The following is a 144179-nucleotide window of genomic DNA, read 5'->3' on the forward strand; positions in this document are numbered from 1 at the left end:
GCTATTCAAATTTGAAGGATTGTTTTACCCAAAAGGGGAAGGGCAACGTACTCGGATGGGTTGCTCTCATCTATACGTTAAAATGTCAACAACATCTATTAACTTTACGTTCTGTTAATTCAAGTGCACAATTTATAATCCAGAATGACTTAAGTAATTGTGTGCTTCTATTAAGCTAGTTATTTATAAATCCACTGTAAATATAATCCGCTCAATAAACATACAGTGACAATCTTTGGTCTCTCAGTACCCCAGGCATGTTTGCTCACGGGCTGTAACTGTGAGCTGGGTCGGTGTGTGCTGCAGGGTTGAGAGCTGCGGTGCACTGTAGCCAAGTAGAAATCCAGATGAGGTGCTATCACACCCTGATGAATGAGACGGGGGAGCAGAGTCTTCGTTTGTTACCAAACCCAGAAAAGAAAATTCACAGAAAACACACCTCCTTTCTCCATTGTTATCATGCCCACTGCAGCGCGGCTCAGTTGTAATGAATTTCTGGCCACGACAGCTGGAAGTGCTCCAAGCCTTGGGTGAAAGAGTGGTTCACTTCACTCGAGCTGGAATGACTGGACACAAATGCGAGGAAACGTGACCGTCTTCGACAACAGCGATCCGAGCAGTCGCGGCCACAAGCTGGGGACTTGACCGTTTCAAGTGACCTTGAAAAATGTTTAACGCACAGATGAAGATTTGGATATGAAACTCTTGTCATCTCTTGTTTGAACACCGCTGAGTAAAAGCAAACAGAGCAACATTTTCACCGTCGAATTCTTGAGCACACGTGACACATTTGGGATTTATCCAGTGTACTGTGAGATTGTCGCTGTCAGGGAAAATTCTCAAATGCTTGAAATAGCCAGCCGCAGACATTTTCCTGAAGTTTCCCAGGCCGGCAGGCTCCCAAAATGGAGGCTGTTCGAGGCAATTTATGGCTTCTCCCTCTAACTTTGTTGTTCCATTGAATCCACTGACGAAAAGCCCATGCTAGATAGGTTTTATCTTCATTATCACTTTAAATCTGCACACAATTTCAGCTTTGAATATTTTCATTTACAGATTCCTTTGCATGAATTTGGTGTTATGCTGTCAGCAGGGGACTGTACTCATCAGCAGAATAACTAGATGGCTCCATACACGTCTAACTTCATCATCACATACAGGGTGACAGTACGTCCTCTTCTCTTGACTGTACCATTAGGATTCAGCAGAGCCTGAAATTGCATATTATACAGTAGCCGTCTATAGGAAGGCTGAAAAATATTCGTATGAAGTGGAGAACTCAGCCTTGTTAGTGCGATAACAGCCTTAATTTGTTGTACGGTGTGAGCCGCCATCCATCTTGGAGACAAAATGTGTCATTCAATTCTGTCCCGTTCCACACATCAGGTGCTGGTATGTGATTCGAGCCGACCCTTTGGAAAGGGGCTATGGTACAGCCAAGCCCGGGAATCACAAAGACACTTAATGGAGTAAGACTTCCTTTGTTTTCCCTGCACACTCATTATTAAAAATCTCTCAACCCTGAAATATCGTCAAGAACAGTGTTGGTGAGCAAAATGCTGCTGAATCATCGGCAGAATCTTTGAAAACAAAGTTTTTGCTGGCGTAGTTGGAAAAAAAGTTAATTTTTCTTTTCCCTTTAGAGTCCATCATTTCATCAAATTGTTTAAAAATCACAGCATGAAAAGAAAATCACTTTTCATCATCAAGTAAGTGCTGCAAATTGTCCATTCCTACCTAAATTCTTTCCTCCTTGTTTCTCCTTTACAAACAACATTTTGCAGCTTGTTTCTCTTGTTGCTATTCGCTGGGGAAATAAAGAGAAACACCAAAGAATCTTTTATGTCTGTATTCTTGTGCTAAAAGGTTTTTCTTAAAAAAAACACCAATCAATTTTGGCTTTTACAAAATGCAGGGTTTTTTTTTTTTTTTTTTTTACAGCTTTGAGATGATTCCAGTCCGAGCTGAGGGGGAGAAAAGAGACAAACACAAGCCAAAATGAATGACAGGACGGTAACAAAAATAGCTGTCAGAGTATTTCACAGTGCAAAAAATCTATAATATACACAGTGTCAGCTGGTATTTACATGAACGTACAAGATATACAGAATCTGTCTTCCTCAAACCAGAAAGATTAATAATATGTCTTACAGTGTGCGTCACATCCAAGACAAATCACCGTTAGAAATGTGGAGAGGAACGTGAAGTACATACTAAAATAAATATTCGAAATTGAGAACATGTGTAGCATAAAACCTGCTAGAATAATGATGTAATCCTCTCTATTGATTGTCACATTCTGTTCCTTCATTATACCTGCCAGCAGCCGTAAAGTCATTGAAAAGTAGCTTTGCAGTAGGTCCAAACGTCTGTTTTATTCAAGGGGGAATTTGGGTCATTTTTCTCACTTACGCAACTAATCCTGGCTAAACTGCAAACAGCAAAGGGCTGCGTCCTTGACTTTGATCATTTCCTTGACAAGACTTGATGTTGTAATTACACCAATTTAATGTTATTAGCTCGCAGTAGTGAGTGTTCAGATTTCTTCCCAGATAAAACGCCATTAAAAACATTATTTGAACCTCCAAGTCTTCTGGTTATATTGCTTTTGCAGAAAGCAGTTCTTCACAATGCATCTGCAATCATATTAATCATTTAAGATTTACTATATTTTAATAGTAATTTATAAGCCAGTTACTACAATGTGGACTTTTTTCATCACACTTTAAAGGTCAAGGTCTAAGCTTTAGACTTAATGTGCACATCTTATTCTATCTTCACTCTATAGGTCCATGTGAGCATACATTTCATTATAACCCTCTCACACAAATCCTGGCAAAAGTTATTCCAGTTTACAATGACAAGAAAACCTAAAAATAATCACACTGACATAAAAATCCAACCAATAATAACACACATGTAGACAGAAAATATAATATAATTATAGCACCCAAACTGTAATCTCAGAGAACCATATTAGGATTAAAGTCTGGGGATATTCTATATAATATAAAACATAAACCAACAATGAATTGATCCTCCTAACAAGTATTGTGTCTGTTTATCCAAAGCATGATGTGCTTTATTCCTTCGTGCCCCACGGCTCTGTCGTTCTCTAAAAAAACTATTAAAAACACTATTTAAAAAACTCTTTTTACATCGAAATCAGCGCATATATGTGGGTTTTTTTTAAACGCAGATAGGCCCGCCAAAAATACACGACTGACTACTTTTCTCATTGCCAGGAGACGTCTTTGCCTTTCTGAATTTTTTATTTGTTATTCTCATTATGAACGCACCGGGAAAAACAGGAAACAGTAGAAAGCAGCAGATCATATACCTCATCAGACTACATCCAGAAAACTTGTTTTAAAAGGTCTTCATAATATCAGACACATATTTTTTCCCGGAGCTGACAACAGAAGTTGGTCAGCAGTGAGATATCTCACTTCTTTCTCTTCTCTGTTGAGATTCGCAAATACGCAGTACCAGTGACTAACTATGACTCACACACATAGGTAGCTATTGAAATACCTTATACTTCATTCTCTCTTTTAACTGATGTTATTGCGTTGCTTTAACATATGTCATAGCATTATTCCTCCTGGAATATTCCTCATTCCTGCTGGAGCTGATAAACATTTGGCGTGCACTGAATGCCGACTGTAGCCATTCACATTAGACAAAAGCCAGATGTTGGTGGGTTTTTTTGACCAGTGTGAAAGAAGTATGAGGCACACTGTTACACTTGACATATGATGAGGTTTATCTTGACTCAATCCTACATACGCCATCCTGCTGCTGGAAACACTCACTAAAGCATTTACATGTATTAATGCGCAGATGAAAATAAATAAAACTAGAGTGCCGAGCTTTTTGTTTTAGAAAATTACCTAACATTGTTTCAAAGGCAAAGCTACAATCGTTTTTAAAGACGAGCGCCTTCATTACAAATGAATGGGCTTGATGCTGGGAGCCACAGTCATGCAAGGACCTGATAAAGTATTGAGTGATGGGCTAATGCATCATTGGATTTGTTTTTAATGGGATTTAGGAATACAGAATACCTCCAGACTTATCCGTAAAGGTGCTCCTCTGTGTCTTCTTAGTTCTCTGAACTTGTTCCTAGGGAGTGGCTCTTTTCTGTGAAGGGGTCAACAAACAAATCACAGCAGTCTGAGCCAGCTGGAGGCTTTATTGGCTGTTGGCTCTTGGATAATAATCTTTTTTTTCTCTGGCTGAATGAAATGTCTGTTATCAGAGATGCAGTTTAGAAGCGTATTGGGCTTCAGGGTAACTTCCATACATAAATGCAGGACACAGAATTGATGCAAGTTTAAACAAAACCACACAAAGCAAATTCAGTGTGGTCTTTTGTTTGTCTTCATACCTAAATGTCATCAATTAATTAATTAATTAATTAATTAATTAATCCTTTATGGCAGAGCTATGATAAAGCATCAATAAAATGACAAAAGTAGAATGAGTACGTTCAGGACAAAGAGTAGATTATTCACGTTTGTTGTTTGTGAGTAAGATGTGAACATGCCTTTAAGATATAAACTTGTGTGGATGTGATCCTCTCATCATTTCATCTTTATCGAGACTGTACTTTGCTCCAGATGCTCATTCAAACAAAATGCTACAAAGCTCATGAACAAATATGCATGGAGGACAGAATATTATAGATTAAAGGCATCATGACGAGGGATGATTGAGAATAAAACCAGACGGTGCAACTTCCACGCAGAGGAACTGCTCGCTTGTCAGAATCATTGGCACAACCGATAGCATTCGACACACACACACTGAACCAACTCTTACGGCTGTTCAAACCTCAAAATAAAGTTTTTTATTCATATATTCTTTTGTGCATTTAGCTTCTTCTTTTTGCTTCTCGGTCCTGTGATGTTCAGCATCGGCACAAATACAGCAGCTGCAAAAATACAAAGCCGTCGGGGGTGCAGCATCACAGGACACACACTTGACACGTACTTAGGAATCGGCAAGAATAAAATATTAATAGAAAACCAAAATAAAATCCTTTGAAAAACACTTTGTTGGAAATGAAAAATGGTGAACATATATTATGTACACAATTCCAGAGCTTCAAGCACGGAGGGCCTTGTGAAATCTGACCCATCATGGCACATACGATCAGCTTTGTGAAGTTTGTTGGTGTATGTGTGGTTGTGTGTGTGTGTGTGTGTGTGTGTGGACACCCCTTCATAGCTGTGGCCAACATACAGTACCCTTTGGTATAGGTGAGGTTAGGAAGGATTGGTTCTTCTACTTCACCTTAAAAATCATCATCATGACACGTTTAAAACACCTCTACCCCGTGTCAGTCAGATCCAGCATCATCCTCACTGTCACATTCAGCAGCATCATCTCCTAACAGGAAACATCAGCACTCTAGCTGTCATCACAGTCACAGTTTTTTCTCTCACAAGCCTCGCAGTCGTAGTTTAGCAGCTTTAGGAAGTGACACCCGTCGAAAAAGCAGCTCTCGTCTCGTGCCACAAGTTCTTGACATCAAAGTTTTTTGAAAAGCAGTCGCAACAGCAATGTAAAGTAAAATGTCAGCATCTTGTAGCTAGCCCAAGCTCTCTATTTCCAGACCCGTATTGTCGTTCTGGGCTGAACAAACCAGCCTCTGAGATTTGATCACTGAGTAATTTCTCGCTGTACATCTCCGCTGCACTGTTGCTCTTCTTCATCTGTTTCCACCGCTCCACTCTTCATCCTCAGTGGCTCATGCGTACGTCTCTCCTGACTTTAGTGCCACCAGTTCAGAGTCCTCCGTGTGGCGCCCGTTCAAGTGTTCGCTGTTACAGTCGTGGTGGTACATGAAGGCGGGCACCTCGGTGATGGAGGTGGCTGTGTAGGACGTGGAGCGCATCGAGCAGTGGTCCTTCCGTCTCTGACCCAACTGGGTTTTATACTGCATCCACTGTCTCTTTAGAGCTGCCTGCACCTGCAGGACACATAAACACAAGGGTTAAAGGGATGGTCCATTGTCATGTCAAAATGTTGGCACTGCAAATTTCGGAAAAACAAAAACAATGAGGAAAGATGTTAGCAGGTAGAGTGTGGCAGATGACAACACAGGTGAGCATAATAAGTAGGGAAAACAAGAGAGCAAGGAAGGAGACGATAGGCTGGGAAGAACACTGGGAACAGGGTGAAAGACACCACAGACACATAAAACACAGAAACGACAGGGCCATGAAACTCTGTTCCGCTTTGGCCAAAAAATGATTCCACCAGACGTTCAAATTTACATGCGAAACAACCTGAGTGAGGCAGAGCCCATGCAAACACCGGCTTCCAATCCAATAATCCGAGCGACGGTGATCTTCACTGAAGCGAACTTAATTGCTGCAGCATATGTGGAACGCTCTGATCCCGATCCCATTAACAGACGCCAGTTAGGAAATGTAAACACTCAAGTCACATAACTTGAAGTGCTGCCAAGTTGCGCATGTGGCTGATGAAAAGATGAAATCTATACTGAGCCGCGTGTTAAAGATTTAATCTCGTAATTACCTGCTAGTACAGCCTATAGTTTGATAATTTTGGGTATATTTTCAATTTTTGCACAGATGCCATGTTGATGAATGTTATTTTTCTCCATTGCATGTTGACTAAAAAGTCACTCTGTATCAATCAGCAACAAAACCAGAGTGGGCTGCATCGTCTTCTTAAATGTTCTGCACAAATGAGCTGATAAGAGTATTATCCAACTTCAAAAAATCACACAACGGACAGCAACAGATTTTCATGCAATCATTTACAGAAAAAGAGCTCAAGATATCCACAATCTCGCTGACATTACTTAACATTATCTTGCAGAAGCCATTTGACACAGTTACCACAATAATAAGCATGTAAACCAAATCCATATTGAACCGTCACAAAAGCCATTCTTATGCTGATGACACACTGTGAGTAATCCTTTATAATCCTTCTATTTAACCTCTTGGCAGTTCTGATGTGATATTCAGCTATTAAATGAAACGCCTTAGTTTAAACTTCTAAATCAGAAATGTCTTTAAAATGGGACAAACTGCAACACCAACTTCAAAATGACAACAACCAGATCACACTGCAACACCAAAGTAGACACAGCGGTTGGTTTCTTGCCAAGACGTGATGTGAGTAGCGAGCATATTGCTGTTGGATGGATGGAGGCTTTAGTATTAATCTGTTACTTGTTTGGTCTGTAAATTGTTAAAACAATGCAAAAACTCAAAATCCTACTGAATGTTTGTCTAATTTATAATCAAAAACATACTCAAGTAGCATTTCAGTGAGATAAAGACAGTTTTCACTTATTCCATGGGCAGATGTTTTTTAACCTATTACAAGCAAATAAAATCTTGTATTGAGTGATTTTTTTGTTGTTGTTGTTGTTTTCAATTTTATTTTTGGAGTGGTATTTTTTTTCCAAATGTTCAAATAGTGTCAGCCCAAACCCCAAATATACTGAATTCAAATAATGTGATAATGTGATAAATGGAGAAAATCTTCACAGTTGAAAGGTGTAAAGTGAATCTTCAACATTTTTCTATTGATAAATAATAAACTGATTATCTGAAATGTTAATCAATTAAACATTATGTAGGTATCAACTGACTGATTTAAGAAGAACTGAAGTACGAATCGAGTTCCTAAAACAAGAAACCAGAGCTACAATCCTCCTGCAGTGCAATGTTCATAATTTTTTATTCTGTAAAACCCCAAACACTACTGTGATTACTGCTGGTGTATTAACACACAATAGTCTAATTATCTAAATTATGACAGTAATTGTTCTAATGAGACAAAAGAGCAGCCGGGCCTTACAGCCTGGATGTGGAACATCTTGCTTGATGTCACAAATACAGCATGAAAGCTGTTTGTCTCACTGACCTAACTTCACAATGGCGCCATTGAAGAAACAAGGCAGGTCTGTGCAGTTTGGCCTTGAATTAAAAAAAAAAAAGAATTGAAACCACCCCCGGAAACTTGTGTCCTGATTAACGGAGCTGAATTGGTCATTATGCGGATGAGGCCAAACCCTCTTATTCCCTTGTGATAGTTGGTTAGCTCGTCCTCCAGACATACGCTCTGCACATTGTTTATGGTGTTTACATCGTTTAAAATACGCTGCTGTGTTCTGGCTGCTCACGTATGATCTAATGGCTGACCTATTTTCCAGGCTGCATGTGTAAACCACAACCGACGCCTCATGCTGAGTGTTTAAATCTGCTGCTCGCTCAGTTTATGCTTCTCTGGCCTGTTTTATTCTCACGCTGAAACCTCATCCTCTATGAGTAACAGAGGGAGTTTTACCAGAATTTAACTAAAACATCAGCAGCATTTAATTTTACAGGCCCACAAATTTCACGGTAAGTAGGTGGTAATTAATAAGTAAGATATTTCACATCTCTGTTAAGTTACCCCTCAGTTACCATAATAATTACCTCAAAATCTATTGAAAAGTACCCCAACATGACTCAATAATGATAGTCTTTTTTTTTCTTTTTCAAAAAGCAGTTCAAAAATATGTGGTTATTTCTTCAAAACATTTCCAGGAAACTTCCAGCTGGTTTCCGCTTAACTTCTGCTGATCATGCCATTTTAATTTCCAGCTTGTTTACGACTAAACTCTGCAGGTCAGAAATCTGAGGTAAGGGGAAGTTTGACATTAACTAGTGGGGAATTACAGCAACATTATTAAACTCCATTTTTTTCCACAAAATGCCAATTTCTACATAATATTGCTTTAGAGTGGCATGATCAGCTGAATTTAAGCAGAAACCAGGAGGAAGTTTCCTGGAAATGTATTAAAGAATTTAGTCATTTAAATAACGTAATACATTTTGAAGTAATTATTTTGGTAGTTTGAAAGAAATCTGAAATATGTTGCTCGGTAATCACCTCCTACTTACCAGTAATACTTCACAATAATCATCATTAATAAATAGTTAATGAAACTTCAGTTAATAGCTTGTTAATACTGATACTAAACAATGGAATAATTTTTTTTATCTGTTTATTGTAAAGTTGCACCTGATGTTTATAATACTTTAAAAATGGTTGATAAATGTGTAGCATAAACATTATTTGGATTGAAGGTTAATAAACCTTTACAACTGCTTAATAAATGTTTATAGAGCATTTCATTGTTTGTTGACAGTGAAATAACTAATAACTACAGTTTAATCAGCTATAAATGTACCATTTATTAATAATGGTTATTATAAAGTGTCACCAAATATTTCAAAAGCACATTGTGTCACACAAAATTAGTCGTCTGTTCGTGCCCGATCTGTCTGTGGTGTTCACACCACCATGAAGCCTAACGACTTGCTTAAAATGCATAATTCAACCTAACAGCATGTAGTGTCAGTACTTTGTTTTGCAGAGACCTTGAGCCTGATAGAATCTGTCACACAATGGCTCCGCGGAGCCGAAAAGGTCTTTACAACACCATTAACCCCAGATTTGCTCTTTAATGGAAATTAAGCTCACTGGTTTAGAGAAGAAGTGTTTGAACCAAGTTAAGGATGCTCGCAGTCACACAGCTGCAGACAGACTTAGAAAGGCTGAAAGGAGGACTTGAAAGGAGAGTCAATTTCCAGCTGGGCTTGGAAACCACACAGTCATTTATAAACTGTGTCTTACTCTTCACCTGACATGACCCTTCAGCTTTCACTGCAGCAACACAAGACGGGTCTCAGAAGAGACAAGCAGCACATTGTTTTATAACCTGTTACAATTGGACTCATGACAGATGTATCATCTCTGTCAAGTTACAACTGTTTTACTCAAGAATTCAACACCAAAATCCAACTTTGAGTCTGTTTTTGGGTCACTTCTTGATATGCTATCAGGTACAGATGTAAGACGCCAGGTATCTGACCTGGAAAAACAAAATTTGAAAATGTTTTGCCTGATGGAGTCTGATGCCTCAAACTTAATGTCATAAGCAATGACCGGCTTTATTGCTCCATGACTGAACAGCTCCCAGAGTAGCATGTGCCGGTTGACCTTTATCAAAGGGCAATTGCTCCATAAAAACTATAGCACTGTTTTGTCACAGAAGGCACCGATAGTGGAACCTCTCCAAAATACAATATCCTTAAAGGAATAGTTCCACAATTTGGGAACTATACGCTCTATTGCTAAGAGTTACATGCTAAATATGAAGCTGGAGCCAGGAGACGTTAGCTTAGCTTAGCATGAAGACTGGAAACAGGGGGAAATAGCTCTCCTGGCTCCATCCAAAGTTAACAAAGTCTTCCTGCCAATGCTCCTAAAGCTCCCTCATTACACAAATTTGTTAATTAGTGAGCTTTGGAGGTGCTGGAAGAAATGTCTATTTTAGGACTGAGCCAGTTTCATATTTGGCTTACAAACATGACAGAGGTATCAAGGCTGTCAGCTTGTGTTGAAAAGTGGTGGGGACATAAGGGCTTAAATAATGTCACCGACAACCTGAAGTAGGCACAGAAAACATGTCACAAGTTACATTATAACATAAGCAGGGTTGAAATTGTGAAATTCTGGACCAATGTTGATGTTTAAAATCATATTTTGGCTGATAGACTTTGTCCTTTTTTTTCTCCTGTTGTTTGTTTTGTTTTTGTTGTTATTCATTCCCCCTTTTGTGCCAGGCAAACACAGAGATCTTGATTATAAAAATGTAAGTCATTCAGCCTCAGCTTGCCCATCTTTATCTTTAAAAGAGCACAAATTATATTGTAGGAAATGTATAAAACAAACCTTCTCAATCTTCAGAATTTTACAGTGCTGACATACTGTTGCCTTCAAAAGTGATGGCGTAGACGGTACCTTTTAAACATCGGCAATAATGTCAGTGACTGTCATCTCATTTTACAGTAGGCCAACAGCAGGCAAATCAGTGCAGTCTTGCACACACTTTCTATAATTTTCCACAATTGTGTTGCAGCAGCCAACCATGGGAAAGTGCTAATGTGCAGAAATACATGAACAATTCTTACCTCTCCGTTGAAGAAGCAGAATATTGTTGCCACCAGTAATCCCTTAAAAAGCAAAACACGTAAACATGATTAGCACTTCTTGTTTTGTTTTTTGTTTTTTTTGCAAAAGTAATTAAATAGAGACAGAATGTGATAGAGCAATGTAATCCCTCAATGAACTCTCTGTCTACCTGGAAATTTCAAAGCCTGCCTGCCTGTTGTTTAATGAAGTGTCTAACATGTAGTTAAATAAAGTTAATGGGGTGCCTAACTGTTTTTTTAAAGGGTAAATTAGTGGTGAATCACATCAATCAATCAGGAGGCAGAAAACAAAGTGTTAATTGTCGGAAACATCTAAATCTCGAGCCGGATGAGACCCAAGAGGAGTGACAGATTGATCGTTTTTTGCATGGAGAGTTCAGGGCTAACATCTAAATATTAGTATTAACTCTCAGTACTAAGTGTACATTGATTACAACGCTTGCAGATATTTGTTTTCCTCTGTCAATGACCACATGTGCACAATACCTCAACCGACGTGGGCAGTGAAGCAGCACTATTTTTTGCTCTTTAACTCTCCGCTGAATTACCTTTGCATTGAGCTCCCATCTGGTACTGTAATGGAAATTCTGATGAATGCAGTGCCTTGCAGTCAGCTCAGTACCTACCTGGTAGTGCATGAGTATGTGCATGATGTACTCGTAGACCTCCCCAGCCAGCCGGTTCTCTGGCCTCCAGGGGAAAATGACAAACTGTATTCCAAGCAGGGGCACCAAGATGAGGGTGGCTCTCACTGCCTTCATGTACATGTTGGACTCTGCACGGTGTGTGTCTCTCAGCTTGGTCACCAACACTCTTATAATATTCAGTAAGAAGAAGAGGTTCACCTGCAGAAAGGGAGCAAAAAACAAACATAATAGCCAATTGTTCTTATCCATGTTTTTCTTTTTCCTTTTGCTGAAACCGTGCCTTAGCAGACTTACGAGGAGCGCTGCCACTATAGGACCATGGATCGCATAGAGCAGATGGGTTTCCACACTCATCCAACAGCTACAGAAGGAAAAACATATCAGTCAATGCTGCCTGCCGCCCAAAATACACATGCACACACACAGATACAAAAACATGCAAGTGTACACACTCTCTGCCACACACAGACGAGCACATACGCAAACATCTCCTGTTTATTTGCACAAGTTTCTGGAACATTACTCACTTGTCATCAAAATACTTTTTCCTTGCCATGGCGTGGATGGATGCAGGCACTAGAGGAAAGCCTTGGACAGGAAAAAGATGGCGGCCATATGAGGTCTTGAGTGAATTTAGCGAAATTCATTTGTCATTTACGCAACAGTAAAAAAGTGTGGTCGGCTCGGTCAGTTGTTTTGTTGGTGTTAGACCTCCTCATCAAATAAATTATAACTTTGCGAATACTGCATAAATACTTGGAGGGGCTGGAACACACTGGATTAACTTCGACATCCTCATGTGTGCAGACTTTCCTATTTCATTGCTCCAACCCTAAAAACAACACCACATGGTTAATTTGATGTAGCAATCCTGTCTAATTTGACATCTTGTCTATAAAAAACCCACAAGGGGCTGGGCTCAGTTTTTACTTTTCATTTGGATATAAACACATGTATCCATGTGCGCTCCATTTTCATTGAGGCCCTGCAGCATATCGGCCACAGATGGACCTGACTAAATGGCTGCCTTTCATACACACACACGGCGAACAAAAAAGGCCTCAAGGTTATCCCATTTTTAACGATGACCATCCATTTGGTTCCATCGCCTACTTGTTTGACAGACTGCACCCATTATTCCTGTTTTGAACAAGGTGAAAAACAAGGTTCGCACTCAGCACTAAGCGACAGGAGGGCCAATAAAGCTGTCAAGCGTGTCCAGGGTGACGAACTGTACGAGGATTAGGTGGATGCGACGCTTAATTTGTGGCTTGTTGAATAGCTTTTCAGTGAGTTTTCTGTCCGGCGAGGGAATAAAGATCAGTCTTTGAAGATACACTACAGAATATAAAAATAACACAACAAATAGTGTTTGGATTTCGTCCAGACCGACTCACCCCAGCCGAGGAGGTAGTACCAGTGCAGGTGCTGCTCCTCCGCAAACACGGCCACCACAATGAGCGTGTGCAGGTAGATGCCTTCGCAGAGCATCCAGAAATAATTGCAGCCCAGCATGTACATGTGGAAGAAGTGCAACACCTTACAGCCAACCTGCAGAGAGAGAGAGAGAGAGAGAGAGAGAGAGAGAGAGAGAGAACAGGAGTTTTTGTTATTTGTTTAGTCTGTTTTTGGCCCCTCCACATAAAAAAATATCCATTTAGTAGATTCAATTTAAACACTCCTGACACCATCTCAGCAGGACGCTAAAAAGATCTAAGAGGATGTTTCTGCACTCGCGGCACATAATCATTAGCCAGTATTACGCTTTGCAGTCAGGGAGGATGTTTATTCATTTACCCCCTTGGGGAGGTGAGCTGAGATGGAATCAATGATTTTTCTTTGTGTTTGGAGTGCTCTTTGATAGCGATATTCCCACTTTACCCAAGGTAGCGAGGATAAGCCATGTTCTCAAGTGTATAACAGCACCATGTACAGTACAGCTTCATATTGATGCATTTAGCCCAGTGTGACAACATCTCATTATGTATTCTGTCCCTTTGGTTGAACTATCATTATAATTTGTTGAAAGAGGTGACTTTGATGACATTATTATTATTATGTACAGCACATCTTATCAAACCAGTCTGCTTATTACCAAGACGCTTATGGATCTGCCCTAACCTGTAATTCTGCCAATGAAGCTCCAGTGAACATCTACTGACATCTATTCAGAAAGTCCCAACTTCTCTTCCACAAAAGTTAATAGTGAATTCATTTAACATTTTCGTATGTGTGCCTATTAAGATTTTGAAATGAATTCAAATCCAATTTCTTAGGGGATTTGTGAGGGAGACACGTTTTTGTAAATGCCAGCTGAACTGACAGTCACATCAGCTGCGTTGGCTGATGCTTGCCCGTCCCATCTGTGTTATATCTGTGCTTAAATTTGGATTATGTTGCCTAAAAAAAACCAAAACAAGATGGCTGATATTGGTGAAACCAAAACCATCTATAAACTGCTAAAACACATCTACGCTTCTCTTCGGTCCATGTTAATGCCTTGAAAAAACACACAATATTATAGTGTCAAGCACAAAATCAAAGGGTATAGTTAAAACAACATGTTCCCATAGAGTTGTAATGTTAAAACTGTTATTTCTCCAATGATGACTTCTGTTATTTTAAATGTTTTTACCCACAATTCTTACATACTGCCCCTTTAAAACAGGTGTGCTGAATGCTTTCATGCAATATGATCCTCACTACTTGAATTCACTTTTTGAAGTTAGAGAGACCTTCTTTAAAGTTGTGTTTGCTGATATTTAAAAAACAAACATATTTTGGGGAATTATTTTGATGGTTTGTATGTGAAGCCTATGTTGTGATTGTTTTGTGGGACAAAACTGTCTTGTTGTAATCTCCTATATTTGTTCTCAGGTCTCTCTTGCAGAAAGATTGTAATTTCAGTGACAAAAATAAAGCTAAATTTATCCACTTCCTCACATCTTATTCTGATAAAACAAGTACTGAATTCATTGTTTTTCTCTATATATGGAGAACATAAATGAAAGAAGCCATTACAGGAAATATTCACATTCCTGTGTATAAAAAAGGATGCACAAGGCCACAGTATAACTCAAAGATGCTGGCATTGCTATTAACTGCTGCTCTCAGGGGTCTCCTTAGCTCCAAACACACATCAGTCATTCATTTCTAAACTTTTATCCATATGTCTGTCTCTCACTTTCCTACCTCCTCTTGAGGAATCTCCACTCTAACAGACGTGGACTCGTATCAGTATGCCGAGTTGGGTCACTCGCTTTTCTCGAATTCACAATTGTTTTGCATTGAAGCTCAGCGAGGTTTGTGTAAAGTTGCCGACAATGTTCTGGTTAACAAATCAAGCTGCTATAGATCATATTGATGTTTCTCATGTTTTCGGCCTCCTCCCTGGTTTGACATAAGCTTTGGGGATTCACTCCCCCACACTGCTGGCAGACCAAACCAGACTCTGTATCCCTGCACCAGAGAGAATACAAAGAGCTTGTTTTCTCTGGGAGAGCAAATCTCCACCACAATCCACCATTCCTAAATCACCAGTGCAGAAAACAGGCTCATAAGTCTCACTTTGGCAGCGGTAAATTTCAAATGCTTCCCAGCAGACACGCGTGAATCCCGACCACTGGTGCTTGTGATTTCTTTCTCGGCTTTCTCCTGAAAAGCTGGGCCACGGTGACCAATTGTGTTTTGACTTGTTGCGGCGAGTTAGCGCAACTTGACAGTCCAATGTCAGAAAGTAACAGACTAAACACAAAAGTTTTTGAGAAATTGTGTGGAGGAGAGGCTTGAACACGCGCCATTGCACAGAATTATACTGTATTTATTTCCTCACATTAATGATGATGCCTGTCATTGCTGGCTGCTTCTTGGATATGTTCGGAGACGGGATGTGAATAAAGACGGCATGCAGGGTGAACCAGACAGACTTGGTGAATGCATGAAAATGTGCAAAAGCAGGACAGAGAATCAAAACCCAAACCCAGTGAAGCCTCTGCTGCTTCATGGTTGTTTCTAGTACTTTGTCTGGCCAGAGATGCTCCAGCTGAAGGCAGGCTGAGGCTAATCGGATTGTATGCATGTGTTAGACAATTTCTATAATACTATGTGTTGATTTCGAATGGCACTTTGGCAATCTAAGTTATTTTTCTATTTATTTTTTGCACACTATTTGTGGGATAAAGATTTTTCGCAAGCAGGCGATTTTCTGACAGTTTTATTAACTTCTGGAACTTGCGTGTTGATTTTATTCAGTTCTACATAAAAGGAAATTTACTGTATGATTCATTTGATCTTTTTTTGGAGTTGGACAAACGCTGCATTAAGCACTTTTAAGAAGCAGCGAGCAGTGAGTGAACGGTCATTATTTTTATTTCCAGAGAGGAGTGGTTCTTGAAAAGTAACACATGAATTTATGTTTAGACGTGATAGTGAGGCATTCTTACGAGACAGATTTATCATCTCTATCAAAACAGACCTCAGTGTTTCATAGAATTCACGTAATGCATTCAGCGAAGCTCCAAAATTCTGACAGGAGAATGTGGAAGAGAGAAAAAAATTATTGAAAATGTGACACTGCCAAGATATGGCACAGTGACATGAAATTTTAATTGGGTTTTACTTAAAAAGTCTGTTGTACAAACTTTTTTTAAATATCTAAAAAATGGAGCAACTACATTTGAATTAGTCTTCCTCCCACTGCCTGGCCTCACAGAGCAAAGTAAGTTCATTGAACTTTTTTTTTGGCTTAGCATAAATTATGAATACATTTGTATCTCATTTCAAGACAGTGAAACTAATCCTCCAACTCACACTATAACTGTATTATCCTAAAATGGCACTTTTCAGCTATGCTAGCATTCACCTTTGGGGATGGTACTGCCAGTTGGTTTGTCGGTCCACTTTGGTCCAGACTGAAATTTCTCAGCAAAAATTGGACAATAAAATTTGGAAGAGACAGTTATTACCCTTAAGATGATGTGCAATAATTTGTTCCGACTAGAATGGCACTCAGTATGCCACCACCAAGTCCCAACAGTCCTCTTTAATTCAATCAAGCCTATATTTAAAATTACAACATCCAGATTTATATTAGGATCTGCATCAAATTGTACTCACTCATAGATACCAGCCACCATGATTTTTTTTCATCAAGATCCATGCAATATTGACTGAGAAATCAAAATGAGAAAAGGCCCTATCTCACAATGTTAAAGAAAGTGAGAAAAAATTCCTGGATCCATCCCTCAATCCTGATCTGTACCAAAAGTTAATGGGGTCTATTCTGGGCGCAGACCATTACCCCATTCAAGTTTCGTGGAAGACTGCTCAGTAGTTTTTGTGTAATCTTGCCTACAAACCAACTAACCAACAAACAAACAAGAAAAGGGATACAGGTAAAAACATAACCTCCTTGGCGGGCTTGATTAAAACTACATCACAATTACGAAGAGTAATTACAAGTTAAAAGCAGAACTAATTACATTCCAGTAGGGTCAGTTGGACTAAGACGGCACACACAGTAAACATAAATATATTTGCTTTACATCAACATGTTGGCATGCTAGCATTAGCATTTAGCTAGTCTCAGAGAGATGCTTGCATGGTTGCAAATCTTCGAGACGTGTTGTCCCCATTATGATTTATGCCAGTGTGAACAGTAACCTTTCTGGTCATTTTTAGTCTTAAATATTCAACAGAGGCCACTCACCGGGTTTCTGCCCACCACTTCAGGATTATTGACCACTGCGACGAGGTAGATGATGGTGAGTGCTGAATTGAGCACATAGGAGCAGAAGAGGTTCTTGTGCAGGGTGATCCTTTGGCAGCTCAGACTCCTGTGTGAATAGAGATGCCGTGATTAATTAACATGCTGACAAACCAGCACATAATGTGATAATTAACAACAGAACACCCACAAGTTTGGAATGACACATTAAAAGGAAGAAAGACAAAAACCAGCTGCAACTGCAGGACAAAAAGTAACTCATGACTGACAGGTTAATAGTTTAATGAGGTTCTCAGATGTTGCAACAGTCTGTAAAATACCAAATAATTGGAATCTTTCATCTCAGATCTTTTTGTGTCCCTGGTAAAAAATCCCTGGGATCAATGAGCTGGCTTCCCTCTGAAAGCCCGGTACTGTACAGGCTACAAACCCTGTTAAATAATGCATAATGGATCCCAGGGGTGCTTCCTCATTACCTTGGCTGGCCACTCAGAATTAATCGCACAATGAAATGCTTGACAGGCAAAGTGAAAATATCTATTAGAATCAAAATGGTTACAAGTCATTCATATCCAGGAGCTTTATTGTTGGTAATGGTTTAATAATGTTTTAATTTCAGGGCAGCAATCAAATATACTGCAGCTCACAGAGTGTTTAAAGCTGAATGAAACCATGCCCCAAATATACTCTACAGAATACAGCCTCCTATAAATATGTCCTCTACAGTTTATGTCCTTTTACTGCTCATGGCCAATTTTATCTTTGATGAGTCATAAAAACCCCAGAGACCCATGAAAAACGGGAACGGCGCTAAATTTCCTCGAGCCAGGACTAACCTGCATACACAACTGCAGATTTTCACAGTCTTATTCAGAGGTTATAGTTATCTCCAGCAGAAAAAAACAGCCTCGCTGCAGCTCCAGACATAAAAGGAAATGCAGGAGCTGCTGAATGCTTATATACAAGGGGTTTTATCTTAGAAGGCGATGTCAAAACAGAGGCTGAATCCTTATGGCAACATTCAAACTGTCACACGTCCTAACATCTTCAGGTCGTCCGTTCAACCACCTCTGTTTTTCCACAGCAGGCTGGAGTATTTTTATCTGGGAATCCTGACAGTGTTAATGTGGAGTTGTAAATAACAGAGTGGTGCAGCTGTACACCATCACATTCCACTGAGAGCCTCACATCTGGATCTTATAATACAGCATTAAGCTTCCAATAGTTTTAGTGTTTTGGCTATAAATAATAAATATAAAGTCATGGTTAAAAAGAATAAAGAAGTAAAAGATTTTATATGCCAGTAATTTTAATTTATTGAGATCTTAATTTGTAAGGACTTTGAGCTTGATGAATTATGAACGCCCCGCTGAGTTTCTGTGTATCTGAGTTAAGGAGTTGACTCTCGGGGGGTCATGGGGGTTTGCGATAACGCACCTGCCCCAAACACTGCCGCTAGATTTATGAGTGTGTATAAAGCTTTGCAGCAAACTAAGGGTCTCTTACAAGATCTGCTCTGGATAACAGCTGCATTTAGGAGGTCAACACCCGTCAACACATTAAATTTTTACAACCGAAGCTCTCAAGAAGCTCAGGGCCAACAAAGCAGCTTTTCCAAATAGTGTTTCTTCACAGGTATAAATCTTATTGTCCCCTTAAAAATAATACTTATGTTGTTCCTCCTTTTTTTGAGATAAACATTGTATAAGTATTGCGCCCATCTGTGTGCCTATGGGTGTGTTGGTTAACTGTAAGTGTGATCACGCACATTGTTGGCGCATTGTATCATAATGGCAGTAGAAAGCAAATGCGCCACAGACCAACACAAACCTGGTCTGAAGTCAAAGGCGCTGTGTTTTTTCCTGCTATCAAAAGGACACATTATTTAGAGCGTAAGATGCTGCTCCACAGGTGCAGACATTAAGCTTTAATGATTAGGTAGGCTGCTCTCAGTAGTTTTAAATGTTTCCATGAGCACAGTAATGTCACTGCAGTAAATATCGTGGCACATTAAAGCAGCAAATCAAAAGCTGTCATTATAAACTTGACAGGACAGAGGAAACTCTCCAGAGGGAACAAAATTAATAAATCAACAACAGATAAATATTTTGAGACAGCTCTGATGGAGCTCGGGATTTAGACTATCAGAAGAACGGCTGCTGAGCACAGAACATTAATAAACATTAGAAATACACATGAGACACTCCAGAGTCCCTCTTAATGGAGAGATGCACTCATCGTTTCTGCTGCTGGCGGCTCGCTGCAGGTAATGTGATTAATATTTTCTACATCAAAGATGTATAATTTCACCCACTTACACCCCATCCACTATTTTCTCTGAATAATTACTGTTATGACCTGCCTAACCCGATCCGCGGAACTATAGGTCCAGGCACATCTGGCTTTTGGCCAGAATGGGAGATGACTTACGCCCAAAGCACATCCAGGATTACCCAAAAATATACTAAATACCACCTCTTGCATCTTACTTTGCACCAAGATTAGGTGCCATTTGACTGGCTGAGGGAGTTGGACACACCAATGCACCATGTGTTACATATTGTTTAAATCAGGTCCAAAGTTTCATCAATGTGCAGCACAGTCTGCTAACTTTTTCAGAAGCTTAATCATTTCCACGTTTCACATACATTAACTGAATATTATACCTCCTCTCCCCTTATCCACTTTGTTATTTTAAACTCTTATCTAATTGAATTTCAACAGCAGTATCTCAATTAATTGTGCACTTTCCCCCTCTGGGATTAAGCAGTATGTTGGGATGAACAACCTTAATGAGCAATGCACTCAGGTGCACACGACTCTAATGAAAGCGAAGGACTCAATGGCCGTCACAGCTCTCCAGTTTTGAATCCTAAATATCCATGAAAGAAGTGTGCAGCACAAGGACACTAAGTTGGCCTGAAATTAGTGGCAGTTAAGTTGCTTATAAATTAAACTCGCTGAAGCAGCGGGACTATTTTCAGTATGATGACAGCATTGCCACAGTAAAAGTAGTTATCTATCTATTTATCTGACAGGGACAAGGCATTGTTACATCTAGTTAAAATGCAACCGATGCAATGCACAGTATATATTTGCAGTTCTTTTCAACAACAATGAAACTGAAACTAACGACGAAGAACAGACAAAAAGAAAAAAAGAAAAAAGGGGGGAAAAAATGAAGCACTTTTTCTGATTACAGTCTTTAGTGTTAATTTAGCAAAAGGCTAATATTTATTACTAACACTTTTGGTTACGTTCTAAAACACTAACATTAAAATACTGAACATTTTATTCTGTGGCTCTCAGGCAAAGGTCATAAAAATGTACAACTGTTAAATTTACTCTGCTGGAGTGGACAGAGGCACAGTGAAGAATTTGCTGACTGCAAAGAGGCCGAGGTACTGATGAGTAATGAAATGGCTGGAGGAGACTGGAGTGAACACCATCTGTGTGCCTGTCAGATACACTGATGATAGTAATGAGATGATTGAGCCTTCAAGGCCAGAGCTACAACTGATTAATCATCCCATGACAAACTCGCGCCATGTTCATCATTCACTAATGTTATATAATGTACATTATCAAACCATATCATTTAAATCGTATTTGAAAGGCAGAAACATCACATTGAATCCATTACCTGAAGTAGAAGAAGATGGCCAGGGAGATGAGCAGGGAGGCTATGGATAAAGCATGACCCACAATCGCCATGTAAAAGAGGATGTACGCTGACTGCAACAAAAAAAAACAACCAAGTCTGAGTAATATTAAACAACATGGGCAGACTTAGAACTCAAGTGAAGATATACGGAAGAAATACGATGTAAATGAGGTGTCACGTTCAATGTCTAAAGTTGCTCGCCTGGCTGAACTAGTGCAGTAAATAGATAATGAAATTGCAACATTATATATTTGGACCGTATGAGGAGTGAATTCTCTCTGGTTATTTAGGACAGACATTCCAACTTGCAGCTGTCTGTAAAAGGTTCGGTTACAAGTTGCCCTCCAGATGGGCTCGAGTAGCTTTTTTAATTTGTTTTTTATATTTCCTTGGATATTTGCCCGTTGAAAAAAAAAAATTGGCAAACGTGTTCTCAATAAAGTAGAGAGTGACTAATGGCTGCATTGAAAATGGAAATGTTTGTAAGAGGAAAATCATTAAATTTAAGCAAGCGAAAATTACAAAGTGCAAAAAATGTCCTAAAAGGCACTCTTGGTTTGGAGTGCAAATGTTGGTGCTGTGCAAGATCTGGCGTGGAACGAAACTTGGCGCCATGTAGTTTCACATAATCAACCAATTACTTTTGAAGAGAAAAACACAATAAACACTTCCAGTTGTCCAATACTCTGTTTTCTAAGGACATTTTCCAACAATGACATTAATGATCTCTTGCATCACAGCTGAAAGGTGGAAAGTGATTGGTTGAAATGTTACAAAATAAAAAAGTGTCTCAAAAAAAGTATTGAGAGATGCAAAATTAAAGATTGCTAGTGTGGCATTGTAAGAACATGACGGCCAGGCGACCAAACCAGCCTCTAGCGAACATTACAACAAGTACGGTGTGAGCCATGTGACCATTTTCTGTAATCACGTACCATGGGTTGGGACCATGGGTCTTTGAACAAGTTGACAGAACTGATTGGAAGTCATGTCATGTATTAGCAGCTGCTATTTGTTGGGAGACTCCTCTGCCCAGGAGGGTCACCTGATTCAGGTGTGATCCCTCCCTTTGTATTTACATGTTACTTTCCATCTATAAATTTACCCATGGAGCTCAGTAAAGGAAAGTAATGTGTCTTGGAAATCATTTTAATAATAGTGTGTGGTGCAGTATTTATGAGCAAATACATCAGAGCTACATGTTTCCAATTTTAACAAAAACCACAGGACTCCACGTAAAAGAGAGAAAAGATTATGCTGACCCATCACGCTGTGGCCACCAAGCAATAGATCTATGATAGGAGGCTACTTCATCTAAAATTTAATTACCTTCAACTTTGCCTTAGTGTTTGCATTGCAGAGTGTGTAGTTGGACCAAGTCCTGTTGGTGTCTGGGTGGCGAAACCACTGCCCGTCCTCCCCACAGTACTTAGTTGCCTTTTCTGAAAGCAACAATTATGTAATAAATACAGATTCTCCGATGCTTTCTTCAGATCCATTCAGTCGTGTCCATGTATTCATGTTCTGTTAGCTTTGGTGAATAATTCATCTTAGAAAGCAATTCATATTTCATATTCCTTGAAAGACAGAGCAGACCTTTAAAAAGGAGCAACACTCAACAGTCTTACTGCCCACCTGTGGGGTCGAAGTCAGGAAAATAGTTTGGGCAGTTTTGAGAGGTGTAAGTCCCCGCCGGAGTGTCGTCCCAGCACAGCCAGCCATCCCAGTTCCGAGTGCAGTGCGGCCCTGCGACACCGACAAAGCAACAGAGAGAATTTAACATCCACAGAGGAGGAAGTACTATAACAGAAAGCCACAATGAGCCGCGGTAGATATTGTCACTACCTGATTTGTTGTAAGGTAGATCTCGATTCATTTTCTCAAAGCATTTGTACTGGCTGTCAAGGATCTTCTTCCTCTTGATTTCCTGCTCCTCGGGGTTGATCCCTGGACTGACTGTGGCCTCGCCAGTGGGCTCCACCTCAATGTCCCCTGAGAACTGGGCAGCTGCCTTCAAAGACAAACAGACACATACAGTACACGCACAGAGTTGTGATCAACCTTACTAGATCTCAAATCTTTTATATCTCTATGAGAGGCTTTCCCTTGTTCAATGTAATCTACTGTATGACACTATATATGGCGTTATGTTTTGTGAAGACCACATATATCGCTTTGCAATTGCGAAAGAGGCCACATGACTTGAACTCCCTGTGCTGATTGAACCAAGAACGTGATGATTGTTCTGATGAATAGCTTCTGCACATAACTTTACCTTCCATTTCTCCTTGTTGACAACACAGAGTGTGTAATTGGTCCAAGTCTTGCTGCTGTCCGGAGGGCGAAACCACTGCCCATCGTCTCCACAGTACTTAGTCGCCTTTTCTGAAAACAACAATAATGTGTGTTACACATTCTCCAAACAATTTCCACTCCTCTACAGATGAACTCTGATTAAAGGTGAGCGATCTGAAAGTTTTGGATCTTGATCAATCTTAAGGTGTCCACAATCAAGATTGGTGTATTTAATGACCTCTTACTTCTGTTTCTGAGTATTTATAAGCCAACCACAACACAGAGGAGACGATCAGAAGAGGTTAACAATTTCAAAAGACCTTCAAAGCAAAACTCTTGGGTCTCACTGTTCACCTGTTGGGTCGAAGTTGGAAAAATAATCAGGGCAGTTTTGGGAGGTGTAGGTTCCTGCTTGAGTGTCGTCCCAACACAACCAGCCATCCCAGTTACGACTGCAGAACAGGCCTGTAACACCAGCACAGCCATGATTAAAATGTTTGCAGGTCTGTTGTTCATATGCATGTGAAACATAAAACCTCAAGTAACAGAGCCACCACGCTGATATCCAGTGAAAGTATTACATAGCAGGGTAACCAGAGTTACACAGTGAGTTTCAGTAGACAGAGTCAGTACCTGATTTGTTAAAAGGTGGATCTCGATTTATTTTCAGGAGGCACTTGTATTCATTCTCAAGCATTTTCAGTTTCTGCGAAGAAAACAGATATATTAAGAGACACAATATACAGACAAACAGTTGTTGGTCAAACCTAAATATATTAACTGCAGTTAACTGCAAAAGTTACTTAATTTGAAGGGAAATGAAACATTAGAGATCAAAAAACTTCCTTCTACTCAAAGCACAGGTGCCATTACAGTGGTTAAGTGTGTTCAAAACCCCCCATCAATACAAAAACAACAGCTCAGTATGTTTAAAGGTCCAATATCTATATTTTGTTCTGTCACAATCTGTATAAAGTTGTTCCCACGACAACAAATGCGATACATAACATATAAACTTATTTTATTATAGCATAAAATAACAAAACAAGTTTTTGCCACAAGATTAAAAAGTGACCATCTCCTTGGAGAGCTGTTATATAATGTCGCTCAGCAAGTTTGGTACCAGTCAATAGTCAATAGTCAGTAAGTAATTAATGGGAGAAGGCATTTGAACGACGAACAAATTAATTTGTTATTTAACTTGGAGGGCTTGTTGCAAAGACGGATGGAGACAGACCAAACAGAAAGACGTGCTCGTACTACAATGAGGTCTTCCCACCTGCCAACATCGCTAAGTCTGGGGTTAAGCTGGGAGCACCCGACACCACCAGGTGCCTCAAATCTGTGTGCTACCATAACTTATTTAAGTAACTGTACCTTCAGTTCTGTCTAAACCGGTGCACATTTGTATCCTACATCTACTTTGTTCCTTTACAGTGGATCACAAGGTATCTGCTCTTATCTGCTTTGCAGTGTGGAACATCTGTGTGAGAGCGAACTTTTAGATACAAAAAAGTACCAGTACTTTTACTGTGATATTATGTAATCAGATTTATGTCCTGAACTTGCAGGTTCACCAAGTGATAGTTCATAACGTCAACAAATCATTACCCTCAGCCTCTTCTCATGGCCGCTTGCACAGAGTGTGTAGTTGGTCCAAATCCTGTCGGCCTCAGGATGGTGAAACCACTGACCATCTTCTCCACAGTGCTTAGTTGCCTTTTCTGAAAGAACAAGTATGTGAAGTCCAGTTTTTTTAGATACAACCAACAGAGGATTAAAGGTGAATTCGTCATGAGACGGTCACCAGACATCAGCAGAGTGTCACTGCTCACCTGAGGGGTCAAATTCACTAAAATAATCAGGGCAGTTTTGGGAGGCGTAGGTTCCTGCTGGAGTGTCTTCCCAACACAGCCAGCCATCCCAGTTACGACTGCAGAACAGGCCTGTGACACCAACAAAAACAAAGAAATCTTCATAACTTTGCTCAGCATGGAAACTCCAGAGTTGCACCGCGTGTTTCATGAGACAGTCTCAGTACCTGATTTATTATAAGGAGGATCTTGCTTCATTTTCTCTGAGCACTTCTTTTCATTCTCGAGGATGATTTCCATAACACCTCCTTTTTCTGCGGGCTCTGCGGTGAGCTCTCCTGCAGCATCCCTTAAGAAAAGAAGGACTTCCTTCTGAGAAAAAAAAAAAGGAAAAGTTTAACGTCTAAATTAATGTACACAGCAACCGAGGCTGGCTTCCTTTCAGTCTCTCCTAACTTGTGAAACAGCCAATAACCAAATACCTCTGATTTGTTCTTCGAAGCCGGTTGACACGTGGAGCCAGTCTGGACCCAGTGACCCAATTCGTCACAATATTTGGTCACTTCTTCTGTAAACGAACAAAAAACCCATCAATGATAATTCTGAAACTTATAGGCACATTATTGCTTGTGTTTAATGCTCATGTCCTATAAATAATCTCCATACAGTTTGTCTCCGTCTTCGTTTTTGCAGCACACATAAAGCGGACTCCGAATCTTGGCATTACTGAACAACTGTGATTAATTCAACTTGGCATGCATCATCAAACATTATGTCAAATAGAAAAATCCCTCTTTTGAGTCATTTTCTGGCAAATTCTCAAACGTGGGGCTTAAAACCACATGTACACGTAGAGCCATGACTGGGTTAAGGATAAGATCACATTGTTCCTGACAACAACAACCAGCATAGCCCGACTGCCGAGTCTTCTCCGACAGCTCATCAACTGCTCAACAAGCACTTCCAACTGTACGTCTCCCCCCAAAGCCTCACATCAGCAGCATCAGCTTTCAAATAAGGAGCCTTGAGGGGACTCTTAACGTCACAGGCATTTTGGGAAGATCGTTTATGAGCCTTCCCTTAGAAAAACACCCTCTCTCTCTTCTCATTCATATTCTCTCTCCCCATCCATCTCCATGGCTCCGACTTCTCTGTCGTTTTTCGTAATCCCTCTTCTCTTTGCTTTTTTTCCTCTCTATATATACCCTTCATTTCTCTCTCTGCCCCCTCCTTCACCTCCCCTCTCTCCATCGTATTGCATCTCCTAAATCAGACACGACTTGACTCTGGATCTCTTCAACGAGACGTTACTGAGCCTTGCATTCCTCATAATGTGAAAACCGCTCATAATGCAGTGACTGCTTACACTTCAATCAAAACATTATGTGTACTTACATAATCAATTTCCACAGACAATTCCCTTATTAATAAATGTCTGTTTTCATTCAGGCTCACTGATACAGGAGAAAAGGCTGAGGATTTACTTTTAATCCACTTTATAAATCTCTTATACAAGCTGTCCTTTAGACTCACTGTTGTGTAAGTCTCGCTCTGTTGTAGCGTACAGAAGCAAAAGCAATTCGCTTGTTAAATGTGGGGTCTCTCGTAGACGTATTTTTATGATGTTGAGAAGTAGCGTGGGATCATGGGAATTGTTGTCTTCATTGTTAAACAACCATAATTGTTCAATCTGGAGTGACTAAGGGAAAAATGTTGAACGTTTGCCGACCTCCCTCCTCACTCTCTGACGTGTCATGTGGTGTTTAAGTTATAGCAACAAGTGACCAAATGAAACGCACTGATGTTAGCGTGCAAACATTTGAGATAATGTAAGTACACAACTCAACGATAAAGTGAACAAACGTTAATGAATGTTAAAAAAAATGTTAATTTAGCAGTTGTGTTACCTTTGGATTGATTCCAGTGTTTCCGGTATTCATTCTAAGCTGAGCTAATCAACTGCTGCCATTAGCTTAATAGGCTACAGTATTTACCGCACACACATGACAATTGCATGGATCTTCTTATCTAACCCTCAGGAACAAAGTAAATCACTTTATTTAAGAGTTGGCACAAAAAGGTCTAATGTGCTGTATATGTAATGTTTTCAAGTAGGCCTACAATATCCTTTTTTCCTAACTTTAGCTACTGAGGAGGGGATCAGGGTTTAAGTTTTTAAGCACTAAACACACAGTTGAGGCTGATGGAGATGTCATCATTTTTGGACATATTAGGTCATAAACTTAAGTCAAAATTTGACAATGTTGTCAAAGTAATTAGAATTTATCCTGATAGAGGAATTTCGCCAAAAAATGTGAACCCTGGTTGCACAGTCAAAGGCTACATTCTCTGGAAACCATAAATGTCCATCCTGTAGATATTGAGATATTTCACTGGATATCTCAGTAATTTGTATCTGATGGGGGCCCGTGAAGCTATTAGGATTCATCACCATTATTAATATAGCTGTACCAAAGTTGATAAAAATCCTCCAATACAGTAGTTGTTGAGATATTTCAGTCAGGACTGAAGTGGTGGACTGACCAACTTACCAACTGGCCGACAGACTATTACAGCCATTAGAGGACTGAAGGCCAACGACAGAACAGAACGTAAAATCCAAAGAAAATATGTCAGAGGCGCAGCCGTTCCAGGGAGCAGAAAGACTCCTAAGAATTCCCTCCTTTATAAACACGTGGACATTAAATCTTAGTTAGATCAACAACTCCAAAAATATGAGCAGGACTTGGAGTTGTGAAGCAACAGAAATAATGAATGTGCTGTATACCTGCATGGATTTAACTGGACAATACTAGTCAGCTGATGAATGAGCCAGTGATGTATGAAATAGCTTCTTATTCAAAGTGAGGAGTTTCATTACATTTTAAAGTCATTTTAAAATATGATTCTCATGACATTACTGCAATATCTGCAGTTCCTGCATAAGCAGTTGATAAAAGCTCAAAACTCAGCTCAGTTGAGTTCAGCTCAATAATTAACCAATTTTCGCCTGAAATGTCTGGTTCAATCAGATAGAAACGCATAAAACATGAAATGCTCTAAGCTTCCTGAAGCTCATTTCATACAATCAGCCCCATGACCTTTGACCCCATCACCCACAGAGAGGACTGGATTGTTGTATGTGCTGCCTGCTGACCTGGAATTAAAAACTTTTGCAGGAAACATTCTCAATTTTCCACCGCTTTCAATTCAGTGAGCACACATCTTTCTTACCCGATGGGTCCAGGTCAGGCTGATCCGGACAGTTTTGTGTTACCGATGTCCCAGCTGGTGTCTCATCCCAGCACAACCAGCCATCCCAAATACGTCCACAGAACGTACCTGGGGGAAGGAGAGAGGAATAAAGTCTAACGACTATTACTGGGTCATTACCAACACACATTTTCTGCGTCTCTAGCTGGACACTGTATTGTGTAACATAACATCACATAATTCCTCCACAGCCTTCAAAGCTATAATAACCCTTCCAGCAAAGCACTTTCTGGTCAGCTGCACTCATACAGCTGCTGTCAACACTGCAATTACCTTGAGCAAGAACAACAACAATGTTCTGATCCCAATTCACTGCCTTACAGCATCATTCTCTCACAGATAATCCATTTGGCCTTAAGAAGCCTTAAAATGTTGTCTCACCAGTTCTGTTTTCTTGGTGGCCTTTGTTGGACCAGTCAAGACATTTGTACTGAACCCTGCTCACCGCCTTTCCCTCTGTCATGTTCTGTCCGGGCCTGAGCGACGGGTCTGAAATTGACTCAGCGTCTCCTGCCGCCCTGGGCTGTGGAGACAACACCAAAGGTGGAAGGGGTAATATTTCAAACTGACTTGGAGCACAAGATGGAGTGTAGATAGGGAGTTGATAGTGTCTTATCTACATTCCCTTCCCTTAGAAATGAGATAGAGCTTGAATATAATCTTAGACAATGATGTAAGCTAAATTTGTAATATTTCACAGTGTTATCACGCTGAAAAAAGACACCCATCCTTACATCAGATAAAAATTTAAAGAAAAGAAAAAGCATGGGAAGTTTTTTAAAGCATCTTCAGGGCTGATCTGATAAGGATTTCACTCTAGCCACTCGCTATTCATGTAACTCATTGAAGTGTGTTTAGGAGCTCACAAAAGAAGTTAAGCAGCTGATTTTCTCCAAATGAATCATATCCCCGCTCTCCTGTTTGTATTTGGAGGTGGCTTTAAAAATGAAGAAGCCCGTCTGTGTGAAATGCTGATTTTGATAATGCTGCTCACTGAGGGATGAAAAGCCCATTTTGCTTTGACTTATCGCACATATTTTTGAGCCAAAAATTAAGCTTCTCACAGTGCCAGGCTCATGCACTTGCGTTTTCTCAATTATTTGAGGATTTTTAACACTTTGCCAGGGAGATTGTGCACACATGACTTATCACAAATGAGATGCAAACCTCCTACCTCTGTCTCTTTATCGAGGGAAAAATACATTTTCATTAGGCAAAATAATACCAATCTGATAAAAGCCTGTAAAAGGCAAAACATTTAAGAACAAACAGTGAGAATGTGTGAAAATGCTGATGTCCCATGTAGCAGTTTAGCAGCCGTACATATGATGTCACTCCAAACATTGAAGTAAATGACGTCATACATACGACCACCAGGCCACCACCAATATCAACAGATGAGCTGAACAAGGGGGAGAAAAAAAGTCTTCTCTTGTGTCAAGGCCTCTCTTCAACTGTTAAAATCCATTCAACTTCTTGACAAAGAAAACATAAAGCAGAGCAGCACAGATACATCAGGCATTAAACATCTGGCAGAGATATTCTCCAGGACCACAACGTCCAGCTTGATGCTGAACAGAAAAGGAAACTGTAACAGTAAACTTCCATTTCGCACTGACACTGAAGAATTGTGAACCAAAATGTGTTTTTGGTATCATGAAAGACATCTCAAAGTGAACATGTCCCAGTCGGTAACAAGACGAATATTGTCCCCGTGCTTTCTAAAATTTACAGCCAACTTGCAGAAAATCCCATTTATCATAGAGGCCTCATTAAACCAATGGGTGGAGTAGTTTTTAAGGAGAGCTGCAAGGCCATGAAAAGGACATGTTTGTGCACAAATGTGTCACCCCGACATGATTTGTCTTGTGTTAACATCTTTGACTGATGGTTGCAGCATCGACATTAAGCTACTTGTTGTGTAATTACTCAAACACTGGAGCAAAAAATGACTCCACCCTTCCTGACTATAAACTCAGGAAATGCTTCAATATATGTGGGACTGTGGCATATTATGGTGAGAATTAATGTTGTTGGGCTAAATTATGAACTGGACATAAGAAATGAGATTTATTGTGGATTAGGTGGAAACTATCATTTTGAAGGGCACAGATGAACACTTGTGGTTTTAAATTTCCAATATTTGCTACACAGGTTTTGAATATATGTTTATGGAAGTGTATGTCAGAATCGAATTTCTGCACTTGTTTTTTTAGAAAGGGGATTTTGCGTTCAACAGGAAGTTCTGGTTTTTATTTTATCGTTTGTGTTGCACTTTTATCAGCTTCTACGTCTTCGTATCGTTCTTTAAGGCCAGCCCAGTTTCAACAACAGATACTTTCATATCCGGAGGTGGAGGTGATGCTGATGAAGTTAAACTAGGCCAAGCCAGTAACCACAGCTCAAGACTGCATTTCAGCATTTATGAATTTGTTTGTTGCAACAAAACTGGATGTTTTTAACTAGACTCATCCTGCCATGTGTGTGTTTTTTGTGCCTAACCTAAATCGACCATAAGCAGAGGGTTGTCACAATATAAATTTAAAAAACTGGACACAAAGAAACGTAAAGTTGCAACATAAAGACATGTAAAGTTTCTACACGTCCGTAGTGTGTAGAAATGTACATTGCAAACCACATTTATTCTGGTTGTTGAATTGGGAAGGCAATATGTTAATCTTGTGAAATGTTTAAATGTTTCTGCATTTTGGATTTTGCATTTTTTGCAAGACAGATTTGTTCAGGCATGTGTGTCGCAGGGCTGCCTTGTGTCACTGTGGTATTCCCATTTCTCCCTCAGATCCACAACGCCAGATCTTTTGTGACTCCTGAAAACCCAACTGTTCACCAAGGCCTGTGGTCTTAGCTCATGGTGTGTTCCTGAGAAGCTTTGCCACAATTATCTTTTGTTCTTGTGCTGTTTGTTCTGTCTCCTTCTATCTGGGGTTCCTTGTTAATGCAACCTATTATTATTATTAGAGTGTTTTATAGGAACAGACATGTCGGCTAATGTGGAGCATTTGGTAACTTTATTCAGGGTATAACACTAAAGCAGAGGGCTTTTATGGATATATAATTGCAGGCGTCTGTGATTACCCATGGCCATCGTCTGTTTCTGAAATATCTTGAAGAAACAATAATTGTGTTTTGTTTAATTATTGCTTTATGACATCTTTTTGTATGCAAAAAGCTTTATTTTTGTTTTCTTTTACCTGCAGCCACAATCAACATTATGCACAAGATGCACTGCGAATGCTTTTGCAGGGAGGTCATGTGGTTGCCTTAACAAAAAGCCCTGGATGACAGTCACAGGAAGTGTGGTCCTTGTCCACAATGTAACACAATGCAAAGTTAGACCCGCTCCAAATACACAATATGGTGTTACAGGTATAACATTTAAATTAGTGTCATGCCAAGGTTAAACACATGTTAAATGAAAGACAGATCCTAGATTGCACATCATCTGCATAAAGGAGTCAGGGTCAGATAACACACCCAGAGACACATGCAGTCATGGATCACGTATACTCTCTTTCAGGCCATTCATGTTTTAATGAACAAGCTGAGTTAATTATAAACTATAATTATTAATTATAAAGGCAGGGTGAAAATTAATCATGAGACTTTTTTGCTGAGAAAAGAAAAGCCACTGGACCAAAGCATATTATAAGTGCATTTCATGATAATGTAATCCTATGTTAAAACAAACGTGCACAGCATACATGATGGGCCAAAAGAGACATGGGGTAAGTTTACTCTACAGCAAAGAATGAGAGCTTACCACCAGGAGAAACCAAAGGATCCAAAGGGAGCCTGCTACCTTCATATCTTCCTCTCACAGGTAAATCTGTGGAGGGAGAAAAGATCAGAACGATCAGAAAACAAGTTGTCCACCGTAAAAGTGACTGAAAAAACATATGGCTCTTTGAAAACAAGATTACAGCCTCTCAGGAGAACAGCACCAGCAATCATTAATCTGAAATGCAAAACACTGCAGCAGAAGGGCTGCAGTTTGTGACATTCCACACGTTTCCTCTGTGTGTGTGTGTGTGTGTGTTTGTGTTTGCATCCAGCAGACAGTGAGGCAACAGCATGAAAGAGTAACGTTTCATGGTGTGAGCGAAAAGAGGAAGACAAAACACCACAGAGACAGACAGACAGACACAGTTGACGTTCATCAATCATCTTGCACTGATCCTCCTCCCCTCCAGCAGCAGACCCGTCAGTTCAGTAAGTGAGTGCATGTGAGATTGAAATTCACTTCAGGTCTCTTTGCTTTGGCTCGCAGAGTCCCTGTTGGAAGCGCCATCACTCTGCAGTTTGAACAGTTAGACGACCTACTAGTTGTTCTGCACACCCCACAGTGGCCCAGGGGCCCGGCTTTCCAGCAGATAGACATGCATGAGCAAGTCTTATAAGTCGCTGTGAAAGGTTAACAGGATTGATGGTGTTTGTTTTGGCTCTCGCACGCACTGGCGGTAGGCTACTTAGCATTAGGATGACAAATAAAGCTGGAACTCCATCTGAAAAGAATTTAAAACGAGGAGTGCTCATCTCTGACCAGGGGTCCCTCGATCTTTCCCTCAAATTTCTCATTTCTCATTCATGTGTTCTTGAAATACAAAACTACAGCAATACTGTCATTGACAGTCGAAAGGATGGATGACTAGTTTCATTAATATTTGCAACAGATGTCCTCCGTCCCAAAATCTAGACTCAGAGAGAGACTTTTAATTCTTTGTTCCAGGACCATGACCTACTCTCTGTCTCATTTACACACAACAGAGTAGAGCTGAAATCATTCATCTATAATTGCGGTTGTCATCGGTGGGGTTCACCAAGGGTGTCACAAGATGATTTCCAAATAACATGTTTTACAGTGTGGAATTGTTTTTAAATTACATTGCTTGTACCAGTGCAGCCTGTCCTCACTCCCAATGCATCAAATACAGCAGTCAGTGGCCCTGCTCTTCAAAGTTTGATGCTGTAAGTAACTCTCTCTAGCATCACTGCTTGAAGCGCTCCTCTAGTGCAGTAGAAGGTCCAAATCAAACAGGGGTTGGGGTAGCTGGGTGGATCACTCGCAGGACTCTCCCTCTGAAGACTGGAGTTTGTGTACAGTCTGTGACCAAATAAGGTCACAGACTGTAAAATAAGTAAGTGAGCGTACGTCAATGAGGTGACAGATGTCATGTATGTTATGTGATTAAAGTTATGTCACTTGCTAGTCATTTACCCCAAAGTATGATCTTTTCCTGACCCTAACCAAGTAGTTCATTTTGCCTAAACCTAAGCAAACAGCGACGGTTTGACAATGTCATAACATTTCAAAAGTCATAATATATTGTACTAGATGAACTTTTTTTCTGCACACATAATTTTGAATGTTTAAACATTGTATAATACATTTTGTTGTGAACTTGACGGCGGAGCCCTTCACGTGCAAAACTGACACCAGAGGATTAGGTAGAGCGTCATAGTTTGAAGCTTAAGGCCACTGGCCAAGCTGCCGAATTTGACGAGTTGGGAGTGAGATAGTGTTGACCTGTAATATTATTTAGCCTTAAAATAGATTTCTTTCTGAGTGTGTTTGTGAGAGTCAAAGTGTGTCATTCTATTTGTATTTGGTCATTATCTGGAATTTTTCAGTCTTAACAGTTGATGGTCACAAATTTTATTTATTTTTTAAATGATTAAAAGAAAAGTAAAAAGTGGCCGAAGGTGGTGTGATGCTTTGGTAAGAGCTCAGAAAAACAGTACAGTAGATTATTATCTTGCATGCAAATAAAAGAAGATACTTTTATTTATCAACAATAATGACAAAAAGATCATTTAAAAATGCTGCTTAAAGTATCTTGAGCCCAGGATGACATCTTAAACCTAAAGATATGATGTACAATGGTATAAAACAGACTGTTTCAGCTCTAGAAACCTTTTTATTTTCACTTTTAGTGCCTGGCATCATAAACCTCACCCCCAGGGTGAATTGCCAATCTTTGTTTTTTTTTTTTTCAGCCATTTTCATCCCAATCCTACACTTATCATTTCACAATAACAAGAGACTCTGAGGCACTCTGTACCATACCTCTGTTTTGAAAAGAGGCAGGAGAAGAACTAAAAGAAAAACACACAAAAAAACAAAAAACAAAACAATCAAAGACAGAAGAATAACAGAATACCGAGGAGGGAAAGTATGGATCCCAAAATGGCCTCCAGGAAGAGAAGATCTATAAAAAACATTATCATCAGCCAGAGAGAGGATTCACATCAGTCAAAGCTAATCACCTGTGGGCCTGCACGAGCACGTGAATTTGTCTGAAAAGTGGGATATTGTGTTTCTACAAGTCAAACCACAGCAGAGACAATTGACACGTCTGATTTGATGTGAATCTGGGAATTTCATGCATGTGCACTGTTGTGGAGAGAAGGAACAATACTGACAACCAACATTGGCCATTTGTTAACACTTAAAGGAATAGTTCAACATCTTTGGAAATGCACTTTTTCACATGTTTGCAGAGCATTAGATGAGAGGATTGATACCACTCTGATGTCTGTACGCTAAACATGGAGCTAAAGCTAACAGATGGAGACTGGGAACAGAAGGAAACTCACAAATTTACACAATATGTCTAATTTATTTAATCTGTACAAAAACCAAAGTGTAAAAACAATACATTGGGCTTTTAAGGGCGGTTATGTGTTGGACTATCTCTTGGGAGCTACTTAGCTGCTGATGGTAGCTTCATATTTAGCGTATACATACGGGTGTGGCGTCAATCTTAGGGTTAATAAGCGCATATCCCAAAATGTCAAACTACTTCTTAAAGCATTCTTGACGAGTGTTGTGATCGAAAGTACCCTCAACATAATAACACACTCTCAGCCCATCAATAATAAATTAGGCAACAGCGCATTTCATATCTTTCAAATCTTCCAACAAGTATGTCTTTCTTCCTGCTCTTCATACGTCTCTAAACATCCCCAGAGCATTTTGCGGACCATTAGGTCCAATGTGTTATGAGCAGTAATGCTTGAAGCATGTGTAGCTCATTAAAGAGACAAGACCTCCTCTCGAGAAGAGACACAGAAAAGCACTCAAACAGGTTGAGTGAGTGCATAGCGCAGCACACAGCACTTGATTCTCTCCAGGAATGCTGTTTACTATCGAGTCTACTGAAGATCAAGTGAAAGGTCAATCAATCAAAGGTATATTACGCAGGATTATCCTAAAAAACAATAGGCTCAGGCAAAAGTAATCCCCCTTGATCATCACTTATGACCCATTCCAAGTGTGTGGTGGTGTCTGGATGTGCTGATTCTGGAGAAAAATAGTAAATGGTTGAGTTTTTTTCCCCAGGTCATCATATACTGATCCCTACAGAGTTTTGTATTGACAAACTGGGAATGAGACTGAACAATCAACTGTTGTTCACCTTTGAAATCCTGCACAATATGCCTTTAAAAGGATGATTTGAATCTGCTTTTGCATCACTGTAGTGACTTTTACGACTGTTTTAGTCTCTTGACGTTGTGCCCTTGAACAGACCTTGGTTTAGTTTGTTAAGTGTCTTCTTTTCCTGGAGTTCTGTAATTTCCAGACGCACATAATGAATTTGTGACTGACATTCAGATTGTTCATTATTATTATTGTTCTTATCTCTCATTTGCCTTCATAACCCTATTCTGTTTGATTGTCGACTGGAATGAGAAATTCCTTGTAAACCTAGAAATACATTTGTCCTTCCAGTAAGAACAGATTTCTTTTCAAAATTGTGCTTTTAGTGGTGGCCTTGGGCTAAAACAATTAATAAGTGTCCTGATTTTATTGGCATTGTTATTTCTGTGTTTTGTCTCAGTCCTTCGTTTCTTCTCTCCTTCTTGTTCATCCTCTCCACCTCAGTTTACCCTTTCTCCTCCCTCTCTTTTTGTCATCCTCACATCACTCTGACAGCAGCAGACGGAGCCAGGCGTCTCTTCTGTCTTTCCTCTTGCAGTGAGCGGTCACAGGCACGGTGACAACACAGATTTGTGCTGACATCACATCTGTGATGGAGGATGCAGCAGCTCCATCTGCCTTCGTCCCCCATCTTTTTTCACCACTTTGGAGCCCATCACTCAGTCTGAAGGGAGCAGCCACACGAACGTGATTTGGCGTCCCACTTGCGGGCCGGGACGAATGAGCTGGATTACAATGAAAGCTCAGGTGGATTAGTTTGATTAATGGACAGATTGTGGACATCACCCACAATGCTGTCATATAAGTCTTGTCTAAAGAGCCAAATATTGCAGTGATCCACAAGCCATGTGATGTAGAAGAAGCTATTTAAAGGAATTTCTTTACTGCTTACTGCTACTGAGGATTAACAGCTTTACAACAACACATCCATAATCACACTCCTCATTAAGTGATATGTAATGCACAACGTGTCATGACCTCAGTGTGCTGTCAAAGACAGTTATAGACATCCATGGAAGGCTCAGGTGTACTCTATATCTGTTTGGCCTTCTGTGAATACACACAATGAAGGGATATTTATGTGGAGGCATGATAGTGTGCAGTGTGCATATGTACTGAATATATCCAGGAAAACTGTTTTATACTTTATATTCTTTAATAGGGTTCAAATCATGCACTTAAGTGCTGATTAAGGAATGAATAATTCATGAATATTTATTGTATGTATTAATGCAGGATGTATTATGAATTCCTCTTGCTCACCATTAACAAATGATCAATGATTGGAGAATATTTGGGTCTCAAATAAAGATTTATGTAACAGCGATCCAGCTAATTTGCTCGTATATCAATTCAAGTATTAATTATTTTTGAAACAAGTCCCTATCCACCTCAGTTGTTTAGGGGAATGCCACATTGGTGTTTTGCTGTGGAGCTTGTGGACCACAAAACTTCACCCGACTTTCCATCGTGTGAGGGTGAATAGATAATGACTGAATTTTCATTTTTGAGTGAACTTATCCTTTAAGTGTTAAAATAACCAGACAGGAATATCTGCTGTGGTACAAAAAGTAGAGTAAAATCTACAGCGTCTCAAATGTTTACATCATCTCATGTCATATAATGTAATATTAGCAACCCTTACGATCACATACTGAACATTACTGCAGACATTTCCTACTAGTCGCTAGCTGTAGTGCACAGTTTTACGCAGGGACTGTTGATGGAGCATTCAAACATATTCTAGCATCCGGCATTTATCTCACGCACATCCTTTAAATGGCATTCATTTTCACTTATCTGCTGTTTTTCCAAGGTTTGAATTTCTGACTGAAAAGCGAGTGAATATAATTCAAAGCACCAAATTAAATTTGATGCTTTTTACAGTCAATTTTCCCACTTGGATGTCAGGATGCACATCCAATGAAGAGCTTTGTGTTCAATTTCTACAAGAAACTGCATTATCATGCGACAATAACGTGATTTAACACGTTTCCCTGTGATGGATAAGCTCATATCATAATGGTGAAATAAATGGTAAGTGTGGCTGCCTGGAAGAAGGTTATCAGTCTCAGAACTTGTAGTATGCTTTGTAGGTTGGTGTCGGCAGATTGGAGGTAATGTACACAAACATGGAGCGATCCCAAAGACAAAAAGTGATAAAAATAAAATAAGCGAGACTGTGAGTGAGGCATCAGTCCAAGTTATGTGCACTCATCAGTCAGTTTTAACAGCCTGCTCTGAGTTTCTTTTCAGCACTGCTTGACGCGAACATATTTCTGTTCGAGGTCGAGCTCGCGTTGAGGTGAAACAGGTTGGCGGTGAAAGCGGTGAAAGCTCTGCAGTTTGACTTATTTCATGTTTTTTGGCTTTATCCTCTATCTAAAAATATACCAAATGCCAGTCTCTCCAATTAAGGTAAAAAGAACAAGCCTCCATCGTTTCCTCACATGCATTTACTCACCCGAATCCCACTTTTCTCTGCATTCTCATTTCCTCTCTGCCCTCTTTTCTCTTTTCACATCCATATATCTTCTGCTCCTTTAATCTATTTCCCTTCTCACCTCGTTTCTCTATCTCTCTCTCATCCACCCCTCTCCTCTCCCCCTCTCCTTCCTTGCTCTTCCTCCCTTCTTCTACAATCTCCCCCTTTAAAAGCTTTTGCCCTCCTTTTCTCTGCAGTCGCCTCTTTCTCCCCCTTTACAGCTACATTTTCAAGGCTTTCTCTCTGACTCTCTTGGCAGATCCAACAGATTAATCAACGACCACATCCTTTAAACATTAAACAGGTTCCCGTTATGGTGACACATCATATTTTCAACTAATCTGTCTGTGCTGCACAGAATACACACACACACACACACACACACACACACACACATAGCACAGACACACTCCTATTCCCTGCTCTACTGTATATGCGACCGAGCAATCAGACAAGACACAAAACTTTTAAAAACAGCGTAACAGAAAATCAGAAAGTGTCCAAGTGTTCAGCTTTGTGCCGTTCTGGATCAAATAAACGCAGACTGTCTTTCAACGGGTCAGAGATCTTACTTTAAAGGTAGGGTCGGAAAGTTATTCAAGAAGTATGTTTTTTTTCCCGTAGAAAATCTCTTAACATCCCGACAGCAATCAATAAATCAAGTGCTCTGACAAATAAAAGAAAAAAATCCAGTGATTGTGACTGTTGCAGGCCTCTAATAAGCCCGTCCAATCGTCTCATTTAGCCTGAAAAGATTTGTCGGCCTGCCTACATACCTGCCTGTCTGCGCCCACACTGCCCTTTGCACTCCGCCCGGGCACTCATCGCATATGACTGGAGTCTTCCACAAGGCACTGGATGTATTAACTATTTGCGAGCTAGTGGCTCATGAATAGCAGAGAAAGCAGAGCCATAATTTCCCAATATAAACACAATAGCTTGAAAGCAGTGAGTACGAACAAAAGTCATGTTTGTTATAGTTGCTTGCTAACTCAGCAGCACAAAGGACACAGCCCCTGACCCGAAGAACGAGTGAGCAGCAGCGGCAGGGACAGACTGTCGTTCAGCCGCTAACCGAGTAGCACAAAGCACACAGCCCCCGAGCCCAACAGGCTATTTTGCTTGTGTTCGGGTTCATTTGTTTTGGAAGTGGTGGACTTTTTTCTGTTGGATACTGAAAAAAGTCTGAAGTTGATACTTTCCAAATCTAGCTTGCTTTTGCTGGTTTCTACAGTCTTGCCAACCCCTTTAATCCCCTTCTTTTGTTAATCCGTAATGGAAATTAATTTAATAGTTTAATAAAATATGAATCAGGGCTGAGCAAAAAAAAAAAATTAAAGACACTTTGCAGTTTTCCCAAAAGGTCCAACTAATCTTATCATTCTCCATTATCCTCCCCATTTTTAATACCCCTCCCTCCAAAATAGTTTTTCACATTCCCTAATCAATAAACTACCAAGTATGATGACAACTGTTACACCTTAACACCACCTGCTATGACTTTGTAAACCAGAACCAATCATTTTCTGTATAATTAGTAATTAGTGTTGAATGATTTTGTAACATCCCAGTTTGAGAACTACTTTTTCAAGAGGACCTGAGGCCAAGATGAATCTCTAACTCCTCCGTCTGGCCTCACGCAGTTTCCTCATAGAGATAAAGAAGGCTTCGTTTCTTGAATGTATGTGAAGGCACCTTTGAAATAGAATTGCCTCAGCTGTTATCACAGAGTATCTAGCTCCTTATTCAGCACAGCTATGGATGGCAGTCTGCACAGGCTGTCAATAGATTTAGAAAATAATGAATTTGTTTTGCTGTGTCAAGTTCTGCAAGTCTAGTTTTTTCCACTTTTTTTGCCAATTTAGGCAATTCATGACTTGATTTGTGCATTTTTGACTCCGCTGGATGCTGAACTGCTGCTGCGTTTCAGTCTGCACTCTGTCAGTCCTCTATATCAAGTGTTCATCTCAGAGTCGCTCAGTCAGTTAGTGAGCGATGCCTCAGCACTGCGACAAAACAATGAAGCTCATAGTCCATCACTCATGGCTGTTGTTGGGCTAATGCTTTTGGAAATTATTGAATATTCATGCAATCTATGTTGATTTTCTTTATTTCATTCTACGATTGATCACTTTTGAATGCACACATGGCATCTTACTGGTCACACCCCCCTTTGGCCGATTGTTTACTTTGAGAATGAGTGTTGTGCAAACATGACAACAATGGCCCTGCTGCAGAGAAGGATTGTAGAGGCCCGATTTAGTTTCTAGCATGTGTTCATGGTTGACCAGTGGAAGACCAAACAGATTGTGACAGGAGGAACTCATCTCCATGATGAGTAAACAAATTGAGAATACACAAAGCCTTCATAGTCTGGATTGATTGGACAGTTATCTCCTCGAGCATGATGTGATTCATGTTCAGGAGGTCAGCGCGCTTAATTACAGATGCAATCTTCCTTGTTACAAGTTATGCATCCTGAAGGGGAGACAGCATCAGTGAACAGAATACAGTTTTAGCGGGACAAGAGGACACATATTTTTTATGTATATATGTAAGTTTTCTGAAATTTGATGTTTAAACATGCAAATGGTCTTATCTAATTAAAAATACACTTTGCATGTCAAAGGGAATTTTGGAAAATACTGTCAACAGCTATAAAAACAGTGGTGCACTCATAATGTTTGAGGGGCAGGGGCAAAAAAAGGGGGGGACCAGTTGTATGCGGTGGGGCACCACCAATACATTTATAGTGAACTGGAAGGGCAACCTAGAGGGCACCTTATCGTGTTTTATCTAACATAGAGGCAACCAACGGGGCCCCAGGGGGGGTGATCGGTGTTTGTCATGTTTTTGGTGGAAAAAAAGTTATATAAATCAGGCTATGAGTAATATATATGACCAAACCCCTCTTTAAAAACAGCATATGGTTTGTAAAGAGAGACTTTTATTTTGTTGGATTCAGGAAATATTTAACAAAAACAAAAATGAATTCTGATAAAAATAAAGTTTTGTAAACATAAACACAGTAACACAACATTCATTAACATTCTCTCGTTTGCTCAGAGCAAGGACAGGAAGTTAGGGGCTTCACAGCTTTCAAAATAAAAGCTTTGGGGAGTATTTAAGACAAACCTGGAAAGTTTAAAGTGAGATGTTTGACTCAGAGTATGAAAAAAAACTAAATTCCAAATATTTTTAAACATTATTTAATGAATAGGGTAAACATTTTAATTAACAGATATCACCATGAAACTTTGCTATTCATTACTTACATCACCTAATGCAAATTAAGTCATCTAATTAAATATGCACTCATTTGCATGCATTTCAAGAACAGAACTCTGGACTAAAATAAACTCCTACACATGTTTTCTAGTAGCCAAAAATCTCAAAATTGATCCCTGCATGAAAACATTGTGTTTTCACCTGCAGTGCCCTTTAGCCGTTCTTTTCTCACAATTTAAGGTATTGATTTCCCTCTTGTAAGAGCACAGAATTCAGGCCAGAGTTCAGCAGCTCCTACTTCCTTTATTAAAAGCTCTGTTGTCTGCCCTTAAAGAGACATTCGGTGCTGTAATTCACCTTAAAGGACCTGTATTGCCTTCCAGCATTTGAGCTCACGCACCTTTAACAAATCCTGCCTGTTATTCACTGGTGAAGTGGCAGGAATATGGTTAAGGGCACTGAAGCAAGGGAGCAACGTGTGCTCTTACCTTCCAGCTGTTCAAAACAAGCCTCCTGTAATAAGAGGTCTGTCCCTGGCTCCGTGTAAACAGTTGATTGATGCCCGATCTCTTACACCATGACATCCCACACACTTCCTCTCTCAGACCAGAAAGAAATTAAAGGGGCAGACAGGGAAGAGACGGGGGGATTAAGAGGGGAAACATGGACTCTGGTGGATATCATCTCGCAGACTTTATCCAGATACATTAGCTTAATCCAGTACCCATGTTGCTGCTCTAAAGTCCTGCCCCCCTTTCATTTTTCTTCTAACTGGCATGGACTCCTTTCAAGTACTAGAAACATACATCATATGTAAATTGGTGTTATTCAGTGTTTGCCAGGCAGACTGATGGGAGCCATCATACCGTTTCCTCTTCTCCACTTATGACTACATGGAACAGGTTGGAGCTCTCCAAGCCACTTTTCAGCTCCAACAGCTAATAACTCATCTTTGGTTAACAGCCTTAGGTGTGCCCATGCATCTTAGGATAACTGCTGTTTTGAACTGTGAGGTAACATCCCATCATAAACATGGTTTTTCCATTTCGGTGACATCCCAAATGAGCCTGAATTGTAAATTACAGTCTTTTTAGCAATCTGTCTGGAGCATGTCTGGGAAAGCTGTGTTGCCTACTTTATTTTGCCTGTCATAAATAAAATACAGAGTGTATCTCTGGTTCTGGACTGTATGTCAAAACAAATAATTTGCATCCGGAACACGTTCAAGTGTCGGATTTAGAAGGAAAAGACAAAGCAGTGACTCTGAAGCTAGCTGGAGATTCGCTGGCTTGAACATTGACATGTTGGCTGAATGAAATCAACTCATCTGATTAAAGAGTACTCTTTCAATGAAAAACATTGCAAACAACATTAAAATAGCTTAGGTATGAGGGCGCAGTGACACATCTGTAAGCAAATGAAGGCAAATTACTATCACCTGCTGGTGCTGAATGTGGCGGTGCAGGATGTGAGTCACACTCAGTTTGGTGGTTTGAAGTAGTCCCTTGTAGTCGCTTGCTTTGGCCTTCTGCCATTTGGTGTTGAGCAGGTAGTGAGAGTTTGTTTTTTAAAGCTTTTTCACTGAAAACAGGTGCCTGTTGCAGCTAAAAAAGAAGCCTATTGGAGTGGCATAACAGTGAAATGACTGCCTGTAAAATAAAATTTTAAAAATTAGCTGAAAGACACACACAAAAAAACCCTCTATAAATCTGAGAGGATCTGCAAAGCTAGGTCATAATTCTCTGTGGGTTCATTACTACTGGTGGCCCTTTTCACCTAGTCATGTGCTTCATTGCTGATTCAAAAATATTGAATTGTAAATCGTGTTATAACAATAACTGAAGTCAGGAGGAAGAGCCATGCTCGATTGCCAAAAGTGAACTCCTCCCTGCATTCAATTACACGCTCCATATTCATCCTGGCAGGACTTGAACCCATTATGCTCTGCTTTTTGCAACCTTCTTCCACTCTTATTTCCCACTTTTCTATCTCTCTTTCTCCGTCGGTCTCTCAAGGTTACAGTCACGGTGGTCTATGAATTAATCTGCGGAGGGACCACCGGGACTCTGAGGCCAAAAGAGCCGGAGAATTCCCCTTCTGTCTCAGACCAATTTACAGCTGAACCACCCGACTGCCCAGTCCATCCCACTGTCTGACCAGCTTTAAGCTCATTCAGACAACCTTTTTCTGTTCTGTCACCTCACTTAAATATCATAAAGTAATATGCATTTCATCATGAAAAATTGGATCATACATGCACATAACACTAAGAAAGATCACTGTTGCAGATCTACAGTTTCCAGATTTAGAGACTGAAACTTAATGGGGCACTTGTACTGCTTCTCTCGACGAGTACAATTAAGCCTTTTAAAAAAGTTGTATAAAGTTTTCTGTGGCTCTTTAATCAGGTGTCTAACATTCAAAAATATAACTCAGATTATGTCCCCGGGGTTATGTCAGCCTGGGCTGGAAACTTCTAATTTTTATCAGGAGGCCTGCGCTACAAATTGGAGGTGTGGGGTTTTTAAAAGAGTTGGATCGGAGCCGTAAACCAGCGCTTCTGGAGCTTGACCCAGGCTCGAGACTCAAACTCGATTATCTGTAATAAAATCTACACTTCTGTTTCTGCGAAAAATTTAATTTAATTCTCTTTAATTTAATGCTGCTGATGTCTTGTTGACATCATTACAACATCTGCATCTAAAGTTACTGGTTTCACTAAGCATGCCTGACATTCAGTAATTATTGCAGGCTAATTATATTGTAAAGAAACCGGGATTGTTTTTTCCACCACTTATCACCAATATCTAATTATTCCAGTTCAGTTCTTTCATCTCCCCGAAAAGCTTTGAAACATAGTAATTCTCCCCTGTTTTCAGCTACAACTAAACTGCAGCACAATCACCTGCTTTGATTTTTCCAGGCGCACAAACCTGACAATCAACACAACTACATCATTAGAGAGTACAACAATAATGAGATGTTAATCAGTGTCAGCCTTGCAACCAGGCTGGCTAACAAAGGAAAAACACTGGTGTGATTGCGGCTTTCAATACTTTGGCTGATTTGCATAAAGGTGATTAATTTACGCTAATGTCACCTCATCCCAGAGGGCTGCTGCTGAGATGGTGTTTGGTTAAAGAACTAGTTTCAGACCAGTATTACATCTCTGTAGCTGGAGCTGAATGGTGATATGCTGAAGTGCATTGGAAAACTCTTGTACTTACAGGAACACTGCATGTTAAAGGTGTAGTATGTAAAAATTGGCCTCCTGTCGAATTCATACCCTAAACAAATAGGGGTCAGCGTATCACCAAAGTAACCGCTAACTGCTGCTATCTGTAGCTGCACATTAGCTAGCTAGTTAAATTTGGGACTTTCAACCGGGATGGGCTGGGGCTAGCTGCTTAGCATGCTGACATCAGTAGATATCTTTGGACCACACAATACATAGACGTTATAACATCATAACACACATCATTTCATCAAATTCTTACACATCGCACCTTTAAGAAATCTCAGTTTAATTTTCACATCACCATAAGACAATAAGCAATCTTGACGGCATCTGTTCCTTTCATTACAGGGCGAGTTCACATTTACATTTCCTCAATGGCTGCCATATGGGAACCTGACGTGGTCAGAATGTACAACCCAGACCTACAAGGGGTCGACTACAAAACTGCATATTTGAAGCACATTAATAAACATTTCACGCTACATAGTTTATGATGCTCATTTACAAGCGAATGTACCTGCGGTTCAGCCTGTCACTAAACATGACAGGATTTCCAATAAGTGCGGAGACCACTCAGCTTTGTTGTCAGGTTTATTGAATATATCCACCTCGTCATATAATCCCCTGAATAACATTTTCTCCTCCTGATATCAGTAAACAAAGGAGTCTATTTACGAGCACAGGCTTTGTTCTGTCAGATGAGCAGCTCCCTCCCTGACGCTGACATCTTCCCGCTAAGTTTTTGTTTATTTCCTGAACCGATTAAGTGTCACACTATACTTTCAGCCTCTCAGAGGCGTTGTGGAGAGCTTCAGGTGCTTACATACATCTGCCACTGAGTGGAGGGTATTTTCAGGGGATCAAAGTCCTTTCATCTGGCAACCTTTCTTTTCCCAAGCCTCTTCATTTCCTCTTGACTTTCCACTTAGAGTGCATCTCATCTCGCCAACCAATGACGTTTGTTTGACTCATTTCCCAAAAGAGGAAAAGAGCAGAGGACAGATGGCAAATGCTGTATGACCTCTGCCAGGTTTGGATTCAGTGTCACAGATTGAGGAAAACTCATTTCAATTCAAAAATACCTCAAGTGAAATTCTCTCAAACATTCAAGGAATAGGATGACATCTTGGGAAATATGCCTATCAAGTTTATTGCAGACAGTTAAATATGATGCACTCAGATACAGCAGTCTATCAGAATCAGAATCAGAATCAGAATCCTTTATTAATCCCTGGGGGGAAATTGTTTTTGTTCCAGATGCTCAGTGCAAAGTAGAAATAGAAGTATAGCATGAATGGAAACAAGAGATCAACAAGCCAGCCCAGTCGCCAGAATAAAATTATGGTATTCAACCTTTGTGCAAACCACCGATATGTTGAATGGCTTAGTCCAGCCAGCTTCTTTGTGATATTAATTTTTGATCTTAGTAGAATAGTTTTGACTGGCAGGTTGTGATTCGCTATGCGTATACATACAGCAAACTCCTTCAACTCCTTCCTTAACGATCAGAGCTGCCACCGATTGGCCGACAAGTCAGGAGCACAGCCTCTGATTGGTCGACAGAGTCAGCCCGAGGCACTATAGGAATGCTAGTGGATGGCCAGCAACCATGCTGACAATAACAATCTGTTTAAACAGTTTTCGACACAGAAAAATGGATATATAATCACAGAAGACTTTCAGTGTCTGATTGTCAAATGTACTGTAAGTTAAAATGTGTGATGCTACTCGTGTCGCTGCTAGCTGTGGAGAGAAAGGGTACACAAGGGCTAGAGGAGACATATGCTGCCATATCATTGTGGTAGAGGGCAAGGGATTCAAAGAGTACATTTGGTAACGTTACCTCGAGCCTGAATACGTTATAACATCGAGCACTGGAAAACCACTTTGAGACGAAGAATGATGCGCTAAAAGGCAAGCTAGCCAGGGCAGACAAGCTAATGTTAGCTTTGACAAGCGACTGGCACAGCTGCAAGTGTAGAAATTCCATCAAGTTGAAATGTAAAGAAACATAAAGTGTTCAACATATCTATGGTTTGCAGAAATGCCAACATTTATTTGAGTGATTTGGATTGAACATGACTACAAGTGAATAGAGATAGAATAACTGAAGGCCTCTTGAGGTCATCCATCTGAAGATTTTTATTGTTCTCCAGTCTGTCCATCCTTTTGCAGACTTTATAAGCCTGAGCTGTCTTTGCAAGTTGAGCCCTCTGGGAGAGGGGGTTGAACAAGATCAAAGGTTATATCTTTTCTCTAAAGCGCCACATAGAGGGAATTACTAAATGATAAAACAGATCAAAGCGCAAAAAGCTGTATGGAAGAAAAGTGGACAACTGGTATGATGCGGCTGCACAGTGCAGCTTGTAGAAGCATTACCAGAGCAGAGGTGCAACAAATCATAAATAACAGATAAGCCCCTCTGGATCAAAGATCACAATCAAACAGAAAATGGATCCCAGAGAGCGAGATCAGAGGCCCTGAGGGCAGAGATCCAACCTGATCCTGCTGCTCAATCTCAGACTTGAACAAGACAGTTCAAAAAGCATCAGAAGAAAAGGCTTATTGGGATGGAAAATGATCAGCAGCTATAGGAAAAAGTAAGAGCTCCGGGATGAACACGGGGTGAATGGAGCATACATTTTTGACGATAAATCAGGTGGTAGGTGGGAGGATTTAAAAAAAAGAGCTTGACACAAATAGTTCAGTTACAGCGGACACAGCAAAAACACATGAGAGACACACAGTGCAGTCATTTCAGCCCAGGCCTATCAGTCCTGTATAATCCAATATGACAGCAAAGCACATACCTACATGACACACTGAAAAACCCCATTTAATGGATACAAAGCACCATCGTTCTCTCTGTGACCTTTTTACAACCATGTTTCCATCATAGGAAAATCTTACGCTGATATGGAAACACATTTCCAAGAAAGCCAGCAGGCACTTCCCTAAACCAATTCACGGTTCACCTCCAAACAAAACATGTCCACTGTAAATATAACCATTATTGACACTCTGGGACTGCAGGGAAAGAATCAACAGTGTGAGGACATACATCGAGAACGGGCCGACAGAAGAAAAACTGCAGAGGAATGCACGTGCATTACAAGGCAATCAACCCAAACACCTGGAGAAAAGCTAATGGCCATGATCATGTCCGCCTGCCGCCTGTTTGCTGTTTTCTCAGCCCGAGCCAAAAGTAAACCATATGCTAAAAACTTCAGATGAAAGAAGAAAGGGGAGGAGGATGGAAAGTTATTGAGCATTTCTTCTTCTTCAGGCTGTGTGCGAGTGTGAATGAGAAGGATTATTCTGCGTGTGTGTGTGAAGGCATGACACGTGTATCTATATTTATGCTCTGCTAAATTTAAAACTGACTGCATTTGCGTGTGATTACATGTCAAAGTGTTACAACAACCTACTTGACACTCAGATAAAACCATTGGTGGTGCCAGTGTGTGTGTGTGTGTGTGTGTGTGTGTGTGTGTGTGTGTGTAAGAGAGAGATGTACTGTAACTGTACTGTGTATAGTGCATATGGTGGACATTGTGTATGACATCAACATAAATTGAAGTTCCTTCACAACAATAATAAGTGTGGACAGCTGAATGTTCTTATTCATAAGAAGATTTCTCTTTATTTTTTTTACAAATGTATTTATTTGTTGCAATTTACATGTTTAAGCATGTTTTTATAAGCCATATGTGAGCGGATTGTAACGTAATGTGAAAAATTAGGCCTTCGACTTCTTTCTTGCTTTCCTGCCTGACTGTGGACGACTTGTTTAAAGGGGCACTATGTCATTTTGGAGAAGAAATTCAAAGTCAGACTTTTAATATTTACAATATTAATGAGGTAATAACACAAACTTTTTTTTCCATTACTGAATAAACAAGCTGTCCTCAGAGGAAAATAAGGCCCCCAGAACACTGTTTGAAGCTTCAAAGGTGGCAGGGTCTGCCAAATATAAACAACGTAAAACAGTATGCAATTGAGTTTGGATTTTCAGTTTATTCAGTTATGAAAAAAATCAGTCAATGAAGATCTTTCTCTTCTGATTAACATTTCTTTTCCCAAAACTACATTTAAGTTGTTTAATGCTGCTGGACTGTGGATTTCTTTGTGAAGGATCAGATTTTCCACAACAGTCCAAAGGATGTGACCTTATGCACATTCTCGAGCGCCTCGTCTCTGCGCCTCCCTCCACAGAGAGCACCAGTAACAACAATGTCAGTTTGGAAGTGGAGTCCGCTAACACAAACGAACGGCCGACTTCCAGCACAACACAGAAGTTTCACAGAGCCCGTTTGAATGATTGAATAGTAGCAGTAAGATTTCTTCAAGCTATTCATCAAGTTAAAGTCCTGATGACCTCAGACAAAAAGCATCCCATATCTTTTCTTTGCTGATGACACGCAGTTGTATTTCATCGAGGAACCAGGTGAGTCACAAGATCTGTCTTGAGTACTTTAAATACTGGATGTACAGTGTTTTCTCCAGCTTCGTGAGATTAAGGCAACATGGTGTAGCCAGTTAGCCAACTCTGTCTTCATGTATCCATTGAAGCATGATTATGGTTATGACTTTTGATTTCACTGTCTACAATGTCTTCAGTAGGGATGAAAATAAAAGCTGATCTTGCATTTGGAGCTCTGGGGAACATCTCATTTCTTCAGATCTCTCTGTGTGGGATGTTAGTCACCCATGTCTTGCCTGCTGCCTGTTCGAAATGCAGCAGCAAGATTGTATCTTCCCTTTTTACCGGCTTTCCTGGTTACAAGTGAAACACAGAACTGATTCTATTGTTCTGCGTCCAGATCCCTCAGAACGTCTTAATAAAATTTAAATACATTCCTGTGTAAAGCCCTTTGTTAAAACCTGTTTTGATGGTTTGTAAGTGAGGTCAATTTTGACTTGAGTTCATTTACTGTGCGGATTATCTTCAGAAGAAAAACCAACGGCTTTAAAAGCAATATTATACAGCTTCAATGCCTGTTCTTGCACTGTCACTTGGGTGAATGGTTACGATCTCCTGCGAAAAGTGCCTGTCACAGCATGTGAATAAAAACAATGCCTAGAGTACGAACCTAAAGTAACTGCTAATTGGTGATATACAGTATGTAGCTGCTGTTAGCTTGTTAGCTCAGTTAGCTGACTCTGCCCGAAAATGACTGGGAGCCTCGGTCAAACAGGTATCGTCTGTGTTTACAATATGAGCAAAGGAGCTTTGGAGCTTTGGGACTTTGGCATCAGAACATTAGACTGGAGAGTAGGAACAGAACCGGGCTTAGCAGCCTCTGCAGGAATTGTGACACAAGACAAGAGTAAATATCAGCCTGGATTTGAATCATTGGTGACAGCTTCACAAAAATACAAGGCTCCAGATGTCGATCTGGCACTCTTGCTGTTGGACTAGAAGGTCATATTGGCTGGTTTGCTTTGTCTTGTGTTGATGCACTTGCTTGTTGGTTTCATTAGTAAAGTTGTCCTGGTGCAGGTGTGCCAAATCACCAAATATACCAATTTAGAAGCACCTTGTGATGGTTGTGATGTCGCCACCGTAGGCCAACAGGTGAAGCTTTTCATGTAACTAGCTGTGAAATATGGAAATATGTGCTTTGTTTGTATCTTTTCTTATTTTTTAATATTACCACTCGGGCAGAAGCTTTATGTGTGCAGTCCAAGAATATTTCTCGACAGTGACATTAAAGCGTATCATATTGTATCGTATCAGCTTTGACCTTAAAACTCTGATTGCTTTTTATTCCTTATTTATTTAAATCCATCCTGCTCTCACTGACACAAAGAAAACAACACTGTTACGAAAGTGTTATTATGAGTTGTCAAGTCGTATTATTGAACACAAAATTGGAGGCAGGAAAATAACCATTTGGAAATGCATCAACTAAAAAAGTGTCATCAAGACAGAAAACATTTTCCTTTCAGTTTTTATGATAAGAAGCAGAGAATTTTTTTTAAATTTATTTATCACTGTAATTCAGCAAATATATTGTTGTTTCATATAATAATTAAGTCTATAACCGCACATTATGACCCGCTTGATTCAAAGAACCTTCACAGATACAGGCTGTTGATATCAGAATGATATGTCAGAATGAGGCTTTGAAGTCCTGTTTGGGAACATTAGGAACCCTGGAGGTAAAGAGCGCAATCATTCACTCATCCCTATCGCTTTCACACACACACACACACACACACACACACACACACACACACACACTAATGCAGAAACACACACTCTATCTTCCTTTTGCAGTAGACCATGAGTTATTTTTAGCCAAAGAATAATAATCTGTTGAAGACCAGAGCAGATCTCTTAACTATTCTTCTTCTGCGAATTGTTCGGCGCAGACAGAGCAGCACTGTTCAGCTCAGTATAAATACCTCCCATAATTGCAACCATTTCAGGGACATATTTCTAACTTTATATATTTGTTAAAATGTCATCGTTAAGGGGGGAAGAAGTCCAGAAACAATGCTTGAAATATTCAGAAAAGAAAAAAAAAGTTCATCCTTGATTGGAGGCGGCAGATAATGACAAGCTTGAGTGCCGCTGCCTGAGCGGAATTGCCTGGAATGAAACCAAGCCCACGTTGATAAGGTTCCCAAATCATTAACAGACATGGGCAAGCCGGTTTTTATAGTCCCTGAATAATGGATCTAATTACATCATGGAGGATAGAAAGGATGCTGCTCTCCTACACAAGGACATGCATTTCCTCGCTGAAAAATGTTCCACTCCAGTGGCTACAGCCTTGTGCCAGGCTTTCTCCACACTACTTCTTCCATATTCATGTTGAGAGCAGCTTTTTAATATCAATGTGATGTTTCTATTAATCCTCAGCCTGGCATACCTTCGAGTGACATGCTGCAAAATACAGTGCACTTGCAAAATTACAAAGTTCATTGACTCTGTAATCCTAATTCACGAATGGCTGCTGCTAAATGTAATGTAAAACAGGGGAGTGATTTCCTCATACCCTCTGATCGGTCATGCCCTGGCACCTACAGTTAAACCACATTAAGCTGTTTTTTGCAGAGCATGGATTATTGACTGCACTTCAGAGCAGTGATAATAACAAAACTCCTCTAATTTATGTGCAAATAGCTCACAGTCATCTCCCTTGAGGGATATGCTACACTGCCAGGAGATGTTTAGTCTAAACCCCAAAATGTTTTGGAAATGTATTTATGTATGGATGGTTAAAGGTTCAACACCGACACCAGGGATGCAATGTGAAGCTCAGTTTAAGTCCCTTTGTGCTACATTGGAGAAAAAACAAAAACAAAACAAAGTATTTTATATGATGGATTGAGGAAAGAAGCTGCTCTGTAGTCTGGTGGTACGGAGGCTGATACTTCTGTATCAGATGGCAGATGAACAGACTGTGGCTGGGGTGGGTGTTGTCTTTTAGTATCCTTTGGGCTCTGTGCCGACATCTCACTTCACCAATGTCACTGATGCTCTTTAGATGGGTAGAAGTGATGTTCTGAGAGGTTTTAATCACTTGCTATAGAGCCTTCCTGTCCTGGGCCGTGCACAAATGATGCCAGTTTGAGATGTTTCCAGACAGGATGCTTTATATTGCTCCTCTGTAAAAGCTGACAAGAATTTGGCCCTGGAGCCTTTTTAAGTTTCTATAAAATGTAGAGCCTTTTCTGTGCTTTTCTTTTAACTAGGGTTGTGATGTACAATGTGCCATCTAGTGTTGAGGCTGCAGATAGCAACCAACTAAATACCCCTCCCTCACCCTTCCCTTTCAAGGGTGTAGTACGACCTACAACTCCACTACCATCACCTCAGAAATGTCAGTGTGTATGGTCCGTAGCCTATGACACGTACAAATGAGAATGTATCTGTGGTTTGCAGAAATGTTAGCTGTCAACGTTATATCCTGAAGACTGGGCTGACAATGGCTGCAAAAAATGCAAAAAAATGTGATTTGTGATTTGGTGTTTGGTTTGTCCATTCTGGGCTACTGTAGACACCTGTGAGGAACTCCGTGAAAGAGGCCTCACTCCCTGTGTGGATGTAAAAGGATCACTCTAAGGTAGCGAAAACACTTTCATTCTTAGTTCAGGTGATCATACTCTGATGGAAACGTAACCATGAACATTATATTCCATTTCTGCAAATAGATCCTCCTAAATCCTTCACACTGGACCTTTGGAGTAAAGTAAGAGTAATACATTTTGACAAACAACCAGGAATGTGAGCTTAGTTTAGTTTAGTTTTTAGCTAAGCTAACTGTCTCCTGGCTCTTTAGCTTTAAATTGATCAGACTCGTATGAGAGTTTAAACGTGCATTTTCAAAATGTCAAAGTATTCATTCAAATTTAACAGAAATAATATTTGAAAAAAAAAAAAAAAAAAAAAAAATTAACGATTGTGTGGCACCTACAATACATGCAGAGGAGACGTGTGTGTGTTCATCCAGGCTTAACCTCCACAAGCCAAATATATCAATCATGTTGCTGTGAGGACAGACTGCTCAGAATCAGCCAAAGACTTAAAGATGCTTTGAGATCAGAGTATTCTTTCTTCAAAGTGATGGATGCATGGACTGTTCAGAAAAACAGCAGCATAGATACTCCATCAAAACTCATTGCCATGCAATGAAGGTTAGCATAAGAGCAGTATCATGCGAAGGGAATGAACTGTCTTTTAACGTCTGCTCAGGCTAACTTGACGTCACTGCTCTAAAAATAGGTCCAAATGAGATAATCACTCTTTATTTCAGGCTCAGTTTCAATATTCTGTCTTTGAATTTTCAACTCAGACCATTTATATGAAGTAGAAAATGGGGCATCTGTTTAATAGCTTCCCTTCTTTCACTGCATATCATGATCTGCCTGTGCATTGATTTGGTCGATGAGTTCAAAGTGGTTTGTCACAGTGCATGTCCTTATCAGCTGCGGCTGAAGGTATTCTCTTGCACATGTGGGTTGGCTAGAGAGGAAATGTGTGCCGCTGGCTTCATTCCAGTCCAATGCTCCAACATTAACCTACAAACACATACACACACAGACACACAAGCTGTCACATATTCAAAGGTGAAGAGAGTCTCCCATTTCCTCTCTGTCTGTTACCATTACCATTATCTGTGCCATGCTCATGGCAACCATTTAGAGACCAGGAAGAGTCTGGCCAGCGAAGGACACTGCAAATTGCCCCACTATTAACTAATCAGTGGATAGATGTGCACTGATGCGCTGGATGTTTTGCACTGTTTCTGTGGCAGTCAGCCTCATAATGATCCATTAGTACTATCAAAATTAAGTTCCAGCATGAAGACGTGTTCGCACAAAGTGCCTCCACCACCACACTGCTTTATGGACAGAGATGTGACTGACTCACCTTTTAATTTAGTAATTAACTCAGTGAAAACATGTTTAAATCCTTTTGTTTTGTACAATAAACATGTTTAAATAATTTATTTTCTTTGAAAATATAATACATATATATATATATATATATATATATATATAAAATACTTCATTTGACAGATAACCATCAACCTTTTTGTGTTCACCTTGACAGGGTTATGTTTACTCAATGCTGAGACAAAATAGGGATTTAGAGCTTTTTATACACTGTTGTTAATTACTTAACTCTTACAAACATAAATAACAACAATTCTAACGGTCATCAATATTATCATAACTTATTTTTATTATTAGAATAATTGCAGCATATCAGCAACTTTGCTTACAGAGTTTGCACACAGTAACTACCTCTGATAACCTTTAACTGAAGTCATAGTACAGTCCCCCAAATTATACACCACTGAATTTCTAATTATATTACTTAAACTGGTTTATGATTGATTTATAATTAGCAAGCAATTCCTGCTATTGTTTTGAAAAGTTACTGATGGTCATTTAAACTGAAAATTAAATGTAACTGCTTTTGCCAACTCATCTATACTAATTGGGTTAAATCAAAGACATCCCCAGTACGCTGTAATTAAAACTGCACCTATTGGCCTGGTTTTGACATTTAAGCAATTATTTTATTGTCATCATAGATCTAATACAGTTCCCTTAACGAAAAGCAGACATGTATAAATCTTTATAAATCTCTAACAGCAGACACTTAACACATGCAAATAAAATCTCATGAAAAGATCCTAATAAAGTCGAATCCATAAATCACAATCATGGAGTCAAAATGTACCAGAACGAGTTCAGACACAGTGCAGTCACTTTGTAAGGTCTTATAAAACATCAGAAAGACACATAAGTGAACAAAAACCATTCAGAAACTATAAAAAAAAACAATAAGTAGTTTCTTTTGTTGTCCCAAGACATTATAAACATATTTATAGTGTAATTTGCTGATTTCTTTCTGTCCTAAATTCAATACTTGTTTCATTGTTGTTCCAGTCAGTCAAAGATCATTTTTCTCAACTCTCTTGTTCTATAAAGACACTTTCAACTGTCACTTTAAAATAAAAATTTCAAACCAGAATTTTGCATAAACAGGAAAACACCCCCCTCGAGATCTTAACAGCCAGTTCAGAGCGAAGAAAGGCAGCGTCAGATCGGCTGAGCACTGTCATCTAGGTGACTTACTGTACGCCACCTTCCATCCCCCCTTCTCCATCTGCAGATCATAATTCACATCTTAAAGATAACCTTGCTTTTTCAATTTCAGAGAAATAAGAAAAATAAATAATGCGCACATTCTTCTACAGTATGCTCTCAATTACCAGTGCGAGGGAGGACTGTTTCTCAGGAGGCCTCCCCCTCCCAACCTTTGCTCTTCTTTCCACAGTAAGTATGTTTTTCAAAAGAATTTTAATCTTCTATCAGTCACTGAGCCGATCTGGCGGAAAAAAATGAGCGAAATGTAGGCAGCCGGCATCGACTTGTCCACAAACATGCAGGCACACAAGCCACAACATCCTTTATCGAAGTGGAGGCTGCAGATTTTTGCATTTTTTTTCCCTTTAAAACTCGTAAAAAGTTTAAATATTCCTTGCAAGGTAAATTAGATCAAATCAGTATGTGGGATGATATTAACTGACCAGAGCAGAATTATATTGCAGGGCAAATCAGTAAATCGCTAAATGTGCTGAAGATCACAACAAACTTTTTTGCAAAGATGGTTATCTGCTTTCAGTAAAGATCCCATTAGGATACGCCTTTTGTCCTGCATCGCAACTCCCACTTGCATCGATGTGCAATTGGAGAGGAAGCCCACTGCAGCTGAGGGCTATGGGAAAGCAATTAAAGAAGTATTTTGTCGCTGGACTTGAGCCAAAAGGCTTTAACTGCAATTCCCTCCTGGGCACAGTGTTCCTAGTACGCTCTGTTGGGTCAGAGAGTGGACTGTATCTGGGTGCTACAAGCTGTAAACAGACAGAGACAGAGACGGGCAGAGTGAGAGAGGAGGGTGCTGTAATCACGACTTTGCACAGTCGCCAACAGGATAAATAAATTAGTAGCACAAGAGCTCTCACAGTCCTTTAATATTATGAGCCGAAATGAAACACAATGAAAGTGGTGGAAATAAAGGGAGTAATGCGAGAAAGTGAGGGAGGGAAAATGAGCAAACATTCAATTAACATTGGGAGCGATAAGAAACTAATAGAGAACAGAGACAATAGGAAAAGAAGCCAGTGGCCGAGGAGAAAAAGAGTAAAAGCAGCAAGTGAGAGCAGAGAGCTTTCCAGGCGAAGAGCGGTAATGCTGCAAATCACTCTCTCTTTGCACAACAAGCCCCTAAAGCCCCATTCTGAAGCCCCCCAAAGCCCTCTCAGACGGTCACAAAGAGTCGGCCCGGACCTGTCTGCTGCTCTGACTCGCTGTTACTGCAACAGTGAAGTAAAGGGTCCTTTAAGGTAAACAGAAATAGTGTTATTCTATTATTTCACTCTGGAGTTTGTCAGATCTGTAACGTTAACTGGAAGAATCCAGTATTAGATCAAGGAGAAGGAGAGGACACCGCTGTGTAATAATAACCGAGATCATAGACTACATTGCTGAGGCAGCGTTTGAAGTTTCACAGACATTATGCAGTGAGTATGTTTGTGCAAATACCACTCATGCGATGACAAATGGCCTGGAAATAAATATCTCTGCGTCTTCAACGGCATCAAGGTAGCATCCAACTTCAAACTGCGCCTCCAAAATTGGCTAACACAGAGACCAACCCACAAAAAGAAACTGAACGTGTGTGAGAGAGGAGAAAATCATTGGCCAAGTCAGCGTAACAGTTTTCCCTGGGTGCCACCAATCAATCACGGCAACCTTAATTGGGGGCGATTACACCCGGTATTACAGCCAACCCTGTGAGTCATACAGAGGCTCGAAGTGCGAGCCAAAACGGGGATGAAAAAGAGCCGAACGGCAAAGGAAATCAATGAGTGGTCTGGTAGGCTAGGGATATTGTAATAAGTCAGAATTAACAATGTCTCACAGAGCTGGCCCTCCAAGGGAAAAAGCGAGCTGTGTTAATTACTGCCAACCCACTGGGTTTTGCTTTCAAGCCCCCCTGAGAACGAGACCTCGTTGAACAGCGGGGGTCTCTGGAGGGGCCTGAGGTGTCATTCATGCGCTTGCTAGATATTTCTTATGGTGTCAAAAACATTTCTGAATGATCTGCTGTCTTGAGTTCAGTTGTGTGTGTTATATATTGTTCACTATATGGACTAAGACACCATCTATAGCCTTTACACAAAAATATGACCTTTCTCCTTATTTAGCAAAGCTGAATAAAAGATTGGACTGGAATTGTTCACCATTATTTGAGTTAGATGAAAAGATGGAAAGCTCTCCCACGCACGTACAGTAAATATGAAGCTGAAGCCAGCAGCTTGTTAGCTGAGCTTAGCATAAAGACAGGAAACCAGGGAAACCAGCTCCCTGTATCAAAGTCAGCCTACTAACACCTCTAAAACTCACTAATTAAAACATTATATCTCAGTTATTTAACCTGTTAATTCAGCTTTTTCTATTTCTTGGCTGGGGGCAGTAACTTCCTGGAGTCTCTACTGATGGTTTGAACACTGTTGCCAGCCACGAAATAGCTTTAGAGGGACCACTGTAACTAGTTGGGCGACATTTTGGTGCTGTAGTCAGCACTGTTGCCTCTCAGGGTTTGATTCATGGAGCCTTTTTGTGGAGTTTGCATCTTCAACCAGTGCCTACTTGAGTTCCTTCTGGGTACTTTGGCTTCCTCCCACCGTCCGTAGACATGCAGGTCAGGTTAATTGGTCAGAGTCGGTGTAAATGTGCCCTGTGATGAATTGGCGACCACTCCGGGGTGTAACCCAGCGCTCGCCCAATGTCAGCTGGGATCAGCTCCAGCCCCCTGTGACCCTGCACAGGATAAGAAGTCACAGATAATGGATGGGACCAGTTAGCTGTTTTTCCCGTTTCCAGTCTTTACGCTAAGTTAAGCTAAATATGCTGTTCCAGCTAAACAGGCTATTTAGCGAACACATGTGAAAGAGGCATCCGTCTTCTCCTCTACAATTACTTGCAGCAAGACAGCAATTAAGCATATTTCCTGAAGGCAAACATCTCTAAAGCCGATGATTCCAACGAACACTCCAGATGGTTGAATAGCACTACAAGTAAGAGAAAAAAATATGTATTTTTGAATTTGGAGTAAACGGCCCCTTTAAGTCTTTTGCATAGTGCAAAGCACAAGTTCTCATTAATCAAAAGATCCTTATCTGTGCCACTGTCTTGACAGATTTCAGACACGTACGCAGACAGATGCATCAGCGCTGTGTGAGAGCGCCAAATCCCGAGAACGAGTGCCAAAAATATTCCAGTGCGTCACTCTAAATGTCAGTGTTTATGAAACAAAAAGGACAAGCATATCTGAAGTGATAATCTGGACACCTGGCTGGTAAACAGCAGGGAAGACTGGAGGTAATGAAGGACAGAAAGGCACCGAAGCAACGGCTTATTTTAATGCTGATTAAGGTATCATGAGAGGTTGAATCCTCTTTTTTTAATCAGACTGACATGAAACGCTGAGAAAGGAAAATGTGTTTTAACTATTAACACGTTTCTTTTTGCCATCAGTCACACCATCTGTGTCAGTCACCCTGACTTATATGCACCCTGTGACTGCGTATCTCCCCGAGCGACAGCAGGCTATCATAGGCTGACACTTTGGCACGGAAAACCCCCGGGAAGTGTTTTCCAACCAAACACAGGATGGAGAAGGTGAAAAGATTTAGAGCAGAGGTGGGATGATGGAAGGAATAGAGAGATGAGGAGACAGAAGACAGCAGAGACTGAAAATGCAATTAACTGTGAAGGACGAGGAGCGAACGGACGGAACAGCAACAGAAGGAAGACATGAAGAGAGGAGAAGACAGACAAGTGACTGAAAATGGAATGAAATGCGAGAAGATGGGCTGGCGAGTCAGCCTGGCCTCTGATAAACCAAGAAAGAACAATGAAATGAGACAGGAGAAGCGTGAAGTAAGGACACTGAAGATGAAATGAGATAGTCCGGAAGCACACTTGAACAAAAAAAATGCTCGCACATAGAGAACAAAGATGAGTAAACTAGATATTGTGATGGATGAAAAAGCAGGGAAAAAAAGCAAAGAACTGCTGTGAATGGACGGCAAATACCAGCGAGATAAAGAGAAAAAGAAATTAGACGAGTGTGTGTGGTGGGCAGACAGCAGAAAAACAGAAGCGTATGGACATTAGCATGCTAATAGGATCTTTTATACAGATATGTTTGTTCCATCTACTGACACAGTCATCCAGCAGGATCCAGCAGGATGAAGATGGGTTTAAAGCAAGTTGCCTTCTGAAGCCTCCATCAAAGAATTTTAGCAGTACAGTAAATATGCAGTACATTCATGGGCGTCACAGCCGTCCTACAAGGCAGGGACAAACCCCACCCACTTTTCGAAATGACTAGTTTCATCCCCACCCCTTTGACATATTCAAAATGTGTCGCTAACATTAACTAGCTATCAAAGTGCTGTTTGCCAGGCACACTGTTGCCACAAAAAGCCTTGAACAAAGAGAGTAAACTCGGTAGGAGGAAGGGAAACATGACAGGAAAGAGGAAAGGAAGGTGAACGGGTGAACTAAACAAAAAGGACGCGGGGTATTAAGGGAGGGAGGAGATCTAATAGTAGGCTTTTACTTTTTATTACTATCTTTAAATCGTTTGCTGTTACTACAGCGCCACCATTACATTAGATGATACAAATGGGCCCTTTGTAATGATGTGAGGTTATGATACTTATAAAAATAGAAAACAGCACAAAGTCATTGTTGGCGTGTCACATTAATTTAGATATTCCATTTGATTTTTTGTTTCTGTGTTGAATCTTAAGTTGTTTTCTATTTGAAATGTTAGCGAATATGTATTTTTAGCCAACAAAGTACACAGTATATAATGAGCCTGTGCAACAAAGCTATCATAAATTACTGAGGTTGCAGAATGTAGGCCTACCAATGAGTTTTCTCACGCTACTATAGCCAGATAAAGTATGAAAGCATCTGTTACAAGGCACCAGAATACATGAAATGACATCTACTCTATTAAAGACTCTCTTGGGGAGAAGACTCAAACATCCGTTAAAATTCTCTCACCCACATTTTAAATGCTTCCTGCGTCCATGAGTTTACTGAATGGGCACTTTAATCTGAGGGGTGCTGCTAATGATTATTTTCATTATCGATTGATCTGCACGACTAAACTGTTCATCATTTAGTGTATGAAATGTAAAAAAAAAAATCTGATTCCAAAATTGCTCCTTTTGTCAAACCACTGCAAAATCCAAAATTATCATAAATGACACAGAATATCAACAAATCACTCACATTTAAGAGGCTGGAGTCAGGAAATGTTTGACATTTCAATAATAGCTCAATAATAGTAATGTGCAGAGCAAATGTGTTTGCCGTCAGTGTTAAACATTTAGCAGAGTAATTGTTAATTGTTGTTTTCAAGGAGTCACTTGTTAAAGGCAGCCTGAATAGAGGCTTCCTCTTAGCTTGGTGGAAATTTGGAAACCATTCTGGAGAATTGGATCGGCACTAAACGCCCAATTGAACAGCTGTAAGTCCTTTGCACAAGATAACAGCTATTCGATAAAGAGCTACCCTAACATTCACTGTTTTGTCCATGTGATTGTAAAGCTAAAAAGTTGCTCTTTTTGATTTTGGTTTTAAGGTAAACTCGCAAAATGACCACTGTAGAAATCATTTTCAAAAACCGATGTGGAACTGCGTGTTCTTTGGCCCTGCTAACAAATCTTCATGATTTCAGACAGGGAACATTCGATCGATCAAGGAAGTAAGGGAGCACGTTTTGCCATTAGCGGTGCAGCTGCAGCGTCTTGAGTAGCGGCTGCTGCAAATTGAGGTATTAGAGGAGGGGAAGACATCACAGGCCGGAGGAAACGGTGACATTTGTATGAAAATGTTAAACCATCAGAAAATGATCTGTCTGTATCTCTGTCACACAAACACACACACACACATACACACACACCTAATCTGTTGTGTAGACCTCTGTTTACTGAGCCATCAGCCATTCTCTCGAGTCTAGCACCACCTATTGATGCTGCTGCTCACTTTATGAGGTGCTGGACATGCAGCACTGCTCGCAGCAGATGTGTCATAAAATACACCGTTCTGGGCTCAGATAAAGACATTTTTGTTTCATTAACGTCGGAGTCGCAAATCACATGCAGATGTTGCAACCTTCTATCACTCCTGACCTGCTCATCCAGCCACCTGCACTTGGTAAACAACTTTAACGTGGCAGAGATAACTGCAGCAGATGACTGTGAAATTGAATTTTACGAGAGCAGATCCCCTCATCTTCACTGAGAGTCACAATCAAGAGCCTGCATAAAGTTCACTCACACAGAGAACTGAGAGCTAATAAAGACAGACGGGGAGAACGGCTGCACATATTGCAATACTTAACTTTAATCACATGCAAACCAGTCCAGCTCGAATAATACTTTCAGCAACTTGAGTGTCTCTTCCTGCTACTCTCTAAATGTCTTTATCATGTGCGTCTATAGTGGCACAAAATGGAGTAAGTAAAGCCTGACCTTTGGCTCTGACAACACAGTCCTATTTATTCTGTAATGGAAAAGGTTAAACCACACCCTTGGATCTGTCTGAGTCTGATGTACGGCTTGCTTACATGGGAACTCTTCATCCTAATGTGTGACATTTCAGCACGAGTCCAAATTATGCATTTTCTCAGGACATTTTAGCCTGGCTCCTGTTTCAAGGTTTGCCAGACAGCCAACGTAAGTAGTTAAATGTGTGGCGGCAAAACTGCCCATATCATTCAAGTGGCGTGAGACGGCGTGGGGGGCCAAAGGACCAGAATCGTGTTAATTCGCATCTGGTTTGTTCTGCCAGGGGTGCGTCGTGCAGCACGATAAGTATCACTGTTAGTCCGGCGGAGCAGATTGAGAATTGTCTTGTTCCTGAACGCTGCGATTACGACGCCCAGACGGAGAGCCGGAGTGACATTGTGGGTCGTTGCATGTAACTATGAATAAAACATGGGGCATTAGCTTGATTAATATTGAGGAATAACAACGGGCAGTGGATAGTCCGCTGACCTTCCCTGAGTGATGGGTCTCAATTACATGTCTGCGTGTGTGTGTGTGTGTGTGTGTCTGAGACAGGGAAGGAGACAGAAGCTGTGTGTGCAGTCATGTATTTGCATTCGTGCAGAGTCTGAACGTTTTCCCAACAGTGATCTCCAACATTCATCCACCTCGACCGTTGATATCTAACACAGTGGACACGGTTTGTGAATGCCCCTCTAAAAGGCCTTTTGTCATCTTTTCGTGTGGACCGCTCTGGCTCGCAGACTTCTCGCTCCTGTCCCTTCAAACGTGGAGCAAATTTGCCGCCTGCTCACACTCCTCTGACCAGCCGGAGAGACAGACAGCGATGTGGGATGATGAATGACGAACTTCTCTGTGAGACTCAGCCAGACATGATGCCAGCCCAGCCCAGCTCACTGCAGGGTGCAGCACATCTCAGCCCGCCTGTCTGCACGTATCTCCTCATTGCCGTCTCTCTCATTCCATCTCTCTCCGTCTTTGACAGCCCGACTGTGTCTGTTTCTGAAGAAGCTATTCTTATCCCCCCCGTCTGCGCCGCGCACTATATGTACATCAGTGATCTGAGCGCGCGGGGAAGCTCTCGAAGCCACTTTACTCACCGCTGCCTCTAATCAAACCCTAGCTGACACAAGCCATTACTCCAAACACGGTTGCGTAAACACAAAGGAATCCCCAAAAGAAGAATCCAAATTTAGCCGCAGACATCTTCAAGTCAGGCACTTCACTTCAGGCTCTGAACTGACTGAACTGAAACAGACAGCGTTTTCGTCGATGATTTTGGCTTATTTTGTTTCCGGGCTTGTGGGCCGTTCGGTCCATGAAGGAATGCCTATTTTCCCTTTCCCTGAATTCTGCTAATATAATAAATATGATGGTGAATGCATGAGGGTGGTTTCAAGGAGTGTCAAAAATTCTCACGCAGAGCAGAGAGAACAGAGGAGACAAGTCCGGGGTGGATTTGGCTCGCGGAAAACGCACAAAGTCGACATTTCTTTCTGAGAGCAAAGCGAGAAACAGCTTGAGTCTCACCTTCTGAGCAGACCGTGTGCTCGCCGAGTGTGGCACGATGATTAAAACAGCGAGAGCAGAGGGGTTGCGTGCGTTGACCTTTAATCTGTGCTTCTGCTTTTGTGCACCGTGCACTGCGTGACTGCTCGTTTCATGTGTGTGTTTGTGTTATAATGGTAGTTGTTACTGATGCCTCTTTGTTGTGTTCATTTCTCTGAAGAGAAGCAGTATGGGTGCAACTCAATCGTGTGTGTCTGTGTGCAGATGTGCAAGTCGTGATTGTGTGTATTTTCTAACACACTCCTTCACATCTCTTTAGCTGCAAAGAGGACACAGTCAGGGGAGCCTTCGAGCTGCAATATCTGCACTCCCCTGTTGAAAATCCCTGTATGCATTTGCATTGATTCACAGAGATGAATCCAATCTGCAGAATTGTTTATGTTTTTTTCCCGAGCATTATATATTTAACACCCTGTGGATAATTGCATTCCCTGGAAACCCTCCAGGAAAAAGCCTAAAACACTGAACGAGGCTTGCTGTGTGGATAACGCATGCACCCATTACAAATTGAAAACCTAATGAGGACTCTTGTCAGCCTTTACTTCAGTTCTTCAGCTGTGTAAATAGAGCATCACACACGAGCATGAGTCACATTCTGCATTTCCTTTCGTTCCCCCCTTGCTTAAAATACTCTGGAGTTAAGCTGGTGTTTAGATCTAAACACCAGCTTTCCACACGCTGTGCAGTGATGATCATTCCACAGCACAGACACGGGGAAAATGAACATCCCAATTCATATTGCGTCAGCAGTCACGGTCATCCCATGCAAAGAGAAGCGGAGTCTCCTCCAGCACACCAAACAAATGTGACACAAAATGAGGCAAAAAGGGGATTCAAACTGAACGAGAGAACTGAAAATCTGATCCCCTTTAGCTGTGTTATCTGTTTCCAGCACAGTGACTTGAAGAAGTTAAAAGGGGAAACCTTAAACTCACCTCACTTGAACAGATTTTCTCGCCCCGGTGAAAGACACAGATGCTGAGGAGGTTCGCTGCTCCTTCCTCGGGGACTGAATCGCAGCTCCTGCGCTCCTATTTAACACAGCGTCAATAAAAAAGAAAAACAAACTTTTTTCTTTCTTTCTTTCTTTTTTTCTCTTTTTCTTTTTTTTTTTGTGCATCCACGGTGATAAACCCGCAATAAAAATCAATCAAGTGCTACTGCTGCCGCGGCTTTGCCCAGGTGTGCACCGTTTTATGAGCTGGGTTAATGACCGTCGGTGCGCGGTGGAGGAGCGCCGGGCAGGCAGGGCGCCGGTCTGCAGCCGATCTGAGCGGTGACAGCTGACTGGCCGGTAATCCAAGAGCGTCTACCAGCCTCCCGTTTACGCGGCAGAGCGCGTGGTGGTGGAGCTCCTCCTCGCCCTTCCCCAGTGTGTGTGTTACTGACACACACAGCGAGCGCGGGGACAGCATGTCCACCGCCTGTGTGCCACTGACATACAACAAACATCAGGAGGAGAAATGATGGTGTGACACAGCTCAGTCTGCCTGTGGTGCTTTGAGAATGATTTATAATATTAATATGATTAATAAATGGTTAATTTAATCTAGAATTGAGCGCAATGTGTCTCCTTGAAGTAAAAGAAATTATACAGATTTTTACATGCATGTCTAGACTGTTTACTATGGGTCGACTGATTATCATATGCAATATTCAGCACATTTCTGATTATCCGAATCAATATATTTATTTTTTAATCTGATTACTGATTCAGAGAATCGATTTAAACATACTTTGTCTTGGATGCAGGCTGTAATCTGCAAAGTTAATAGTAACTGAAGTGATCAAATAAATGTAATGGAGTAAAAACACACTATTTGCCTCCAAAATGTAGTGTAGTGGAAGTACAGAGCAGAAAATGAAAATACTCAAGTATATGCAAATACCTCAAAATTGAACTTTAGCACATTACTTGAATAGATGTACTGATATTCCATCACTGGCCTTCCTCTGGCTTTTCCATATTTATCAGATATGTATATATGTATCGGTTCTAAATATTGGTTACTAGTCATCGATATCAGTGTTGGCCCTGAAAAAACTATATCTGTCAATCTGTATAGAAAATTCATAAATTACACTGACTCCTTTTCTCACAGAAAAAAACCCCAAAATCTACCAGTGCTAAAATATTTTTCATTTTAAAATTTTAACTGCAGGACACAAGATGGCTCCCACCTCACTGCAAAGCCTGGTCTCTACATCACCATGTATAAATTTATGGATCTGCTGTTATTGATGACTCAGTAGACTTTATAATCGGGGGTGATGGAAACGCAGGAGTAAAGTATTTCTTAAATGCTGTGACATTAGTTGATTACTCATTACGGTTCATCTCATTGCCATTTCCTCAGTATTTTTCTTCTCCTCATCACCACTGTGCGGGGATCATTTTTCCACTGTTTTCAATAACTCATATCAGCATGGGAATAAAAGCCCAGGCTCTGTGTTTATTCGACAAAGCTGCAGACCAGGTTGATTACCTGGTGACGACAGACGAGTTGTTGGCAGATGTTGTCCAAAATCCAATTTTCATCCTAACAGTTTTTTCTGCAATTTGAGACGGTGTGTCAATTTTGTTTTGAAGTAGGGAGATTATTATCGATCTGTTTTTTAAAGGAGTGTTACTTGAAGGATCAAATGAAAATAATATTCACTGAGAGCATAAAGCAGATGATTTGACTATTAGAGGCCTGCTAATTTTCTTGCCCGGTAGTCAGACGTACCATTTAGATAGCTGGTGGTGTGTTAAACAGAAAACATCCGTGGTACAACTCCTTCGGGAGTCCTTAAGAAACAGGAAGTGTTCCTCATTGTCGTGTTTTTCTTCCACAAATTTCACTTAACACTTAATTACAACACAACCAGCTGACGATACATCACAACTTTAACACTCATCCTCCCTTATCTCACACACACAAACACTCCCACACTGACAGACATGTCAGCGGTACATGTAGCTGCATATTTATAGCACATTATAACGCTGAAAGACATGATGAGGCTGTCACATCTAAAGCCGGGAGATCTCCAAACAAACAGCGCTGCCTTCAAACGGGCACAAAAGACGGAGCATCCACCCAGGAGAAGGACAATCCACCTGGAAATGTTCGCCATCTTCCAAAGCTGTCGGCTACATTTGACATGCACATCTGCACACATACATTAATTAGATTAAATCTAAATCGTGTTATATGGCTGCATTTGTGGACCATAATATTACACTAATAAGTGAAACAATAGACCGATCAGAATTAGAAATGCCTCTTTTTGATAATCCATTCAAATATATGCCAAATATTGTCAGCTAATAAAAATGTAAACCCTCAATCCGGTCCTGAGGGTAACATAGGTGGCATGACTGAGTTCTGGGCGGGGGGAGGAAACATGGAGAATGTTTGACATGACAACTCAACTGAAAGACCTTTTACTCATCGCCTAGAGTTAGAAGTAGATCTGGTGTAAATCCCATGGGGAAAAGTACAATTTACAACAATATCAACTTTTATAATCAGTTTTTCTGTTGTTACCATGATCATTTTCACCCAAAAGACATTAAGAGGCTCTAGCCAGCTACTAAACTGCCTATAAATTTGAAATGTCAATAAGACATATGTTGAATTTATGAGAACTTGGTACTCAGTCGACTGCTAAAGCTTATTTTGTTTACGTAAAAATCCTAAATCCAACTAAAACATCCCAGAGGCTCTTTGTGAAGTGAACCAGGTCTGTGCTAACTTCCAGATAAGCCTACACAAATGTACCATCCCTGCAGCACTCTATACCTTTATACAATAAAGTCAAAGCAGTGTGATCAGTTGGTTGATTTCAAGAACAGTACCAAACTTTTATCAGCTCTGAGTGCTTATTTTAACGTCAATTAGCAAATAGCTCATGTGTTAGCACATGTCTGACACCAAATTCAAACAACTACAACAGGCCTTTTGCACAAAGGACATTGCATGCGGTAAAAAGACACAAATATTTTTTAAATTGGTGCTACATGACCAGAGAAAACAGAGAAAAAGAGCTGTGTTATTCATTTTTGCCCAAAAGGTAGAAAACCATCAACTACCAGAATGCACTGTGCTGCGAGTTGGGCGGTCGTTGGTTTTGGCTTGGTGTCCGTTTTTCTCCGTCATTTTAGGCGAGAAGTAGACAATGAACAAGAATTGCAATTCATATTTGATCAGCCTTTGTTTTCACAATACAGGAACAACATGTTGACCACTTCCTGTTCACCTCCTTTCACCATTGCAGCTAAACATGTAAAAAATGTTTCTGAACACATTTAAGGCAAGAAATAGTCAAGGAATAGGCAGTATAGTAACAGAATCCTGGTTTATAGTTTATCAACACTGCCTAGTTTGGACAGTTTAATCGGAGTTTGGTGAGAAGCCCCTTGCTGGCTTTACTCAGCTTTTACCCACTATACTCTTTGTGTCCATGGATGGGTGCATACCAAATGCAGAACAACAATCTGTAGTTGATCCAACGGACCCTACAAAACACCAGATGACACGTTTTACATAATTTGGCTGATTTTTGCTGGGTGCAGCCAAAATGCAGAGTTTGCCATTGTTCATTTGCATATACGACCAACACTGTAGTGATACAAAGCCGGTTGAAAATCAGCAAGGCTCCCATTTAAATGCTTTGGGGCATGAAAACACACATCTTATCAGATCGCTTTATTTAGCGTCCATGTAAACAGTTAAGTTGGAGCCTCTGGTCAGAATGATTTCGGTCGGGATAAAGAAATATTGACCACATAACCACAGCTTGTGACTTTCCAGCAGCATTTGATTTTATGAGAATCCTGAGCGGGGAAAGATTATTCATTCTTTTCTTGGACAGACTTGGCTCCTATTCCAACCTCAAAGGATTTTCTCGTCTTTTTTTCCCCTTATGCACACCTGAATGAAAGTCGTTCTGAATATGCAGCACCATAAACCCCTCCTGGCAGGGCCCCCCCACTACGACTGGTCACATTTAAAGTCTTGCTGCATACAGCAATGTGGTCAGAGGACACTTCCACGAAAAAGCGAAAGCCATCTCCACTGAATCCCCTCATTATGGTCAGTCGTGGTGACGATGGAAGGTGGTGAGGCAAATGGAGCTTGAGGGAAGCCTCTTCTGCGGGACATGCTGTGATGTGAACCTAGAGGATAATGATGCAGGAGTAAAGGCTGTGTGAGCCACAGTTTGAATTTAATAGGATGTCACTGCATCACATTGTTGCGTGGAGGAATGTGGTTTTACAGAAGGAACAACAGGAGAGACTGGAATGATCGTTAGCGCTGAAGGACAAAAGATTGTGGTGCTCTTCAGTTAATGATGCTCTATAAAAGAGAGACCAGAAGCATATGAGACAAGGTTTCTAACTGATTGTTTTCATATCTTTTCAACTGAATATCGAATGAAAACAAAAATACATATCAACAAAAACATTTTGTATTTCTATTAATTTTGTACGAACGTGTGCAGCTCTCTGGTGTCTCAGCAGGGTGTAACTTGAATGACTGATGTCATCTTCTTTCGGAATTAAATTTTTCACCTACTCTGTGCATTTATTGAGTGTTTATCTGTGATATGTCACTCGTAAATGTCTGATTTTTATGCGTGCTTCCAAATGTGAATCAGGAAATGCGCCCTTATCTGAGTAAAATCACCAGTTGCTGTCTTCTCACTGATTTATCTCTGAATGACATAATCACTTTAGTCTGTCTCTGGTGTTCAGCTTGAGGCGAGATTAAACTGAGCAATAAAATAGAAAAAAGAGTAATTCATTAGATTTCAGGGTATGGTTTTTTTGTTATTAAAGCAACTGTAGTCAATGTTTTGTTAACAGTTTATCAAAAGTCTAACTTTACAAGAAAGTTTTCACTTGTGACGATATATATATCTATATAATCAACTGGAGCGTTTAAAGGAGACATATTATGCTCATTTTCAGGTTTCTTTTTTATTTTTGGTTACTACTAGAATAGGTTTACATGCTTTAATGCTCAAAAACACATCAGTTTTCTCATGCTGTCTGCTGCATTGTGTTCCCCCTCTGTCTAAAGCAGCAACAAAGCAGCTGTGCGATTGTGTGACATGGTGCTCAGTGTGATGTCACAAAGTCACGGACTAAAGGCGGGATTACTGACGAGGCGTTTCAAGAGCAGTGCTTAAACATTTAGTAGCTCAAGTTTAGGTTGTTTTGGTCTCTTTCGCTGTTCTTAACCCCATTTCTAGCGATGAAAGGCCGTTCTTGCAACAACATTTATAACCTCACCATACGCTGCCTCCTAGCAGGACCAAGTTATCTGCTTGCTTTTGTGCAGTATAGTGCAGAGAGACACAACACTATACTATAGTGGAGCTGAACAGAAAAGTGCTGTAAAGATTATCTTGAAGAAAAAAGGCTAGGTATCATAAACTTGTGTTTGCCACATAGTTTATTCTTTTACACCAAAATCCAACTGAACAATCCCATAGGCTTTTTTGCGGAAACCACGGTGACGCTAACTTCTAGGTTACAGACAGCTTACAAAAATACGTCATCCCTGCAGCGCGTTATACCTTTAAGATAAAGTCACAGCAGTGTGATCAGTTCAGAGTCTCCTCCTTCTGTCACAGCACTGAGCTTTTCTATTAGGAGTGTTGCCAGTCATTTTAACCAGCAAAAACCTCACGTATAAGCATATCTCAGACATTACAATAGCCATTTTTGCACATAGGACATTTCAACTAGACACTACAGTGAAAAGTAATCGATCTGCTGTAAAATACTTGCATTTATCCCCATATATATGTCTTGCACAGGTACAGTAAGTGTCATGTCTTTGATCAGCCACCAATAATGTCTGTAGTTTCTTTTGCAGCAGGTATCACAAAAGACAGATTGTTCCTCACCTTCAGTTTGCACACAACCTGCTTATTCAGGCAATTTTCAGCCCTCCTGTTCAACCCTCTCGTGGGGAGCATGAGGCGGGTCAGCGTTCCTAAATGTAATATGTATTAAAAACCCATCATTAGGCAGCAAATTCAATTGTGCCAACGTGTCGAGCTGCTGAGTCTGCAGAGAGCTGCCGAACACGGGCTCAATATCAAGTCTTCTACCTCTGGTGAGCTGGTAATTGAAGCGTACAGGTGAAGAAGAGGAAGAAAATGAAGAAGAGGAAGAAGGTCAAATTGAAATCTTTACTGTTATTCATTTCATAACTTTTCAACCATGCCGAGAGAAAAAAAAATCATCATCTGGCTTAAGGGGAAAAATTGGCATCTGTATTTGTTCGTTCTGCTCAAATCATTTTTAATCTTCCCGACCTTGATGAAAAAGGATTCTGGCACATTTGCAGCAGGAGGGAAGCAATAGATTTATTTACAGCTATGACTCATCTGCTGCAAAAAGAGATAGTACACGCAAACAACATAAGCACAGTATGATTGTTACAGTAGAGCATGAGGACAGTGGATGGGGTTTATTCAAAACTAACACACTGAACTCTTCTAGAACCAAAACCTCACTCACAGAAACAAATTACTGTTCACCTCAAAAATCAATTACTGAATGTCTACCGAAGGCAGGGTGGTGGAGTCATTAGTTAACCTCCACTACATGCAAAGGTAACACACATGTTAACAAATGAATCTCCTTCTCTTGGCATTTCTCCGGGAATCAATTGGTAATCTGCAAAGGCCTCCAAAACACCTCAGAAGAAGAAGTATGGAGGTCTCTGACTTGTTTATATAACACACAGCTACATGTGTTTGGCAGCCAGATGGACAGCCCAGATTCTCATCACCAGACACATCAATCTGAGGTGTGTGAGGATATGAGGGAGAGGGAGGGCTGAGATGTTTCCCCAACAGAGGGTGATGGATGTTGGGGAAACTGTGATGCCATGTCGTGGCGGGGAAGCCTCCTGACATGTTTGGTCTACAGTTTAAACAGACCAAACTCTGACAGTCCAGAAATAATCAATCTTAGAATAAAAAACACACGTCAATAGGCATGCAGTGTGTTACTCCTGTGTCCTGAGGGCTAAAATAACCTGACACAGTTATACTGTTGTGATTTAATGCAGCAATTAGGGACCTCAAAGGGTTTGCAGGATAAAATAAAAAGGTCAAGAGTTAATTAACAGGATGGGAAAACAGAAAACAATATCTTTGCTAGACGCATCTACCTCTGTTTTACTTTTGTCTTTTGCTTTAATACTTGCTTTTCCTTATAAAACACTCATTAAAACAAAGTTTGCACCAAATTATTTTAACAATTTAAAAAATCTGCAAAAGGAGAAAACAATAACTCCCTGGTTTAAACTGGTAATTGTACAATATGCATCATGTGACACTCATAGAACCAGTGACTGAATGAAGTACATTTTCTCAAGTACTGCACTTACGTCAGTTTTAAAGAAACGTTATGTAACTTTTTTTTACCTTAAAAGAGCAACTTGAAAATCATGTTGATGGTACAGTGTCTTGTAATAGGATGGATGGTGTCTCTGTCTCAGCCACTCCGCCCCCATCACTTGTTTCTGCACTAAGTAACTTCAGTGAGAGGGTAGGATCACAGCGTCACATACATGCTTACTTCAACATACAAGTTTTCAACACATAACACTATTATGACATCATGAGTTTATGCACCTACATTATGTCTGACAAATTGTTACAGACCTGTATTGTATTTGTATTTGCGACAGTGGTGTTACACTCAGGGACTGTTGGGGGCGCCAAATTACACATGATGCAAATTTCTACATAATGTTGCAATTTTGTGGTACTTGAAGATTTCCACTGTCTGCTACTTTATACTTTCACACAGGCAAATATGGTACTTTTTACTCCACCACATTCATTTGATAACTTTAGTTACTAATTACTCTGCAGATTTCATGCTGCATCAGAGCCAAAACAGTTTTTAATGAATTTACTTTCTCAGAAAGAGGATAAAAAACAACAATACTTGTACCAATAATCAGGAGAATTCTTAATACTGAGATAATACCATGCTGATAATCAGTTGACCCGTATTATGCAGTATGTGTAAATATATGTATCATTTACTATTACTTGTACTTACCTGACACTTAAATACATTTATTGCCAACAAATTACTTTTGATACTTAAGTGCATTTGATATCAGATCCTTTCAGACTTTAACTCAAGTACTATTCATATGGGTGACTTTCACTGCTACCGAAGTAACATTTTAAAGGTGCAACATGTGAGACTCTTAATTTAAAACATTAAAAAATAAAGTAAGTTCATCAAAAAAAGGTGAAGAAATAAGAGTTAAGATGTTATGTCGAAGAAATCTATGTAATGTGTTGCAGACATATCTACTGAAGTTAGCATGCTAACCTGCTAGCCCCATCCTGTTCTTTCTCATAATACCACTCAGAGCTCCCAGTCCGGACCACCAGCCGCACGGCTAACTGAGCTAACAAGCTAACAGCAGCTACAGTTAGCAGCAGTTAGCGGTTACTCTGGTGATATGCCGCCCCCTATTTGTTTGGAGTATGAATTTGAGAGGTGGCTAAATCTTAAATATTGCACCTTTAACATGATACAGGTATCTTTATTTTTACTGAAGTATGACTTTTTGGTACTTTTTACAACAATGCACAAAAAACTTTTTTCATTTTGTTAGTATAATGTACAAACAATCATTTCAATCAGTTTTCTTTCTATTCAGCACCAACATTTATAAACCATTGGCTCACTTCCTGTTATAATAGCTTAGAGTTTACATGAGTAATCCCAAAGTTAGCCATCAATCTATAGACAGGGCTGTTTTGTTTGTTGATAACATCATGCATAGCAATAATGGATTTCCTGTTTGCTTTGGGGGTATTGCGCATGGGACAAGATTGATCTGTCTGAAAGAAAAACAGTATTATAATAGCTCAGGATTTAGTTTTCTTCTGAGGAGATGTGTCTTTTAAATATTCAATTCATGCGCTCACATCCTTCAATGTCAGCCTTTATTTCTGTCTAAATGAGTTGCTTCTGTGCCATAAAAACAGAGAGGAAACTTGTATACCATATAGCTGGATCTCCACCCGGTGGTTTTTATGCTCTCATGCTGCCAAGAGCACTCTGTAGGCACTGCTCACTTCAGCGAACAAGATCCACCTACAGAAACAGATTGTACGGAATAAATGCTGCTGAGTCAACAGTGTGAAGCTGCACAGCGTGGGTTGATCAAGTGTTCAGAAACATATAGTAACTACAAGTGGCTCCAAAACTCTCTTCTGTCTGGGGTTTTTTGGTTTAATTAAAACAGTTAGAAAAACAGCTAATTGGCTTCCACTTTTAGCATTAGGTAACAGGTTTTTTTTTATAAATAAATAGAGTGTATTTATACATACTTGAACCCACAAATAAAAGAGGTCAAAGTTACATTCTTTGTTGTTGTTGTTTGATATGTGGAAGTGCCACCAGGGGGCGTCTAAGATACTCCCCTTCACCTACAACTACAGTACAGTGATGTATTAGCATACTCCATCTACAAGTACTTACAAGACATTCAGCAGTCACAAATCCAAAGAATATTCCTGCCTGACAAATGGCCTAAGGTAACATCCTACATGAAATTAATCTCATCTTAAATGAGAGGCATGTTTCAGTGTAAACGGCCATTAATCACCTTTGAGAATGAGGGACAGAATTACCCTGCCTAATGTACTGCAGCTAATGAAATAACCAGAGCAGGATCAATTCATCTCGAGCCCTGTGAACTACACCGAATCTTCTGCAGTCAGTATTATATTGCCACCCATTAATGGTCCAATACATAGTTTTGTTATAATTAAAAGTTAACCACTGTGTCCATTTGTACCATCTCAAACATTTGTCATGTTTATCAGTGATTAAAATACACTGAGAGAATATGTTGCTACAAGGTATAATTGAACTCAAAACAAAGGATTTTTCACTTTAAATATCATGTGCGTCAGAAAATAAGAGCAGCTCACAGCTCACATCTCATAAAGTATTGCATGTCCACGTGTTTTGCAGCTTTCTTTTTTCCCTCCGTCTTTGTTTTGTTTTTCTTTTTTTATCTTTTAAGAGCAGAACAGATCCTAACAGGAAAGCAGCATACATTACAGTCAAATTGAATACACATCTTTCTTATGCTGCCGTCATAGCACGAACACATATGCAAAAGAAATTTGCAGCAACGACACAACATAAAAACTGTTAAATAATAACAGTGTTGTACCCAAAACTTGAGTGAAACTTAAGATATTGTGTGAAAATATCACTTTGGTAAAAGCGAAAATCACCTATGTGAATAGTACTTGAGTAAAAGTCTTAAAGTATCTGATATTAAATGTAGTTAAAGGTGCACTGTGTAGTTCTGGGGAAGACATTTTAATCAGAGGAGGAAGATCTTCGGTCCTCAGTCTACAGGTTATTGCTGACCGCTCTTTTACAAACGTATGTAAGGCTCCTTGTGGTTGAAGCTTTCTGCACTTTTAAAACACACCATTTCTTCTATTTTTACTCATTAAAACATCCACGAAGAGAAGAGAAAGTTTACCTCAAAGACCACCAATAAGCTCAACCTCAGTTCCCCCAAAACCAGCAGTACTGATGACTTCAAGATTATTTGCCTTTTGAGAAGCAGACTGCAGACTGTTAGGATGACATCGTCTCCCATATTGCTATCCAGCAGATGATTTATCTTTGCTTCTTAATAGCAAAGGGCCTAGCCAGATGTATTACCTTATATTACTATTTATAGCCGAGCCAGATGGGTGAGCAATCTCCTTTGATATCTTCCATAAATATTTATTGTCTGAAAAGTCACACGGCGCTTCAACTATTCTATTATAAGAGATGGAACAAAGCAGGTTAGATTTAGGACAGTCAGAGTATTCTGGAAACCTGGTGTACCTATCAATAAATAGCCTGCTTTTTGATTTCCCTTGTGGTACATAATGTATATCATCTGATTATTGACAAAAACAAAAGGTGAATCTTAATTAGTCATTGAGCTTGGGAGAAAAAATATGTGTGCATGCATTAGATTATTGCGTTGTTGTGTTTTTCACTATAACAACATTACAATTGCTGGAAACATTATCAGAAGCTCATGATTCACATTTAGTAAACATTCAGCTTCCCTTCCTCTAAACATGCATCTCTAATGAACCCGCAGCCGTCGCAGTTTTTGCCCGATGATTGCTTCCTTCCTGATTCAAGGCTACGCTGAAGTGACCGAGATAGGCCTGAGTGCCTCGCAAAGCATTGCTAGATAAGGAGGAAAGACAGCAGCATTAGTAAGGAACAGAAGAGGCCTAGAGATAAAGTGAAAGTGCCTGAAAGAAAGTGAAGAAGCGAGCCGAGCCTGTTTTTTTTTTTTGTTTGTTTGTTTGTTTCGTTTTGGCTGCAGTGTTGTTGTGCTTCGTGAAAATGATTAATTTTCAAGGCTACGTGCATGCGCTGCAGTGGTTGAAGAAGTTGCAATCAACTCATTTTGAGTGAGTAAATGTCACTTTACTGACAACAGCAGCATAAAAAAAGACACAATACTTTATAAAATTCTGTATATTTTATCAAAATTGTGCTTATAAAACAGATAAGCATGTCAAAACCTTCACTATTATAAAAATAATAATATTAATAATGTATTATTATAGAAACAAACATTACATACATACAGTATCAGAATACACAATCAGGAACATTAGTGCAGTAGTAACAAACTTCATCAACAGCATACAGTGAAATCACATTTGGTATTGCTCATAAGGCATCACATACAAATACAGTGAAAATGTGTGTATGTGCCTCTAAAACTCTTCCAGTCTCCACAAAGAAGACCTGGTCAACAACATTTTGGCACTGAACACAGTCGGTTTATTACATGTTAGTTTCCGTTAAGGAGCTTGTCCGAGAGAGAGTCCCTGAGAAGACGCGGCCGACGTCTACGCCTGCAAGAAAGTGATGTGATTGTTTCGGTTGTTCCGATTGTTTCGATTCCTTCTCATGCGGCGGACTTTTCCTTGAATTGCGTGGTTTTTCCCTCCTGGAACAAAAAAAATATTGTAAATGTTAAAATTCTGAGTTTAAATTTCTTCTCCAAGTGTCAGATTTTCATTGTTTTCCTCTCAGTCATAACATAATGATTGGCTACAGTACGTTTGGAGGACACCAATCCCCTGAGTGTATTGCAGGTCATGGGCTCTACAGATTCCAAGAATTTTTTTAAGCCTGACAATCAAATCAACTGAGCTTTACTTGGCGCTCCCCCAATTCGCCTCTCAAACCAACAAGTTCTAACCGGCAACCCAATACAAGCAGTCATTAAATTAAAGAGTCTGCAAACTATCTTCTACAGTTACAGGCTTCGTTGTGCTCATTCCCCACTCACACACCTTTAACACACACGTCCGTGCAGCTCTGCCTCGAGACGAAGTTGTTGCTGCTCCCCCCGCAGCCCGAGTAGACAAACTCCTCACACATCTTGGTGGCTGTGTTGTAGTAATACCGAGGAATGGAGGCAGAGCACTTGCCTTTATCCAGAGGATCCAGGCAGAGCACAGGGACCGCTGTGGAAGAAGACACAGAAAAACAATAAGCATCATTTCTCCTTTCGTTCTTTCACACACGCGTCAAGTTTCAGTGTTTTGCAACACCATTGCCACACTGTAGTCTACAGACGCAGAGATGCCAGTTGCCTCAGGATTACTCAGTGGCAGCACGTCACATTTGTACTCACATTTCTTTGGACTGCAGTACTCCATGCAAGAGGTGAGGTCAAGAAAGCGGTTTGAATTGCCCGCGCAGCCCCCGTAATAAAAGGGCTCACACTGCATGGTGGTCATGTTGAAGAAGTGGCGGTGAAAGAGGCCCCGGCAGGGTCCCTCATCTTTGTTGAACCTGCAGATTTGGGGAATCTCTGTGGAGGAGGGTGACAGCAGTGGAGATGGGGTTAGATCAATGTGGTTTTAGTGCATAAAGAACAAAATCTCAACAGTTAAATACAGCCTACATTTATAACTTCCATAGTTTCCAGGGGACATTATCAAATACAACAAACAAAGAGTGAAAAAAAACACACCCAGTGCACTTTCAGTAACTTTCAGAGGTCACCATCATCTCCTCCACATTGAATGAGGACTTACTTGGGATCCTGAAACACGTTTTCTGGCACTCCTGATAACTCTTGAAGTTATTGGCGTTTCCTTGGCACCCTCCATAGTAGAAAATCTCGCACTTCTGGGTGATGGTGTTGTAGAAATAGCGCTCAATTTCTCCTCTGCAAGGTCCCTCGTCCACTTGAAGGAGACACACGGCTGAAAGCAGCAGAGAACATTGTTACTGAGACACGAAACCACCGCAGAACAACAAAAAAAACTGTCTTATGAAGCGTGTAACACTGCTGCGACGTATAATCACCAACCTGTCTTAACTGTAGGCGACAGCGCCAAGACGCTGTAAAACGAGGAAAAAAGTGCAAAGAGCGTCAATGTGCAAAACTCCATCGTGAAACTTTTTTGCTCCAAAGTCTTTTCCGCTTTGCCGACCATCCCAGCCACATCCAGCTTTATAGCCGAGCGAAGTGTTCCCATGGGGAAATACAGGGGCGGGATGTAGTGACTCATTTTCATATTAGTGTGAAACTCGATCAGAGTTCTGATGGATTCATTGATGACATCAGAGCGTCGCTTTTACGTTGCAAAAATGTGCGTAAAGGAGTGTTAATGTAGTGACTAAGGGTTATTCAACCCACTGTAATAACAGGAGAGAGAGTTGAACTGCCTCTGCTTCAGGAGAGCCAATCAAGTGGCTTCACTGGGCACTGAGGATGATGATGATGATGATTTTGATGATGATGATGATGATGATAATGATGATGATGTTGTATAGTGACCCACAGCATCCTGGTAATTTTTCCACAGAATAAGTGTTGTTGCGTCGGGACTGACACTCTTTTGCAGCATTTACCGATCACTCCTCTGATCCATCCTGCCAAGTTCCCATCACGCACCCCTCTGACTGGATCTGGATCCCTTCCCACACACACACACACACACACACTCTCTCTCTCTTTCTATCAAATAATAACTTGGTCCACTAAACTCTCAAGGTTCTCACTCCTTAACCCTGAAAACAACATTATCTGAAAAGTAGAGAGAGTAAGTAGGAATACACAACAATCAATGTTCCATCTATTACTGAGGGTGTTATTGGAAAACTGTCGTGCAGTCATGTTCAGACCGGTGATGTGTCTCCACCTTGACAGGTGGAGGCTAAATACAGATTAGCCATCTTATCAAAGTGACCTGATAAATGAGGCACCACCCCTTAACCCACTTCTTAGTAGAGAAAAAAAACAGAGTCAAAATCACATAAATTCAAATTCAATCTCCGATCTACAGTAAAAATAAAAACCAAAAACCAAATCCAAAAGAACTCAAACCGACACCTTTGTGATTCACAATCCAGTTCAATAGCATACTACAGACCCTGGCATGATCATACAGCAGGGGCCTTGTTTTAATCAGATTAGCGGATTAGGATTGTTTATGCAGATTACTTTATAACCCAGATTGAGGGCAAGGAGAGGGATTCTTCAGCAGGACTTCAGGGGTGAAGGACTGCTCCCTGTAAGCATCCGTAAGTAACATTTCAATTCTTTCAATTAAGTCTTGTAAAGTGTGAGTTTATATAGGGGTGAACATTTTGCCAATTCAAAGATGAATGTTTCCTTTTTTGGCAGACAATGCCGGTCATAAATGTAGATGACCTGACGGACAAGGACAAGGCTGTAATGGAAGTTACCCAACTTAAAATTGAAGTGAAACTTGAAAGGTGGTTGGTGAGTAATTTTTGCACCGACGTGATGAAAATGTCAATGCCTTTGTAGTTTTTAAAGATACCGGTGAATGCATTTAATCCATGACAAGCAATTTGTCAAGCGAATATACAAAAGTGCAATTAATTCTACCCGGAACAGCATGTGATACAGAAATACATTTTCTGGATGAGACTGTCTCAACACCTTTTACCTGATCACTTTAGACATCTAAATGCTGTGAGGAAATCAAGGACTACATTCAGGCCGGAGAGGAGGAGGACATCCTCGTCAAAGGCATCCCAGAGGACAAGAACCCCTTCAAGGAGAAAGGTGGCTGTGTCATCTGCTAGATGGGACCTGAGGAGCTTTTCATATCTCAGATTAGCACCCAAGGACATTCTCTCTGCTCCCACACAATGGATGTTGCAGACCGAGAAGACTAGAAGGACATAATAAAGAAAGAATTTGTAAAACTTCACGAGGTCCTTTGTAAATGATCCCCTCATCTTGTGGCCAGATTTGTAGCTTTAAAATTTTGCTCTTTGAAAAGATGCAATAAATGAGAGTTGTTTTCGGCAACAGTTATATAATGCTTCTCTCTCATGTGGTGTATAGTCTGAGAAAACGGGTCCGTATTGTTGTTCCATACACAGAAGCAACTGTCATTAAATGTGCTTGTTTATAACTCAGCCTGTCTCCATCATTCATTGTGGTTAGGAAGCAGATACATCTTCATAACTCAGTTTGCATACATTAAGACTTTACCAAACCTCCTCTCATACAGTTTTATAAGATTAATAACATTTCTGCAGCATACGTCATGGTAAAGACTTCAGACTTTGCTATTGTTTTTGCTCTTTTCTCTATAGTTTCTGATTTTTTTTCTTGTTTTTTCCCGCAGTAACAGGCAGCTATTTGTTTTCTTTAATACGTTTATGAAAATCAAGTAGCAGACAGATCTGTCGATTCCTGGAATAGAGGAAAAAGCGCCTTAAATTTCCTTTAAATGGGCTCAAACAATCGATTTTACTGGTATGATCCTTTAAGACAGCTGTTTTTAACCTTTTTGCCTAAAAATTAAGCATGACTCTTTGTGACCCTTTATCACACATTGTGTAGACATGGCGTCAACAAAGAGGGATTTTCCTTTATAAATGATTAATTGAATGATTTCATTTCTGGTCTGAAGAAGTGAAACTATCTTATATTTCACAAAAAATAGCAAATGTTATGAAAAAAGAAATAAACTTATGATGTAGCTTATGATTTGATGTAGATGAAATATATTAAAACTACATTTTGTATTTGTTTAGTGGTGATATTTCCCAGAATGACGGAATATTTGGAAGTCAAACCTTTCTAGAGTTTAAATGTTCCACCCGGGTTAAAGTTTTAACCGGGTGAAACCCTACCTGCTCCTAGAAGTGGGTTACAGTTGAGTCCCCTCATGCGCATGCGCACACGAGCGAGTCGACAGAGATGGCGCTGCGCGGAGGAGCTCTGCGTGTAAACCTGCTGGTCAACAGCTCCAGTTTCTACAAATTCACCTCATTTGTTGGTGTCCGGTCGTTTTCTGAAAAAGTGTCATCCCAACCCGTAACCTCCAGTGCCCCGGAGACCACGGGTGACCATTTAATCTACACACAAGAGCACTTTGCATTAAAGGAGTCCCTCAGAAAGGTATGCAGGACCGCTAGCATCGTAGCTTTGATTGTACAACGTACTGTAAACAAAGCCAGGCTTTGCTCTGTTTAAGCAGGTGACAGGTGGACGTTGTAATGTCCGTGTGTGTTGCTGGATAGCAGCAGCTATATTCCGTTTAAATAAAGTGAAAGAAGCAGCAGAGGGGCAGTATAGTACAACTAGGTGAGAGGTCACTGTGCTAGCTTGTTATGTACTGTAGTGCCCTCAGCTGAGCTGTGTCGATGTTTGCAGCTGCTCTGCCAAGAACAAACAAACCACCAGCTTCAAGTTGAAGATACATATGTATCCTCACATGACTGTACAAGGCTCCATTGTTTTCTGCTGCTCTAAGTTATGGGTGAATAAGGATAGTGAGGCAGAGCGCCAGTGAGGCTACAGTGGTTTACAATAGCCTCTGCCTTATGTTTTCATGACCCATCCTACAGTCCCACTTCATACATGTCAGCCCTCCTCCTGCCAACATGTGCAGCATCTCACTTCTTGGACTGAGATTATCTAAAGTAATGTTTACTTTTGTCAGCTCAGACTTTTAACATCTGGTGTTTATTGTGTGACTGACAGGCCTGGATGCACACAATATGTTATATTTCTGAAAAATTAATATTCAGAAGCTGTAGTGAGGAAGGCATTGTGTTTCTATACACTACACACTCTACAAACCTGAGCCTGACTAGTATATCTGGTGGCTGATGTTATCTGCCGATATTGGCCTGTCACACTTGTATTTGTATTGGCTCAGTGTTGTCCAATATGTGCTGATTTCTTTATGCATTATAATGCAGAAAAATATTCTTGGGATAGTTTATAATGATTGAATTCAGAGTGGAGTTACCCGTTTCAATGTACTAGTGTCATTTAAGATATTAGAGTTTATTGTTATCTTTGTCATAAGTGTTTGAACATCACACTTTAGGGATTATTGCAAAAAAAAATATGTGTTTATATAGTCATTTACATAATGATATTGGACTTTTTCACTTCCTGATATCATATTAGCACCAGCCCCAAAAAGCAAGTATCAGTTGCCTGCACCCTTACTGCATATACATTCAGCTTCATATTAAAGGTCCAGTGTGTAGGATTCAGTGGCATCTAGCGGTGACGTACAAATTGCAACCAACTGAACACCCCTCGCAGCTAAAAACATGAAAGGCCCTCTCTACAGCCAGTGTTTGTTTTGTCAGTTCTGGGCTCCTGTAGAAACATGGTGGTGCAACATGGCGGACTCTATAGATATAAAGGTAACAAAAGCACAACAATTCTTATTGTCAGGTGTTTATAGGTGATTATTATATTCTATTGCTGCCCCTAAGTCCCACACACTGGACATTTTAAACAATTGTTTTCCTTGCTTACACAGGCCAGTGCATAATTCATGTGTAGAAAAGTTTCTGATTTCAGAGGAATTTGCTAATTGGTTGTTTTGTGTGAGAGTTGTGAAAATAGATAACACTGGCGGTGACTAGACAGCTGAGGGGGCCATGGCATTCAGATGAATCTGCCTATGAGCCATAGTATTTTAGCCAAAGCACAAACAATGTTAGTTTGAATTAAGCAAATATTTGGCCCTGAATCATATGTTGAATCTCCATTATCTTAACCACAAAGATGTTTATTTTCACTCTTGAGAACTGGTATTCTTCCTCTGGCCATTGATTTTGGCAGCTTCACAAATATCTGAGAGGAAAACAGATTGTGTGACATGGGAATAGTTGAAAGGGAGTCCCATTTTCTTTTGTGCAGAGTTTATAAAGTCAATTTTCTATGAAACTGCATCTCAAAACCCTAAAATGTTGTGATGTGATAATCATAAATTGGAGTGGTTGTTTAATTTGAATGTGTTGTCTGAAAAGCCTTGAAGAGAAGGCACTATGGAAGACTCCAACTGACTATTTTCTTTTTGCTTAAGCAGTGGTAGATTTAATTTGTTTAGACTTGCTTTTGCCAAATTTGTTTTGTCATATTTTTGTTGTGCTTTTTCTTTTGATCTGGCTTTTAATTACTTTTGCAATGTCTCTAATTTGCTTTTTTGTTGTTCTTCCTTTTCTCTTCTTTTCTTTTGTTAAGCACTTGGTGAAGTCTGCTCTTGAAAGGCGCTATAGAAATTAACTTCTTATTGTATTACAGACAGTTTTAATGAATGTTAGGTATGGGGTATGAACATTAGCATTAACTTAAAAGCCCTCGGCCCTTTCAGACTCATTCAAAAGCTTCATTCAGCACTGTAACTCCACACATTTCCTGCTACAGTTAGTGATTTCAGACATGCAGAGCTTTTATTTTTTGAAAAGCTAAATATCTGCAGCTGGAAATTATGCTCATAAAAAAAAAAAATCAAAGTGCGCATTAGTAATTAGCCTGACTCATTCTGGATGTATATTACTAGGCAGACAGTGGAGACAGAGGTTGCAAATATAATAACAAGTGCCTAATTTAAGGCAGACAGCAAATATGTTGCGGTAAATAGAAGGAAGCTTGTTGTGTGACTAAACCTTCAAAAGGATGCCAGAAGGTTGAAAATAAACTAACACTGGGAATAATGGGAAGGATGAAAATGTGAAAAGGAAATGCAGAACAATATGTTGGCAGTGCAGGAAAGGGAACTTGAGGCAGTGTGGTTTATTAAAAGAATTCACTGTAGGATAGTGTGTTTATAGATGGTATACAAATGGGGTTATAGGAAATCCCTTAGTAACTGTTCAAGGTCATACACTGCTAAATAGTGCCAATGTTTCCACTACAAATTTTCTGTTAGTGGGTGTGGAGGGACGTCGGACCACGTTAGACTGTTGTCAGTCTGGCTGTGTGTGTTACAGTGTGTGTGGTGCTCATTTGTAGATGAGACAGACAACTTCCCATGCTCAGAAATTAGTCAGAATTCCAGAGTCTCCCACATGTACTAACCCCTTAAACAGTCCAAGGCTGGTGTGTCAGCTGGAAGGTCATTAATGAGGACACAAAGGCAAAAGAGATTTCCCTAACACTTCTAGGAAGAGCTTCCTCATGTGCAGCCTCTTATGGTTCCAGACCTGGACTTCCCGCAACATTACAAAGCCATTGTTGGCGGTTTTAAAATAACGCTGGCCAGTTATGTCCTACCAGTATCAGAGGACATTTTTATATTTACATCCTGTGAAATTGGTTGGTGATTAAATCAACTAAATAATGGCCTTTAGTACAACTTTTCTCCTTGCCTGAAGACCATTTCTTCACAGCATCAAATTATCTTTGACTAGGCTGAAACATTAGCGGAGCTCTGTTATGCATCTTTTGATTTTCAGAGTCAGTTGGCTCCTGGTGTTGCCAGCTACTTAAGATGCTGTTTGTGTCACTGAATCTAAAACGGGGAAGGGACAACTGATGAGTATACAATTATTTTTGATAGATATTGCAATTGCAATATGAGTCATGATTAGCGAGATCCTTTTTGCAGGTTGGTTGTTCAACCTTTTGCAAGTTTATGGCTGTTGTCATGTGGCTGTTAGAGACTCAATCTTATAATGTATTAAAATGTTTCGTTTAAATGGCTGTTGGGAGGTTGGATGCACATAAGACACAGGAGCAGACAGGCTGGTGCAGCAACGCCTTGACAAACTGACACTTTTTACAAGGAAACATCTTAATGTATTGTATTTAATGTCAAATTTGCAAGAAGGCACCAATGATGTAGAATTTGCACTAGTTGTTTTCGCAAAGTTTCTTACATTTCTCCTCATGCAACAACTCTCAGAATCGTGTGATTTGTAAGGGAGTCTGAGGATATTGTGGTTACTAGTTCAATGCTTATTTGAAACAGACACAAACATCGCAAATGTTCACAAACATCTGCTGCTAACATTGAAAGAATAGTGGAGCCCATGTAATTTGCATTCAAGTTGAACCATTTGGAAATCACACAATGTGTGATCCATTCTGTCTGTTGTTGTGGCTTCTCCTTGTTGTTTGGAGGACATCATTTGACTAGGAGGTCCTTCAGTGTTGCCCAGGATACATGTGCGCACAAATTGCTAAAAGGATGTGGTCACATGTGTCCCAGACCACCTCTGAATGTCGGATCTCAAATGATCTCGACAATAGGGGTGGGTAGTCTGTATTTGTAATTTTGTATAACAGTATATGTGCTGCTGTTATTAGAACTGTGACGATTAGTCAGTTAATCAATGAGTTTATCGAAAGAATCGGCAGCTATTTCTACTTATTTGTTTGTTTGTTTGTTTTGATTGACAGGGACAATGTGCAGCTCGTAAGTTGAACCAGAGTTAAAGATAAGCTACTTTAAATGTGTACTCCCTAGGCAGACAGTGATGACCTAACACTAGCACGTATTGCCTATCCATCAACAACAAGATTTCAAAAATGTTATAACACTACGCTGATTGCAACCAGATTTCTCAAGATTAAGTGTTTGCGTTAGTGCTTGATGGATACATGGTAAGGTTGATTTTCGATTAATTGTTTCAGTCATTTTTCTCACAAAAATTGTCAAACATTTGCTGGGTCCAGCTTTGATTTGCTGTTTGTCTTTCTCATTTATGAGACTAAAAGAAATCTTTGTGTTTTGGAGTGTTGGTTGGTCGAAAGAAGCAATTTGAAGATGCCACTTTGGGCTCTGGGAAATTGTCATGAGCATTTTTCACTAATTTTTTATCTTTTATAGACTAACTGATGAATTCATTAAAATAATCTGCAGATGATTCGATAAAAATAACCTTTAGTTGCAGCTGTAGCTTTTGCCTGATGATATTGATTTATATTGTGTTATAGTCAATTGTCTCATATTTATCAGATTTTTGATTTATGTTGTTACATGTCCTGACCCTAATTGACGTTTTAATATCTTGAGTAACCTTGTGATTCCTACCCATAATGTATAGTACATCAATATGTAGAAAAGTAAAGCCAAATTGACACAACTGTTTAGGTTACACAGAGAAGCCCGGTCATTTTGTAGTATTCCGGACTGTCTGTGATTTTCCCCTTGGCACCCAGGACAGACTGGACATTATGACAGACTAGTTAAATTCAGTGTTCTTGACCCTGTCGATGATGTGAAATAGTTCTGGTATGCAACAGAGTAAGTTCACAATAACCTTTGTGAAGAAATGTAGGCTCACTCCCTGATGGGCTTTGTGTTCCCCTCTCCAGCCGCGAGCCGTCCCTCCCTTTTCCTTTTCTTCCTCAGGATTTGAACTTTGAACATGGATAGCTTTATGCAGGTTGAAGGGGACCAGTGCTGTGGCTGCCTATTTTTACTGCTTGTTCTTGTGTTTGATGTTAAACACTGTAAGTTTGGATGATTTTCACAGAATCAGGTCCGGGCATGTGCCCCACATATCTGTTGAAAGTCGTGTCTGCTTTCTGTTTTGAGCAGGAAAAACATGATGTCCATGTTCTTGTCTGCTTTGAATGCAGATGTTTTCTCAGCCACTACATTTTTCTTGGCAGGTTGAGTGGTTGACTGGTTCGTTTGTGTGTTTTGGAAGCAGAAAATGAGTGTCCATCACTTTTGCAATCCTGGAAAAAACCTGTGAATTCTTCCTCAGTACTGTTATTTTAGTTTGAATGGTAAAACACTGGCCTAGTTCAGCCTGTTGCTGGTTGTGCTTTCTCTCTCTAGCAGATTTGTAACCAAAGTTACTAGAAAGAATAATCAAATGGGATTTGTTTTTCTTATTATTGCACATGGCTCATTTAACTCTGTATATTGGTTGAGGCTTGGATTTGATGTTCCTTATTTCCAATAAGTACCTCTTTCGTTGTAATCATTACTTTTCATTGGCTTTACCCACCATTTAGAGCATATTGTTCTGAGAAGAGACACACATTTGCATATCATATTGTCACGGATCTGTTGAAACCATGGTCCATTAAAATGTTTATACATTAATGTCACAAAGCACCAATAGAAGACCAGTAATTGTTTGTCATAATTTGGCTGCAAGAAACAGGCAAGTCACACCACATAAATGTTTATTTTATATATTTATTTGTTAATTGATTTGCTTGAAATGGCAGAAGCAGCACTTAATACCGACTTTATTTTGCTGAAAATGTTGTTGACGTCCTGTGCACTTGAACGTCCTGTTGGCAAAGCCTGCTGTGTGAGGTAGAATTGTTACAAAACAATTGACAACAAAATACCACATGAACTGTAACCCACGCTGTCAGTGCACAGCCTATTTTCTGTGTAGCAGCTTGAGTTCCCGCAAAAAATAGCACCATATGAGCGTCTGAGTAGATTGGTCATTTGTAAGTGCTTCTCCAGCTGTGGACCATTTCCAGGTGCTCCAAATGAGTCACGGCTGCGAGGTTCACTCATTCAAAAGTCAATTGAAAAGCCAGGTTGCAACCCACCCTTCATTCCCCGCAGACATTTTGGCCATGACTCACAAAACCAGGCACTAGTGATGTATACTTTTAAAACACAATGTTGCTTGAGTGTGGATTTGAGAGACAATACAAAAGCTACTCTCACTGTTGAAGGATGTAATGTAAAATTCTGTGACAAGATTACCAGAATACATTTGTCCCATCCTTATGAATTCAATATGTTTATTTGGTCCTGGTAGAAATTGGCACAAAGCTGGTGGATCAGTAGTAAAATCAGATGTTTTATCAGGCTGTTAAATTCATACCTTACATGATTTACTAGTTACTGGGGGTGTGCCTCACTCCCTTAAGGCCCCTACACATCAAAATGACATCAAAGAACTAGCTACGACAGTTGACTATTGCGTTGTGTCGTGTCGCCGCTGTCGGGGCCAAAAAGCTGCACTTGAACACTGCAAAGACTACAGCTGGCAGCCAACAAGCTTGTATGTGATGCATGCAAAAATACAGGTGCCCTGGTAGTGCCTGGTAGGGTGTTCGACCCATGAGTAGAGGCTCTGTCCACAGCAGCGGCTTGGGTTCGATTCCCGCCTACGTTATTCCTGGTGGGCGTAGCAGTGCGGTCAATTTCGATGCTTGCCCATTGTAAGAGATTTGTGTTGGAAACAAACGGTCCCCTGGGTGGCACTGTTGCGTTTCATGTTTCGAAATTCGTTATACATATGTATCATGACCAGACGCACAAAATACCTCAGGGACCGAAACCCTCAGTCCAACAGGAAATTGGCCATTCTCATTCAAAGTCAATCCTTCGCCATCACGCAGGAAGTCCTTATAACTTCAACATAGAATTTCCCATCTGCATCAAATTGCTCACACATGTAGAGGGGCTCGCCCTGACTACGTCTCTGCATCAATACTGTGTCATATCTATAGCGCCACCCACTGGACACAGGAAGTCACTTAATATGTCACTGTTGTGTTTTCAGTGACACGGATTCCAGTTAGGTAGGAACCTTTCCACAGACAACGGGCGAGCACACATTTTGTTGCGCGCACTCCGACGGCGCCACAGCCCGACGTACGTGGGGCAAGGGCCCGTTCATCGCTGCTTGCAAGTTTTTAGATTGTTTATTAGGAAAATCCTGCATAGTGTACCTTAGGCGTCATCCATCTCATATATAGTGAAAGTTATTCCATAACCACAACTTTTTTTGTTCCACTGGTAAAACATATAATATAGTCATCCTTCATTTTTAGGCAGTTGTATATCCCAGGCTTTGTGGCTGAATAGATGGATTGGCTGCTAACACAGAAAGAATGTCATTATGGGTTTCAGTACCGAGTTTATTTTCACATGCTGTTCTAAATGTTACTTCAGAGGTTTTCCTGCGCTGCCAAGAATAAAATGGTGGAGGAAACAGACTCATTAAAATATTGGCATTCGAAATGCTCGACTGCAAAGATGCCGAATATCAGCACAATAATTGCTACCAACAGCTTCATAAAAGTATCAGTATCATCCCGCAGAACCCCCAAACCCTCTGTGCAATTTGCACTGCAAGTTGCATTTGGACAACTAAACCCCTTTGTGTTACCAGTTCTGCTACAGTCTTGTTTTTTAGCACAATTTTTCTGCTCCAAACCACTGTCATTGTTTTAATAGCCTGCAGCTTGTCTTGTTGTATGTGACGAGCCAAGTATGGTTATCAGTAGGGGACTGATAACATGCACACAAAGTAAAAGGAATGGCATCCATGATGTCACTGTATTCATGTGCTACATTTTTCCAGCCTGCTTTCTATTCATTGATATGTAATACCTTATCTTGCTGTCTGCGAGGGATAGATTACATAGACTTAAGTTGAGATGTGCACCGCACAGCAGGAAACCAATGTATTATATATTATATTATATACATGTATTACAATTATTGGAAGGGTTTTTTTTTTCACTTGTGTTGTATATATATCCCTTTACTGTTACTTATTAGACAGGCATAGAATAGCAAGGCTGTCACTTGTTGTTAGGATCATATTGAGCAAAGAAAATCTGTGTGGACATACAGTACATACAATAACTTAAAAATTCACAAGAAAAAATGTGGAGGATTATTTCATGTACACTGTTAAAAAACACATAAACATACCTCTCCCCTGATGTTTTTGCAGATCATCGACCAGGAGATCAACCCCCATGTGGATCAGTGGGAAGCAGAAGAGATGTTTCCAGCCCATAAAATCTTCAAGATCTTAGGAAGTGCCGGCTTCCTAGGAGTCAACAAACCAGTTGGTAAGAGTGATAGATTACTGATCTCTGACAGATTAATATTGGCAAACCAAAAAGTACAACGTTTATTTTCATAAATGCACTGGCGGACTTGGTAGCTTGATGATTAGCACCCTAAAACAACAGTCTCCAATTCTCCAATCCTGTTGTTGTGGAGTTTGGCATGAAACTGCCCCGCAGGAGTGAAAGTTGGTGTTTGTTTCTCCACCTGTATCTTTCTTGGATCTGTAATTGACTGGCAGTGCATGCTTGGACAGACTCAATCCCCTGCGACTCTGAAAAGGAATTTAGGATTTTTGACAACTCCTTCTATAAAATATATTGAGAGTTTAATTAATCTGATGGGCTTTTGTTCTTTATTTGGAGCAGAGTCCGTTTGATTTAAAGACCCAGAAGCCTTTTTAATTTTAGGAGGATGTTTGTTTTTTGTGAAAGAATCGAAGGAGATAATAAGCCTGTGGGGAAATGATAATAACCGACACATCAAGGTGCCAGACTCAGTGCACCTTTCTTGACTTTGGAAACAAAAGCCGTTTTGCCTGATTGAGTCTCACACAGAGTGGTTAACAAGTAAATCCAGTGAAATTTGAATACGTTAATTCACAACTTTGTGGAGACATGTCTGTGAGCAAATTTCTAAAGACCTACCTGTGTTCACCTGGATACATTAAATGGGCATGAGCATTAAAAAACTGTTAAAAACTCAAAGCAGTTTAGCATGTGTTTGCAGATTATACTGTATATGCATGACCTGAAAGTTGCTCTGGAAGTGTTTTTAGGGCATTTCCTGGCACGGACTTGAGTCCATGTGTTTTCTTGGCAATTAAGTTAGTTATCCATATGGATATGATGATTGGCCGATTAGTCTGTGCCTCAGCCTACATGATGAATGTTTTTGGGACATGCTGTTTCTGTTGCCATTGCAGAAACTCCCTTAATAAATCTGTAACATGTCTATGAGTTGAAAAGGCCTTCTCACAACATAAATATTACATTTTTAAAGCAAGAATACACATGAATATCAGTAACACTGAACTAAGGGATAGGTGGGAGGGATCCTTCACTGTGCGCAGTTTGATCGTCTCATCTTCAAGCAGCATTTGGCTCGTCTCGCCTCACAGCTGAATCCACTTTCCATACATTTCTTTTTTCTGTCAGACAGCCATACATTACAGCTGGTCTGGTTTAGGAGTGTTTCCACTGTGTTGATGGGTTAGTGTCACAGCAACATCCCAAAACAGCTGTCTTCTACAGTATAGCCCACTTCCAGATGTGTACCCAGCTGTGTCACTGCTGGAGGAGAGGAGGAGGCGGGACAGGCTCCGTGCAGTACAAGACTACAAAAAAAGTTGTGGTTGTGATTTATGCTTTGTTCTGAATATTTGAGGAGATTTGTGGGACGTGTTTGACAATCAGACAGCGGAGATGTTAAGTTTCATAGTTATTCCCACGGCAATAGACTCATTGTAACTTCTCACAGCTGAAGTTGCTGTTCTGATGCTGAAAAGAATAAATCTGTGAACAACAGTGTTGGACACTGAGCTCTGTGACACAGACTTCACTACAAGTCTGTAGGTCAAAGAAGAGGGAGGATGAGGGAATTAAAAAGTGCTGAGTACACAAGCCTGAGGCATTAGTTGACAGGATTAGAGAGGCGGAGACACACTGTATTATCAGGTGGTAGATTACCTGCTATCATATACAGCAAGTGACAAGCTTAAGAAGTACTATTTGTAAAACAATGTTAGTGGGTTAATTAAACCTTGTCATTCAGAAACAGCTGTCAGGGTGCTGATTTGACGTGTTTCAGTATACAATTTAAATTGACATCATGCACCAGCAGTATAGTGTTTTGTCAATAATTCTAGTCTTTAACATTTAAAATGTAAAAAATGTTTTAGATATTTTAGACAAACATTATACTCTATTCATAAATAATTGCTACTATGGAATTTCAGCTGCATTTGACTTAATATTTTCTAGCATATAAGGAAAAAAAGTTGCCGCCATATTATGTCTTCAGAAAAATGTGCAGCTTGAGTAACCACATGTCCCTTTGCTGAAGTGCTGACTAATGAAGCAGACTCTCAAACAATTCTGCTAGAGTTAATTGTCTTAAAGGCTCGGATTACAGGAATGGGAAAAAGGGATTAAGAAGTCTGTTCAATGGAGAAATGTTTCATCTGGTGGTCTGAGTCAGAATAGACCAAGCCATATATCTTATTCTGTCTTTTGTCGAGTTCCAGATGCTCAACTTTTAAAAGGTCTTGAAGGGTAACAAGTGAAATCATCTGACCGTATAGTTAATTACTGAAATGATTACACTCTAAACATCACACTATAAGACTAAATTATTTGTTTTGGTTTGGTTTTATCGTCTTAATTAATATTTAACAGTGCCGTGTTGTATAAATCACAATGTAAAAGAAATCTTAAGGGCCCCTAAACTCGTAGTTTAGGTGTGAAGATGGCTCAGGCTGCACAGTTGATGGGGATATTATCAAGTGCAATATCCAAATTGCAGTAGCTGCAATTTTTTGGAAAAGGTAAATTGTGTGCCAAATCAGCATGATAATGAAGTACGGTAGTGTTGCAGAGATGCCCTGATCGACAAATCTTGTTCTCCAGATGTAAGAAAAGTTTGGAACAAACCACATCAAATGTCACATCATCATGATTTTAATAGGTTTTTTAGTAACAATGACAATTATTATGCAATTACCATATTGTGCCACCCTACTCTCTGCCATCACTATCTAAAAAAACAAATAAAAAATGTTGCTAAAATAGTGAAAAGAATGAGTGCATAAAACAGATCGAGAGTTAGCCCTAACAGTCAACTCAAAAATCAGAATCAGACCTATATTCAATTCCTGTTTCTAGGATTTAATGAATGTGTTCATCCGTGAGCATCGATGACTAAAAATCCGGCCACACAGAACACTGGAAATGGACTTAACAGATTTATGCCGGGTCTTGAACTTTACATGGTCACATGTCCGTAACTGGCAATAAAGTTAATGCCCCTGTTTACATCTTTTGGTGCCATGCAGCATATCCCTTCATTTAATCCACTGACAAGAACACTCCACACTTATCTTTCCACTCTTTTTCCATGCATGAGGAAAGGCATTATAACCTTTGAAAACATGAGAACAGGAAGTTTTCTCAAGGCAGCCACGTTTGGGGAGAGGACAGGGATGACCCTTGGCTATGGGCCTGTTTTCCTCTGCTCTGAGAGGGATGTATCTGAACTTCATGCCAATGGCCTCTTGTCTCCTGCTTGACAGATAGAACCTGGCAGCTAGCACAGTTTTCCTTTAAAACAGTTTTTTAACTACTGTTTAGATGACTAACCTCTTGGAGGGACTCGTGTGAGCAGGCTGTTCTCTTTCTCACTTTTCCTCCTTTAGTAACACTCTGATAAATGCGTTACAATGGCTAGTCTGTCCAGAGACATTACTAACACAGTGACTTTTTTTAGATTTTACAGTCCTTCATACCGTAATGGTGATGAATGTATTCAATGTTTGAACAATAGTGCATGTCATGGTTTTGTCATCAGGTCCCCCGTGTTTCTGTGTATATTCAATACGGAAAGATTCAGAAACTTTGCTACTCCCCTCTTCGTGCTGCACCTTTAAATTTTCTCCGTCTTAATCCTCCAACATGTGTTTCATATGGAGCTCCATCCGACGAGGACCTACGCTGAGGAACATCTGGCGTTCAGAAGAAACATATGCACATAGGATTGACATTTGTGACAGAATTATGTTTGTTTTTCTTCTGTTTGCTTGTTCAACCAGACGGCCTGCTGTTTTGCTTAAAGTGGAATAAACCTTGATGCTTCCCTTCGTCCACATTATCCACCGCAGGGTTTCCAGGGCTCAGAGACTTATCGCTGCACAGCTGCACCTGTTTCCTCTGTTTTGTTTAGCTCCCCTACTCCCTTGTTTGCTTGTCCCACTACATCTCCCTCTTTCTCTGTCCCCATTTATTTTTCTCTCCTTCTTTTCATTCCCTGTCTCTCTCTGACAGCCTGCCAGACAGAGCTTTCCATTATTCGATAACTAGTCTGACAGGTGATATTAAACCACTTTGCTGGAGTTGGAGGCTCCCATGTGATGAATTCACTGACAATTATTTGTTGTCAGTCACTATTAGTATCCATGCAGTGGCGGGCATACTGTATTTTAGTCATTGGAAAACTGCACAGAGCATTTCATCAATACTCGGTCTTGTTACTTTTGGCTGACTGGACATTATTATCTATCCTAAATTAACTGCTGTCAAGTAACGTTTGCTGGACCAGATGACGAGATGTTGATGTCTAGTTTTTAGTACTGCAGAGAGAAGAGTCATCTTCAAATGGTTTCATTATCATATTGTTTCTTTTTGAAAGGATTTGGATGTGTGCATGTTGACAGCAAACAACTTGAGAAAAATGCAGAATAAAAGCAAGTACAATGGCTAGCTACTTCCATGCGTAGTGGGCAGAAAATTGGCCTTTAGCACAAAATATCTTAGTATAAAGACCAGGCTGTTCATTTCACAATGAATTCTGCAACGGATGATGAAAGGCAAAAGAAAGGAAAAGTAAAGAGAGGGCTCTTTATGGCAGAAAGTGGTGTTTTAAACACGGCAATGCTCCCGTTCAACTCCATTAAGGACCTGAGGTCTCTGTAAATGTCTCTTCTGCCAATAGACCCCTATTTTTTACTTTCTCAGTAAATGGGTTGTTTAATACGGAAGCGTATTGCATTCACTTGAGTAATTTATTTTTTGGTCTGTTTTTCTGAGTAATTTTTTTTTGGTCTGTTTTTCTGAGTAATTTTTTTTTGGTTTGTTTCTTTTTTCTGTTTTTCTGACTAATTATTTTTCCTGTTTTTCAGAGTAATTTATTTTCTGTTTTTCGTGGTAATTTTTTTCTGTTTTTCGTGGTCATTTTTTTCTGTTTTTCGGAGTAATTTTTTTTCCCTGAATTATCGCGATACTTCGAACTCCCGCGAGAACCTCCAAACTGCCATATCTGTCCAACTGATCTGGAGTAATGTACTATGTACATTACTATGTACTATGTATATGTCTATACATTTCTAGCAGATCTGAATGGGCTTTCCTTCTGAACAACCGCAAAAGTCCTCATTCAGGGGGGGCGACCCCAATTCCGACGGACCGCCATTCCGACCAGGTTATGGTTAAGGTTAGGGTTTCAGGTTCGGAATGGCGATCTTTTTTCAAAAAAGGGCCGGCATTCCGAAACATGAAAGTGAACGTTCGGAATGGCGACTTGTCACCATCCTCAGGTGCCTGTATAAAGTTGACAAACTAATGGTAATACCATCTATATGATTTAAAGACAGGACTATCTCCCAGTGTCTAAAACCCAGACCAAAGTAAAACTTGATTCAATTAAACAAGTCGGTCATGTTTGTCTCCATTATCGAGCTTTCAATAACGGAATGAATGCGTCTATTGTTTCAAATGCTCTCTAAACTCAGAAAAAAATTACTCTGAAAAACAGAAAAAATTTACTCCGAAAAACAGACCAAAAAAAAAAATTACTCTGAAAAACAGACCAAAAAAAAATTACTCAGAAAAACAGAAATAATTACTCCGAAAAACAAACCAAAAAAAAAATTACTCAAGTGAATGCAATACGCTTCCGTAGTTTAAGAGATGAAATTCAGGTTTGATACACTAAGCAGAACAGATGATATGACACTGAGATGACAGTGACCCTTATCTGCAGCATGCCACTGATCTCGCAGCAATGCTTTTTACACCTAATTACAGATGGCACAGTTAGTGATAACATCCTGTAATTAATTTGAGTGCATGCACCAGTGCCAAAGGCCCAGCTCAGAATATTATGTATGTATGTATGTGTGCAGAAACATGCTAGGCAGTGATTTTATTACAGAGATAACAGCAAAGATGGAAGGGAGGAAGGGAAGGTGGGTGCAAGGCTAGTTTAAGGTGACTAATGTGGCGATGGTGGATATTTATCCAAAGAAGGGAAAAAGTAATCTTCACACAAGAATCTACACAATGTTAAGTGAACTGTCATCCTTCGAGTCTCTGCAGTAGTTAAAGTGGTATGTGTTTGTCTCATGCAGAATATGGAGGCTTGGGTCTTGACTTCAGCTACAACGTAGCCGTGTCAGAGGAGCTGGGCAACATCCGCTGCGGAGGCGTTCCCATGGCCATCGGTGTACAGACTGATATGGCTACTCCTGCACTGGCCAGGTAAAATCCCACATATAGTACTTTATGGTTCATGAGCAAAGAAGCAATCTGCTGATATTTACCCTAGGTGAAACGTTTGCAGCTTAGTATTACAGTCCCCAAATCCAGTGTTTTCACTATTTCCCCTAAAGTCAACTCCCAACAGTTTGGGTTGGCGGCGCGGCTTTGTGTAAATGTACGCTTAGCCAGGGTCACAAATCTCCCCCCACTGCTGCCTTATCTTAACAGTCGAACAATAACTAGTCAGTGGCTCCTTTTTGTTTTACCCTCTTCACACCACCACTAGAGCCAATCATATCAGTGCTGGAGCACCTTTTCAAACATCCACGCTACAGGGAAGCATTTTCCATTCTGAGATGATAAGAGGTTGCTTATATTGCTACCCCTGGCAACAACTGTCACCCTGTTTAGCATGCACATAATGGTAATGTGTTTGACACTTGAGTTTAAGTTTTTAACATCAAACCACGTTCAAACTATGGAAGAAGCACCTTTATTTCAGACATGTTCTTCATTCTTTGGTCCAGCGCTTGGTTAGCTTAGCTTAGCATGGGTTTATTTTAGTTAGGGCTGTACAGTTGATCAAGATTTTATCAAAATCTGATAAAGGTAAATGTGTGACAAAGAAGCATTATAATGAAGTATTGTGGTACTGCAGAGATGCCATGATCTACAAATCTTTTCTTCAGATGTAAGAAAACATATGTGTTTGGTACAGACCACAACAAATGTCACATCATCATGATTTGAATAGTTTTCTCAGTAAAGGTGAAAAAATGTGATGCAAAAATGATCATTCCCACTATTCATGAATCACATGGCAATATGATATTTTTCTTTATACCATATCCTGCAGCCCCAATTTTAGTGCATCTTTTAGTGTATGTCCATAATAGGCCAATGATTTCAAAAGCTGATGAACAGGAAGAGGTTTGCATTAATTGAACGTAATGTGACGGTTAAAGTCCATTTTATACTGGTACAAATCCATATCCATACTGATTTTACTGATTATATTGACCATTGTTAAATAAAATCATACATTTCCACAAGTATTCCTCACTTGTTTCCATTAACATATTATGACAGCAATCTAAACTGGAGGCAGAGGATTAGAAACTAAGGATCATCTTAGCTACTCATTAGTATATGCATGCAGTTATAGATATAACTATGACATAACTGATATTGATCAGACTGCAGTATATGATCAGTGAGTCAAGTAATGAAAAAAAGTGTGAGGTACTGGTCAGTAAAATTTACAATTTTGGTTTAAAACCTACAATTAACTAAAATTAACAGAACTGGAGGAAATAACAGGTTTAACTTAATATCGTGAAGTACCAACCTACCCCATGTGTTTGGAGTGACATCTGACAGGTGGCCAATTCTTACATATTGCACCTTTCATTTAATGTGAACTGTGGCGTTAGGTATCTTAGTTGTTGTCTAATACTTACACTAAAAAGTACAGCTTGTTGGACAGAACCTTCATCAAAGCCACACTTCCTGGAGGGTGTGTGTATTAATATGTGTGGTAATTGTCTCTCCCACACAGGGCCTTGGCTTATTGTGTGATATCCTCCTGTCATGAAACAGCTGCTGGTGACACAAGACAGAATTTAGTGCAATAGACAGTTGGGAGTCTCAGGAGCTTAATTAGGGGATGTACACTAGCCTGCAACGAGTTCTAGGCACTAAGAGAGCAGAAAAAAAAAATAAAGGGGGATACCAGGAGCTTCAGGAAAAGACTCCCTCCTCTGCTGCACTGGAGCTGTAATTGGCTCAAACACGGTGGTGTTGTTTTAAAGCACACTCTGTACTGCTCTGTCTTGCCACAGGTGGACTGTACAGTCACACAACTTTTAGATATAGAAAGTATTGGATTCTCCTACGTGACCAAAAGTAACTGCTTATTAAAAGTTACTAATATATTTTCATTTCTGTGTGTATGTGTGTAGGTTTGGTTCAGCTGAGCTAAAGAAAGAGTTCCTCATTCCCTCCATCATGGGGGACAAAGTGGCTTGTCTCGGTGTCAGTGAAGTCGGAGCCGGCTCTGATGTCTCAAGTATGTCTCTCCTTCATCATATTCTGGTCATTTATATCATATGATTAATTTCCTTTTTTAGCACCTGAAGGGCTGTTTTTAATCCGCCGGAGCTACAAAAATGATAGAGGAGCCAGAAACACAGCAGTTTTTCAATCAATTTGGCACTGATATTATCTCAGGAGAGAACAATGACATGCTGAATGCAACACAGTGTAAATGGGGCTAAGTTCAACACTTTTTGGCTTCTGTCTTTCTGGATTACTCGGTTAATACACCAGCTTCAGACGCAAGTCTTTTGATTTAGGGCCAAAATTGTATTTCTTTGAGTATTCACGCATTGAAGCTTTTCATTTAACCTTCTGTCCTGACACTCATCTTCCCAATTTTCACTCTCTTTCCATCCATTACACACTCCACCACATGCCGATGCAGGTATCATTACCAAGGCAGTGCGGAAAGGGGATGAATATGTGATCAACGGGGGAAAGATGTGGACCACTAACGGTACCCAGGCTGACTGGATGTGTCTCCTCGCCAACACCATCGACGGGCCCCCGCACAGGAACAAATCTCTCATCTGTTTGCCCATGAACCTGCCAGGTTGGAGTCCGTTGAAATATTTTAATTCGTCATCTGGGATTCAATTGCATCCAGAATCAGCCACTTAATTTAAGATTATGTTTGTTCGGTTCTATGATTTACTGCCTGAACCCTAAAATACCCTCCTACAGAATTTCTGTATCCGTTCTATCAATAGGGTTTGTTATTATTAGTGCGCCTTTGCCAAGATGCATGACGTTGATTTCCTGTCCTTCCTGCCGTAGGAGTCCACATTGCACGGAAAATTGATAAAATCGGCATGAAGTCATCAGACACAGCTGAAGTGTTCTTCGATGATGTTCGCGTTCCCTGCAAGAACCTCATCGGCCAGGAAGGCATGGGCTTCACCTATCAGATGCTTCAGTTCCAGGAAGAGAGGCTCTGGGCAGTGGCCAACAGTGAGTCTCACAATTCTTCATCTCTCTTCTTCGTCTCTCCCTCCGGCTCAGACATCATCTTTCACATTTTTATTTACTTTTTATCCTTCACTTTCACCCTTACTTCTGTTTTTCCCAACGTCTCATTTGCCTCCTACACATCTTACTGTGATCTCTACAGTTTAAAGTATTCAGGTATCATTTTGGTTTCCAAAAAATGAGGGAGTTCAGGTCATGGTTCAAGCCATTAATCCTCTGTAATGAAGCTGTTTGCTCATTTAAACAAGCCTGAGTCAATATTTTCGTGGGTAGAACTTCTGAGAAACTACTCGGTAGAAATGAAGCTGTTCAGAATCTGACTGCAGACTTCTGGGAATCATATCATTAATTAGAGACACTGCCATTAAAGAAATAAAAACTTGCTCTATCCCAACCAGCACGCAGCAGTAGTAGTGAGGTCACAACTCTCTCTGTCTTAACGCCTCTAGTCTTGACCACGATGGACAACGTCATCCAGGAGACCATCCAGTACACGCGGCAGAGGAAGATCTTTAAGCAGCCCGTCCTCTACCACCAGGCGGTTCACTTCAGGTTGGCGGAGCTGCAGACGGAGGTCGAGCTGCTCCGCTCCCTCCTCTACCGTGCTACAGGTGGGGTCACGAGACAAAATTTAAGATTAACGTTAGTTTAGTAACATTGGCTGCATCTGAATGTCTGTTCTCTCTTCATGTCTCCCATGTTTGTCTGTATGAATAACATTTATTTTTCAAAATATGCACATATCGGCAACATTCAAGTCTTCTTCATGAGATGAAATAGATCGTTATTTCTCCTCCAGATATTGTACATGTAAAATTCTGTGAAAATCCAGGATGGAATTTTGAACATGCATGCTTGGATTTGCGATTACAGTATTGAAGGAAGTCCATACCAAATGACCGCATGCAGCTGGCATCATGATACTTAATACCATAGATAAGACTTAAGTTACAAAGGCCTCAGTTGAGTCAGCTCTGTGGGAAAATGATGCTAATGCCAAACTAGCCTCGAGTGGAAAGTTGTCCACATGTGATGCAGTAGGTTGGTTTAAAAGACAAAGAGGGCATAGAGCAGACTGGAGAGCAATGTGGTGTATTACTAATAGGAAGTGATAAGTTAACAGTGAACAGCAAATGTGTTTGTCTGCCTAAAGACAGAGCAGTCATTGTAAGCATTATCAACAAAACTCCTTACTACTAGATTGCTAAAGGAACACGGAAGAATTTCATAGATGAGTTACCTGAAACTGAGTCTTGATTTCTATTCCATGTTTAAGAGGCTGGAATTCAATCTTTTTTAAGCTATATGGAAACTGTGTTTGTAATTGTTATTTGTGTTAATCGATATTTCCTTGTCAAAGAACTTAGGACAATTTTATATGTAGAGACAACCTTTTCCTCCAGCCTACTGTTGTTTCTGTGTGTACTGGCATAAGTTCAAAAACTAAGTTCAGGCTTGGCTACCTGAGAAACTGGCACATACCCAGCTCTTCCAAAATAAAAGTGCTTTGCGCTGCAGTGTTTATGATGTGAATGTTTGGGTGCATCTGTCGGGCAGGCGTCCAAGGTCTCGTAATTTCCCTCCTTGTGTTTGTAACCACTTCAGTGGCTAGCAGCTTTGAATGATTTCATCTAGCTGGTAGCAGTTCAAGTCTAATTTGCTTGCCCAGGAATAGATCAGAGCGTTTGCATCTGTTTGGCACAGGTGGATAAACACACACACGTACACACACAAACTTCTTTACACACGGAAACAGGAAAAATCACGCAGCTCACACATGATCCTCTGGAGGTTACCTACAATAGAGGCATTGATCAATTGAAATGCTGGGAAAAGGTCTGAATGGGGAAAACCCCTGAATCAGAGCCAGTCACTCATTTCATCTGTCCTCCTTTCCCCTGCAGCGTTATACATTAAAGGCAATGATGTCACCAAGCTGGCATCCATGGCTAAATTAAAGGGAGGCCGCCTTGCCAGGGAGCTGAGCGACAGCTGTCTCCAGTATTGGGGAGGGATGGGCTTCACCAGTGAGGTACTGGTCAGCAGATTTTACAGGTGAGACTGGTCATGTAGTAATATCGTTTATACAATCATGTGTTTCGTACCCAATCATGATACTATCACCTTAAACATATTGCCTTTCAACTGTTTTCAATTGAGAATTTGTCAAAAAGGATTAGCAAATTATCATATTCTGTTTTGTTTTAGTGTCCCAACTGTTTTGGGATCTGGGTTGTATAATGTTTTGTTTAGTGATCTGGTTTTAAAACTGTTTTTCCCATTTTCCCCAACATAGAGCACTGTTTTCTATCTCTTTTTTACCACATCTCATTCAAAAACTAATAATATTGATTCAAAACCATGCCATTTCAGCACTAGTCAACCAACTGTGTGCACCCCTGAGGGTGTAATGTTTCTATGGGAACAGTAACCACACCAGTTGGCAGGAGCTTGATTAAGCTCTTGGTCAGTATATTGTACATGGACATTAAACAGGATTCCTTAATTGCAAAGTTAGAATCAGATTGATGACACGACAAAAGAAACGACCACGACCCTGGCAAAGAAAGAGATCTACAGAGGTTCTTTTATCCCAATTAATGTGGTAATCCAACTACACTACACTTAAATATGAGCTTGTAAGCTGTACACCATGGGTATGAATGCACTGACTGTTGTAAAATTGGGAGATCCTTGTTCTGTTATTGTGATGTTTTTTTAATCTTGTGGACGTGTGTGTTTATATTCTCCTGGGTGTATTCCCAAAAGAAATTTGTCATGCTTCAGCTGGTTTAGTTTATTCAGTTAAATTTTACAGAAACACAGAATGCGATCGAGTAATAACAAGCCTTTTTGGCTCAGTCTCCTGCTGTGCATTGTTGGACTGGGAGTCTCCTTGTGTGTATATTCAGTGTATGATAAAGTAACACTGTGGTTGATTCAGATTCTCTAAGCCGTTATTTTACACTGTGCTGACATCTACTGACGGGGTAAATAATGCAGCTGAGCGAGGCAGCCACTGTGGCTTTCAGTGAGAGAAAAAAACAATTGCTGCATTTTTTTAAGTGACTCAAGCTGAAGATGATTGATATGGAAATAAAAAACAGGTTTTATTATGCTTCCACAGGGATTCCAGGTTAATGTCGATTGGTGGAGGGGCTGATGAGGTCATGCTGGGAATCATCGCCAAGTACATGGACACAATGCCCAGGAAGTGATGTCATCAACACTGCTGATAAAGTGCTAATCATTCATTGTTAAACAGATCACCTAAGTGCAGTTCTGAAATGTTTAACCTCTCGACATTTACAAGGAAGTTTGATTTTGAAATTTGCCTTTCATTGTGTTTACTCTAATGTATGAAGTCAGAGAGAAAATATCCTCTTCTCAAACACAAGATGAAGCTCCGTCCTCTCTTCCTATCAACTTTACAAATGTAAATAGCCAACAGCCTAATTTTATTGTTATGGAATGTGTAATTAGTTCAATTAAACTTTGATCATCCTTGAAAGATTCAAACTATATTTTTAGAAGAGACAAAAAAAAATTGTGTATAAAAATGACTCTTGTGTTCAATAAATATCCAGCAAATTCATAAAACACAGTGGGATTTTTATGTTTCCAGCACATGCAAGGAGCACACACTTGAGTTCATGTTTAGCATAAAATTTGTTTATTTACATTAAAAAACATTTTTACAACGAATTTGAAACAATAATAAAGAACACTGCTATTATTTTTTATGCGGGTGCCGAATGTTGTAATGTATCTATTCATTCCTCAAAGAAAATGCGAGAGATTATTTCAGGTATCATTCTATATCTCAGTCACTTTGGCTGCATCAGCATAGTTGCCGTTTCATCAGTTTCTTATACAATGTACCCACTACTGGATTAAGGTTTAATGACAGTGGTATGTTCTAAAGTCTACATGTCTAATGTTATATCTCATCTTCTCAATCCATGTAATGTGGGCTGATATCAAGTACACAGAAAGTGACAGCGTCAACTTCAGATATACAAGATTCCCACTTCACATTGTCATAAATCATCTCAGACCCCGTTTTTCTTTTCTGGGTCAAGTAGCATCAGTAGGAGACTTTTCATGACTCAAATTTGGGGTCATTCTATGAAATCCTCAGACACATGGGCACCTGTTAAACTGAAACACAACAGGGAAAAAATATCCCTGCCTTTCCTCAGCATTATTATGGTGGTCTAGTTGTGAGATGCATCAGCGTGGCACAGACCGGGGAGGAAGATGTGGAGCTCAACAGAGTCCTGCTATCACCTCAGCTTGATGAACCAGTACAGGACAAAGAAGACGAACAAACAGAAGAGCAGCATGTAGCACAGCAGTTTAGTCTGACTGCCCCTGGACAGCTGCTTCACTCTGCCGATGGTGGCACCAAGCAGGCCGCCTGTTGAGTCAAAGTCCGTGTCCTGGTGTGTGACAGAGAGATAAAAAGTGTAAAGTCCAAGCAGACCAGAAAAAAAAACATACTTTAACACTTGATGGTGGTTGAATGTAACCAAATGCATTTACTCAAGTACTGTGCTAAGTACAGTTCTGTGGCACTCAATACTTCCACTCTACTACATTTCAGAGGGAATTATTGTACTCGACAAAATAAATGATCAGCTTCTAAATTGGATTTGAACTACCCAATAGTATAAAGTTTATCATTTGATTTGGAACAGTAATGATCACTCCTAGGAAATGATGTTCAGCAATTACTACAATTACTCTACATCTTTTGACGCTACACTTATGTTGTGATTTTTCTTTGTTTATAATTCTAACATTTAAATTGTGCTGATGATTTTGATTTGTGTGTATTCTACTATTCGTATGCCTTTTGGTGTCATTTTCATATAAGCCAGTACAGGTTTCTACCACAACTTTATTCCCCATTTGTATAAAAACATAAACATATATAGCAGTCAAAAAGTAGTGATCTCTCCACCAGCTGCCACATTTAAATGCCACTTACATGTTAATGAATTGATAAAACATGTAGCAAAATAATAGCATGACACTCATGATAAGTGATTTAAATATTAATTGTTTAAGCACATCTTGCTGTTAATGCTTCTTTACATAAGTGAGAGTCTGACTGCAGGATTATTACTTGTAAGGAGTACTGTAGGCTATTGTTACATTTTGGTGTAACTTTACTTCATTAAAGAATTTGATTACTACTCATATTTCGTGTCAGTGTTAGGTCAGTAATGAGAGAAAGTGAAACTCACCATGTCCTCCAGCATTTTATTCTGGTATTTCACTTCCGTTCCGATCTCTATAGACAGCTGTGAATATCATGCAACAACATGTAAATAACAATTCTTAAAGTGTAACACAATTAGTCAAAATTATTTAAACCTATAGTACATGAGGTAAAAATCAATTCCAGTTAGCTATCTAAACATACATTTAAAACAATTATACATATTTTCATAGGAGACAAACAGACAACACAGATAGCTGAGGCAACACAGATGTTGCCTCAGCTATGACGAGCAGCCTTTTCTCTAGCATTCATTAATAATAAAACATACTAGTATGTACTAGTAATACTAGTAGTTAGTGTAATTAGTACATTTCGTCATTAGGTACTTACACTTTTCAAAGCGCTGACTTTAGTCCTCAGTCCTTCCTGTAGCTGTTCATTTTCCTCTTCATGCACACTGTATCCACTCGCTACATAATTCCCATAGCCTCCTTCACCTTTATGAAACGACAAGAATTATAAATACACCGTTAGTTATTTAGCCACCTCAATCCTGTGGTGTGGCCTAGAGTGAACACAACAACAAGCATCCATTCATATTGAGCTAGCAACAACATTAGCTAACGTTAGCTAGCTAATGTAACATCGTAAAATCAAGAAGCGCGTTTGTCTCTTACCCATATTCCCGCGCCTCATCTTGAAACACTAAATGTCACACTGTCCGGTGGTGAATGCAACGTGTAAGGAAACAAAGTCAGGCTTAAATATCTGGAAACGACAGTTAACGGCACCTTTCTAGCTGTGGGAAGTTTAGGCACGTCAGCAAACGCCACGACATCATACGGTGGCCGACGAGGACCTTCCTCCCCTGACGTAATGCAGGCAGTAAAAGAAAAATAGCACTGATAACAACAGAGTAAGGACGGTGTGTGTCAGCTCCACAGTTCAATATTGTTAATAGTACTTTTGAGAGAAATATTAATGAATCATTACGTATTGATATAAACTAAATGTGAAGTGTGTGAGTCTGTGTGAGTGCCATGCTTGCTTGCGTGTGTGTCTGTCTGGAGTTTATGATGAAATGTGTGTATGCCTATGGGCAAATCTATTTTGCAAGCCACCCTGAAATCACCACCGAAATTGGCATGTGAGTCAGCAAACCCATCTGCACATATCTTTATTGACTGTGCCTCATACACATTCAGTACTGGCAACATTTATCTCTGGCTCCAGGAGGAAGTTTAATGTTAATCAGTATCAGGAAACAGTAAACACTACGTGATCCTTCCAGATTAATGTGACAGTGTCACTCACTGAGAAGCTTTTCTCTTCTTTCTTTAGCATTACCACAGGGTTGTTATTTAATTCACTTATTAAAATGCTCAGTATAATGGTGAGCTGTTATAGATTTTGAGTTACAGGAGCCATGGAGTCCAGACATGGTCATTTGTTTTTTAACTCCTGAAAAAGAATTATACATTCTTTATTTAAAATGAAATATTCAATTGTTTCTTCATATTGAGGAGAGATTATCTAGATGTTATTATGTCATTGTGCACATAGGTAGGGGAACACAACCTATTGTCTGGGCCGACCCATTCATACACTTAGCTGCATATGGAAGCCCATTTCTGCCTACTTAAAAAAAAAAGTGATGATTTAAAAAAAATCACCCATCATTGGTGGTTTATAACTATGGGATGATGTACCTCATAATTTCAGCTTTTATGATTTCTTTTATCTCATAACTCCAACTTTTTATCTCTTATTTTCAGTGTTGTCTCTAAAAATTAACGGGCTGTCATGTTGGTCCCTTTAACACAAAATATATGCCAAATTATAGGAAACTGTCTATGGTCCAGTGCATGATTTACATAAAAAAGAAATATAATTATCAAGACAAATTGCTGTAATTAAGAAGAAAAGCCTGAATTTGTCCTTGCATTCCTACACCCGTCTTTGAATGACAGTAGGACCCACAGCGACGAACACCAATGGGTTAATCTTCCTCTGATGGGAGAAACATTTGTTTTATAAGGACAAAAATGCTATGATGTTCCTTTCAGACACTGATTGTTTCTTTTGAACATTTGGAAATGTGACCACCATAAAATGAGGACAAATTTCCTTTGTGGATTTAATAACGGGGCTTACTGACACATCCATCTGTGCTGTATAGGATAGAAAAGAGTTTCTCAATATTTCCAAAATCCTAGAGGTGCTGTTTGGCAGTGATTAGCTTTCCTTATCCCCTTCCTCATCCCTCACCTAGCCTTGTGCCAATATTGCAGGAGACAGCTAATATGATATAAGAGATTAAAATGGCTTTCATGATGTTAATTTATTCCCGTCCAATGCTTATAAATAAATACAACTTAAAGCTCCTGTCTGCAATAATGCATTTCAATGCCCCGGCGCTCATCTTTTTATGCATCACCCAAAGGCTTTGCTGTATGCATGACCTTGACATGAGTGTCACAGAAAGGAGGATATTGATTGAATTGTGTGTGCATCTCAGCCTTTTGTGGATCTGAGAGGATTGGGATATCAGATGGGTCTTTAGAGAGGAGAAAGAAATCTGGACGTCTGGAAAATGGTCTTAATCCTCATTGAAACTCCAGAACAGTGCCACACTTGAACGTACACACATACACACACTGTAAGCCTAAGCAGTCTGGGGTACACAGTTTGATACAGCCAGCTTGTTTCCATCCCTCGAGATATCCTGTATATATTCTACACCAGGAGTTTCGAAACACTGTTTGAACTGACTGCAACAGATTTGATGTAATGTGGTCAATACCATCTGTTATTTTCTGCAGTGAGGACAATTACATCTGACATCTACCAAATGCACAGTTTGGCAACACCTTCTCGGAGGTGTTATATCAGGAATGATTAAAGGAAGAGTTTGACATTTGGAGAAATACACTTATTTGTTTTTTATGTGGAGAGTAAATTAGAGGATTGATGCTCACATGAGGGTGGTATCAGTCTTCTCATATTACTCTCTGCAAGAAAGCGTCTGAGCGTATTTCCCAAAATGTCGAACGATGATTCATTTAATTAGCATTATCAAGATCATCATTAGTCATTTGTTATAGGGAAAAGAAAGAGAAATGTCAGAAAAAGTGCTTGCTGGAGGAACTATGCATTGGCTAATAAAGTTGAGAAATTAATGTTCCAATAACCCATCTATGCTGGATCAGGATAAAAGAGATACTCCCAGGTCAGTTGCGTATGCTGCAATTTGGCAAGACAGGACCATAATTAGCTGAAATGAGAATTGCTCACCTATCTCTGCACTGCACCTCTCACTGGATACTGCTGATGCTTAACAGTACCTGGCTCGTCCTGATTAGCATAATTTCTCCAGAGAATGGAGCAATGAATGAGTCAGATGATGGAGGAGGAGAAGTGTAGAGGAATACATGCTGGAGGAAAGATCAAAAGCACGCCATTGTTCTTCCTGCTATTAGTCTCCAGAGAAAAGATTCTGATTCCCACACTTAACATCGCTTTGAACCACAGTTAAAATACCTCTGCCAGTCCTTTAGACATGCTCGAAATTCTCGGGCTTGTAAGTTGTTTTTTATATGAGGATTTGGACCCTGAATAGATGGAATAGATAGAATGGACCTAAATCTTTTCATTCACCAGTGAATGGATTTTTAATGATATGTGGAAGAGAATGAAAGAGTGACATTTGGGTGAGGTGGCAGACATTCAGAGAGATCTAATAGATGAGGTGAGAGAGAGAGGATAGGGCTAAAATTACAGACAAACAGCCGACTAGATGCACTGATATCTGTCTGATGACGAGATACACTGCAGAAGCTATGGAGCCCAAACTATGCAAAATTAAATAAATAAAAAGGATCACGTGAATAATAAAAAGATGCAATAAATTACTATAGCTCCATTCATTATTATGAATGACCATTTCATCATTCTGTTCAATTCATTTTTACTTTAGAATATTCCTTTTCAAAAGTCAGTTGTATTTCATAATGCCTTATTCCCAAGCCTTTGTTATTTCACATCAAATTGTGATCTCACAATAAGTGACCTCACTCAATTGTGATGTCACAGTGGCCTTTATCTTGATTATGAAATTATTAACAATTTGCTCATTTTCTTATGTAACGTTTGAATGCAAATTAATATTGTTGTATTAATTTATGTGCTCAATATTGAACATGTTTGGGCTTGATACTAAACTATCATGCAGTCAAATATAAAAACAAAGGCTCTGAGAAGAGGGCATTATGCAGTTTGAGCACATAAGAACAGAGATGGCACCACATGGCTCTAAGCTCAGAGAAGCCATTCTAACTCTTGAGCAGTATGGTGATGGGAATAGGATTTACTGACTTTTCTGAGATCTGGAAGGCTGGTGGCCGCTGGGATGTCAAAAATTATGGAGAAATCTGTGTAATAAGTGCATTAGCCAAAACGTTCTGCAGCATCGTAAACACCAGACATAAGTTAACTTTGCACATCACGTCCGATACTCTGTACTCCTTGTAGGGGCTATTTTAGAGAAGATGCAGATATTTATATTTATTTGTACATGCATGTACAGTATATATTTTTCCTGGTTCCCAATTTCACCATTTCTTGTGAAGACATTTTCATCCAAATAATTGCACAGCTTATACATTGTCATCTTGCATTAGTCAGTCTAATTACAACCTGTCATCTTGTTGATTTTGCAGGAATTGCCACCAACCGTTCATGCAAATAAGGCATGACTGAAATTGAAAATTCACATTGAGAGAGAGACGTTGGGGGAGGAGCAGGGGGAGGAAATTTCTCTCTCAGATTCCTCCATTTAAAACCTCACATTCGAGCTTCATGGCTATTCCTTGTTTGAGAATTCCTTCAGGGGTTCCTCCATCAGTCCTAATGAAAAAGACAATTACTCAACTACAATGAGTCAATCTCTGTGTCTGCAGGCGAGCATGTGTGTGTGTGTGTGTGTGTGTGTGTGTTGACCCCCGCTGAATCCCATTGAAACGCAGCAACATTCCCCATTCTAAAAAACGATGAACATCTGAGCTTTCTTTCTTTCTTTCTTTCTTTCTCTTGGTCAAATTGAGCTTTGATTCATGCCCTGACACTAACACGGAGTCCCTTGACAAAAGAGATGCAGCAGCATTTACAAGTGAATTGAAATATTGATTCACTTTAGTGTTGTTCAGCCCACTGGGAGCTGGGCTTGAGTGGCTCTGTTGTGATTCTGATTATCATGTACACCAGACTCTTTATTCCTTTCTAACATTTGACTTTTTATCAATGAATTTCATTCAAAGTGCTTCTGTTGACAAATGTCATTCCTGTCTTCTTATCTGACCCCTGATGTAATGTCACCTGACTCCCAGGCCTTGCTTTTTATCATTCCCCCGCCCGCCCTCACTCACACACACACATGCACACACACCTCTTATAATGAACCTTGTCTACTTTAACGCTAAGCAAATATGTATGCGAGCTGTGTGTTTACCATGATATGAAAGCATGACACCGTTGTGGCGTCAGTTTGTTGACTTTATACAGTTGAAACGTTTAGTTGGTTGATTGAATTGGTGATGGATAGAGAAGCGATTTGCAATAATTATCATCATATTTTCAGACAAAGCGAGAATTTTAGCAGATTATGCTATTAAAATAGCTGTGGAAAATCTTTATCAACCGCCGAGGTGTGTTGCAACAAAATCATTACAGCACATTGACACAGAGAGCAGCATTTACTTTCAGAGAAGGCTTCCAGTACCATCTATCTTTTTTACAGCACGTCGATAATTCTGAGTCATCGGGCAAAGTGCACGCGTGCTCACCGACTGCACTCGCCTGACCAAGGATGCTCTGCTGAACACTTCCTCATCCCCATTAGCTAAACAGATGCATTGAGATTCAATCAAGCCCTGCAGGCTGCCTACCTCAAGGCATGATGCAACAGAGTGTAAGTGCATCGACACCTGCTGGAAATTATCTTGCATTATGGCTGTCGTGCCGAAGCAACCTTTCACTTTGCATCGTTCAGTCTGACCCTCCAGCGCAGAGGTGAAGAGTAAATAAGTGTGACTACAGGAGCGCTGTCTTGACGATTTGCAGTACAGTTTTATTCTAAACACATCACAAAAGGACTGATACACTGGCTGCACCACATTTACAGCTTCTGTGAGTAGTTTTTATGTAATGTAATTATGTAAACGCATGTTCTTTGTCAGTCTTAATCAAATTTGACCTTTGTCACATAAAGCATTGACTGGTCGCCGCCTTAGAGGAAACATGGGTCACAAGTGCCTAAGGCCATTTTGTGTGCTTTATTATACACACTATTTTTTTTTAAACTGAGTCTGCAGTAAAGCCATTTTACAATGGTTATTGTGTTATACAGAAGAGGTACTTCCCTCAGTGGGGCCCAGTCACTGTGGGTACCCACACTCAGTCAGTTTGCGTGGAGAACCTTTTCAAACTTAGTCTGAGTCCGTTTTTCTGCTTCTTTCTAATGGACACTTCAGTCAGTTGATGTGGTAGTTTTATCTGGATGGCCCTTGTCCAGCTGTGAGTCAGTCAGTTGTATTAGTCAGTCGTCAAGTATTCAGACCTCTTTCCAACGTAAAAGTGGCCCAAAAAAATCCCATCCCCTCCCTTCAGGCCTCCAGCAACTCCTCCATAACACTTGAACTCTCAATGCCTGACCACATTGACACCGAATGACCCGTAGCTCCCGCTGGACAGCTGTGACATACGGTATGTGTTACCGGCTTGCTGGCTTCGTTCCACTAGCTCTCTTAGCTTTTTTAGTCCATTAAACAACTCTGCTAAATGCACAAGGAAAATAGCTGTCACAAGCGTAACGTAACATACGTAGCATTTGGGTATCTATTGTTGTTGGGATGTTAAGAGATGTTCTACAAATACAACAAAATTGCTTCCAAAATCTTACTAAGTCTACCTTTAAACTGTCCATTCATTGGAGGAGGAGAGACGCCTGATAACAGCACTTTAAACTGAGTCTGTTATTTCCTTGATCCAGCCAAACATGTGTCTCAGGATGTTTGCACATCCCAACCTGTTCTGGGAAACACTTCCAGTCAACATCTATAGACATAACAAACTGCCATTGCCCCGAACAGAAAGAGGAAGCCGCACTGAAATCTTGCATTCGTTGGTAAAATGTCCCAAAACACTCATCAGCCAATAGATAATTTAATATCAGTACGGAGGGAGGATTTGGCTTGCTAGATTAGTAGTAATAGCAGACAGATGCTTTCTTTAAAAATCAATACAAAGGAATAAAACATCTCTGGGATTTTTGTCGACAAATGCTAACTACAGTACTGCATACAGGAGTGTGATCAGCCTCAGGCGTTCCAAATATTTGCTGTTTTTCTACCTTTTTATAAAAAGCTTTGAACTACATTTGTCTTCACGATTCTTAAGTGTTTTCATTTGGGATGTTTTGCAGCCATTCTTTTGGCTTTTATTCATTCTTTTAAAGACAAAGACAAAGTTGTGAGTTTATTAGCTCGATAAGAATAAATACTTCATTTCCCCCAACAAAGGATATTGTCTGTTTATGCTCTGCCTTGTGTCGAGCAGTAAAATACACACTTGTGACTTTGTATCCTCTGTTGTATTCTCTTTTCTTTAACTCTTCCCACTTATTTAAGTTGGAGCCATGACACAAAGCATAGCATGCTGCCTTAAACTCTGCTACATCAATAAAAGCGATTGTTCTGCGGTGTTAAAAGTCGCCCACACATGACTTGTCAGTCTCACCGTCCCTGTGAGCTTCAGAAAAGTTTGACGTGTTTACCAAGTCTAGGAAAAGAACAGGGTTGGGTTAAAAATACATTTACATACTTTAGCAAATATAATAGGTTATTGCATTTGTTTGAGGGTCTTCCAAGAAAAACAGAGAGGAAGTGTTTGGGGTTTTTTTTTTTTGCTGCTTGTGATGGTGTGCGAGTCCATCCATCCATCCATCCCCAAAAACCTGCTCAGGGTCACAAGGGGATGGAGCCCCCAGATGGTGCGTGTCCCAGCTCACTCACATAATGAATCATGATAATGAAAAGGAATGCATAATAACACTAGCATGCACTAATGAGCCTTTCCTCTATGTCCACGTAGAGCAGAAAAGTTTGTTCGCCGAAGAGACTCGATTCAGCGGAGCAGAGTGAGTCATAAGCCAGCCAGGAGCAGATTGAGCTTGTTGTCTTTGATCATATTGGGAAAACATTTCTGTCATCTCTTTTTAATTCCTGCAGCCATGCGGGGCTCTCTCATTTCACTGCGGTAAGACAAGAGAATTAATGTGCAAGCTGGTTTTGCTCTGGCCTCGTTTTCATGTGCACTTTCAGATTGCAACGGTGGTGAAAGCTGGGGGACTGACCACAGCGACGTGCTGATAACTGATGAATCATTCACTGCTGCCACAGGTCTGACAGCTTTCTATTAACTGTCATGAATAGTATGGTTTTTTTTTTTTCTCTCAGCAAAAGAGCAAACCAGAAAAAAGCCTTCCCTGATGTGAATTCCATTTGAAAGGCGTACCAATACGGCAAACACAGAATCACAATTTTATGCACTGCTGTTTCCCTCATGTCGCCCAAGCTTTGGTCGACCGCACTCCTCCTCCTGACAATACGTCACCACACCGCATGCCTTTGTCCTGCTATAATCGAGTATCACCAGGGCTCAATTCAGCACCCGCTTATACCCATGATGCTCAGCATGACATGCTTTGAGAAGTAATTCATAGGTTGCTGAGCAGTGCCATGAATTGCTTTGCAATAATCTCCCCTCAGGGACGTGGCATAACGTCAAACCTCCTGTTTTCGTGGCGCCTGTGGAATACTTATTGCGACAGAAGATGGCCTGGCCGAGGTATAGTTTATGCATTTATGTCCAGGCTGGAGTGTGTCAGAGCAGTATTTGGTGAGTGAATTCCCACTGAAGAACAGCAGTGGCAGATGCGTGCAACGATGATGGAGCCATATGGTGGTCATAATGAGGCTTGTTTACAAATTTCACACAGGGAAAAGCTCAGCAATCTGCTAAATCTGCCAATGTTTGCTGTTGCAGAGGCTGAACTGAAGCCTGTTTATTGCGATAAATCATTCTTGCAACACTGGAGCTAATATTCCCCCAGTGCTCCGTGGTCTGCATTGATGCTCTGCTTATTAACACACTGCCACAGATTAATATGCTGCTCTAGGGTAGCGTGTTAATGTCCATTTTAGTCTAAAGACAAAGGTAAGGTGGCCTTGATCATGACTGCATGTTGTATCAGTTTTCCTTCTTAGTTTTCTTCTGGATGATCACATTTTTATCTGAGCTCTTGTTGTCTTGTTGTCCTACCTTCTACCTCTCAAACTCTATGATGCATATTTTCTTGATTTTCTCTCCACGAAGAATAACCCAGCTACTCCAAAATGAAGAAACACGATGTGAACAGTCAAATATGATTACATAGTAATCCAACCGATCAATGACATCTAAGGGCTTTTGGTAAAATACATAAGCAACAAGCCTCTTAAACCGTCAAAAAAACAAAACAAAAGAAATCAAAAACAGAAAACTGGTCAGATATGACAGTAAACTTAAAAAGTAACTTGAGCACTACTGAAAAGCAATGATGTGCTGCCCTCTCTGGTTGAAAGGGAGGTATGCTCCATTGCACCTGTAACCACACCCAGCAGTGAGGTACACGCATACAGCCAACACGAAGCTACCTGATGATTGCAAGTCCAATATCCTTTAAGCTGTGTGTTGGTTTCACCAGCTCCTGAAGGCTACACTATGTCCATCAGCTTGTCGTTGACTTTGTCTGTCTGCCGTCTGGTACCTGTTTTGTGGGTTGTTAGAGTAAGATTAAACCAGAAGATTAAAGCTGTTGGCTCTAAAACCAAAACAATGGCGCTACAATGCTCCACAGAGCTGAGGGGAGCTGCAGAATCGGTGATGATTTCCTGTAGGTTCATCAATATGAGCTGTCCCTTTTGAATCATTGTTACTGTGTAAACATTTATTATTGCAGCTAAAGTCAAACTTTGTTTTCAAACTTCTTTGGGATCAAAGATGAGCCTGTCATCCAAGTAGCAGCTTTCATAAACCTGAGGGTGAAGCTGCTGTTTCCTGGAGTTTCACAAAACTTACACAGTGACTTTGGTTTCACATCACCACCCTCTGAAGACACCCAGTATCTTTAAAAAGCAGAAAATAAGTGTAGGAGGAGCAGCCGGATCCCATGCTGTCTTTTTTTTTCTTTTTCATTCGATAACATCTTGACCCACTTTCCTCCTTGGAAAGTACAATTTGACTATATCGACTGTAGTATGATTATAAAAGCCAGCACAGGTATTAGTGCGGCAGCATATTCAAAATAGAGCCACGGTGAATCTCTGAAATTTGTCACACCTCGGTTAATGGAAATCTAAAGCCGGAGGCCATGTAGCAGACTGGGATTTACCATTGAACTAATGCAGCCAGTGTATCATAATCACAGTATGAGTATTATTATACAGTAAGATCATAGAGTTTCATTACTCATTCCTTTAATTTTAAAGATCACAGCACTACTAAATCATTATTGATATCTGGTCCATGCTTGCATCATTGATTTTGAATCACATCAATCACAGCATCATACTGTACACATGAATACAATGGCACTTTTTCTCCATCAAACAGTTGTACGACTGGAAGAAGAGCAACAGTGCCACCTAGTTTAAAGCTCAGCGTGAACATCTGTGTGTCTGTATGAAAACGAATCCTCCTCACTGTCGAAGCTCTGAGGGAACATTTACCCTTAATTTGCAAGGCATATAATTAGATTGCCTGTATATTAAGATTGATTGACATGGTGAGTGATGGGCACAGTCTGTGTGCTCCTGCTGTGTCAAAGCACAGAAGATCACATCAACATATTGTTGTCGGGAATACATTAAGTGTGACCTCCCCTGACACGCCTCTGCTGATAAATATTTGTGGAAAGAGTTACAGGCACGCATGAAAAGACTAATTAGTCTTTGGTCAGCTCGTCACAATGCTGTTAAACCCTCAGATGACACCACGGAAATGATAGCTTCCTAACATCCTTTGCACATCTCGAAGAATGAGTCATCATAGCACTGTCAGGGGAGGAAACAAACATTGTGAAACTGCCGCAAAAAAGAAAAGTCTTACTCTCAACTTTGTCTGTCATTGTGATTCATGAGTCAGCCTGGTTAAATCAGAATGTTTTAATGTTTTCTTGCGTCAAATGTAACAATTTCAGATGGATGCTTTTATGTTCCTCCTCCTTTGTTTGGTTGAAGGAGTCTCAAGGCCAATCTAGATGCTCAGCTAACTCCTGGCTGTTTTATCGAAATCACGCTGAGAGACAGAGTTTTAAGTGTCAGAGGTATTTCTGGCATGTTGGCTTCTCCTGTGAAGACAACAGGGATTATATACATCAGATGCTGGTACTGCACTCTGCAGGTGGGTATGAATCATTGCTTTGCAAAACAGTTCCAAGTCAAGTCGCAAGTCCAAGACCAAAAAGTCCAAGGTGGGAACAAATATTTCAGGTCAAGTGCCAAGTTAAGATAAAAAGTCCTGTGTCAAATTTAAAGTCAAGACCAACAAGTCTCAAGTCAACTGCATGTCAGGACCAACACATAGGAGTTCAACTGCAAATCAGGAAAACCAAGTCACAAGTCAAGTTCCAAGTTAAGACAACGTGTCCTAAATTGAAACCAAAGTCCTAGTTCACAACTCCCAAGTCCCAAGATAAGACTGAAAGGTCTCAGGTCAAGTGCAAAGTCACGAGAAGTAAGTACAGAGTCAAGTCCCAAGTTAAGACCAACAAGTATGTCAACTGCAAGTGAGGACTAATGAATCCAAAGTATAAATTTAAGAGGAAAAGTCTCAGGTCAAGATGAGCAAGTCCCAAGTCCAACAAGTACGAAGTCAAATGGTTGACTTCAGGTTATTTCATTTAATTTTAATCTTGAAACCAGTACAGTAACTTTACAGAAAGAATAAATGCTTTTCAAAAGCTTTAATTGTTACTTTCAAGTAATCTTGAAAGAAACAATGACCGGGTTAGTCATGGTATTTTATTCCTGTGCCTCACATTCATGATTTTTCTGCTAAATGTTTTACATGTGGGCGTTGGTCTGCACTGCCAAACACACGCTGAATAAATGCACAGTGAATATTTGATTTGTATAATATCATCTTCAATCTCATCTTTGGGGAGCCGGCTGTAATCAAGTCATTCCAAGTAAAGCAGTCAAAGTCTGAGTGAAGTTAAATTCAATTCTTAAGTTGCAAGTATTTGTATTTCATTGAGTCATTAAATTCATGATTTGGCTTCTGACCGAAATGCAGATAAATAAAGATAAAAGTGTGAAACTTGCAGCCAAAATATGAACTTATAGTATGAATGTCCTTGAGGTTTCACACTGCCTCACTTGCATCTTTTGACTAAAACGGAAATTCCCAGAGAAACTTGGGCTTTTTTTTTTTCTTTCTCAAGTTGAAAATAGCTCAGGCAGAATAAAAAGACATAAAAGACAAGTTAAACCCACATGGATAGCACCCATTCAGTTTGTTGGGGCGTTTATATACAGTCCAGGGAAATATTTTCAAATGAAAGACATTTTTCTGGGGTGTTATTTCAGCCAAGAACCATCATCTTTGACAATAATTATGCTTCAGAGGATATTTTGCTCTCTTCTCTCTTCTTGAGAGCTTCTTTCTTCCTACATCGAAAATGCAACATTTATGCAAATGTGAAAGCACTCGAAGGAATCAGTGATTGAACTCCTGGTATTTTTCCCTTTCAGTCAGTTCACAAGGAGAACTTGATAGAGGAAATCATTTGATTGATATGCGGCACAACGCTTCAACTCGCGAATGCCCATAGATGCACAAGAAAGGGACAGTTTACTCAAAATCTAAATTTACCAGGTTGACACAGACAGCAAGGTTCACTCCATTTAACATGCGATAAATGCCACAGTGTCATTAATTGGCCAGTCAACACCGCTGAAATAAAGAAGATCCAGTCGTCTCATTCAGCTCTCAGCCCACAGACAGTTCGGTCCTGTGCCCCAGTCCATTCGCAGCTGTAAGTGACTCTCAGGCAAACTCAACAGGCTTAATGTGGACCCTGAAGTCCCCCATACAAATCCACAGTAATCTGCTTATGCATGAGTGAGAGTGATTCAAACTCCCAGTCGCTTGAGAGGAAGGAGACCTTTATTGATTAACAGATTAGTTTGTTTTCTCTCCGATGACTTGCTCAGCGAACACAAGCAGTAAGAAGAATGTGTCATTAAAACCAAGCCGATTTGTGCGAACTAGATTTGTGGTAAATTGAGGGGAAAGCATAATGCTGTTTGCCACGAGCTCTGATATGAAAGGCTTTTAAAAAGATTTTTGCAAGTGATCTGCAAGGCTGCTTCTTGGAGATTATCAATCAGCTAGCAGCAGGGTTTTTAGGCTCTGACAAGCAGACGGGAGGGAATGTTTCTTTTTGTTCCCTCTCTCTGTTGAACTGCAAAATCAACCTTTGAAACCAGGTATGTTCTCTCCTCAGCGCTTGTACCTTCTAATCTTTTGTTACAATTCCCCTCATTTCACTGACACACGTCTTCTACCACAGTGGAGATGTGCCTAGACTTTAATGCCATCCTCATGCTTTCTTGTCTCGGTACGCTCGGATGCGACAACCGCAGATCTGCAGGCTCGGGTACACAGCTGCAGCCGGAGCAGGAGGGAGCTTATGTTTAAATATGGGAGGCACGGATGCTGAAGCTGAGGTGAGGCTCTGGTCAGAAGAGTCATAGTGAGGTTGATGGTTACATTAGGAAACAAGGGGCTGGCAGATGCTGCTAGTGTGAGAGAAAGTTGAACAGTTCAGTCCAAGGCCGTTTCCATATATTGCCATCAAAGCCACTGCTTCTAATTTCATGCACTTCCCCCTGGGATTCATTCACCGGATTGTCATTGAAATGTGCATAAAATCCCTGCTTTGAAGTTAAATCTTGGACACAAGGCAGCCAAAATAAAATAAGACAATGCGCGTGTAGAATAACAGCAACAGCAACAACTGACCATCATAGAAACACAATATGACACAGGCAGTGATTACAGTTTTTGCACAGGCAGAGGCAACAACAAATCAATATGGCTGCTTCTGACTGACAGGATTATCCTGCGCTGTCACTGAAAAGGAGAGACAAGGATTTTGCAGTGATTAGTGTAACTTCTGTGTGTTTGTGCAAACCTGTCAAGTCATGCATTCTTGTCAGTCAACATGAGAGGATTTTCTCCTCCAGCCAAATTAAGAGATATAACATTTACTGACATTCACAGCGGTTCCAGTCCAGTGATGATGTAGAGCCCAATGGGAAAATTCATTTCAGTTTTAAGGTGTTTTTAATGGACTGCAGCTGCTTAATCTTCCTCCTGTGATAGCTCCATGTATTAATGTCTAAATCCTCATGTATCCTCATGAAGCCATTTGTCCTGCTGTAAATTACCAGCTGTTTATCTTCACCACCCAGGTTGTATTCAGGTCACTGCCACATGTCAAACATGACTGAGATTGGTCCATGTTGGTGCTTAAAACCGAGCAGGCAGCTGTGATAGCAAATTCATGAAAAACGATAATTTCTGCAGTATGGAGCGGCTTTCTGGTGGAAAGCCATGATTGATTCCGGTACTGTCAGCTAATCATTTAGTGGAAATGTAATACCAAGCAAATACAGTATGTGATGGTGCAACAGGTGCTTAAAGTTCAGGGAGCAAAATAAGATACTCCGAGACTTTGCTCTGCATTGTCATTCTTCTTCTTCTGAAACTTACTGTACAATAAACAGCAAGAAGTGCGTCCAGGGGTCAGTCATAAATAATTTAATGTTAAATCAAATTGGATAATGTTCAAAGTGACAGAAATTCACTTCCAACATTACAAACCCCAGTCTGCAGCCAATTTGATTTGTTTGAATTTTGTTCTGTTTTATTCACTGGTGACACTGAGAATAATAATAACACTAATAATATATAAAAGCAATGAAGCAAAGAATTAAAGCAACACAGTCTCGGCTAACTCACAGAAGTACTGACATTTTCACAGCTTGATGGTAATCTAACAAGTTGGTGACTTCACTTCAGAGTCAGTTTCCAAAACACACTTGTATGTGTGTTTTCTGACCCCATACTGTGTTGGGAACACGGAGTCTTCATGTCAAATCAACACTAATCACCTGTGTCCTGGGTGTGCCACGGACTCACAGTTAGCTAATCAATTGTTTGCACACTTCCACTCAGGGTGACGAGAGGGACGATGGAAAGAGACGACCCCCTGATGGTCTGGATGCATGACTGATTACTAAGTACATCTGTGCATCGTCTGCATCGACATTACAGGACACCCATTGATTTATGTCTTCCTCTACATTGTTAACTTACATGAAAAAGAGGAACACATTTAGAGATCAGGTTCCACCAGGTAGCTGCAGTTCAAATCTATGATCAGGAGATTTATAATCAATAACAACTGAGAAAAGAGGGATATCATTGACTAAATAGTGGATATGTGTATAAATAACTATTAAGAAACGGGTTTGGGTTACACCAGCTATTTCAAACTGCTTTACTAAATCAGGTTGTCCTAAGTATGCTGAGTTTAAAAATGTGTAAATGTGTTGCTAGGAAACATATGAAGTCCAAAAAAAAGCCAGTGAACAGGAAGTGAATGTAGCATCACATGCTAACAACTCTCAAAGTAAGGAGGCCGAGCAATACAGACATACAGTAGAATATTACATCTGTAACGAATCATCCACAGGCTTGAACAGGCAACTGAGAGACAATGAATACATGTAAATTGCTTCTAATTGTTACACAGAGCCCCTTAAAATTGTAATCATTTTATCCCATATATGTTTAAGAAATTCTTTGTTGGGGATAATAGTTAGTGACAAAAACATAGATGGAATTAATGCCTGCATTAATCCAGTTGATGACAGTACAAATGAAGGTTTTGACTCTCCAGCTGATGCTGATCAAAAAGACTATAATAGATTATGGGCTAATCATTAGTGTCATTGTGTTTCAGCCCAGTAGAGAGCATGAGCTTGAAATGGAAAGTGTGTTCATCGCCCTTGATAATCGGTTTGATTTAAAGGTCACGTCTTCCGAATTTGCCTATTTTGAAATTTTTGACCGAGCTACAAACCACCATCCGAACAAGCTATTCAATATATACAGAAAATTAAACTATGACAGTAAAAAAGAGCCTTTTTAGTGAAATGTCTGGTTGTGAGGAAGACTGGATAATGGAGAATACAAGCATTTGATTGTAAATGGTTTGGAACCATGGTGCACTGCTGTTTCTCTGCTTGTTAATTAGGAAAAATATCCACTAAGCTGCCCATTACGCAGCAAGTGAAATTAAATCTTTAGAACCCCCAAAATACCTTATTTCTCCTCAAGGGCACATTTTCAGTTAACGGAGCCAATTATCATATGCATGATTATCTGGGCTCTGTGTCCTGGTGGCCCATCTGTCTCTGGTCCACTGATCTGAGCCTCTCTCCTGCCGTTAGCTTGTCTATGATGTTCTGACACTTTTTGAAACTAATCTTTATGTATGGCTGCTGTCGTGAGCATCTGACTGCATTTACAATTCTAATGTATGCAGACCGCGCTTTAATTTCCTTACTGAGTCTCCTGGTGACTCTTGAGTGACTGCACGGTGCACCTTTGGTAAACACAAGTTAGCAGGGAGAGGAGAAGCGAACATGGCAGGGTCTCTCTCATCGAATCACACGTCAGACTACATTTACAGAGTAGCTTCTTCCAGAGGAGTGGATGAAAATGAGATTAGATTGGACACGGTTCATTCTGTTTTCAAAAGACATCACAGACCCCATGTGGTTTCCTTTAGTATATCACTGGCGACAAATTCATATGCCACTATTCCCATATTGGTCGTGTTGTTTGGCTCAAAGAAAGCAGCAGATCAGAAACATTTCAGGTGGTATATTGGGTGAGAATCGGCACCCAATAAAAAAAGCTTATTGAAACAGTAATACGTTTGAAGAGAACCCACCGAGGCATGGCTTCAGTGAAGATATCATTAAGCTGGTGTCAATCAATGTCATGCTGTATAATGGAAACCATGAATGAAAGAGGGAGTGGGTGAGGTAAGATGCACCATCTACTATAATGAAAGGAGAGCTTCTGTAACACATAGTGCTGATCCTCATGTAAAAGCAACATGTCCCAACATGACGTCAGTACAGTTATAGTGTTGATATGATTTATATATCATATGAGGATAAAAAACATTTAGAAATAAAGATTCAAATATTTGCCCTAATGTGTGACAGTTGTGGACTGTACCTAAGTACATTCACCCAAGTAGTGTACTTGAGTATAATGTGGGCATACTTGTACATCAGTACTTCTCTACATTTCAGAGGGAAATATTGTACATTGCTACTAATTACCTTCCGAAGTAAGATTGTATATACAAAACCTCTGATGAGCTTATAAAATATGATTTATTACTATAGAAACAGTCTATTAGTCTATTATTGAACCAGTCAGGGCTGCATTAACACGTTAGGGGGCTCAGGACAGATCAGATGTTTGGTTACAATTTGATTAAATAAAAAAAATTCAAGGGATAAATAAAGATAAAGTAATTCACTGAAAGTAGTCTAATTATAGCGTACACTTAAACTGGTATTCATGTTTTTTCTTCTTCCCTGACCTGGGGTCATGCAGACTGCCATCTACTGTAGGTAATACACTGACTATGTACCTCAAACAACCCCACTTCAAATAATCCAAACTTTAAAGGATAACTACCGTTTTTTACAACCTGGACCTTATTTCTAGCAAAATATATGATCATTTACTCACCCAGATAACTTTGGTGTCATTTGAAGTCGTTCGGACGAAATTAGATCCAGTGAAGCGCTGCTATATCCATATAATGCGAGTGATCCGGGCACCGACACACAGCCTCTATTGCGCATTATCTGCCACGAAACTAGTTCATTTTACCAATAAAAAATATAAAATATATTGGTGAAATGAATATAAATATTGGTGAAAATGAACTAGTTTTGTGGCAGATAATGCTCATAGAGGCTGCGCTTCGGTGCCCGGATCACTCGCATTATATTATATGAAAAAAATAACAATGAGCTGAAATTCTTCACAAAGCATTGTAAAGCAGAGGGGAGCTACAAATTAAGGTGATAGCTCCTTTTAAATTCTTATTAGGAGCTATTGATTTAAGCCGTTTACTCTTTAGTATTACAATTTTTACTTCAGTAAAGGATCAGAATCTTTATTCTACAGCTGATGTGTTTGCACCAGTATCAGACATTTATTCTGTCTCCCCTCTACACCACTGGCGCTTACAGATGGCTTTAAGCAATCAATTTCAATCATAATGATTTAAAATGACGCGGCATACTGTACAGCAACAGTCTGCTCAAGTGATTAATTTCAAACCGCTATTATATTCAGTTCCATTTTTGTCTGTCCAAAAGCCGAAAATGATTTATCGTGGCCATATATCACTTATAAATGTGGACTGACAGATCGCTCATTCATTGGGCCGTTTCCCTGACCCCTCTGTCATCCTGCACCATCAGAGCTGCAGGAGAAAATCTAAAACAAAATGTATTGTGCTGACCGACAGCCGGGTCACGCTGCACTAGAGAGCTTTATTTGCTCTCTTTGGTGGTCACAAAGAGTTCACGACGAAACATCAGGATGGAGACTTCAAATGTACCATAAATGAGCCATCCTACCACAACACGATGGAGAAGTGGGTGCCACTATCAGCAGACGAGTCAGGTTTGTGTGGAAGCAGACAAAGCCAACACTTTAAGTCAACACCATTGTTCAAGTAACCAGACTAAATGAATTGGAATAAAAAGGGAAGGCATGAGTACTGCAGGTGTACACATATCAAGTCTGCACGACAAAAGCTTTGTGTTCTTGTTTTATCATAATACATTTAAAAAGCAAGGGTCATTTGATATGGAGACGAGATGAATCAACCCCTCTAGGCAGAGATTTTTTGTTTTTTGTGTTATTCTTTGAACAAAATGACTGCACTCTACATGTGTGTAGATTGTGCGTTCATGGTGCATATGTCCAAATAAAAGTGCAATTAATCAAATTAGCAAAAAATAATTGTAACACAGGGCAACACCAGTTGCCAGTTGGTAATCATAACCAACCGTATGTAATGTAGTTAAATCAACCCTTTGCTAACCAAGCCATGAGATTGTAGTGTTGCTTGTACACTGTATAATGTATAAATGATAATAACACATATATGGGACTATAACCCCGACAGACATTTTACTGCATCATGAATATTTTCATTAACTATATTTAAAGTACATTTCTTTCTGATAGTTCTTCTCTAGCTTTACTTACATTAAACCTGCAGTTTTTTAGCCACTTCGGCAGAAGTGTCTGTCTCTTGTTTGGTGCTGAGCGATTCACTGTACAGTGAGTTTTTAAAGCTTTTGTGCTAAAAAAAAAAAAAAAAAATAGCAGCCTGCTGCAGCTAAAAACAACACCATCAGAGCTGTGAGAGTGATCAGAAAAAGTTGAAAAAAATAACAATGAGGCATCCTGTACCACAGCATAATGGAGAAGTGGGTGCCACTATCAGCAGACGAGTCAGGTTTGTGTGGAAGCAGACAAAGCCAACACTTTAAGTCAACACCATTGTTCAAGTAACCAGACTAAATGAATCAGAATAAAAAGGGAAGGCATGAGTACTGCAGGTGTACACATATCAAGTCTGCACGACAAAAGCATTGTGTTTTTGTTTTATCATAATACATTTGAACAGCAAGGGTCATTTGAGTTGGAGACGAGATGAATCAACCCCTCTAGGCAGAGATTTTCTGGTGTTTGTGTTTTTCTTTGAACAAAATGACTGCACTCTACATGCCAGAAGATATTACACATAAAAGGATCTTAGAAAATCACACCACTGGATAACTACAGGTTCTTATGTGATTATCTCCAATTTGTTGTGACAGAAAAGTAGTCCTATCCCTGAATTGGCAGAATAAACCCAGGCACTCGCTGAGGCGTCCTTGAGCAAGGCACTTAATCTCTGCCTGCTCCAGTAGAGACACAGTGACCAACGGATCAAACCAGTGGTGGGGGTGCAGGAGGCACGATCGCCCCTCTGGTGCCCCCATGTTCGAAAAAATGCTGTGAATGTGGCCTGTTGGTTGATATAACTTGATAAAGTGCCCTCTCTACACAACGTATATATCCCCCCCACATACATTTTACTTACCCCTGCCCCTCAAACATCCTGGGTCTGCCACTGCCATAGACTGTGGTTGTATCGGGCATCTTCTAACAGAGTTGGTGCTGAGCAGAACGCATTCACACTGCCCAATTATAAGAAAATCACAGCCTGTCAGCAAAAGAAACAACAACTGACAAGTGGGACAGAGTTTCAGAGATCCTTTTTTCACAGAATGCTTCTCAAATTAGCAAGCAGGTGTTGATGCCTTCTGCATTTTTAAGAGGAAATACACTGGCTGGTGGTGCACTATGTGATGCAGTGGCACCCTCCAGTGGACAAGGTGACAGTGCTTTCCACAGCTGCTTTGCGTAAAAGGTACACTACAGTAAAGCTTCATACATCAGTTAGATCTTCGTATAAGAGTCTATTCCTTCTTTAATGGAGTTAATGGAGATTACAGTAGATTTTTTCCATGGCAATTCCTCCAATGTGCTCAGCAGAAACAACAGAGAAGGAGAAGGAGTGTCTTGTTTATTGAGCATTTTAACCAGAAGAGGATGCTGCTCTCTCACTCATGAAAGGACAAAAAAGAAGTAGTGGGAGTTCAAGGCGGGAGTTAACAGAGGAGAGTACGCTTTAAGTGCAGTAAGAAAGTCTTTGTCTGGCAGTAGAAGAAAGAAGCAGCAAGAAAAGAAAATGACAGTTTGAACACAGTTAATTCAACCAAAACTCCAGTGGTCTGACATATTTCTACTGACATTTAAAATAAAACTTGACGTATGTGGATGCAAAAATCTTGGATGTATTTTACAAATGGTTGCCTCTTTCTTTTTTCTTTGCACCATTCTCCCTATTTATTTTGGGGAAAGCAGTAATTTTATCCTCTTCTCTCTCTTCTTTCTCTCTCTTCTTATTTTTTTGGTCTGCAGATGGTTGGGGCGGTCCATACAAAGGATTGTGGGAGGCGTTTAGACGTTGCACGTTTCTCACATTGTTGCCACAGGCATCTGAGGTGAAACGCTACCCTGATTCTCTAAAATATGTTTAAATGTAGTAATGAGCAGGTAGATAGAGCTACAGTTTAGATCACTGTAGCCCCGCTGGAGCTTTGGTGAGAGACGGCCGTCTAGACAGAGGAGACTGTGATGAATTATAACGGTTGATCAATAGAGTGTACGTCTACGTGAAGCATATAAATCTACTGTTGTGACTGCATAGTCCCAAGTGTTTGGTCATTTTCACCTGGTAGATGAGAAAAGGAAAGAAACACTGTGTGCTTCACATCTCTGCAGCTTGAGATTGAGCAACATAATTAGCATCCCACTCACAGTGCTCTCATTTAATGGAACATCAAGAAAAGATTTGTCCCAGATTTATCAGATCTGATATTCAACATTTTTTATGATGATTAATTTTAATATGTGCTACTTTGGCTCTGATGCAGAATGTGATCTGCAAAGTAACAAGTAACTAAAGTTACTGTATCAAATAAATGTAGTGCTGTAAAAAGTACATTTGCCTTCAGATGTAGCGGAGCACAAGCCTAACCCTAACCCAGAAAATTGAAATGCTCAAGCAAATTACAAGTACCTCAAAGTTTGAGTTAAGTACAGTACTTGAGTAAATGTACTTTGTTACATCCCATCACTGTCCATTCATCAGAACAGATGAAAAGGAGACTGCAACACGTGAGTAATGACAGCTTGACATAATCATACATTGATTGTAATGTAATTGTAACTGTGATTGTAACAATGTAAGTTAAATGCGTATTTATTATTAACACTATGCTCTTTCTGTCAGTTGTCCATCACGTCTTAAAGCCAAATCACATCCTCTGCCTTTGTCTATTTTAAGGACAACATTCCAGGTTATAAATCTGGCGATTGTTTGACTTTATGAGTCAAAGTGCCCATGATAACCATAGGTTTTGGTCTGTATGTGGCCTCATCTGAGGAGGAGGAGGAGGAGCAGAGTCTGGCATTCAGCTCCTCTGATGGAGTCACCTCCATGGACCAGCTTTAGACCAGAAAATGATTCATTACTTGATAACCAAATCAAGCACTGTTCATTCCTATCAACAAATTCCAGTTGATACAGTAGAATATTACTACTCTTCAATCATGAATGCAACTTAGTACATTTACTTAGTTACTTTATTTACTTAAGTCAGCTTTGAGGTACTTGTAATGTACTTGAGTTTTCAATTTTCTGCTGCTTTATACTTCTACTGCACATTACACTACATTTGGAGGCAAATGAAAAACTACTTTTTACTTAATAAATTTAGTTACTAGTTACTTTGCAGACTGCATGCTGCATCAGAGCCAAAGCAGCACATTCTTAAAATAATTTATTGTATCCGCATAAAATCCGGATAGATAGATAGATAGATAGATAGATAGATAGATAGATAGATAGATAGATAGATAGATAGATAGAAAACTGATTCTGATTTATTATTAAAAATGCTGAATATCAGATCTGAAAATTGGCAAGGTCAATAACGCCAACCCCGAAAACGCCAACGCTAAGTCAACAGTAAATATGACTTTTGGGTACTTTTGACATCACTGCTACTCTTGCATGTCATCTTCCATTCTCTTCATGTTTCATGTCTGTCTGTAGTATCTGTCAATTAAAGCTAAAATGCACAGGGTCAAATAGAAAATTGCTGTTGGCCTTGGAAAAACTCTGCTGTAGTCGACTTTAAAGACTTGTGCCTCAGAATACATTTCATTGCAAGTGTAGTATATTACAGTAAAATAGAAATTATACACAATAAAGAAAACATACTTCACAGAGTTGTGTAATAATTATGTAAATTCTATTCTGTATCGGCTGTAGATTGTAGAGATTAAAGAAAATGTAATTATTGAATAAAACTATAACGATACTGCGAGGCTATTTTTCCAAGAGAAAAAATCAACTGCAAGAGCTCAGTCTTAACCTTCAGCGTGCATTTTGAGTATGAAGGCTCATGCGACCCAACATTGCGTCTGTCCGGGAGTCTCTACAAAATGAGAGAGCACAGCTCGGTGAAAATGGCCTGTGACCGAGGTGCAGCAGCTGAACCATCACTGCGCCCTTCATGCACTGCTGTGTGGTCACCAAGCTGGCATTTAGACTGCACCGAGCACAGGAAGCAAGTCGACTGGACTGACCCTCCCTTCATCCCTGCAAGAACCACATCGTATGAAGGAAAGAGAATGGGGGGGACAGAGAAAGAAAGAAGGACAGAAGGAAAGAAAGAAAGAAAGAAAGAAAGAAAGAAAGAAAGAAAGAAAGAAAGAAAGAAAGAAAGAAGGTATCAGAGAGAGAGGTGGTAAAAAAGAGAAGCAGACTATGGTCAAAGAAGTTAAAAAAAATCAAAGTGAGAAAAGTAGAGAGAATGAGGAAGAGACAGACAGACTGAGAGAGAAGAAGGAGAGAGACAGGGAGGGGAGAGAGAACACGAGAGACAACGTGGCAGGAGGTTTTGTCCGATATAGACGTTGGATGGGATGATAGGACTCCGGGTTCATCTGAGGATGAGTGCTGGAGGAAAACTCTGTATAACCAGTCATGAGTGTGCTGTAACTAAACAGTAATTAACTTTCAAACCCCTTTAACTGCTGTTTGCACATTGGCTAATGGGGCTTTTCACATCATACAATTTAGTTTTCACTATCTGTTTGATGCCGCATGCCACGACATTAAAGGCAGTTTAATATGGGGCATTTCCTTATAAATAAATCCATAAATTGACATAGTCTCCACTTAATGGCAGGACTACAATGTAATGCATGAGTATTATAGGAGAGGATGCTTTGACTAAAAGCAGTCTCTTTGTATTTTCCTCTCGCAGACAGACTTTATCACAATAATCAGGCTGTCCTATTAAAGTGGGACTTCCTGTCCTTCTCAAAGAAAGGACAACTTAGCTGTAGAATAAATCAGAAGCCTCTTTAAGGTCACTGGATGCTGATGAAGATGGTTATATATGTCAAATCCTTGCAAAAGAGTAAAAAAAAAACTGTTTGCAGTTTGACCTTTGCAGTATGACTAGTTTGAGCTCCTGTTATCCTTTGGCTCAGGGTTTCAGACGTGTTTCCCGGCTTTTCTTCCGTGCTGACATTAACACTTAGAGGATACCTGCATATGCCAAGAAGAGAAATCAGAATACAAACTGTACGGGCTGATAAAGGGAAGACGCCATAGCTTATAAGATGCTGTGATTCTTACATACATCGAAATGAAAAGGGACTTTGAGGTTTCACTGAAACCCCATTTCACACTGAGGGAATATAGATACACTGCACAGTAGACGACAGGTAATTGTGGGTTTCGCCTCTCCTTGGCCCACCTTTCAATTTTACACTTTACTGCTGTTGAAATGATTCTCCCAACGTGCAATCACAGGACACGTGCCTGTAAAGACAAGGTATAGCTGGCACACCCACACACTCACTTCTCACACTTCATTTCACCGAACCAGAGGTAGGATTTAAAGGTGTGTATACAGCTGCTTTATCTTCTCTCCAGTGAAAGTTCTCAGTGACCGTGTCATATGTAGCTTCAGTAACCTCTTGTTTATATAATTACAAAAAAGAATAGTCTTGATATTACTAATACCCAACTAGAAATGTCATAATGTCTGTCTTGCCTGTTGGTATTTCAGTGTTACCATTTCAACATTGATTGTTGTTTTTAACCACTTAATTCTGTCATCTTAAAGTCTCCATGAAACGGCTAATAGAAAGCTAGTTGCTTGCATAGTTACGTGTGTCCTGTAAAAACAGGCAGCACCCAATTGCGCAGAATGTACATTTGGAACCTGGCAAGTCAGCAAGGACCGCTGACCGAGGTAATGGTAGCTTACTGCATTTAGCAGCAGCATAGCACTTACTTTAGCAACAAAGGTACCGATATCTGTCTACCAGGAAACTGCATAAATCACCTCGAAACTCCAAGTTGCAAACTCTAAAATACCATTAAAAACACCTTAAAATGGCTTTTTTTGCCATTGTTGGACTGATACTGGTGTATAGGAGAGATATGGAGCAAGACATATGTGCTAAAAACACTTCAACAGCAATTTTGACTTCATCTGAACTTTAAAGGTATGATGAAGTCACAGCATTTTCCTGTGTAACAAATGTAAAGCCACTGTGACGTCGTCCATTGGTTGGTGACAATATGGAGGTCGGCATCTTTAGCCAGAAGTAACCATGGGACCTTAATTTACTAAATCAGCATCCTGCAGTATTGAAGAAGACTTGAAACTATGAATTTAGACCTTGAACTCATTTGCCAGTTTTCTCATTAGCTTACATGCAAACAGACTTTTGTTTTGAAACCAGTGGAGTCACCTGTGGCCCGTGCTGGCCATTAGACAGGATGCAGGTTTAAGGAACTACCGGCTTTGTTTTTCCACATGTTATAGTCAATTGTACTAACCAACACAACGCAGAAGCCGTCTAATCATGTGGTTATACCTTAATATACATTGTTCATTATGAATTTTGTATTTTGTTCATGATTTCTGTGATCAGGGATACTTTTAGGATGACCGTTCCTATGACCATTCCCCAAATTTCGTGACATACAGTATCTTACATATAAAAAAACAGTTAGACATTCTGGAAAATATTCCTATTTCTTGCAGAAAGTTAGATGAAAAGATCTACACCAATTTCATGTTTGTGTAGTATAATAAAGCAACAGCCCGAAGCCAATTAGCTTAGCTTAGCATAAAGACTAACTAGCCTGGCTTTTTCCAAAAGCAACGAAAAACACCGGCCAGGATCATCTAACACTCACTAATTAACATTTTAATCTTATTATATATCTCATTTTTGTTGTTCCTGGAGTTTTATCAGCACCATGAGTTTTCCAGGCAGCTACCGGAGAAACCAGGAGGTCAGTAGTCCCGGCAAAGGGAATAGTCCAGCACATAAACCCCAGTTAAAGTGCAATTTTTAACATTATTTTATCTTTTGACACATCAAGGCTAACGGTTTTCTCCTTATCCAGTCTTTGTGCTAAGCCAAGCTATGCTAAGCGAACTTTCTCCCATTTGTAGCTTGATAATATCACATATGACAGTCAGTTTAACTCTCAGCTAGAAAGCAAATGAGCCCAAAATATCAAACGTTTAATTGCTAACACACAGTTTAAGAGTGCATAATTAACCAGACCATGATAAACTGTCAAACCAATCACATTCCAGCCAGAAAATCACTCCACCAATCACAAGGAAACGTCATCCTCCTTAGGACAGCATAGAAAAGAGGGAGCTAGGAGCCATGGAGTGTGTCTGGGTGGGAAAGGGAGGAGTGGGGAAGGGTGGGAATGTGGCGGGGCAGCAAAGGGAGGAAGGAACGAGGAAGGAGGGTGAGGAGTGGCTCCCATCAGTGAAAGTAATGCAGCCCATAAGAGAAGCAGCCCGCCTACTTTATCACTTCCCCTCATTCTGGAGGTGTGTTTACCTCCCTGAGGGTGTCATCCTGCGAATCCACCCACCAACACCCATACAGCACCTGGGCAGGCTGCTCGTCTCACCTCCCCCCTCCGACCACCAGGGGAGGAGAGACAGACAGAGTGAGGATCGTCCTCAAACACCGACCCTTTGGCTATGGAGATTCCACATAAGCTTCATTCCTTCCCTGTGTTCGGTTTTTCGTTCTGAGACAATCCAGCAGTGGGAGTCTGAGCTCAGGGAAAGAGAGAATGGGGAGAGGAAAAAAAGGCATGGGGGAGGGGAGAGTTTGGCCCTTTTAAGATGGCTGTGGAAAATGAATCATGGGGGCCTGCACAGGGGGAGATCCAGAGGAGAAACACATCTGGTTAGGAAGAAAAAAACAAAAGAATAGGACTGAGAAAAGAGCATACAGACGATACATTTCCTTTAGGACAATTGAAAGGAGAATAGGGTTTGTTTGAAACTGTGAGAAGAAAACGAGACGTCAGGTGCCATTGTGAGATTAAAGTAGTAATGAAATGAGAGGAAAAGAAGAAACTGGGGGACAAAGAAAACAGCAGCAGCAAATATATGTGTGTGAATTGTAATCTTTGAGTCTAATGCCATGTTATTCTAAGCAGGAGACGTCCCTCCCTAAACACTGACTGTTCCCCTCCACAATAGGCGGGCAGACGCAGGGAAATGCGATCCAGCGCTGCCAGCTCTCAGTTCATTTTGGCCACTGGGGCTTGTCATTAAGATTTTTTTTCTAGTTTTCTTTTTAGAAATAGGATCGAGCCACGAGCAGCAGAGACTGTCTGAGGAGCCTGACCGAGCCACGTCATCTACAAGTCTGTGCGAAGGGAAATTATCACTGTGCATCACATCATTATGAAAAAGTCATTATATCAAAGTGAAGGATCTACATTCCATCATACTGTGAAGTTGATTTCACTCCTTAACATACTGATTTCTTCAGGGTTGTTAAATCTTCTCATTCCACACTGTGAAATGTATATTTATTATCATGTTTACATCCAAAGCTTTCATGCCTGCACCCTTCAATTCATTAATATGACAGATACGTTGATCAACAGGTCATTGACTGTATGATCCTTCAGGATATCAAACGCAGAGCGTGGGACTCTACACGGCAGGTTGTGAATGTTGGCTATGTCTGAAAACAAACACACACTCGTACACACACTCAGGTGAGCATGTCTGCTGGCGAGGGGGCCATGTTGCTGTATTTTCTTAGCCCGTGTCAGACAGGATGGACACACTGAGCAGGAATCAGGGGTGTTTCCTCTGACTGCTCCCTGGGGGTCTTCAACACACACACTCTCTCTCATTCACACTTTGGTATAAGTTTGTTAGATCAAAGTGAGACACTGCAGCAAGATTTTAGCTCCAGTCAATATGTTGCAAAGAAATGAAGAAGGGAGAGCCAAAGAGAGAAAAAGACAGTTTTCCAGCATGTCGTCTGAGCTCTAAATCTGCAGCCTCAAGCTTCACAGAGCTGGTCTTCTTCCAGCATGACTGGAATTCACTCTTTTCTTCTTGTCTTTTCCTCTTCCACGTGTGTTGGCTACTCCCTCTGTGGCAACAATTGCATTTGATATAAAAAAGCATTACAATTCAAGGTGTCTTCTGTACATAAACTATTGTTTCCTGTTTTCTCTCATCTCATTGCACGACCCCTTAAAATGTCCCAGCCTGCAGGTTTTTTTGATCCCAAAGTTTTCTATTGTGCCTGCTGAATTGTTTGGAAGAAATGTGTCCAAAATGTTTATTTATGTTTGACACAGAACGCCTGAATGCCTTGTTTCAATCATTCCAGACAAAAAGATGTGTCACTGCTGTGTAATGGGTCTGCCTTTGCCGTACTGATCACATACTTTTCTGCAGTCAAGACGCAACATGTGAGTCAGGAAAAAAATATCCACAGTATGGAAGAGTTCACAATGGTTCAAACGCAAGAAAAAAGATCAAAGAAAATTCAAATCAATTCAATTCAAACCTTTATTTAAGCCACAGAAAATCATTGAGGTTTCCCTAATTTACAAAAGAAAGACTAAACTAAATTATTGCGCAACTATAATATTATATGTCAAATACACAGATATGCTATATCTTTCATCATTTATCTTCTTAGTCCTCCTGCCTGTTCATTCATTGCCTTAATGTGATTGGTTGCATGACTCGAATCTGAAAAAAAATAAAGTTTTATAAAGTAAAATTAAAAATATGGTCAGCGGCCATGTTTATATTTTGCAAGAGATACGTGAAGGGGTAATATTTCACCTAGCAAATAGCAAGTCTCAGCACATCTGTAATCCCAGTCTTGGTCAGGATTGACAGGCTGAGTAGCAAGTCTCAAACGTCATGATGTCATCCATCATGGCAACAGAAAAAGACATGATTATGAGACAAAATGTGGTCTATAGAGGGGATGAACTCAGTTATTCAGTGAAAAAATTGCAAGTTGTCCTTTGTATATATATATATATATATATATATATATATATATATATATATATACACACACACACATACTGTATATATATAAGGACAACTTATATACATACATTATATACATACATTATATACATACATTATATATATATATATATATATATATATATATATATATATATTTATATATATATATATATTTATATATATATATATTCAGTCAGAATCTGAACAAATATATGAACTGAACTGAGCTCGGGTCTTTCACAGCAGTCTTCTGAGTTTTATGACAGGAAACAGACGTGTTTAGGATCAAAGCCCTCCTTAAGTTACAGCGTTATTATTTCCCTATAAGATCAAAATATGGTGCCATCATTTTCAAGATGCAGTTTTTTTAAAACCACCTCAGCTTCAAAGTCTTTTCCTCTGCCTTTTAATCCAGCAGGAAGATGAGTTGAAAATAGAGCCCAGGGCTATTTGTGATTACAGACAGGTAGGAACCTTTTGATAAATAACAGCAGTTTCATTCCAAAGGCAACACTCTGCTTCTTACAGCCTTTATTCCTTCTAAGAGTTTCACAGTTAAACTTTCCCACACTGTAAAGTAAACAGTGGTTTTAATAGATGTGATGAAGTGAGCTTCTGTTGTAGTGGGGGGATGAGGGAACTGATCAATCACGAGAAGGAACTTGATCTCATTACACAATCTGTGTTTATCCATCAAAGGTTAGACAGGAAACATAAAGTGTACCTCATGCTAACCTTGATTTATACTTCTTTAATAATATTTTGTACACTTTTTTTATACTATACATATTATATATATAAGATGTACAGAAAACGCACATTTTCTTGCATGTGTCAACTTGTTTTTAATTCAATATACTGTGATTTCGGTAATTCATTCAACCACTGAAGTGCACTGCCCACTTCAGGCTCAGTGGGTGTATTTTAATGATCCTTGAAATGCAAGCAAGAGTTTATAAATACCCACATGTGAAGGGCTTCCGTTTAACACAATTAAGATTAAGTTTAACCGTAGCACAATTTTTAACTCACAGATGCTTCAGTTCAAGTGAAACACAAACATCTCTAGAACTGAAACTCAGAGGTTCTGAATTATCAGTTCAGCTTCAGTGTACTAATAACCCAGATGGTGGGTGTGTTTCAATATGACACACATGAAAAAAGGATAGAAAGAGAAAATAACAAAACATGTCCCCCTGTCTTTCTCTCTCTCTCTCCATCTCACACACACACACACACACACACACACACCAGTCGGGGCCTGTCCTCCTCAGCCTGGCGTCTTCCTCTGCTCTCAAACCCCTCCCAGGCAGACCGCCATCACTCTCACTCCTCTCAGAGGAGCCTGGGTTACTCAGGTCACATCAGCACACTGGTGTACAAACTATCACCTAGCAAACTGTCATACGAATAAACTGGTTCTTTTAAAACGTCTCTGCATGCTGTACTGAAACCCTGTCGCTCACCTTCACCTACCTCTACAGTTTTGTAAAACTTAAAGCTAAAACTTACTCCCATCTAAATCCTTTTTCTTGTACATTTCATGGAATCCCTCAACAACATTTAGTCTTGTTCAAAAAATAGGTTAAATCCTTAAAACACTGATGTGATGTTAACATGTTGACCTGCTTTCACCACACTCAGATCAGTTACTGCCAGCCAGCTGTGTTTTCTTATCTTCCTTCCTACATGCTGCACTGTGTGTGTATGTGGCTCGTGGGTGCATTACATCCCGACTAAATGGATATTTAAAACAACTGTTAATATATCAGAACTTTGATTTAAGGAGAGGAGAAATAAAAGACTGAAGAAAAACCAGACATGTTCTCTTCTTCCCCTCCTCCATCCAAATCCAGCAGTGGACACGTGGAAGAATTTTCTGGTCATCGTGAAGTTTTGGGTTCGGCAGGGGAAAAAAAACAAAAAGAAAGCAGGAGTGAAGAGGAGGAAAAGAAAGAAAACTTCTTCAGACCTTTTTCAGACTCCACCCCACCATTATGACTGGCTGCAGGAGATCATCTGGTCAACAAAGTGAACTGGTTGAAGAGTGGGAAGTGTGGACACGCCCTGAAGCTATGGTGTGCGTGTGGCATGTGTGTGTTTATTTTACAGAAAAAAAGAAAGACAGAGGAAGATAAAAGACGTAAAGGGAAGACAAAGAGGGAATAATTGAGTAAGAAATAAAAAGACGAGAGACGTATATCTGTTATATCTTTATATCGGATATATGTTGTTACTAAACGTCTTTTTCTAAATACAAAAGAGGAAAGACACACTGTGTGTGTGTGTGTGTGTGTGTGTGTGTGTGTGTGTGTGTGTGTGTGTGTGTGTGTGTGTGTGTGTGTGTGTGTGTGTGTGACAAGCTCCTACTCGTCCCACTGCCCCCTGTAAACCCTGGAATGGCTGGGAGTCATTACGAGTCGGGACCACCACAGTGTGTCAGCACGTGCTCTCATCCATTAGTCTTTACTGACATTATAAAACCAGTGCTCAGCTGTCAGACCAACACCTCCTTCTTTAGATATTTTGTCAATGCAAAGTGCAAAATATAGTGAAAGTGCAAAGTAATCAAACACATTAGCAAGTAATTCACCATCAGCAGGCTAATAGACAATTCGGCCATGCAGAAATGGTTCATTATTGTGGTGTGCCATAGTAGATTAACCTGTGTGACACTGACACAATGGAAACACTCATTAATTAAAAAAATTCTGCTCTTAGACAATAAACATACTCGTTTGGTCACTTATGGTCAACATCAGTCATTTTGCAGGCTCAGCCCAAAGCAGAATTCATGTGTTATTTTCCTGTTCTCTGTAAATTATCTCTTGAAAGAGATAAGCTACAATACAAAGGAGACACACTTTCCTGCAGGACGAGGCAAACCCTGGAGTAAGTCAGCTGAGTCAGCTCAGGGAAAGCGACACTTCCTTTCTCAACGTAATGATCGGACCCATCAGCTTTATAAGACTGTTGTAGCCTATCTGCACAGTTTCTGTGTTTCAAAGGCAACAAATTAAGCCAATTTTTATATTTTTCCTCAAAATATTTAGCAGAACTTTTTACATGTTGAAGAAATAAGTTGAAATACTCTTTTTCGCTTTCTTGCAAGAAGTTAGATGAGAAGATGGATACCACTTTTACATTTCAGCGGTAAATAGGAAGCTACAGCCAATAGCCAGTTAGCTTAGCTTAGCAAAAGAAAACAGCCTGCCTTACTCTGTCTAAAGGCAGCAAACAAATTAGTTTAGTTAAATCTTATGTATATCTTCATTTGTTTAACCCTGTTTTACCTTAACCCATGTGTCATTTTTTTATCAATTGAGTTTTTGAACAGACTTAAACAAGATGCAAAGTGTTAGCCTAGCCTAATTCATCAGCTTTAAAGATTAAGCTAAACTAGCTTTTTTTCTTCTAGTTCTTTTAGCTGAGCACAGCTGTCTGCTGTCGGGAGAGTGTATAGACATGTTTAGCATACAAACAAAAGAGTGTCAAGATTAAAAATGCTATAGTTAATTACAATTTTAATGAGACATCAATTGGAATTTGTCTTGGTTTGTGCTCAAAAGCAGCACCATACAAATACACTAAGACACAGGCTAAACAATATCAGTCAGACTCTCATCAAGGAAGCATAAAGGGGTACAGAGGTTTCTTAAAATGTCAAACTATTCCAGCTTTACTTTGCATCTGCTAACCTCTTTACAATCTACTGTATGTGTCTGAATTTCTGTTCATTGCAAAGAATCCACCATCCTCTCTCGTTATCTGAACATTTTAGTTACCAAGAGTTCCATAAGTGAAAGAAAAGCAGGAGCAGAGCTACAGAATAAAAGCCAAATGGCAAAACACTTTGGCAAATGGAAAAATGGCGAAGCTCTTTCCTCCTAACACTGAAACATCAAGGTGTGGGTCGGGGGGGGGGGGGGTTTCGTTTCATTCCATCTGTCTGTGTTTGTCTTTGTGGACGCAAAGAGAAAGTAAAAAGAATCAAAGAGCAATCAGATAACAGAGAGGAGACAGGTAAGGGAATAAGAAAACAGCATAGAGGAAGAGGTGAGACTAGAATCAAAAGTGAAGAAGAAGAAGAAGAAGGAGAAGCAGGGAAGCAGAGTGAGGAAAGCAGAGGCAGTAGATTTTAACCAGATGCAGAACTTTCACAGTGGACGTCAGCCAACAGGCATGTACTCATGCTTTAGCTATGTCATGGACTGCCCACTCTACTTTCGCCCCCCTCTTTTTCTTTCATCCTCTCTCTCCCTCTCTTAAAACTCTTCTCTCAACCTCTCTAAACCGAGTTTACCCCCCCTTCCCCTTATCTCCCCTCGTTTCGTTCATGTCTGCCGCCTCTGACTCATTACATACTGTACAAACAGACGTCTGACAAAAGGAGGGACGTGGATTGTGTCGTGATAAACACTGGTCGTGAATTTCGTCTAGTCCTGGTAATGAGTAGGGTGGCATATTTGAAAGGACATGGCTTTGAAATCCAACAACTGGTTTCACGAAAGCTGCAGTCTACGACTTATGTCTGACTGAGGAAGGCTGAGCAGACGCACCGGGCTAGCATTTGCTCCAGTATGATGGTGATTTTCCATTAAGGAGTCAAGAAATGAGCGAGCGACACAGAGAGGAAAATACATCCAAAGAGAGAGAGAGAGAGCGAGAGAGAGAGAGAGAGAAGGAAGGAGGGAGGGACTAGACAAAAGAAAGTGGAAGAAAAAAAACATCTGTAATTCTCAAATGGAATTTCTTCCATCATCAGCCAAACCTCCAAATGTAACCAGCAGAGGAGGTTAACACACGCTCAGTCTGGTGGATCTAGTGGCCTACATACACACAGATCAGACACAAACCCCTCCTATAGTTAAATTAGGAAGACTAAAGCTAGACTAAAACTACACAAGCTAATTCTAGAGATTATTTGTATTTGATGGGCACTGGCAAAAGTCAGCTCTCTCTCACAATTAGAGGTGTGTCCAGATTCAAAAAGTCAAAGCTGAACATTCTTATTTAATGTCTCAACCTCATAACCTGCCTCAGATGGCTCAGACTGACCAGTAGCTGAAGGTATCATATCGACCTAAAAGGACAACAAGGGGTCCATCTCACAGAGATGATGTCATCGGGCCAGTCCATAAGGCCAGGCTGGCAGGGGGTGAGGACTTTACTAATGACTATAATGTGGGAAAGACGGCCCCTGCCACTTTAAGACTCATGTGCCCACCACATGGCTCTACAAGGATCTAATGCGTTCCAGGTGTGGAGGAGGCGATTTTTGTTACCATGGTGGGGGCTTACACACAAATGCACAAATTACTTTCTCACGCACATACATGTATACACAAACAAACAGGACCTTGATACGTATACTGAAGATGACTAGCAGCAGAGCTTCACATCCCCAATGAACACATGTAAACACATATTATTTTAGTCTGTTTATGTTTGTCTGATATATTTGACATGCATTCCTATCAAGCTAAGATAGATAGATAGAAAGATAGATAGATAGATGGATAGATTATTTTTGGTTACTACTAGAATATGTTTACATGCTTTAATGCCAAAATAATGCTAAATTATTATTAAATTAATGCTGCAGCTCTGTATTCCCCCTCTGTCTGAAACGCTTTGTTTTACCCACTGTCTCTTTAAGGCCCCTCCTCCCGAACACTCAGTGTCCTCTGATTGGTCATCTCACACATGCCTGACCCAGCACTGCTAACAACAACACCAGAGCAGCTGTGCTAAATCAGTACTTAAGTGCCAAATTAGCAGCAAGGCATTAATTATGCAAATATTTGATACGTTGATGTAGTGTGATGTCACAAAGTCACAGATTTAAAGGTGAGACTACTGATGAGGCATTTCAGGAACAGTGTTCACACTCACACTCAAGGAAAGGAAAAAACAAAAAAGCATTGATCTCCTTTAAGGTTAATACAGCCTAGGATAACAAGGAAAAGAGGAGTTTTCTTTCTCATAGAGCAAACCACACAGGTATTTTCCACAGCCATGCAAAGCAACATATGCAGGAAATATAAAGCATTTCAAGCAGAGCTACGAGCTCCTGTGGAGCAGTCTGTAACTGTTGGAGAACTTGCATAAACTCTGAGCAATTTTGTTAATTAGCAAGTAAAACACGATCCCTTTCTATGGAAGTCCTGCTGTTCCTGGTGCCTTCGTTTCATAGAGACTTCCAGTACCTGAAACAGGTCTCTTGTTAACACAGAGGGGAATTATTAATGTGTCTAATCATCTTCTTCAGTGTTCTTTATTGTATAGTACAGGAGATAATTAAAGGCTTAACATTTGCTACTGCACCGTGATGTTTGTGGTTTTCTCATGTTTACATTATCAGTACTGTGCCTTTATCCTTTTCATGCCCTGTGTAGTTCTTTGAGGCTGCATTGTGCGCTGTATTATATTGGTGTATAGCAGTCCTCACCTGCACAAACCACAAGCCAACAAGAGGCCTGGATGTCTATGGGGACTGTAATAAACTTACTTGGTCAGCCACTAACTTCCAAACAAAGTACCTGTGCTTAAAGTCACTCAGCAGGGACTCACCTGGGGTTTTTCCTGAAGAAAGCCACAGTTTCACCAATTAGTGTACTCCACTTTCCTAAATTAAGTCTCCCTAATGCTCCAGATCCCTCGAAATAAATGTATTGACATTTAAAGAATTGATTACGTGCTTCTTTAAAAAGTAAAAGAGGGGAATAAATACACTTATATCACTGCTAATTTGATGTTATTTGTTATATTAGATGCACATACTGTATGTTTGTATGTTAAAGGTGCAATATGTAGTTTTGGTAAAGACATTTAGGAGGAGAAAGATCTTCATTGACTGTTTTTTATGCCTAAACAAACTAAATAAACAAAGTCTTCGTTTTCGTGACTGAATAAACAAACTGACCTTAAAGGACAACACAATTTTATATTGTTTTACTTTGTTTATATGTGGCGGACCCTGCCACCTTTCTAGCTTCAATCAGTGTTTGGGGACCGTATTTTCCTCTGAGAACAGCTTGTTTATTCAGTCATGGAAAAAATAATATTTAGAAGTTGGTTCATTAATATTGCAAATATTAAAATTCTACATCGTGCCCCTTTAATGTGCACTGTATTGCTAAATATGTAGAAATAATTGTGTGTTTAGATGCTACAGATGCAAATCAGCTGGTGCAGTAAGTGACATTTTATCGGTATTTTCCTCACAGATTTTACAGCCTCACCGTGAGTATTTGAACACATCTACCTTTGTCAGTAAAACAACTGGACCCCTTCCACTTACAGTAACCAGTGAGGGTTACTGGTGCAACATTTGTTTCAGTCACAGACAGGGAGGAGGGACTTCATGCTGCAGCATCTGATTGGCCTCCTCCCGTGTCATTTAAGATAACTATTACTCCTAAATTTAGATGCACAAATGCTGCATTTTCTGCCTTTTGAAACAAAGCAGTGGGGATCCATATCAAATACAAACAGCATTGCTTCAGACCTTGTATCTCATTACGGTATCACAGGATAGAGAAAACTGTTCCCTGCAGCCACTCGAGTTTCTCCTTTTTTCTCCTTTTGTTTGGCTCTGCGCAGTGTTTTCTCTGGACGCCAAACCCTAACATTTGGACCGGGATCCAAAACCATGGATCCAGACAAGCTGTGCTACAGGCAGAGAAGAAAAGAGAACGAGAGGAAGACTAGGGGGGAGAGAGAGAGAGAGTCAGGAGGAGGAGGAGGAGGAGAAGTGATGATGTGGAGCTTGAGAATATAGTCAGTGAGGAGGAGAGGGAGGAAAAAGGGATGAGTTTGAAATTGCATGTGTGTGCGTGTGTGTGTGTGTGTGTGTGTGTGTGTGTGTGTGTGTGTGTGTGTGTGTGTGTGTTCACGTGTGTGAGTCATAGAAGAACAGAGACCTTAATTTTCTACAGTTCTTTGGAGACCAGAAGGCAGTTTAAAGACACATTAGTTTGTTAATTAGTTTTACCGTCCAACACATTTGATATAAATTGAAATGCAGCAGTTATTCACTTCAGTTCAATTCTAGATCATTTGAGACAGCTCACATTCATCTTTCATCATAAAAACATGAACCGTAATCAATAAATCATAACCACTGTATGATTAAATCAATGTAACTACGTCTGATAATTAAATTAAACATACATTAAGCCCACTCTTGTTTGATATCAGAGGTCTTTCATGTTCTGTTTCCTCTGGCGGCACCTTTTATCTTCCTTTTCATTATCTCCCTGAAGACTTTATATGAGGTTTTGCTGGGTCCTGACTTTGGATTATACATCCTCATCATCAGCATCCTCTCCATCCCAGCTCCTCCCTGCACAGGGGTCTGCACTTTTTTCTCTAGAGATTATATACTTTATTGCTTGTAATAAGTTCTCATATTCTCATATTTCTCATATTTGTGTTTCCATTTTCTTCCATGTCTCGTAGTTGAAAGCTAAAATGGCAGGAGTCTTGCTTTTCCACGGGCCCCTATTTTTTGGGGCTCTGTTTCTTGCAGATTTTAATGTACTTTACTATAAATGGCAATAAGTTTCCATTTACAAGATACACCTATTATTTCTATTAGGTTTCTGAAATAAGCATTAACAATTATGAAGTTTCATCGAACTTGAAATGACTTTTTTTTTCAAAATAAAAAAATAAAAAAACTATCTCAGTTTGATTCATATGAGTGTCTCTACAAAACCGTTTATCTTTGTACTGCCGGGTTCTTGGATCTAACACTGGCTGGTTTTCCTGCTGCCGATAGGAGATGTCTTCCACCCGTAGCTTTAACTGTCTACTGCAGCAGCCCTCCTCCCTCTGGCTTAGCGGGTGGAAAAAGTGACACAGCAGCAGACTAAAATGCAAGAGGTAACGCAGCTCCCAGACACAGTGATCCAATGGAGAAAGAAAAGATCTCAGAACTTGACTAACTTTTCATGGATTTTTATTCAGAATCCACAGGATGCTGTTGATTCAGTTCAACACAAAGAATTAAAAGAGTCTTTGTCCACAAGTGTTTAGAAAGACCATTATGTACAGAGTGTGGAGTTACAAACAACAACATATGGAACATGTTGAACTGTGGAGACGGTGTTCCCATCCCCCCCAACACACACACACACACACACACACACACACACAGACAGTCTTTGCTCTGAAACAATGGTTTTGCAGTTTACATGCCAGCCATGTTAGCCACAGGTCTTCATCAATGTCTGTTGCTAAATAAAAAACCATTTCATGCCCATTTAAACTGTATATTAATATATTTTGCAAAGAATTGAAATAGCAGATCTTTCATTGTACTTCAAACTGATAAAATCTTTATAATCTTTTTAGCATCTATCTAAAAACATGACTTAAAAAAGACAAAAGAGCAAAGACATTACAAACACCTCTACCATACCATTTCTTTCTTCACGTACCCAGCTGACAACAGGGTTTCAGCTGTAGCGGTAGTTCTCTCTGTCTCCAGGCCACATCCTTTTACCACAAGCTTGGAGAAGTTTTAAAGCCTGATTGCCCTCAGCAACCATCCACCAGGTGTTTTATGTGGCAGGTGGAGGTTTGAATGGTAGCAGGTGGCAGACAGTTCAGGTGCTCGTTTAAGCCCGTAACCCAGTAAAGGCAGGGCACGATCCATTTAGTGGGTGACTACACTGACAAATCCCTGCAGAGAGCGAATCCTTGCTAGAAGAGGTTATTACTGAACAGTGAGTTGGTCCGAGTTCAGTTATGTTGAGCTCCATACTACCAGGTTGTAAATGTGACAAAATAACAGAGCTAAATTACGTCTTGAAGGCACATAAAAAAAAGTTTGTTTTCTCAGGTTTGACATCGAGCGTTTCGATGTTGACAGCAAAACCAATCACCATGAATAAATGTACATTTCTGCAATCCACGGATATGTTGAAACTCTTTCATTTTTTTATGTTGCAACTTTACACTGCTTTATGTTGTGACAATGCTGTGCTCGTGGTCCAGTTAGGTTAGGTTTAGACACAATAAAACACTTGGTTGGGGTTAGGAAAAGGAATTTCTAGGCCACAAACACAGCTGGAGATGTCCCAAGGTCTCATCAAAAATATCCAGTTTTTGTTGCCACAAACATGGTTGGTCTAGCAGCGGTGTCAAGCTTACAAATGTTAAAAAGCAGACTTGAACCCTGGTCGCTGGCTTGGCAGCCTCCTCATCTGTAACTTCACCACCATCCACTCTGACCCCCAATATGAAAGTCAGGTCATTAACATGTAATATGAACGTGATATGACACGTATTGTAGAAATGTCAATATGGTGTGACACAAGCATTATACTGTACAGAAATGTTGGAGCCCTTTTCTAATTTCACAAGAAAATAATTGGTAAATATCCACCGAAAGGCGTTCTTGCCGGACGATGACAGCCACCTGCCTTGCAGGTATGGCAGATTGCCAAGAGTAATGCTCAATAATTCAATTAGCAGAGGAGAAGCAGTTCAGACAAGAGAAACATTAAAAAACACAGCTTTGCAAATGTTATTGCATGCTGCCCAATGACTATAAGTGTCCAGTGGTGCGTTGGAAGAATTTACATTTTGATTAACTACATTAGCTTAAAGTGACTACGAGGAAGTTTTAAGCGTTTATCTCATGATTCCTCTGATGATTATAAATGACC

The 144179-nt window shown here is 40.1% G+C and overlaps 5 protein-coding genes across 6 annotated transcripts; 2 read left to right on the forward strand and 3 right to left on the reverse strand.

Moving 5' to 3' along the window:
* Positions 1-1852: 1852 nt before the first annotated feature.
* On the reverse strand, positions 1853-64873 carry calcr (calcitonin receptor). Of its 2 annotated transcripts, none has more exons than XM_084380266.1 (22): positions 64489-64873; positions 32233-32298; positions 28833-28974; positions 28413-28520; positions 25661-25743; positions 25406-25550; positions 25200-25310; positions 24976-25088; positions 23998-24070; positions 23719-23829; positions 23345-23454; positions 22915-23080; positions 22705-22815; positions 22399-22511; positions 21049-21140; positions 17388-17514; positions 13078-13231; positions 12208-12268; positions 11975-12041; positions 11660-11878; positions 11013-11054; positions 1853-5977 (listed from the first exon to the last, which is right to left on the reverse strand). In XM_084380266.1, exons 2-22 carry the CDS (start codon positions 32275-32277, stop codon positions 5756-5758), a joined length of 2415 nt encoding a protein of 804 aa, XP_084236392.1. In that variant the 5' UTR covers positions 32278-32298; positions 64489-64873; the 3' UTR covers positions 1853-5755. The 2 variants fall into 2 exon arrangements, with proteins under 2 accessions (XP_084236392.1, XP_084236391.1); XM_084380265.1 differs by having other exon boundaries at positions 25661-25746.
* An 11166-nt stretch (positions 64874-76039) lies between these two features.
* tfpi2 (tissue factor pathway inhibitor 2) lies at positions 76040-78102 on the reverse strand. The gene is made up of 5 exons (XM_084379282.1): positions 77971-78102; positions 77693-77863; positions 77287-77466; positions 76943-77116; positions 76040-76593 (listed from the first exon to the last, which is right to left on the reverse strand). Exons 1-5 carry the CDS (start codon positions 78095-78097, stop codon positions 76493-76495), a joined length of 753 nt encoding a protein of 250 aa, XP_084235408.1. The 5' UTR covers positions 78098-78102; the 3' UTR covers positions 76040-76492.
* Positions 78103-79159: 1057 nt separating this feature from the next.
* gngt1 (guanine nucleotide binding protein (G protein), gamma transducing activity polypeptide 1) lies at positions 79160-80003 on the forward strand. The gene is made up of 3 exons (XM_084380185.1): positions 79160-79187; positions 79291-79389; positions 79593-80003. Exons 2-3 carry the CDS (start codon positions 79294-79296, stop codon positions 79716-79718), a joined length of 222 nt encoding a protein of 73 aa, XP_084236311.1. The 5' UTR covers positions 79160-79187; positions 79291-79293; the 3' UTR covers positions 79719-80003.
* Positions 80004-80838: 835 nt separating this feature from the next.
* On the forward strand, positions 80839-102515 carry LOC311273133 (putative acyl-CoA dehydrogenase 6). The gene is made up of 9 exons (XM_084380031.1): positions 80839-81048; positions 89574-89694; positions 95811-95940; positions 97902-98008; positions 98423-98590; positions 98815-98988; positions 99456-99617; positions 100911-101061; positions 102134-102515. The coding sequence occupies exons 1-9, from the start codon at positions 80848-80850 to the stop codon at positions 102222-102224; spliced, it is 1305 nt and encodes a 434-aa protein (XP_084236157.1). The 5' UTR covers positions 80839-80847; the 3' UTR covers positions 102225-102515.
* Positions 102516-102656: 141 nt separating this feature from the next.
* Positions 102657-105089, reverse strand: bet1 (Bet1 golgi vesicular membrane trafficking protein). Its single transcript, XM_084380032.1, has 4 exons — positions 104914-105089; positions 104627-104733; positions 104259-104315; positions 102657-103448 (listed from the first exon to the last, which is right to left on the reverse strand). Exons 1-4 carry the CDS (start codon positions 104930-104932, stop codon positions 103293-103295), a joined length of 339 nt encoding a protein of 112 aa, XP_084236158.1. The 5' UTR covers positions 104933-105089; the 3' UTR covers positions 102657-103292.
* Between the last annotated feature and the right edge of the window lie 39090 nt (positions 105090-144179).

The sequence above is a fragment of the Pagrus pagrus genome (assembly GCF_965226575.1).
Source record: "Pagrus pagrus genome assembly, chromosome: 17".
NCBI classification, from domain to species: domain Eukaryota; kingdom Metazoa; phylum Chordata; class Actinopteri; order Spariformes; family Sparidae; genus Pagrus; species Pagrus pagrus.

Coding starts and splice junctions, on each gene's coding strand:
- calcr (XM_084380265.1), bottom strand. CDS start 32,277: ATGAAGGTAGCAGGCTCCCTTTGGATCCTTTGGTTTCTCCTGGTG. Junction 25,747..28,412: donor GCCTGACCTGGACCCATCGG/GTAAGAAAGATG, acceptor GTTCGTTTACAG/AAGAAGTGACCAAATATTGT. Junction 25,311..25,405: donor TCCTCCTTATAATAAATCAG/GTACTGAGACTG, acceptor TTGGTGTCACAG/GCCTGTTCTGCAGTCGTAAC.
- tfpi2 (XM_084379282.1), bottom strand. CDS start 78,097: ATGGTCGGCAAAGCGGAAAAGACTTTGGAGCAAAAAAGTTTCACGATG. Junction 77,864..77,970: donor GTCGCCTACAGTTAAGACAG/GTTGGTGATTAT, acceptor TGCTGCTTTCAG/CCGTGTGTCTCCTTCAAGTG. Junction 77,117..77,286: donor GTACTGCAGTCCAAAGAAAT/GTGAGTACAAAT, acceptor CTTCTTCCACAG/CGGTCCCTGTGCTCTGCCTG.
- gngt1 (XM_084380185.1), top strand. CDS start 79,294: ATGCCGGTCATAAATGTAGATGACCTGACGGACAAGGACAAGGCTGTA. Junction 79,390..79,592: donor TGAAACTTGAAAGGTGGTTG/GTGAGTAATTTT, acceptor TGATCACTTTAG/ACATCTAAATGCTGTGAGGA.
- LOC311273133 (XM_084380031.1), top strand. CDS start 80,848: ATGGCGCTGCGCGGAGGAGCTCTGCGTGTAAACCTGCTGGTCAACAGC. Junction 98,009..98,422: donor AGCCGGCTCTGATGTCTCAA/GTATGTCTCTCC, acceptor ATGCCGATGCAG/GTATCATTACCAAGGCAGTG. Junction 101,062..102,133: donor CTGGTCAGCAGATTTTACAG/GTGAGACTGGTC, acceptor ATGCTTCCACAG/GGATTCCAGGTTAATGTCGA.
- bet1 (XM_084380032.1), bottom strand. Junction 104,316..104,626: donor AAGTCAGCGCTTTGAAAAGT/GTAAGTACCTAA, acceptor TGATATTCACAG/CTGTCTATAGAGATCGGAAC. Junction 103,449..104,258: donor ATAAAATGCTGGAGGACATG/GTGAGTTTCACT, acceptor GTCACACACCAG/GACACGGACTTTGACTCAAC.